The sequence below is a fragment of the Schistosoma haematobium genome, chromosome ZW, assembly GCF_000699445.3.
Source record: "Schistosoma haematobium chromosome ZW, whole genome shotgun sequence".
Classification (NCBI taxonomy): Eukaryota; Metazoa; Platyhelminthes; class Trematoda; order Strigeidida; family Schistosomatidae; genus Schistosoma; species Schistosoma haematobium.
In genome coordinates this window covers 62,283,055-62,427,233 of record NC_067195.1, presented here as the reverse complement: position 1 = coordinate 62,427,233, position 144,179 = coordinate 62,283,055, and the positions used below count along the sequence as shown (strand labels likewise).

General features: G+C 31.7%; 1 protein-coding gene across 1 annotated transcript; it reads right to left on the bottom strand.

Moving 5' to 3' along the window:
- Positions 1-24,001: 24,001 nt before the first annotated feature.
- On the bottom strand, positions 24,002-116,148 carry MS3_00010450 (uncharacterized protein). Its single transcript, XM_035731827.2, has 9 exons — positions 115,765-116,148; positions 61,269-61,362; positions 53,361-53,583; positions 48,200-48,348; positions 45,515-45,913; positions 41,896-42,270; positions 34,862-35,068; positions 30,885-31,037; positions 24,002-25,862 (listed from the first exon to the last, which is right to left on the bottom strand). Exons 1-9 carry the CDS (start codon positions 115,833-115,835, stop codon positions 24,348-24,350), a joined length of 3,186 nt encoding a protein of 1,061 aa, XP_035589793.2. The 5' UTR covers positions 115,836-116,148; the 3' UTR covers positions 24,002-24,347.
- Between the last annotated feature and the right edge of the window lie 28,031 nt (positions 116,149-144,179).

Here is a 144,179-nt window from a genome sequence, read left to right as displayed (position 1 = left end):
GTGAATTTTTCAAGTAGATAAGTTAGTGGAAATAGGTATCAGCTGGAAATTATAGAAAAAAATATTGATAATAAAGTTATTAAAACCCTTAAATGATTTTATTGAAGTTGTTAAAATGTGGTCGATCTAATTAAAAGATGAAGGACAAAAAACAAATAAACTTGAAATATGCAAAATCATAAAGAAAACTAGGCTCATGAAAATTAAATTATTCACGTACATTGTTCACAGTGCACATAGATCTGTCTTTATATGGATCAATCACATCTCATTATCCTGCCAAACATATTTCGATAATAACGTAGGATTATGTAGGTTTGAAAGCTGACTAACTTCTCTATGAAATAACCAAGAGTTTTATTAGAGTAAGGATGAAAATACTTTTATACGAAAATATTTATGTATGACAGTGATCAACAAACAAGTATGGCATATTCATTACTGTCATATAATCTTACTCCTTCGGTCATTTTAACAGAATAAAATTTATTGACCAACAGAGAAAATGCAGCAACTTATTTGTTGGACTTCTTCTGAACTAATTGAAAACATTACTTAATATTACAGTCAATATGGTCATGTACGCATAACCAGTTGAATGATTAAACATGGAAAAATATAAATGAAGTCATTTCCATATAATTTATGTACTTTGTGTACGCCGGCACGATTTGTTCAAATGTGTTTGTCAGATGTTAACAAAATGTGAAATAAAAAAGTTTTTTTCAATCATTTTGATTTCCTTAGATTTGTAAATGATAATTTTCTCTGTTGGTGGAAATCCAGACAAAATACTTATAATGATTAAAACTCTATCTCTAACATTTCCAGTTGTCTTCTATGAAATACACCACACTTTGCATACTCATGGTTTGGACATTAAGTACTTAAATGCATGTTATCTAATTAAATGAATGCAGTACAAAAAAACTTTGCTGATCACCATTCCTAATCTGCTTGAATAAAAGCTTTGAATACCGTGGTAACATAATGTTTGATAGGAAATAAATTCAGAAGATATGCAACTAAAGTCTCTATATTCGTTCTTAAACGTTCATTCACAAATACTTAACACGCTGACCCTTTCGATAATCAATGTTTGAACTAGGACGACTAACTTGTATTCAAGTAAGTTCAATCATAATTTTTGTGAATACGATACATCACTTCCGATCAATATTCTTTCTAAAGCAATTAGTCCCTTTGATAAATTTCGATAGAACAATGAGAAGACGGAGTTTATCTGAAAAATGTGATGTATTTACGCTATACATATCGAACAATCTGGTTACACATATACTTGTCAAGGCATTTTTATATGAATACACAAAAAATGGGTTTGAATGTTCGTATTTCTAAGGCTTCAACAAACCTTAGTATACGCCCTTTTACACCTTTATACAACACCACGAAAGCCGAGTTTAGATCAATCTTATGGCCTGTTTCAATTATATGTTTAGCAATAGAGGATGATGGATGTTTATCTTCTACTCTTATTGGGTCACCTGATCGTATTTGTTTCTGCAATCATTTTGGTACACGTCCACACACCCTAATTTTGAGATCACGATTGCTCCTCCCTATATATCTGTGACCACACGCACATTTAAATCGGTAAACACAGTGGGATGTGACAGAATAGTTTTCATGTCTTTTAGGTTTTGGATGAAGCATGAAACTTGTTCTTTCATTGATAGTGACCTTTGCTGCGCAATACGTTTTGTTGATGACTGATTTAAGTCTTTGTTTCAGTAAGAGGCTATTTGAATCACCTCTGGATGGTAAGGTGATGTAGATAGGCTTTTACTCTACCAAGGCTACAGTAGGTCTCACTGTGCCATGGACTATTTATGAATTTCAAAGAATAGCCATTTCCCATTAATGTTTTATTTCACAACTTAACATCATCATCAATGGCATCATTTGAACAAATACGATCAAGCCTATTGAATAGGCACGTTATCAAACCACGTTTGTATTGCACAGGGCAATAACTATAATAATAATGACCTGTCCACGTTGGTTTTCTAAGAATTTATCGTTTGACTGAGCCATCTTCTCGTCTACTCAGAAGTATATCTAGGAAGGGAAGCTGATCGTTCTTCTCCTCTTCACATGAGAGATTGATATGGTTTTGGAGAGAGTTAAATTTATTCAATAAGCAGCACATATCCTCATTTCTTTCACAAACAACTAAGATATCGTCCACATATCTCTTATAAAGTGACATGTTTTCGAATAGGTCATCAGCCAAGTTTTCAACATGTGCCATGAACAAATCTGCTAATAATGGTCCTAGCGGACTAACCATAGCAACCCCATCAATATGAGGAAAGTATTCACCTTCAAAAGTGAACTGAGCTTTGTCAGTACATAATAATAGTAAGTCTTTAAGAATTTTTAAAGGGACACATAATTTAAGATTGTTTAAAGATATGTAATCACATAGTATTTCAATAGTTTTTTTTCAAAGGTACATTTGTGAACAAGGAATTCACATAAAATGAACACAATGTCTTTTCTTTGATATTAATATCGACCAATTCAAAAGAATCCTTTAGAGAATACTTACATAGACGTCTTCGGATGGGGTCCAATAATTTTGTTAGCCATTTGGCCAGGTTATGTGTAGGTGACCTGCACATTGATATAATAGGACGTAAAGGAATGTTTGGTTTGCGAATTTTAGGTAGTCCATATAAATAAGGGTACTTGGAACCCATAGGTTTTAGAAAATTAAATTCTTCTTTATTAATGATATCCATGTGTAGCAATTTTTCTAGGTCTGAATTTACTCTTCCCTATAGTTTGCCAATACCTTCAAATTCAACACCAGGATGGATAACATCTTACTTTTATATTCAGATTTATTCATGATAACTAAGCCTGATCCTTTATCAGGTTTCAACAAGACAGTATCAGGGTTTTTTCGTGGTTCTTTTAGTGATTTAAAATGCTGAGAAGTTAATATGCTTCTCTGCTTTGGTCCAACATTATGAAATTGGTGTGCTATATCTACCAGTTTAGCTTTAAACCAGCTTTGATTATTTAAAGACTTAGGTTTTAGAGTACTCAGTTGATCGTATAGATTTTCAAATTGGGCATTTATTTCCAATTCAGACATTTGCGGGATTGAGAAATTAAAACCAAAAGAAAGTGCTTCCTTTTCGTTGGCAGATAATACAATGCAGGATAAATTAGTGATATACTTATCAGAATCAACTGGGAATAAATTGACATGATTAGTAATAATGCAAGATTTTCCGAGTTTTTCACCGATCCTTTCCTTTGTTTTCAAAATGATCATACTGCAAAAGTTAATGAATTTAATATGGCAGACTATAGATATTTTATTTAATACAGCCAATGCTTAAGTGTGTAATTGAATTAAATTGATCAGTTTTTCTTGGCAATTATCTATATAAGATTTCGACAATTGAATGAGATTTGAAATATTCGGTTGTAATTTATATGAACGTAAATTCTTATATAGTTGATTTGAGAATATGTGACTCGACAAACAAGATATATAGAAGTTCAGTTTCACGTGTTCTTTCTATTTAGTGATGCATGCTGTAGCCAGTGTTCATCAAATTCATAAATATGAGCTCATATTATCAAGAATAAAGAGTTTAAGACTAAAGCTGTAATGAATTTCTTACTATCCATAAATGATAAAATAGATCTAAGTAATTCGAGATACTGGTTGTGTTTATGCCTATATGAGGGATGTTATACCACACTACTTTCAATTAGTTAGTAGTGTGATATATCTTCATCAATATCCTTGCAAAATAGAACCAAAATATTAACCTTAAACTGGGCAACTTAACACCAAAAACGTCATCAAGCTAACAAAAGCCATATTTTAAAGGGCAAAAGTATTTTTCATCATTAAACTGACTACAATCGACTGTCTGACTTGAATATAGTCGAGCGATGATTCCTTAACCGAATAAACGGTGAAACACTACAATGAACAGTTATCAAAAATCAAACTAGGAAATCTATTTGCAGAACATTTATCATGGAATAAATAGAAGCAAAAATCATTTAAAGGATTTTCCTCTGCCGAAATTGGTTAACTTGTACTAGCTAAGTTATAATAAGATTCTCAAGCTGAATTTCATCAAACTTTAATCTTTTTACACAGATTTTTAAATTGAATGAAAACTTCTAAAACTGGAAGTAGATCCTAGTTATTCGGTCATATAGAAAACACTTCTAATAATGGTAATTATGTAATCGGAATATCATTCTTTCTGCCTAATTTTATTAGCGAATTCTTTCAATCATAACAAAGTAGCCAATTATTTACACTATTGTTTATTCTTAAAGTAACAGTTATTTCTCAAACTAACCCATAAAACGTATTGTTGGATAGAAAATAACCAAATACAAATTCATTTCATCAATTCATGTACTAATGTATTTGTTCATTTATAGTACAAAACAACTTCCTTTTTGGTAAACCATAGTAATAGAATAATAATGTTTTCATATTTTCTTTACTAATTCCTTGACTGATTATTTAAAAATATTGCAATTACACATGCTCCATAAGTTTGTTACGAAATTATTTCTAATCACATTCCTTCTTACTGTATTCTAATTGCTTGATTGTTAAAAAGATGTGTGTGTAACTCTTACAGATCTAAGATATTTGTTTACACTATAGATCTTCAATTAATTAAGAAAATTAGTTTAGTGTAACCCATTAAATCATTAATTCGTGATTATAACAATTTAATTTGATTCAGTGTTTAGATTGTAACGGAAGTTTTGCAGAAGTTATTAGGTGACCTCAAAATAGTGTGTTAAAAAAATGCCTATTCAAATGCATTGTTATTCAGCCCATTATATGCATGTTAGATCGTTTTATTACAAAATATGAGTGATAATGTTCCATAGAACAAAATTATTGGAATTGTTATTTACATGGGTAAAGACATTACAGGTCAAAATAGAAAAGTTGTGTATTCTGTTAAGTGACTTTCAACAAACGTCTTATATGTGGGAAGTACTTTTTATGACGAAATGATCATGAAATGTTTCAATTTATTCATCTACCCATTATCAGATATAAGGTATTTGTGGCATAAAACTAGATTCCTTTCAGCTGATATTTCAACAGGAAATAAATATGTTCACAACACTGAATATTTTCAAGGAAGTTGAGATCTTTCATCTTCTTGATCATCTATATTAGTGTTGACTATCTAGATACTGACTACTTCATTATTCATTTTCTAACTGGTCTGCTAATAAATGATGGGTTGGATTTACGTACTTGTAATAATACACGAGTATAATATTCACAGACCAAATGAAATTAAGACCTGGTTTAAAATTTATCTTCGTAACTAATTCAGTAGAGAGAGTTTAAATCTAGTTTATATAAGCCTTGTTTTTCAAGTCAAAAATAACTATTGTCATATTATTGATAGGTTTTATCATTTTACAATAATGTAAATGGTAATAATATAATTGAGTCTAGGATATTCTGACAAATAAAGATTACCAAACTTACGTTAATAGGTATATTTGATGGAATAAGATTGAAAAAATGGTTCGAAATTCAATATAATCTTGGTAGTCGTTTTAGAGGTAGACGTTCTGTTTAGACAAATTGATTTTGATCAACTATCTAGGATTCCAGTGTTGGTAGGGTTTTTAAATCGACGTTTTTTTAGCTGATTATTCCTTACAGATATTAAAACGTTTTGTCCATATGTAGAAAGTAAATGATGTTGCTGTTGGATTTTTTCTTTAATTTAACAGTAATTAATATAAACAAAAATAGATTTTAGTCACATCATCTGGTCAACATACGTACATATTTCCTTTATAAATTTTACTGATAAAATAAGTATTTAATTACATTGTATGGAAATAAAGTCAAGCCAATTTGTTTTCCAAGAATCTCAATATTTAGGATGTTGCTGAGCAAAACGGAATGTATGAATAAAGACATTATTGAAGTGAAATGAAGCTTAGAAAATGTGTATACAATCTGGTATGTGTGTAGTGCAGACGATAAATTATTAATGTCAAGAAAAATACATCATGATAAATATCAACTACCGAAATTGTATAGTTAAGTGTTGATTCTACTCTGCCAAACTACAACTTATCTGCTAAGATATTTTAATTTAGTCTATTCGGTAATCATAACCAATCAACTATGAGAAGTAGAGATTTTCAACTTTTCACAACACAGAAGTTTCGTTGATATGTTTAAGTAGATTATCCTATACACAAGATCATTTTTAAAATTTTAACTACAGAACAGACTATGATTTACATTGCTCGATGATAGCATATGTTTCATGGAATTGATGGGGAAATATTAAACAAAGTTACGATGGTAAAAAGAATTTTGATCTAATAGATTAGCTTAATTATAATCCCTTAAAATTATTGTTTCTTAAATGAATGGTCCAAAAGTTATGGATAGTTTTAATCAAACTTATCTATGTATTTCTATTTAAAAATATAAAAAAAATCAATGAGTCTGGATTCTAGAAAAAATTATAAGTGATGAACTTTCCAACTACTTACTTGCTGGAAAATTTATCAATGATACTCAACATGGATTTCTTAAAAATCGTTCTTGCATGACATGTCATTTTGACTTCTTTAATTTGGTCTATTCTCTACGTAGCCAAGGATATCTAGTCTTAGTACTATAACTGGACATTTCTAAAGTCTTTGACACGGTTAGCCACCAACTTCTTATAGGTAAACTCGTATCTTATGGGGTTCAAAATCCTTCGCTATTTTGGTTTGATTCATTTCTCAGCAATCGACATCAAATAGTTAAAATTAACTCTTCATTGTCTAACGCTGCCCCTGTTAGAAGTGGTGTAATACAAGGTATTGTCTTAGGCCCTTTGCCCTTTTTAGTGTTTATCAATGATATTTGTGAAAGTTTTTGTGTCCGTAAGCCCCTTCTATACGCAGATGATCTTAAAGTAGTATATTCATTTTCTCCACATGAGCTGAAAAATATGCAAAATTGCATCAGCATGGAGCTTAACAAGGTAGCACAGTGGTGCTTAAAATGGCAACTGGAGCTTAATACGGTTAAATGTGGATGGATATGCTTCGGCGATACATCACTCAACCTAGACCTTACCATAAATGGGGAAGTGTTATCTAGGTTACATACAGTAGTAGACATAGGACTTAGATATTCCGAAGACTTGTCGTTTACAGAACAGATATTGAAACAGACCTCTAAGTCTCAACGTCTAATAGGTTACATAACTCGAAATCTTTACAACACTGAGTCATGTATTTTAATGTACAAAGTTTGTGTCCGACCACTTCTAGAATATTGCACGTTTATTGTTAGCAGTGCGCACATAAAGGACAAATTAAATCTGGAATCGGTACATGGACGATTTACACTTCGTATTCTTGGAGCTGATTGTACCTTGACCTTATAATTCTAGATGTAATAAACTTGGGCTAGACCCTTTATGGTGGAGGAGACTCAAACTAAATCTTATCTTTTTCTTCAAACTACTTACTAAACTATCGTTTACATCCAATCACGTGATTCAATATGCAGAAACTTCTCATTATGACATCCGTAATTCCTTGGCACTAGTGGAACAAACTCATACTAAATCATTTCTTTATATGAATTACTTCACCTGTAAATTTTCCAGACTCTGGAATAACCTACCACAATCTATCCGCACGATAAAATCACTCCCATTATTTGTTCGCTGCGTCGATGCATACTGCTTCACTGAAAATGCATTGAATGGTCTAGCACCTGTAAGTGTATCTCATTCCACAAGTGATATTATAGGAACTTTAAATGTTTAGCCATCTTTATTAGTGAATCCCCTAAGTAAAACCACTCACTTGCTGTCAATATGTTAACACCGTCCCCAGAAAGTTTAACTTATTTGAATAACATCAACAGTATATCACTGTGTCACATGACACACGCATTTAGGTAGACCTGATTCATATATTTTGGTAATTACTGCTTTGTTCTTCCGTGCTCTCTGTTTTCGCTTTAATTTCTCTAGTTGTAGATAATTATCATTAATTCGATCTGGCACACGAATTGACCTTAATTACTTCGTTAATAAATCAACAGGCTGTCCATTTAAGAAATATTAAAAATTCCCAGCTGATGCATTGGATCGCTGTAATATATGTACTACTTAGACAACTACTGAACCAGTGTACTTAAAACTTTCTTTTATCACATGTTTGTTCTGCACGTCTAACGTTACTATTTATATCAAATTGATCATGCCTCTAAACTGGCGTGAATTCTGTAATTATTATTTTCAGAATATAAATTATTATTATTATTATTCCAAGTTCTTTAGATGTTATGTTATAGGTACTTTTTCTAACTTTAAATATGGTGTGAAACAGCGTAACTGACTTGGAAAGTTTCAGGAAACTTGATTTTTTTCATTGTGCGAAGTTGTAGAACGATCCTAGACTATCGTGTGAAGTAATATTAACTTAAGTTTTAATATATAGTTATAGCAAGTTACTCATTTTCTACGTAATCAAATCTAAGGTGAAAAACTATACTTCAAATTATATCTCACGAGACGTTTCATCATTCTTCCTATAGGAATAGTGACAATTAGTTTGTTCATTTCCGTGAAATTTTACTAAGTAAATCTACTTAACACCCTAATTATATTCTATGTGTGATTAGAAAATAAATTAGTTATTTGATAAACTGTAGACCATTAAAAATTATATTACACAAAAATATCTCGTGGCAAGTTGAAATGATTTAGGTTATTCAATTCAGGGTTAAGCAATACTTATCCTTTTTTATGGATCCCTTAACTTATTTAGTAATACTAAACATTTTTTAGTGGAAAATTGATAACGAATAACACATTTCCCCATGAGTTATTGTAGATGGTCGGGTTTGGTCATTGTAATTTCTTTCTTAGGAAATAAATGTATTTTCAGAACTGGATAAAACTAAACAATGATCACTTTTCACAGATCGATAGGATATATCCATTTAACTCCAATGAACAGATTAACGTGCCAAGTTGTATTTCTGAAATTTGTTATGAAAGAATAAGTAATGAGGAACAATTAGTTGAAAACACTAAACAAACTTTCATCAAAAATGTCTGTTACTTTAATTTTTCTAATTACTCTACCGTCTTAGAGAAGAGCAAACACTTGAGATATTATGGTCAGTGATTAGAGCTCAAAATTACTGTATAACGATATGACGATTATAACTTCTACAGTATAGGAATATTGTTCACTTGTAGACCATTTAAATATTCTGATTACAGATATGAACTAACTGATGGATCAAATTCTGTCATCAAGAACCAGATAGTCATGAAAATCAATGTGAACATATCTGACATACAAGAAGCAAGTCCAATTCAATGTAGCCTAGTAATGATGTCTCAAAACGAAGTTGGATGATGCTGGTTCAGATCCCCCATGAAGCATGAATTCCCTCTAGATTCCGGACATAGGTTGCTGGGTGAAACCTAGAATAAAACCAACACCCAGAGATTTCACCAGACTACCTCCAAACACCTATCATCCAGATATTATATATACATATATATGACGTTAGCACTTGACAGAATTTAGTAAATCATTCAGATGAAGCAGTCTTGACCACCAGAAAATATCTTTTAGGAAAGAAGATAAGAGCAACAACCTTAGAATAAAAAAGTCAGATAATGAATATGACAGACTGTGCAAAGATAAGATCATTTGTAAATTTGTAGTATTAAAAGCCTCCCGGATACACCCCACGTAGTTTATGGTTTACAAGCTACTGTGAAAGAGTATACTTTGTGTTATGAAAAATAATTTATGAGAAATAGACATCTTCAGATGCCGATTTACTTAGAACTTTCACTTTATTCCTGAACTCACAGAATGTGCTAGGTTGTAGTCGGTAGGAGACCATGGGTGTAAATTTCATGCTAGTTATGACCCGTCAATAATGTAAACATGCAAGCGTTGAAAGTCTATGGAAACATGGAACTGGTCACAACTCAGTGATTAATCAATTGTATTTACAGTATAATACGCTCCACAGCGCTAGTAGTTTATCTGACGATAAATACGTAGTAAAACACTCAAATTATTCTCAAAACTATTAATTAACCATTATTACAATTTTCGATTATTCTGTTCTTAATAGTTATCTAGTGGACAATTATCTTCATCTTAGCACCTTACATCAGCCAATCACTAAATAACTTCATTTCAACGTCTGATTTTCGCAAACAACTCGAATTATCCAACATCATTTTATTTTAATATAAACTACCATTTAAGAAAATAAAATTAATTACAATTATGGTTGTACGACTTGAGTAAATGAAATCGTTGAAAAGATTTCTTTGATGAGGAAAATTAGTTAAATTGACTAGATATTTTATCTTGGATTGAATTCAAGCGATAACTATGAATAATTAAGTGATTTGGAACTTAATAATAAAATTTGATTTAATAGTTGAATTCATAAGTTTATTAAATCTAGACCACCTTAATAAAACTGGAGGCACTGGATGGTCGTTTTATCCTTTAACGGGACTCCTCAGCAATGCATTCACGACCCGGCTAGCGAGATTTGAACCCAGGACCTTCGTTCTCGTGCATGAACGCTTAACCACTAGACCACTGAGTCAGTATCCAACAGTGTTAATACCTAACTTCAACCAATCCACGAAATTGCGCCACCGTTTATCATTATCTTCAATGAGCTACTGTCTCACAACTGACACGTTTAAACTACACCGGTCACAACTTCTCACTAGAACTGATTTGTCAATAAAACTATATATATAGGGTATTGAATAGACCTATTTAACATGTTTGACATAGTTAAATTAGATCTTTATACATAAACTTCTAAAGTAACTTGATTAAATTTATAAAATTCGTAACTTTACTCAATAAATTGAAGATATTAATTCATTGAAATAAAACAGGCATTTGAATCTATTAAATTGGATTCCAGTCATATATTTCAACATTAAATTTTCCAAATACATTATGATTGTAATTTTCAATGTGAATTAATTTTAACAAATATTTTCTTTTCCTTTTTCGTTCTTTTCACCGGACTAAATGTCCAATTTAGATTCAAATCAAAGTGGTGATAATATAAAACATTTAATTTTTTTTCATATATCTGAAATAAGAAGTTTGTTGTTATATACAAAGAAATTATTATATAACATATGTTATTACCTATTTCTTTTTTGTATTAATTTTTAAGTTGATTATTACCATGGTATTTTAACAATTAATAAGTAAACACATGGTAATTTCTATTATATCCATTATACAGATGTTCAAATATTCAAATGAACAATAATGCACTTCATAATAGAAAAAAAGAAAGAAAGGATTGTCGGTGATTTTTCGATTTATTATTATCATTATTAAAAAAACAAACATAATATGTTGATCGGATAAGAAGTTAGTCTATAGGATTCGATTTGTACTAAGAACGACCTGATATACATGACATTGATCACCACCCAATAATCAATCAATTGTAAATACATCTCAGTCCTAAAGGAGGTTAGATGCGGCTTGGATAGCTCAGTGTTAACCTCTCTGACTATGAAGCTAGGTCCTACGGGATCGAATCCGTCAGGGATCGTCAGTTCCCTCAAGACTATAGGTATACCTTACTGACGAGTGCCGAGTAACACTAAACTTAGGTTTAAGGTTTTCTCTGCTGACTACCTCCAACCATCATCTTAGAAGTTATAATTTTAGTAACATACACTTGGAGGTTTTTAAATGGAAAATAAAATATATATATATATATATATATATATATATTTGAAATGTCTAAACTTACGTTATAAAAGAGAAATAACTTGTTTATAGTATTAAAACTAGCAAGAACTTATTTAATTTTTTTAAAAAATAAGTTCAAAATGATAAATGAATAATCAGAATAAAGATTTATTGAGATTGAAGTAATTTTAACATTTGAAAACATAAGTTTATCTAAACTAGATAACCATTGAAAAGCCTTGACCAGCGGAGTTCAATCCAGGTCGGATGTGAGACAGTTATTCATTTTAGATAATGGATGAAGGTTTACGCAAGATTAGGGACCGTTTAAAGTTACATATTAACACTGTTTGATGCCTGCACAACAGACTAGAGGTTAAGCGTTGATGCGCGAGACCGAAGGTGCTGGGTTCGAGTCCCACAAGTGGGATCATGAATGCTCACTACGGAAGAGTCCCATAATAAGACGAAAACGCCTTCCAGTGCTTCCAGTTTTTTAATAGTGGTCTAACTTAGATAGACTCATGAATTCAACTGATAAATAAGTCAATCGTAATTTTTAACATTATGCTGATTTCAACGAAAAGAAAAAGAAACTATTATATGTTCATTTCATATAAATTTTTATCAGCGATACCCTTTATAAAATTTATTGGGGTTGAGTATAAGGGAAATTAAGTTAAAAAAATTTTTAAGTAAGCAGATTACTGATAATTTAAAATATGTTAGTTAACTATTGGATATTTGAACTGAACTAGTTTGAAGATTTCAACTGGGCGAATAATTTATATATTGACTATTGTTTTGAATACTTCATAACAGAGAAATATTGTTCATAATTATCTTATAATCTAGGTTGAACTCATTTCATTTAATTCAAATCATAAAATGATCGGATTGTTTTTTTCGTTGCTTTCGAACCTGTAGATCCCTGGTTATTTAAATTCAACGACAACCATTCCTCTAGTATAGTTTAAATAAATAAAACAAATCATTTTTCTTTAAAAAAATTGTTCTAAATGTTTAAGTTGTAGCGAGGAGAACTATTTGAAAACAGAAGAATTTTATAATTTGTTTTATGCTAATATATTCATCCCCGCATAGATCAATGATGTATACAATTGTCTAAATAAAAATTACTGATGTTCAACTTGGAACAAAAGTCAATACACTATCAGAGTTACATTTTGCTGACAGTTTTATATATCTCTTTAAATTATTTGTTCTTGTCAGCGATTTTTTGGCAGTGTTGTTTTCTAGGGGATGGGTTTACCGACCGCATGTTCAATCCTCCTTTTTTACCTGGGCCTAGGACCGGTAGCAACCCTAGAAGAGCTACAGGCGTAGATGAAGAGGAAACTAGGAAAACACATTGGAGGTGGATAGAATCGGTATTATGGAAATCATCAAATTGTATTTCGAGACAAGCGCTGACTTGAAATCCTGAAGGGAAAAAGAAAAAAAAGGAAGACTCAGGAACACACTGCGTCGGAAATCGAAAGCAGACATCAAAAGAATGATTAGCGATTGGAAACAACTGGAAAGGATTATCCATGACAGAGTTCGATAAAGAATGATGGTGGATGGCCTATGCTCCTTCACGAGGGGTAACAGGCGTAAGTAAGTTCATATATTTGTTAGCAAAAGATGAAAAGTTTAGTTTATTGTCATTAAAACTAAATAAATGATGTAGGAAGTGGCATATTTTGTTAAAAATATCACAAAAACTAAAACCACCTACCTTCTATCAGTTTCAGAAAATCACTTTCACTTGGAGTATTGTTCATTCAAGTTACTTATTTTATTTGGTATTTAAAAGTAGTTTAATCCACGTAATTTTTACTATTTTACTTTATCAAGAAATTTGTATTATCATTGTCATCACTTTTACTTAGTACAAGCTAGGTACATTCTGTAAAACAATTACTTTTTCGGTAGTATTATACAAATATCATGTTGTCACTATGTCGTCCTGAAGCTCTCATTACTTGCAGACTTCCATTGACTTGTGAAATTTCAAAGTTATTCAGGCCTCTATTACATAACATTACATTACATTCATAACAAACTTGTTGTTTCCTTTTCGTATAAATCTTATCAAACTCTGAAAATTATCTTAATTCAATACACGTTTATAATGTAATAAGACAGTGTATCACTAACTGTTCATTACTTGAGTATCTATGTTAATTTTTTTATTTAAGTTTCATGTAACAACACGTTTATTGGCTCCTTAAAACTTTAATGTACTCGGTTGTTTCTTAGATCTTGTCAGTTGGTCAAAAGGTCTGTATAACTCTTTGTATTGCTTAAATATTGAATCATTTTAACTGAATAGTTCCTTAGTTTATTTGAAAAAACATACATTTTACATTTTTATCATTTAAAAAGGTTTGTTCTTCTCTATAAATGTAGATTTAATTTCAAAATGCTGAAGTCGGATGCTATCCTTTAACTTCAATGATATTTTATACAACTTATAGTATTCATTCATGTGTATGATCTGTAATGCAAACAACATAGTGTTTCAACATACAATCCAAATTTTTATTGGTAGTAAAATTATTTTCTAGTTGAACAAAAATATTAATTGAGGCTTATTTCCGTATTTATTTGATGGTTTGTGATGTATAACTATTGCAGCAGGGAAACGTTTCGGTACATAAGATGAAGCCAAAAACAACAGTATTGATTTAGTATGACAAAAAAGATGCTGTTACATGACTAAAATAGTACTGGTAGCCGTGAATCGGACACGAAGACCTTGCTTAAGGATTTATTTGGAACTCAAAATAAATTGAAATCGTATCTGAATACACTAATTTTTACATTTTTTGTTTAGAGTCAGATTAATAGGACTTGCAAATAAAACAGTGTAGTGTTTAAAATCAGGTAACCAACAACTTCTGAGTCAACACATCTTTGAAGTCTCAAACAGTTAAGCGTCTATAATTAGGAAAGCTAACTAATATACTAAGCTATATGATTACTCTTTCGTATGACTTGATGGAATATCGTAGACGTCTGCTCCCTAATATAAGTCTAAAAATCCCCATAGAATATTCAAAACAAAAAATATTTGAGCAAAAAATTGTTTTCAATAACTTTATCATCAGGCTCTGCAGCTATAAGTTCATAATTATTCTGATATTTTACAAAGGCATGCATTAATGAATTTGACAGTGTTACATGTTAAAAATGGTGAACGTTTGTGTCATTTGTAAATCAGAAATGTCATTTAATAAAGTTTAGAATGATTTTTATACGGTGATCCAGTCGTACGCCATGGTAAACATAGAGCTTGGATATAACTCTCATAGATATATAAGTTCGATTATTTGGAGTTGATCCAAATGTCTTCAGCTATGTAGAGTAGCCGTAATCTAGCTCCTTTAAGTAGATTCTTTGGAACTCGATATACAGTTCTAATATACTGTAAATAGTATAACTGAGTGACAAATTTTATATTATGTGTCATTACCAAGGTTTAACTTGATAATTTCAAATAAGTTGAGCCCTCAAGAGAAAATAAGGCCTTACTATCCAACCAACTTGGACCATCTATCCGAACTGATATATCTGGTTCCATTCACATCTTACAACAGTATCGTACATACAAATTCAACTCTATCCTCTTGTCACATTTTTTCATCTTTTAACATACATACACACAAATATACAAACATGTCTCACTAAATCCCCTTGATTGGAATGACACGACATTGACTTGGTTAGACTTGTATTGGATTGGTCGCACCAAATATTCTTGCTTTGTTCCTTTATATTATTTAAACTTCGGTTAATTTAACTTATTTATTCCCTGAAGAAGTGGCTAACAGTGAGTCACGAAACGTCAGAAAATTTAAAAATTTAATTTTTCTGCTCATTAAGATATTACAAATATATTATTTTTACTAATTTTATACTGTCTTATTTGAGAAATCAGTCCACTTCTAGCCACACGTAACGACAAAATAACTGTCCTAAGTAAAATTTATTAAAATATCAAAGTATATCTAATGGTTAAGTCTTACACCGAATAAATAAATAACGTATTAGGTTGTTTGTAAGGTTGTTAGAATGGTCTACTGATGATTATTTTGTGGTGTTTTATTCTGAATGAAGTGTATACACACGAGTATAAAATTTTCATTGTATATCTATGATTTTTAAACTTTGGGTTTTTGGTCAACGGAATATTTTTAAGATTAAACCAGTAATTTCGATAGTTACAGACATCATACTCTCAACCAATTTTCTCAGGACTCAGTACAAAATAAAGCTAGGAGTATCAAGTACTCCATGGTTTTAAAGTGTTATCTTGCACATATAGATTTCTACTAAAAATTCGTCTCAAAAAGGAAAATGTTTTAATCTCATCTAAGTAAATTATGTTTGCAAAGGTACTAGAACATAAAGTCTACTTTACTGAAGACAGGAATAAACAAAACTTTACAAAATCCTGTTTCGCCTAAATAACACTGTTAGCTACATGCTCAACACTTTTTATACAAAGATACGATTTGTGTTAAGGATTCTTTAGATTACAGTTTTAATAAAGTTTAGGCCATATTAACGTTGCGTTTTATTACACGTAATTCATTTGTGACAAGCATTTTAAGTAGAGTTTTTGAGCTTACTCTAGTAATAATAAGGTTTAAGTAATTCAATAATTAGTTCAAGCTGTATAACAAACTACTGATGCGTTAGTTTAACTATAATGACAACCTATTTTGAGAAGAAAGCTTGTTTGTTCTTCTCGAAAACAAGTTATAATGTGATATAATAGGACATTATGTTTGTGTTGAGGGATGTAAATCAGCTGACAATTACACAATACAACATCAAACTACTCTAGTGTTTTTTATACAAACGATAATAAAGCACAACTATCTACAAGTTTAATGATATGTCACGGGCGAACGACTTGTACATAATCATAATAAGTTAAAGCAACACAATCGAGTAGCAATTAAGATCTTTGTCTCTAGCAAAATAATAATAGAAAAAAATAAACATATTTTGTTTATTCAAATCATAAACCGATAAATGTTAGACCACCATTCAAAACCTGGGAACATTGTGCGGTCGTTTCACCCTAGCATGACAGTTCTCAGGGGTGCGAGTCCACGACCTCGCACACGGGATGAAGACCCAAGACATTCAGTATCGCGTGTGAACGCCCGAACTTTAGAGCATTGAGCCGGGTTCCAGTGGCATCATTGTCTAACGTCAATCAACACAAGATATTGTGCGACAATTTTCCATTGTCTTTAGTAGGTAACTGTATCACAATCAATACGGTTGAACTCCATTGGGCACGGCTTCGCACTAGAAATCTTATCATTACCTCTGAAAGCTGGTCACTAGTAACCACATGATAAATTTCAACAGAGTTTCGGGAAAAGCTGAGTTTCAGTGAACTCATGAATCAACCAATATTAAAACACCATTGGAAACGTGGGAGCACTAGACAATAACACTGTGGGATGCCAACTCAATTCCTTAAAGTCATACGTCCACTCAGGAGACTGAATGTTCTAGGTTCGAGTCCCATGTATGGGATCCAAGATGTGAACTACTGAGAAGTCCTACACTAGGATAAAACAACCGTTCAGTGTTGCCAGGTTTTGAATGGTGGTCTTACCCTGATCGGTTCATGATTTCAATGATATTCAACAATCTCCATAACCCTATACTGACAATTCATTTAAATTATCATTTAAGAAATAAGCAGTTACAGGATATAAATTTTGTAGGTCGCTCAATGAGCAACGAAACGAAATTCAGATGACCAGATCCTATTTTTAAAGTCAGAGCTAATACTCAAAAATTAGTAAACTGTTTCTTCTCATTGCTTCCACACTTTTCTAATCCGAATTCATAGAATACTTTTGATCTGAATAAACCCTTCTATTGCTCGATAATATAATAACTAAGTAGTTTATAAACTTTAAGACTATGAAGCTTTTTCAGTTTAGTTATCCTTCAAATAAAAATAACTGTTGAACTAATAAATACACTAAGTCTATGCTTTTTGTGTAAAGTTTAGTCTTCAATATTATTGACTTTCAGTAAAAGTTATTGTTTATTAATTTAACAAATATAAATAATTAAATCACAATTTAATGAAATATCTTCGCATATCAATGTGTAAATTTCTATTTATAAACGTTTGATTTGGAAATTTAACTATTTGGATTTAGTTTTACTACAATTTCATATTAGATCTAGTGTAGTAAGATTACTGCAAGCATAAAATTATAACTATATTATTATTAAATCATTTTAAAGAAATACATCATATTATATTGTGATGTGTGCGACTGATGTTGATAGATATAATTAATATGTATTATCAATCGAAAGTGAAATGTCTGGCATCAGAAGGTTAAGAAGATCGAAGGAAACAGAACGAGAACAAAGAATGATTGGTGTGGAAACGAAAGAACGATAAAGTCTAAGACGATTGATTGACATTTTATAAATGAAGTACCTACTGTATAATTGTTAGATTTTACTTAGATGTTTTGTCATTTAGTGTTCAAGTACATTCGATTATCCCCACTCGTATTCTTATTCACTGTAATATCATCTAGACTCATGGAACGTTTTTCTAGCTAATTATTGTTCAACATCAAATAAATCCCCCTTAAACCATATTTTTCAACCTTAGATTGTATCGATTACCTGTGTTTTCCAACAGAAAATCAATCTTACGTTTAAGATGAAATTTTTTTATTTAAATACGTTGATTCCCAACTGTTTGAAATAAAATCCCACTTACACTGAGAAAGCCAATTCATTGAAAACAATTTTATCATTACAAAATAGATATTACTGAAGTGAACTCACCTACAGAGTTCAAAATTATACCTAAGTTTATCTATTAATATTGGGTGTTAAGTAAAAAAGTCGTTAAAATTATTTAACTAAAACGTTTAGAGTTAATGTTATTACAATAGTTGAGATAATGAGTCAATTGGAGCTAAATCACCATGGAAAACCTGGAAGCACTGATGGATGTGTCTCTCATCTTCGTGGATTAGTTGAAGTTAGACATTAACGCCGTTGAATGCCGGCTCAGTAGTCTAGAGCATAAGTGTTCGTGCGTGGGACTGACAGGCCCTGAGTTCCAATACTGCGAGGCGGGATCGTGGGTACGCACTGATAAGAAGTCCCACAATAGGACGAAACGACCGTCCAGTGCTTTCAGGTTTTCTATGGTAGTTTAGCTTCAATAGACTAATGAACTCAACTACTGAAATTACTACAATCTCCACAAAACCCCTTCTGACATTAATATGATTAACAAAATTTATTTCATTTTGATCACAGGAATTCCAAAAAAGATTGTAATACGATACAATTTTGTATATTCTTGTAGGTTATATGAAGCACTTTTATGTATGGCATTTAGATAGCAAACCAAGTGAATCATCAATACAAAGTATGCCGATAAGTTTAATAATGTGAAAATAAAGTTTACATTCAGTGGTATAATAATGATAAAAAAATCAAATGATGATAATATAAACATATCTATCCCATATGACAGGGAAATAAAATTATTATTATTATTATTACAGAATGTTTGATGAAGACCAGGTAAGAGAGGTAGAGAGAGGAATTGAACTACAATAACATAGAATTAAAAGTATGAAAAACTATGCTGATAAAACCTATGGATTTTATGAAAAAATATCAAACTATTGATTGATTTATCTAACCATTTGTTTTAAAATGTTAAATATTGTTTAGGAGTAGCAATCAATTTGCCGATTAATTACAGATGCAGTCAAAACGAACAGTAAATTAGTAGGTGTATGCTTATCTACTACAATATCACATACGAGAAAACAGTCAGCTCATTTTCTTAAGTCCATCATAACTATATCTAAAACTCGTATGAATAAGCTTTTACTACAGATATAACATGCATTGTTTCGTAGAGCCAGTGAAATCTCCCTGAGCTCTAGCCCAATCAATCTGCAGTTGGATTACTGAATATCGAACAGATCAGTGATCCCTGTCAAGGTCAAGGACAACCAACAAGTATCAGTTAATCGTACGCCATGGACCGGGCCGTGCGATAGTGGTCACACTTTCGCTTGTACTTATTCTTACTAATCTATTTCCGTTATAATGTCCTTTGTTTTGTACGGTCATCGAAACAGTCATAGTACTTTGATACATCGAAGGAGTAACCCACGTTAGCTGCTGACCGCGAGGTGTCAGTTCAAAGTTAGCTGCTGATCACACCATTCCCATCTAAATCGAATAAGTCCCCAGTCATCCAACATAGATCATCTACATTGGCAATCTACACTTTCTTCAATTACTTGGAGAAAATTCTAATTAATTAATCAGTTAGTAAACGTAGTTTTGACAATAATCTTAAGCCAAAGAGTTGCTACCTAATTCGTCTCATAATCAGAGATTAAATACACAATATTTTTATTTAGGCGACCCAAAGTCAATGTCTTTTATTAATTTTGATCTCTTTATTACAAAAAGTACATATATTTATAGCAGTTCTCCTACAATCGATTTCGATTATGGTTAAACCCTTGATTAACTCACTTAACAGACAATGTTATTCGGACAGTAACGATCCTCATATTTCTTTGCACTATTATGATCACATGTGACAACCTATGAACATATCTCTCTCTAGATAAAATATTACTATTTGAATATCGCTCGATGAATTTCTCTCTTCCCCCATGCACATATGCACTCGAATCATATTATTAGCTTTTACCTTTCCTACCTGCGCCTTGATTCGCTTTGACTATAAATTTGCTTCTGTACACGATTACATACACTCATTCGCCTATCTGCTCCATATCCACTCGATGTTCTTATAGCATTATGTTCTGTGCTATCTACTAATAAACTGTAGTCTCTGCTTCTTATTGCTATCTGATTTCAAACACCGTTGGGATTTATATAATAATGGTTATCAAGGTGATTGATTAGTGAAGTTAAGCCACTACATACTTCTAATCGTTTGGTTAGATTTTTAATTTCTCCGTTTTTTTAAAACAATGTTTTTTTTGATTGATGGTGGCCATAGATTACTAGGTAAGTTCGTGTAGTTAAGCTACAATCAGTATGTAACGCTCTTCACACCCTACAGATTTTTGAAAACAATCAGTTGCTATGGCTTGGACTATGAAACTAAACTATGGATTAAAAAATATTCTGATAATGCGACACCTAATTATCTTCCATTTATTATTAGGAGTATTTAGTGATTCCATATTATATTCTCCGGTTTATAAGATGGTTTCCTTAAAGATATGGACTGAGTTTAGCAGTGAAATTAGCACACAGGTAACTTAAAAGTAATGAACTCGCTCATACGAAATAAAATTTATTCCACTGTTAAACTCCAAATTTTCAGATGATTCTTGGTCGCCCTTCATTAGAGTGAAAGCAAGGCAACTTTTGTATTTTTCTTCAAGATAACACAAGGTCTCATAGTTTTGGTTTTAAATAGGTACTGATGCAACGGCACATGTTATAACGAAGTAGACATCTAATGTTTTCTAGTTTTTTATGTCTGTGTGTCTAATACCAGTCTCTGAATAAAAATTGTTGTAGTTCTCCAAGTTTCAGCTCCGTACAATAGAACTGCCTTGACATTCGTATTGAAGATTCTCACTTTGATATTGGTTGAAAGTTGTTTTGAGTCCCATATGTTCTTCAATTGTAGGAATGCTGTCCTTGCTTTGCCAATCCTCACCTTTACGTCTGCATCTGAACCTCCTTGTTTATCGACGATCCTTCCCAGGTATGTGAAGGATTCTACATCTTCCAGAGTTTCGCCATCAAGAGTGATTTGATTGCTGTTCTGTGTTGTATTTGAGGGCCTTGGTTTTCCTCCTGTCCTCATCTTATTGAATGTTATTTCAAGTAGTTAATATTTAGAATTAAATATCAGGATGAATATCGATAAAAATACATATCATTATCTGAAGGAAAGAACTTAACTGTCTTGAATATCCTTTGAGCCTAAATGCTTGTTGTGGTCGGTATTCAATATAATCCTTAAACTTCGTATACAGTTCGTCTTGATAACCGTCACTAGATAACGCCCCAACGGTATATTAATGAGAAGGCGAATACGAAGTGTTGAATACGTTTATTATGGGACCACACACAGATATCCAAAATTACAGGTGCGCTAAGAAAGCATGAAAGAGTTGTGCCGAAAAGCAAGCAGGCAAGCGAGTGAGAGAGTTAGCGAATACGAGTATGAGTAGGTGAGTACACTTAAGCGAGAGAGCAATGAACATGAATAACATGGATATATATATACATAGTGGAATGAATGGATCATCGAATCAGTTAAGCAGTTAATAGTAAGACTAGCATCGTGAATAAATGAGTAGGCAGTAAGCAATGCTCAAGCATACATGTTCATACATTCGCAACAATAATAAAGATACAATGATATAGATAAGTTGCTGTTGTGCGGATGACTAAGTTAGTTAATAAGTTAACAAAATGACTTAACCGAATCAAATGTGAACACACTCAATTGCACGTGAGTTGCTATAAGCTTTCTTAAGTTATGATATGTAATACACAGATGATTATCGCTACATAATGGATAGATTGCTAATTTAGAAAATACTGAATATTTTATAAATATCATAATACAAAATTTTGATTGACTTTCGGTAGAATTAAGACAGTCGACTTTAATTGACTGGTGTAATTTTGTAAAAGCAGAATTTATATTCTTTACCTAGACTATAAAAATAACTTGCCTATTTAATAATTCATTTGAAAATAAACTTAATCAAAGACGAATTTGTTGCACACTGTAGTGTTTATTAGTGATAATTTTGAAGATAAACTCAATATCATAAACATCGCTATCGGTGAAGTCGTAGTGAACGAAAAGACAGGTGGAGACAAGCGAATGGGTGAGACTATAATTTATGGACGACCTTTGAGTGGTGCGAAACTGACCTTGGGAGTCTTCACCTAATAATTAACACCAAATGAGGGTTATAAGCCAGTGTGAGGAATTAGAATTATCATTTACAGTTGATGGCTAGAGTTAGGAATTACATTTAGGGTTTTCATCACGAACTGACATCAGTTATAATGCCAAAACTCCATTTAGCCAAATAGATTGGTGAATTTCGCGCCGAGATCCGAGATCTGTTATCTTATAGCTGATCGGTTCGTCCATGAATTATAGTCTCGCCATCGAATGTACTCGAACACTAAATGACAAAACATCTAAGTAAAATCTAACAATTATACAGTAGGTACTTCATTTATAAAATGTCAATCAATCGTCTCAGACTTTATTGTTCTTTTGTTCCCACACCAATCATTCTTTGTTCTCGTTCTGTTTCCTTCGATCTTCTTAACCTTCTGATGCCAGACATTTCACTTTCGATTGATAATACATACGAATTATATCTATCGACATCAGTGGCACACACCACAGAGCAATTAACTACTATTTTGTTTCACTGTATAATCAGTTTTACCGTATTTTTTTAATTCGAACCGAGAATTGAAAAGAACGTTTCATAATGTGGTCTTCTGAGAAGTTGTATTAAACACAAAATTTTGTAGATTAATTATATTTGCAAAAACGAATAATCACAAAAGTACTTGGTTGTTCTTTGTTATGCTAACTATCTAATTATTCTGAAAAGTACTGATATTAAGAATGTTATTGTTTTGAAATACTGCACGTGTGTACTGTTCATTTATAACTTTGAACTACAACACATGTTCATTGTTCTTTAATCATTTTAACCCAACGTATTCAAAAAATATATAATTGTGTCGAGTTAAGAGGAATTTATATATAAAAGATAACTTTCATGTTCATTTTAATTCTTCAAATAATAGTCTTACAAAAGGTGTTAATTCGAAATGATAATTGGGAAATTATGCATTTTTATACTCTCCATATGCTCATCCATCTGACGAATCTCAAGTAGGATGAAACAATGGTCCAGCATCCTACTGCTACCCACTATTCATCTCTGTTTAAAAAGTGCTTCTGACTCAATGTAAATATTGAGACATTCTTCGCAGGATTCACATATGTCAAAACAAAAACTGATCAATTGAAACCGTAAACATTAATAAGAGGATTCAAACAATCAAAACAAACGAATATCAGCTTTTACTACTGTCGTTATTATCATGCAGCTAAGTGTTTTCTGAATAGAGTATATATATATATTTTATATTTGCAACAGAGGAAAAAAAGTAGATCAAATAAATTTGAGAAAATTTTTTGACATATGCATATTTGTACAATGATATGGATAAGAGTAATATAGACGGTTATGATATACACTATTTATTATCTACTGTTCAATATAATTAAAATACCTGAGTTTCCTCCGGATCTTTTTTGTATGAATTAATAAGATGAATGAAATCAATGTAAAAAGTAGTAGATTTCTAAAGTTTTGACTAAAAATCATGAATTTCATGGACAATAAAATAAAACAATGATAAAAGGAGGTAAAAAATAAACTTGGAGTAAAAATAAGTTACTATTCACCTTTAGTTAATTTTAGGTCACATATGGGTACTTCAGGACTTGAACTCAGAGTTAAGTCGATTGAATTTTTATCATTTGTTTGATCAGAAGTAACAATTATTGAACAGGTCTTAGACTTTTCATTAGATATATTGTGTTCGGGTTTTGAATGCTTTTGAGCAAGGTTTGATTCAGGTGATGAAGATTTAGTGAAATGATTTTTAAAAGATTTATGAAATCCAATTTTCGAAGGCCAGTTTCCTTCTTTAAATGAACTTCGTTTCTGTAAACGCTTTTGAAATTCATCCTCATTTTTTAATTCATCCATAACACGATTAATGTTTGCGGCACTTCGCCTATGATGAAATTGCAACAATGATAAGTGACTTTTATGGCTGATGTCACTTTCTTTGTTTAGTGGATCTGGGTATTGATTGAAAGTTATTAGTGGTATGTTAGCTGCAATTTTCGACTCAACTGGAGCAATTGTGATTGCTGCTGTCTCAGTGACGGCTTTAGCTATACGAAATTCATGCAGTGAACTTTGTACGCATGTAAGTTTAGGAGAATTTTCGACTGCATCTGAAGACCTAGTTGAGATTATTGATGAAGGGTTTTTTAGTTCAAGAGAGCATTGATTATTATTTTCAAAGTTAGATATGTTGGCATCAACAAAATATGCAGTCGGAGATGCTCCACTAGTTCGTTCAATAACCATCCGATGAGCCAATTCTGCTGCAAGAACTCTATGCTTTGCAGTTTCAAGATTCTTTAATGTCCTACGACGTCTAACCTGTCTGCGTTCAGGGGTTTGTCTAACTCCAGACAAGTGGTCCTGTAGATTTTTGTCAAATGTTTTACTGTCAATAGTTACTGCGTTAAGTTCCTCGTTCTTACTTGAGTATTGATCTGAAGGTAATATTACCAAAGAATATCTACGGTTTGCCAAGCATGTGTAACTGTTTCGCGCTGAGCTTAATCGATCTTTAGTTAAGTGATCATCATTTTTCTGTGTAATAATTGCATTGTTGTCAGACGGGCAAATTTCAGTAGTTCTGTTTGCTTTTGGAAATTTATCTTCATCATTATGGACTGATACATCACCATCATATCGTAAATAATCTTGATTTTGACTTTCTGTATTTGTTTGTGAGTCGGATAATTGTTTATTTGATTTTAGGTAATTTTCATCGTCTTGAATCGAGTTACCCACTGGGATGTTTTCATCATAACCGCTTTTATTTACTTGCGAGTTATTATAAACATGATGATTTTGACCCATTAGGCTTGCTTTACCATCATTCTCAGTTTCGTCTGTTAAGTCAAATGTTCTCCAAGGTTTTGTTTTTGAAAAAACAGCTAATTTTCTGTTTTGTCTGTCATCATTTTCGATGGTGACTTGTACTTCACTGGTGGGTTTAAGAGATGTCTTAGCTTGTTCATATTCACTAAAAGAATCGGTTGACCGAACAAGAATATCAGTAAAAGGATCAACTTGGTGACGCCACATTTCTTCAAATCGATGTGTCTGTAAAAACAGTAGCAAAAAGGAGTAGTAAAAACAAATATTTTATAAGCTTTAAAACTTGATGAGGTTTAAAAAGTTATAGGGAATTTAGTAACTCCGCCTGTAGCTCTTCCAGAGTTACTGACGGTCCCAAGCCGGGGTAAAGGGGGAGGGTTGGGCATGGGGTTAGCGACCCCATCCCGTAGAAAACTAACTCGCTAAAAAAAACGCTTACCAGAAAAAATAATTCAAACCATTTAAACTTTGCCCTGAAAGTTAGAAGGTCTTCATTTAGAAGAATTATGACGCTTCATGGTGAAAACCGAGTTCCTTCGGAAGCCACGAGACCGATGCCCCTTCTAACAACCAGAGCAAAAATTTTATAGGTACACGGAACGTCCGAACAATGTGGGAGACCGGGAAGACCAGTCAAATAGCAACGGAAATAAGGAGATACAACTTGGCAGTACTGGGAATCAGCGAAACTCATTGGACCCAAGCTGGAAAACAAAGGCTAAATACGGAAGAGATGCTACTATAATCCGGTTATGAAGAGGAAAATGCTCCACACACTCAGGGAGTTGTTCTAATGCTGTCCAAAGTAGCACGAAATGCACTTGTAGGATGGGGATCTCACGGATCTAGAATCATCAAAGCATCATTCAAAACAAAGAAAGAGGGGATCACAATGAATATTATCCAATGTTATGCACCCACCAGTGATAGCAACGACGAAATTAAAGATCAAGTCTACGAGCGGCTGCAGTCAATCATAGAGAAGTGCCCAAGAAACGACCACACCATTCTGATGGGACATCTAAAAGCCAAAGTCGGAATAGACAACACCGGATATGAAGATATCATGCGACATCATAAACTGGGAGAGAGAAATGAAAATGGGGAAAGATTTGTAAATCTGTGTGCATTCGACAAATTGGTCATAGGAGGCACAATATTTCCACACAAACGTATACACAAAGCTACATGGATCTCACCAGACCACACCACAGAGAACCAGATAGATCATATTTGCATCAACAAAGAATTCCGAAGGACAATGGAAGATGTTAGAACCAGGAGAGGTGCTGACATAGCTTCAGATCACCACCTAGTTGTAGCCAATTTAAAACTGAAGCTAAAGAAGAACTGGACAACTGGACAAACAGCACTACAAAGGTTCAATATAGCCTTCCTTCGAGATACTGACAAAATCAATGAATTCAAGATAGCTCTCAACAACAGATTCCAAGCTTACAGGATCTACTGAATGAAGAAGAAACTACTATGGAGGACAACTGGAAAGGTATCAAAGAAGCATTAACTTCAACGTGTCATGAGGTTCTGGGCCTCAAGTAGCATCGTCATAAAGAATGGATCTCTATTGAAACACTAAACAGGATCAAAGAAAGAAAGAACAATAAGACAGCAATTAACAACAGCCGAACACGAGCAGAGAAAGTCCAAGCAAAAGCTGAGTACATAGAAGCAAACAAGCAAGTGAAGATGAGCATTAGAGCCGACAAGAAGAAATACGTGGAAGAACTAGCAATGAAGGCGGAAAAAGCTGCAAGAGAAGGAAATATGAAACAGCTTTACGATACAACGAAGAAACTAGCAGGAAAATATAGTAAACCAGAGAGACCGATCAAGGACAAAGAAGGCAGGCGAATCACTGAAATTCAACAACAGCGGAACAGATGGATAGAATACTTCGAGGAACTCCTGAATAGGCCGGCTCCAATGAATCCACCGGACATCGAAGCAGCACACACAGATCTTCCTATAGATGTCAATCCACCAACGAAGGAAGAAATCAGAATGGCCATCAGACAAATCAAGAGCGGTAAAGCAGCAGGACCCGACAACATACCAGTTGAAGCACTGTAGTCAGACATCGAAGTAACTACAAGAATGATTTACCTTCTATTCAAAAAGATTTGGGACTGTAAAGAAGGACACCTCATCAATATTTTAAAGAAAGGAGATCTGGGCAAATGGAAAATCTACAGAGGCATTACACTACTGTCAATGCCAGGGAAAGTCTTTAACAGAGTCATGCTGAACCGGATGAAAGATGAAGTAGACGCCTAACTTCGAGATCAACAAGCTGGATTCCGTAAGGATCGGTCGTGCACTGACCAAATTGCGACACTACGCATCATCGTCGAACAATCAGTTGAGTGGAACTCGTAACTGCACATCAACTTCATTGATTATGAAAAGGCATTTGACAGTGTAGATAAAAGGACGTTATGGAAACTTCTTCGACACTACAGAGTTCCTGAGAAGATTGTCAACATTATCCGGAACTCATACGACGGACTACAGTGCAAGGTCGTGAATGGAGGACAGCTGACAGATGCATTTCAAGTAAGGACCGGAGTTAGACAAGGATGTCTAATCTCTCCCTTCCTCTTTCTTCTGGTGGTCGACTGGATTATGGAGACCTCGACATCTGAGGGAAAACACGGCATACAATGGTCAGCTCAGAATCAGTTAGACGATTTGGACTTCGCAGATGATCTAGCCCTTCTGTCCCATGCATACGAACAAATGCAGATAAAGACAACCAGTGTAGCAGCAATCTCTGCATCAGTAGGCCTCAACATACACAAGGGGAAAACCAAAGTCCTCAAATACAACACGGAGAGCAGCAATCCAATCACATTTGATGGCGAAACTCTGGAAGATGTAGAATCCTTCACATACCTGGGAAGCATCATCGATGAACAAGGAGGTTCAGATGCAGACGTAAAGGTGAGGATTGGCAAAGCAAGGACAGCATTCCTACAATTGAAGAACATATGGGACTCAAAACAACTTTCAACCAATATCAAAGTGAGAATCTTCAATACGAATGTCAAGGCAGTTCTATTGTACGGAGCTGAAACTCGGAGAACTACAACCACCATCAAGAAGGTACAAGTATTTGTAAATGGTTGTCTACGCAAGATACTCGACACCCATTGGCCGGATATTATCAGCAACAGCCTTCAATGGGAGAGAACAAATCAGCTCCCAGCTGGAGAGGAAATTAGGAAATGACGATGGAAATGGATAGGACATATATTACGTAAAGCATCAAACTACATCACAATACGAGCCCTAACTTGGAATCCTGAAGGGAAGCGTAAAAGTGGATGGCCAAAGAACACATTACGTCTGGAAATAGAAGCAGATATGAAAAGGATGAATAGCAACTGGAAGGAGCTGGAAAGGATTGCCCAGGATAGGGTTGGATGGCGAATGCTGGTGAACGGCCTACGTTCCTTCACGAGGAGTAACAGGCGTAAGTAAGTAAGTAAGTAAGTAGGGAATTTAGTATTGGACCAACTGGCAACCATTTGACTATAAGTAGGAATAGAATAATTTATGTATTTATTTACCTATTTTCATTAAATTTATAGGATTAATTGTGGTTTTTACCGATTACCAATCACATCAAAGTATTTTTTGATTCCAAATAGAATTAAGTAGTTGCGCTATTCCTGTATGATGCTCTTATCAGTACGGAATATTTGAATCGATAAAACCAGTTCGATGATCACTTTCAAGCAGATAAAAGTTTGCATTAAGTCAAATTGTTTTAAATGAAACGCAGAATAATTAAATATTGCGGTCATATGAAGAAGAGCGGTTTAACTTTTCAGGGCGTTTGCTGATTGATTTCACCGAATTACCTCCAACAACAGTTATTTCCACACATTGCAAACGTTGGAGATACTGTTGATACATTTCAGGTTAATATAAAGGATATAGTTTTGGTCAAATCCAAAGTGTGTTCTCTTAAAATACTACATACGAGAGGTAGGTTTTTATAAGTAGATTCTGATAATCTTTAAACTTTATATCATATGTTTGGACGCAGTAAAATGTGTTCAGAACGGAACATAATTTGAAAAGAGTAAAGACGTTTCATCCTCCAGAAGTGTTTGTTAGATTATATTCAGTTCATCATCAAGTATGTCTTCATTGCACATAGAAAATGGATTAAATTTGCACATCGGCACCCAACTCTGGAAGTTCGTATACTACCCGTTCCAGGTTGGCTTTCTGTTTAATGACCGTTGTATAGGCCCATTTGATCTTCGTTTTAGTAGAACATTAAGAACGTAGAATTCCCAGTCAAACCCTGCTCATATTGTGAACGTAATCGACTGGTGATAATCACTAAACTCTTGTAATATTTCCTTACGGTCGCTGTTTTCGTCACGGATGATAAATGTCACCTATATGTCTCTTATAGAAATAAGCTCTATCAATTGTTGATCGAAGGATGGTGTTCCCCAGGTAAGTCATCAAAAACAGTCTGCTAGAAGAGTACTCAGTTGAGATCCCATAGAGATACCACTTATTTGTCTATAGAGACCATCGTTATCTCTATAGCTTCTTAGTCTACACTTCACTTACAAGAATAAAGTAACAAAAGATATTTATATAAGAGGATACCAAAAGAGAAAAACCATCGTACACTACACTTACTTCGATTGACACTTACACTGATTAGTATTACGTTGTGTAAGGCTATACATCCTTTCCTCAATATTCAACGGAGCTAAAATACCCACCATTTTCAAACATTTTCCCGTTCATTCAGTGGGCAAGTGCTATATATAGGAACTTGATTTTTTACTAAGGATTTCACTACGGTTATTCAGGACTGTCTACACATGTCTTGTGTGAACACGTCATTGGATGAATTTTTCATTAATTCACAGCATTTACCCAATAAATGAACAAGAACATTCCTGAAAATGATAATTATGGTACTTTTATCGAACATTGAGAAAAAGATGCTCAATAAATTCATAGACAAATATCCTATCTCTGTTAGATTTGAATAATTATTTTTTTTAATGGGAATTAAGTAAGTATTATGTTTTATAAACATTATTGGCTAATTAAAACAAATAGAGAATAGAAGTCACTTTACAATTTGATCAGTCTGAAAATGTTTAAGTTCGAATCATCAAACTGATTGAATTCAAGTGAAAGTTATCTTTTTAAATTAATCATAATAACAGATAAATAATTGTAATTTACCTCATCTTCGTATAACTTATTGAAACATTGTGATAAACACACTGTACAGTGATATCTATAGAACAAACTAATGGGCATTGTTACAACAAATAAAATCCAACCATATGTGCCACGATTTGTTTCCATCATGAATAAGATATCTGCACTTTTAAGCTGAAATAAAATATAACTGAATTATTTTGTTGTCGAAATGATTATTAGAAAGATAAAAAATATTTAGGTCATATTTTAAGGTACGTAAAAATAAATGCGTTTACGAGTTTATTTGAAAATGAAAATTTACCAACATTGATCTGATTGTATACTGATATAAACAATGTCGTCGTGTAAGCAAATGAAGAAGTATCTGAATACCACATTTACTAATACATCATGCAAAACTACGAAATCTCATTGTGAGACAATATTACGGAAAGATTTATATCATGATGGGTCACCTCATAACATAATTGACAGGTGCTTGTCAATTATTTTTAGGTTAACTTAAACATAAGTATTAAGGCACACAAGACATTAACAATGAACAATTTTTAAACAATATCAGGGATTAACTGGTGCTGCAAAATGTGAACCGTTTGATTTTATTGATTGACCTGTGGGATGCCTTTTTGTCAAATTCTGTTTATTCAATACGATATAACTGAACATGACCCTAAGCTGGTTTGTCGATTTCGATTATCAAAGAAAGAGGTTATCATTCACACTTCCTATCATCTCTATAAGAGTTCTCGGATTCTGAAGTGATTAATTCACATTAATAATCAAGCTACCATATGCGGAAGCAATCACGATGTTTTAAAATAACAAATCATGTGATAAGATTTCCGAATTGTCTGTCTACATAAAGTGAGAAGTAGGTTACAAAACCGGTCCACATTCCCTTTCAATCGTCATAACAAAATTAATTGCAATCAGAGTACTTAACAGTTCTTGTATATAGCAGATATTATTGACCTAATCTTAAGATGGATATGTACGGACCAAACATTATTAACAAATATACGCTACTTGGGATTGTGCCCATCAGGTCAACATAGAGAATAGCAGTACACAGTGTTACTTCAAGCCTTCGAAATGACTGTTAATGCAAGGTATCACCAATGATACTGTTGGGGACGATAGATCCCCAAAACTCATATTTTGTAATTTCATCTTATCGATTAACTTATCGATTAAATGTTTAAATATTTGAGTGGCAGTCAGTGGATGAACTTATCGATTAGATGATTAAATAGAAGTCAATTGACGAACCTATCGATTAAATATTTGAATGGCTGTCGATTGATGAACCTATTGATTAATGTTTAAAAACATTTTACCATGACAACATCGATTGTAAATATTTGTATAAATACGCTTGACTTGTGTGCCTGATTGATCTGACCTGACCTGACTTAGTATCTGCTGGTTGCCTGTAGAATACACTTTCTACACCTTACCAAGACTTCTTGATCGTGTTAGCTGAGTCGGGGACAACGGACCAGAATAGTCTATCGAGATTCTGATTCCCTTGATCCGATCGATAAGTCATTGCCCTCTGATCAACGGCCCTTTCAGATATAACAGATACTGAAGTTAAACATTCTTCGAAGCTAAATTTTCGGTGAATCGACTAAAAATGTGACATCTGAAAAAGGTTAATAAATATTATACACTATACCCTAAAGAAGCACTAAAATAAGTACTACCGTGTGTAACAAAAAGCTAAATCTGTATTTAGTCTGACCTAATCATCGCCATAACTGATTTCACTTATTGGAATCTGAGATACTGATGTTTATAGGTTTTTTTTCCTTTTTCTTAATTATTTATCACATTATATTTACTTCACTTAGCAATTGTGCCTTATATATTTATTTCATATCTTCATCATGACTTTAATATTGTGTAGAATCTCGAAACAATACACTGTTTAAATAAATTATTCGTTGTTCCAATGAGACGAAGAGGTTATCTTTGATTCATAACTATCAGTATCTTTCTTCTACTGTATTGGCTTAAATATCATTTTTACGGAGCTTAACGTAAAAAATGTGGGTGTACGAAAGCTCTGTTTAATCTAAGCTCAAGAATTCGGACTCTTGTACATCAAAACTTACCGGCAAAGATGAATCATCTAATCACTAAATATATTTATTCCTTTAACATTACAGTTACATTTCGATAACATTAGGTTATGGTCAGAATTAGAGTGACAACAATACATTTATAAATATAGATTTTGGATTCTTATCTGTTGGTTAAATAAAATACTGCTCATTGTCAAATATGAAGGTCTCGAGTTCAATTTCGTATGGACTTAACACGTGAGCTATTGAAGATTCTTATACGGGGACTAAACAAATGTCTTTTGTACTTTGGTTTTCACTACTATTCTTTTCAATATTATTTAGTGATAAATCCATTTAAAATAAGCAAACAAATAATTGACACTAACCCAAAAATTATATTGTTTACAAGATGATTCAAGAAAATAAATTTGTTTGGCATTGATTTGATCAAGAATTTTTCACTACGTACATTAAGAATCATTCTAGCCACTTACTATTGACCTGAATAATCGATAAGCTTTTTAAGGGCTCTTCAAATGCACTAAAATGGTACTTGTGCATTGTAGGAGTTGGAAATTATTTATTTACTTCCAACAATGATTCTTCTTCTAGTAGTAACTAATATAATTTACGAAAAATCTACCCAAACTAAGGTCAAATGCCAGTTTGTAGAATTTTTATTGGTCAGCATATGCTAAGGAATTAAACTAAAACTAGTTAGGAATTTTTCTTATCTAAATTAAGTCTAGTACTAAAGATTTTTGTGACCGGTAGTCCTCTAAAATTCAGTAAATGGTTAGATAATCGTTGAGTTCTGTCTAATATATTCAAAGTTGTAAGCACCGTTGTTTCCGTCACTGGATTCAGCTTGAATTTTTACTGTAAATTTATGCAATGAATAAGCAACACTTATATGCATATCAAAATGTGGTTATGAATGCTGACATGCTACACTAATTGATCAGTGTATCGGTAGGTTAAGCCATATACAGCAATCTTTGTACAATATTGAATAGAATGAAGTGATCGATCTTGGGTATGTGACCACCAACTTATCAGTGTGGTTTACGAATCAGTTTAAATTCTGATTTTACAATACATTCGTTCTTACGAACCGGAATCTTTTCTGTCATGAATGTTTCTACAACAAAATTGTTCATTTTTACCAGCGTCAAAGCCATTATAAATATGGTGATTCTTCCCGTTATCACTAGTCAGATTATGAATTATGTAAACAAAATAATGCTGAATAGTGCTTTCAGAAGAAACTACAGAGATCAGTGACTAATGTGAGGATGTTGATTAAGCTCTCGATATATTTGAGTGATATCTATAGGCTAAGCAATAGAATATACAAAAATATCTAAGAGAATTATTCCTATAAAATTGAAGAATCATGAAGTAAACGAATATGTAATGTATGTATGGATAAAAGTTCTTGAATAATTAAGGTAAGAATTGGATGACTTTTGATTAATTAATTAAATTGCGGCTATAAATATTTAAGCACTATTTTAGGCTAGCAAGTGAATAATGCTTAAATTAAAAGCCCACTAGACAGAATTTTATCTCGATAGTATTATAACTAACGTTCCTAAATACTTGTTACAACTTTCCATAAACATTATTCTAGTATTTCCGAACAACTGAAATTTTGATCTTAGACGAAGTACAAATTGGTCAGCACTAATTGGAATTTGTTTGACAAAGTAAATCACAGTATCAATATGGAATAGGGTTTCCATTTTGAGAGGATTTACAGTAAGAAACGTGTGCTATATATATTGTGGAAATGCACAGTGCCCTTGATATTCTCCTGTTTACGTTTAATTTTGCCTGTACTACTGTAAAAATTATGACTGATACACTGATAAGCGAATGAATTACAAACTTTACTTGTTACATGTTTCATATGAAAGTACTTGCCTGAAAGCTCTTTTGAATCCATAAAGCTAAATTTATTCCCAGCAATGCAACAATAGATTGTCTTCCAGGTTTGATAATTTGCTGTTCTATCCGATCACTACATCGATAAAAACTGTCTTGCACAAAGTATGTTTGCAAAACCATCTGAATAAATTCAAATGCATTTACTAAACAGCGACCAATTAGTAAGTGTTTCTCACTACCATTCTAAAATGAAGATGAATACATATAGTACATAGAAGAAATTATCAATTCACAGCGTATCAAAAACTTTGAAATTCAAAATTCGAAGTACAAAATTAAAATCACTTAGGCAGATCGACAATCAAAAATTTATTTATTTACTATCTACGTTAATAATTGTTAAACTAGCCCTTATGTTTATCGAGTAACTATACAAGATACTTCAAATACTTTTGATTAGACATAAAAATATAATGTGCCCGAGTTACACATGATTTAGAGTGAGCTATTACTGGTAATGCATAAAAATGGATTTTAGAATTTTCTAGATAAATAATAAGTCTCATTATTTTAAAAAGCTGCATTATATTGCGACATATAGGAAGTTAAAATCACACAAGCTTGTAAGCTTGTGTTTTATGCAAAATTCAATGAATAACGTCATTTTAATTTAGAATCAACGCATTATAATGAGCAATAGCCTTAATGAAATAATATTTTTTTGATATATGAGTTGCTACAAAAAAAACAAATAGCATTTCATCAATTAATTATTCTTACTAATATAGCATAGTAGGAGAAGGGAGATAAACCAGATTTAAGCTTGTTTTGCATAAATGATCATGAGATGGCAAACTGTATAACCTAGAGTTTTGCTTTTGTTAAACTCCATGAAATCTTAATTTTTATTTATAACTATATTACATACAAACTAGTCCAATCAGTATCAATGTTACATTAATCTTTCATATTTGCAAGCCAACAGTGGAATTACCAAAGAAAATCATGTTTTTTCAAGATAAAAGTAATATTTTAATACGGTTTGACAACGTGCTTGTCATTTTAAGCATATATTTAGGCACAAACTAAATAACCTCTAAATTATTATACCAACTTTAGGAAGTGGGGCTAAAGTAAGCATTTCTTTTATATTCTGTACCTTTTTCTCTAATGAAAAATAATTTTATATCATTAATTTTAAATATCCTCTTTATGATAAAGAAGTTTATTGAAAAATGCCTCCTAGAAGATTAGGAATAATTCAGTAATAATCCTATACAGTTTGAGCACAATTAAACATCATGACAATAAATGAAAATAGAACTAGAGAAAAAAAGAGTAGGTTTTTATGATCAAAATATTGTCTTTGATCTACATTTTCTAAAATAATTAACCTTAAAAGAAGCCTCAGTAATTTATATCTTATTACATTTCAACATATATTCATACATTTGACAGATAATTTCCATTTAAACATTAAAATTAAAACACGAAGTTCAGCGAAGGGGTCTCTTTTCAACGAACTTATATACATATATATATACGATTGTACAGCTTGATGATAAATTCATTGAAAAGAGATCCGTTCGCTGAACTTCGTGTTTTAATTCACATATTCAATAATTTACATGTTAACAAATGGATAAAATAGTAGACAGTGGTACAATTTCATGGACTGCTTGAAATCAAACATTAACATAATTGAATACCGGTTCATTATTTTAATGGTTAAGCATTCACTTTCAAAACCAAAGTTCCTGTATACGAATCCCACGACCAGAATTGTGATTGCGCACTATTGAGGAATCCTATACTAGGACGAAGCAACCTTTCACTATTTATCCATGATGATCTAGCTTTAATTGACACATGAATTCAATTGATTATTATAAACATTTTAATTAGTTACCAGATCATAAGATAAACAAAATTAGAAAAAAATCCCCGAAACAGTGTTTTTTATTGTATCTAATTATTTAATTAATTCTTCTCTTTTTTTTCTTTTTTTTTAAAGAAACCATTTGTTTTCAATCTTTTTCTTCCAATTGATTAAAATGTTAAATAAAGTATACAAGTATTTAATGATTAAAACATATTTTATCATTGAATTATTTCAATATTTTCAAGATTAATTAACCTAATATCAATTCGATATTTTCACTGAGTAACAAATGGTATTTGAAATTTAACTATCTCAAACATTTTTATTTATTTATTTATAAGTGTGGTATTTAAAAAAATTATTTTTTATAAAATCAGTAGGTTACTATGTGATTTTTTTCATGGATATACTTCATTAGATTTTGTTATTTATTTAATATAAGTACAGTACAGTCAGAAACTATATATAAAATAGATAATAGAGAGAAAATATTTACATTGAATCACTTGAATGATTATATAATGTTTGAAATATTTTTTTCAATTCACTTATATAGTCGGTTTGTCGTTTTCTAATAAACCACTCTAAAAAATATTTGTATTATGGTCAGAAAACAAAGCCTTTTGATTGTGATTTTTGATGGTCACAGTTGAATTGTTAGGTTATTTTTTTAATGTAACATTTATGATTATTGTATATTTGTTGAGATAAAACTGGTGATTTTTTATTTTAAAGTACACTAACATAATATTATATATATATGCACTGCTAATGTGTCCCATAATAGGACGAAACGGCCGTTCGGTTCTTCCAGGTTTTCCATGGTGGTCTCGGTCAATCAGTCAGTCAGTAATAACGTAGAACTTCGTATGTACGTACACCAGTTCGAGATGCCATACCACATTAGCATAGAGATGCAGTTGGTGGTCTAGTTACAATTGACTCATGATCTCAACTATTAAAATTACTATAATATCCACAAAAGCCCTTTCTGATCATCATCATCATATGCTCACTAGTGACTGGCTCCAAGAGGTATATCCTGGAGTTCTAGTGAGAATTCGTGACCAGTAGATTTCAACCGGGTCTGTTGTGTGGTAGCAACTCACTGATGACAATGGTGGATGTGTCGCTCAATTTTGTGTATTAGTTGAAGTTAGACATCAACACCGTCGGATGCCGACCAGCTTAGTGGTCTAAAGCTTAAGTGTTCGAATCCCGCGAGCGGTATCGTGGATGGGCACTGCTGATGAGTCCCATACTGGGACAAAACGGCAATTCAGTGCTTCTTAACTTTTCCATGGTGGTCTAGTTTTAATGGACGTATGATCTTAACTATTGGAATTACTACATTATCTACAAAAACTCTTCTGGTACTATACTTTATTCATTGGAAAAACCATTGGCAAGTCTGAAAAATCATTAATGAATACCATAAATTATGTATGATATGTTAAATATATTCTGGTGTGTACTATTGTCATTGCATTACCAACCGAAAGTGGAATGCCTGAAGGTGGAAGGTTGAGAAGATCGAAGGGAAAAGAACGAGAACTGAAAGTTATTGATATGGGAACAAAGGAACAGTGAAGTTTGAGACAATTGATTGAAATTTTGCAGACGGAACAGTCAAGATTGAGACAATTGACTGAAATTTTGAAAATTAAGAATTTACTGTACGATAATCAGATTTTACTAAGACGACATTTGATTGTCCCCACTTGTGTTCCCATTCACTACAATAATACGTACTACTATAATATACTCTAGACCTGTTCTTCAGTAAGATATTTCGAGCAATTGAAAAAGAAAATAGGAAACTATTCATAAAAAATATCGAAGTATATTTTTTTAATATCTGGTAAACATTAGTTGATATTGCTATTTCTTGAAACTCAAATATTTAAACGAAGAGTACATTTTTCGATAAATTTACACTGGGTTTTACAGGTATATGTCCAAATTGATAATTGAGCTTATAAATCTAGGTTTCTAAATGTTGAGATGTATCAGCTTGTTGGCCAAACGACACTGCGAAAATGATAATATTAATAAATAGTGATGATCTAGGATGAGATATACAATCACAATTAATAATCAAATCAAAAGATCCATCAGAGACTAAGTATAGCGAGAAATGATCAAAATTAAGTACAAAAAAATGATAAATGTGAAATGTGTGCTAAAAAAAGATGGCTCAAATGTGTGATGACGTAATAATTAATTAAACCAATCTAGGTTTTAATAGTTGAGATCATGATTCGATTGAAGCTAGACTACCATAGAAAACCCAGAAGCATTGGACGGACGTTTCGTCCTAGTATGGGACAATATACTTCCCAGGATATCCATTTACTCCGTTACCTTTAAGCAGTTCGTACAACTCCTCTTCCATAGACCATAATACCAGTACTCTAGAACCAAGTTGCCCACCACGTTTTTGTACTTTGGTGGTACAAATCTATAAAAATCTATTTGTTAGCCCATCCATAAGCTTTTCTTGTTTAATTACTTTCAATTGATAGATCTAATCTTCGTGTCAGCACAATATCTAAAAGGCCTGTCTACCATGACATAGTTCTTCTCAACGTGTAGCTGGTAGGTGACAGTTTTTCATGTAACCACTCGAGAGTCTCTAGTCGATCAGTGTGATTAACAGGAATAGGATGTTTTAATGAACCGCTTTCATGAAAAGTATAAAATAACATGAGATGTTAAGCAAACCTATTCCCGTCATATCCGCCATAGATTTCACTTATAAGTATCGAATTTAAATGAGTGGCACATTTAATAATAATCCCTTTATTACATATACACAGGTCAATTGTTCCACTGAGGCCTATTTCAAGTACGAGAAATTCACCTTATGATATTGTATGTAACTGATGCCTTTCAAATAATCATACCAAAACAGTCAAGGTTAAACCAATCTATGATATAGTCGTACCAACAGCCAATAAATAGTAAGTGGCTACAATAACTCAGCCTTTGGAATTCAGAGTATCAGTTGATGGATTTTTCTATCTATAGGAAACATTGGACAAACATCCACTTTCTATTTAATGCTCAACATGGGGGGTTTAAATTTTTTTATTAAAACAAAAAGGTTGGTGAACAGTCTCCCTGTTTTTTTTTCCAGATAAACAGAAAAGTTACGTTTACATTCATCCATTTAGGAAAGTTTATTAAATTTCATTTGATTCTGTTGTCCGAATGCAGTATCATAGTCGCTCCAAGAATTTGTTTCTCCAAGTTCTGTTTTCTACTTGTTTAAAAAGAGTTCTATTAGCTAAATAACGATATAGCTTAGGCCACTATCTGTCAAGAAAAAATCATCAGTTTATAGTTACTTTACATTACGCATTGACATCTGTTGAAGCACACGAGCAAGAAAGTACGGTTGAAACGGATTAACATTAATAAGGGCGAGGTTCAAGAAGAAGAATAAAATTTTTAAGCCTTTTAAATCTCTTCAGTTCATCCTACCTCTTTGCCTCTATGATTAATCAAAGATGTAGTTTCCCAGTTCTAAAAAAGAGTTTACATTCAACCAATATTGCAAATTAAGAAACAATTCTTTAGTCTTATTACCATAATGATAAAATAACTAGGGCAATTAATTATTAATGAGCACCTTTTTTAATCACCTCCATTATTATGAACACCACTGAAGGACCCTGAAAAGCCAAGAAACAGTGAAGAGATCCTACTTTTTAGTTTATGATATCCCAGAAATACAAATCAATATCATCATTACCAATGGACCAATAACACAAACTTCAAACTTTGTGATAACGAGGTCTCTCTTAGATCACTTTATCCATATTTACATACAATGTGACAGTTTTTATCTATTTCATCTACAATAACTGTTTCTCTCTATATTTAATTGAAATTAGCCTGTAAACACTTTAAAATAGCTTAGTACTGAGTGCACAATCATATATATCATTTGTTATTGTTGAAATCTTTAAAGAAAGAGCATAAAGCCAATAATCTCATAAGAATATGAATTTATTATGCTATTAATACATAGTTCTACTTTTAAAATGAACAATACCATTCAATACACAAATTTTGTTACTATCTAATTTAGATAATTCAAAAATTATTGACTGAAGTTTTTTTTGTTTCGCTTTTTACCACTACTGATAAATAATTAATTGCGTTGATAATAAAAAAGACTTTTCTTTCTTTTATTAAACTAATCAATTATTCATTCAAATATATTACTTGGTTATTAATGGATTAGTTTTTTATTATTCATTTATTGTCTTCTCATTATCTAAAGTTTTAATAATGAGCAAAAATGGATTTTAGTACATATTATTGATTTATTAAACGACAAACATAACAAAAGGAACAATAACGGGGGGTGGATTTGCATGCATATTGCATAGAATTCTCTTTGAACCTAATACGCAACAATAACATTATGCACTGTCCTATCAAGCAACTCGATGGTCACAAGAATATCATCAAGGCATACAACAGGCTAGATTAGATATAAAATAAAAGAAGTAATTACTATTTGATCTAGTTAAAAATGATTTTATAACGTGTAACAATATTAGCAGGGTTTTTTTCAAAGAAAAACATCGGAAGTAAATGTCAATGTTGTATAACAACGTAGGAAAATAAAATTGTAAAGTTAATTAAACCTAATGTAAAATAATTGCAAACCATTACTATGCATTAGAATCTCGTGACAGTATCTATAGATTATCATTTGGTTAGATAATTTAAAGTATCAACTATAAGTATGATGTATAATTATTAAATGTTATGCTAAAAATCTATACTTCATCGTTTCAATAATGAAATGGATATATATGTATATACATAGAATGTTTTCATAATATATAACTTTAATTACTGAATTTAATCAGTGTAATTTGTGAAACTCACAAGGTGGCCTGCTTGAATATCTGGGTTACCTTTTCCTGCCATCTGGATTTTTCAACAAATTATCTGTATTGTATCTATATTGTACCAAAAATATATCATTGAATGAAACCACTAATAATAATACCACCTTCTGTATGAAGATCTAGTAGTGATTACTTTTGTGAGTTAGTGATATAATGAGATATATACAGAAATAAAAAATATGCAGACAAATAAATTATTGACTACAATAACAAAAGATATGAAGGAGATTGAAAACTTAGAAAAAGAAATACCATACCGTGTTAGATATACCACTTCCTTTTGCTTCTAAATCAGCGGCTAATATAATTGTTGTTATTGTATAATTGGCAGCAAAAAAGAAAGCTGTATATAAAAGAAATTCATCAACACGACTTTGTCTTGTAGCAATACTAAATTTTAAACGTCTTGTTTGATAAAATGCCATTAATACAAATAATATTCCAAAAAGGCTTAATACAGCTTCTTCAGCTAAAACAACAATACATTTCCATAAGTTTTGTTTTAAATCAATATGATTCGGTGCAGATACTGTTAATGTTGTTAATGCAATAATTATAAGTACTGTAATTATACCAAACCATGCTCCAGAACTTGTACTCCAACCACGACAATCTTGAAGTACCGTGTGATCCTGGTAAAATAAAGGAAATGTAAAGTTGTGAGCAACTAATCATCATGAAAAATTTGTTTAGTACAGAGTTGAAACGTAAACGTTTCACGCTAGTGAAAGCTTATTTTAGATATGAATTGCTTAAAAATTTATGTGTCTAACTGTTCTTCAATAGCGTGCTTCACCAGTCATAATAGTTCAAAGATCTAACAATTACAGACGATATACAATAAATAAATAAATGTTTTGACTTTAAATAAAAATAAGAAGAATTTATTGAGGGAAGTTTTCTTACTTAAGCTTCACGTCCGTATTTATAGCTGTTTGATATATTTTTGGAAAAGCACCGATAGTTCAACCCTTTGTGTGAATGTCGAATCTAAATGAAATATAGCTGTCGAAATTTTAAATAAACGGATTTCAAAATCTCTGAATAAAACTCATTCAGATAAGCTTCGTATTGTCTTTTGAAGCTAGCCTACTATCAAGGACAAACGTCTTCTTTGGGCCACATTAGTGTGCATCTATATATGTACCTGTACTTGTGGGGTAAATTACATTGGTCGCAGAAAGCAATTACTTTCCAAACACGTCTCAGAACGTTACCCAAAGCGACTTCCATCACAACGTGATGGAATCTTTCTTATTATTCTACAGACACATATTTATCAAACAACTGCAAATACAAATGTATAGTTTAAATAATTGATGTCGTCGAAAGTGGAATTTTCTTTGCCGAATTCATTCTGGCTTTATTCAATGTCAGGATGAATTACTTGAATTATTTTGAGTTGGCCAAAACTATAAATTAGAATGTGATATAATGAGCTGTTTATTAGAGTTTGCTGAATCGTTTTAGACAATACACACATTAAGTTATGACTGTAATATTAGTTTTAACCTGTTTTATAATCAATAGTCCCAACGTTGATTTAGTTGAAATTCCCTTAGTTTCCCTTATATAATTCTGTCTAATTAGTGTGCCATAATATTTCACCTGATATTATTCTTTGTACTGACATTTAAGTTTAAATAGAATCACCATAACCCATATGATCTAAATTCTTAGCTATTTGAATCAGTTAATGTTTCTATTTTGATAATTTACTTGTGAATGGTGAAATTCCAAAGAAATTCGTAATTAAAGGTGATTATTTCAACATATATAAACATAATTTTATTACAACTTAGTAACCATTGAAACATTTCTTGTAACTGACAAGATATAGAAAAAGTGAACCATAAAACTGTAAATATCAACACTTTATTTCATTTATATCAGCTGAATATTTATTTGGGAAACATAAATGTTTAAAAACGGCTACACTATTCAATACAAAATTATAGAAATCAGAATTTTCATATTTATCATGTTTATTTGTCGATAAAAGTCATTTAGACTGTTAGGTTCAATTAGATACGTTTTAAGAAAAAAACACGATGGCTATTAGTTTTGCAAAGAATATGAAATTAATCGTTGAATAGAGATGTACAAGTTTTCCAGAAATTCCCAGCATTCATTATCATATTCTGCTTATTCAAAAATGTCTGACAATATTATTGCTTTGAAATCACGAACAGATTTTGGTTAGACAACCTTTGAAAATCTGAAAGTACTAAATAACCAGTTCGTCTTTGTATAGGACTTCTCAGCAAGTCCGGCTTGTAAACTAATAGATCTCAGATCAGTGATCTAAAGATCAAGTGTTCACTCACCGAAGTGAATGTCCTGGGTTCGATCTCTGACAATGGAATCGTAGATGTGAGCTTCTAAGGAGCTTTATGCTAAAACAAAACGGCCATTCGGTAATTCCAAGTTTTCAATGGTTGTCCGACAGATTGGTTCATGATTTCAATGACATTCATCAATCTGAACAACCTTAAATTGACGATATTATTGCTGAAATGTTTTTAGACTGTTCAGTTCTGCTGATATTATTGTGTTTACAAATTATAAAATTTTGCCAGTAGCATTCATTTTCATAAATAAATCAATAGCTCTATAAGTTATATAGTATTTGACAGTTTGTGATATAAAAAATGCCTATGGCAAATATTTTTGCTTGATTTCCATATTGATCTGAATAAATTTCTGTTGTCTAACATATCCATATACAAATATTTTTTTAAACCTGCATAAGTAAGATTCATCTGAACTATAGTTGTTTTCAAGTAACTTATACTTGATTTTGTATTTAATGGCGTTAAAATCATTTTAAGCCTAAAAACACTAACAAACAATGACCATGAAGTTAGAATATTTCATTATTCTGAAAGCTGTGTGTAGCTAAGCATGAAAATTTAATGAATGAATGATTACAGATTATCTTAGCTGTATGTTTTAATGGTGGAATTATCACTGTCTTTTTCGATCATATCAAAGCTAAGAACTTAAAAAACACTGAAACAGTAGAATTTGTTTCTAAGTCACTGATGGATTATTCCATTGTCACAGAATATGACTGTTTATAAGAAGTTATTGTGTTATTATTTGTTCATATAGTTCTGCCACCTTTTTTAGTTAGTATCAATGATTTAATAGTTGGCTATCTCTTCTTACATTACTCGGCCGTTAAACCATATATCGAAATATTTAGTATTTATTGGATGAATTAATTGCCGAGACTCCAGAAATTCTATGCATCTATTTGTGTTGTAACTAGCTAGGATTTATAACAAACTTGAAATTTTAACTCTATTTTTGACACAGTATCTTATATTATGAAAAGAATATACTGATTTAATTAGCTGTTAATAGTCAACAACAACACATCATGGACCGTTTGAAAGTGTATACTTATCTTTCCTAAATAGTTTACGTCATGGACGTACTTAATTTATATAAACTCTAAAAACCAGGAAGCACTAAAATTTTATACCGTTTATATATGACGCTTCTTTTGAGATTGAAATTATAGACTTCAAGCGCTTTTTCAAAAGTATTATATATTCAAAAATAAAAAAACTTTCAAAGTTATGGAATGGATTCATACTTGTCAACAAAGTTCCAATTTCTTAACTGATTCCAGTTTGTAATGAGTTTAATTTCTGAATATTTTGTCAAACTATTCAGTTATTCCTTAGACGATAAAAGTTGTTATCATAAAATTTTTTCCTCTTGAACTCGAACTTGAAAACAGTGTCCTTTGTAAATGAAAAGATTGTTGATTTTTTCAAAAAAGATATTGAACAGAATGATAAAGCTTACATAATATTTCATTAAAGTTATAAGTTCATGTAGTTCATTGAACATTGAAAAACTTACTTTTTTTGAATCATGCGGTCTTTCTATTTCAATAAATGTTGGTTGACCAATTCTCATTACAATTTCATATAATAATGCTGCAGCTAATAAACAATATTCACTAACAGTTGGTAAAAGATAAAAAGAAATATCAACTAAATTATACAAATGTGTTCGATTATCTAATAAGGTTAAATTATTCATTTCACTTCCATTAATTAATTTCAAATAATGATAATGTGATTCATTTCCATTTCCATAAGTATGATTATACATATAATCATTAGTTTTCTTTTGATTACCATACCATAAAGTCTTATCAATTTTTCCAACAGATATATCAGCCCATATACATAAATTTGTAGTAAGTAGGTGAACAAGAAATGCACCCATAACTTCATTGTATTGTAAGATTACTAACTGTAAAGGAAAAATAAAAACTATATTTTAAAAGACAGTTTTTCAACATAGTTATTTTTCGATTACTTAAGATGATTAAAACAGGTAACTGACACAAACTAAATAAACAAGACAATGACAATTAATTAGAATAGATTAGTTAAACCGATACAACATATAAGTGTCCACCATTATGAAATGTGTATAAGTCTATGTAAGCTAGACTACCATGGAAAACTTGGAAGCACTGGATAGTCATTTCGTCCTAGTATGGAACTCCTCAGTAGTGAGCGTCCCTGACCCCGCACGCTGTATCCATACCCAGGACATACGGCCTCGCGCGCTAACGCTTAGATCACTGATCCGTTATATCCAACGGTGTTAATGTCTAACTTCCATCGATACATGAATAGCTTCGAAATCATTCAACTATTGTCTGAGGATTGAACTCCACTGGTCACGGCTTCTCACTAAAACTCCAGGAAATCATTTTGGAGCCAGTCAATAGTGAGTACATGATTATTCTGGTCAGAATGGGGTGCTATTAATTTTTGTTCCTTATTTAAACAATAAAAATAATTGACTATTGAAATTTTATTAAGAAACTCGATTAGGAGGGTATGTAATAATTAATTAATACATACACAATAACAATTTTATTAGCAGTCTGAATTGATCAACGACTTTCTCAAACATCAGCGCCTCAACACGGATTTATTTTACATAATTAAAAATGAGTGTCAATACAGAAAGTATCTTACATCTAAATGACTTAAACTCTCAAAATTATAGCATATGGAGTTACCAAAATATGAAACTATTAAAAAGAAAACTGACTTCGTCACAAATCAGTGAAATATTTCAAAAGATTCAGTTTCATTGAGATTTCGATCAATGGTATTATTAACATGAAGCAGACAACGCACTTTCCTCATGTAAATCTATATCTTAAGATATATCTCTACAATAATTCGTTTAATGCGAAACGACAGCAGTTGATGTTTAGGTCTTATATAATGACATCTCTTATATGTATATCTGTTTTATCTTATTATGACCGAGATTCATAATATAATACAACTTCTCATATTATGTAATTGTGCTTAGGTCATATAATAAGCCGACGTTTAATATGTTTCTACAAGTACTTTCAGATAATACGGTCAGTTTTGATTAATGCTTATCTGGGAAACGAAGTTTTTGTTATGTTACAAATTTTGTCACACAACAACGGATATTTTCAAGGGGTTGACTGAGATCAGTGAAAATGTCTATTACATAGCTTAACAAAAATATCTTAACTCAATACAAATAAATACGTAACTATCATTCTGAAATACAAACTTACAATAGGGATTTATATTGCACAGGTGATTAGTAATCCAAACAATAATATTATACCAAGTCAAAACAATACGTTTTATCATGACTAATTCTGTTAAAAGTCGATGTCAGTCAGAATATTACTTGTTTGTGAAAAGTTTAATAAAACTACTTGTTTCGTTTTATGTTCAGTCCTAAATGTATAAACGACTATTCATTCTAATTGGTTGTATGATTTTTCCAGTCACTCAGGATAATGTTCATACACTGACTTACGAATAGCGTCCATTAGAATCACAAATGACAAGTTATTGCTGGACAATAAAAAATGTTAGTCAGGAAAAATGAAAACATTTGATTGAGACTGGTCATAAGGTTGGCATCAAGTCAGCATTTGTAGTGTTGTACAAAAGCCTTCAAGGACGTTTACTAAGATTTATTGAAGCCATGGCTATACGGAAACTGAAAACCCCTTCACGCGTTCAAAAACAATTTGTCCTTACCCTTAAACTACCCTGCTAATACTGATTTATTATCCAGAGTGGTTATCACATTGCTTTTATTTACTTTATTATTTTCTCTTTGTTACGGCTTACCTTTAACCTGTCTAGTTGAACTTTTAATTTTCATATAAAAATGTCTTAACAAGTATATGTGTGATCAGATTGTTCTAAATGTATTGCGCAAATATATCACTATAATTCTGATAAACTTCGTCTTCTCATTGCATTATCAAAAGCTTATTAACCATTCAGCTACTAAGTTTTTATAATTCTAGCTTGGTTTATTAAACAAATAATTCTACCTGTGATCAATTTATGAGAATTGTTGTGATTTCAATGTTTCTAGAATAAAAACCACTCAATCATTCTTTTTTGGTTTATTAACATTTATATTATCCTTAGGCAGTTTTTGAAGTTCTCACATTTGTTTATTAATGAGGCTTTTTCATGATCAGATATTAAAAAATGTTAGCATACATACCCTATGATATCTGAGTATAAACAATGTCTGAAGTACATAAAATGCCATTTCCAATATTGATTTCAAGTATAAATTGAATACAGCGTCGGTGATTTCGGCTTCTTCAACACATTTAACAGCAACGTGACCAATACTCATTAACCCAAACACTGAAACAAACAATAAAGGGTTAAAGCACTAATTATTACATTACTTTAAAATATCTTCCTATTCAACACAACTATACCAGTAAATTCTATTAGGTCATTATCAACTAGTCTAGAAATCATATGTAAAAGTATGGTATAAGGCTTTTGAAGGCTTAACAATATTGGAAGTTTAAAGAAATAAGGGTTATTTAAAATAACATGATTTTTTTTAGATAGCACATCAAATATTAGAGTATTGATGTAACAAACTAACCAATAACATTCAATATTTGACAGCTACATGATTATTATGACTATAATTACCATGACCCGTAGACCTTCTAAAGTTAATGCTGGTTCAAAGCTCGAATAAAAGAAGAGGGTTAGGTATAAAGTCATCAACCCCATCACATAAACAGCAACCTTGCTTAAAAGATGCTAACCAGAATAAATCAATTATGTCATTTAAACTTTGCCTTCCTAGTTCAAGGATCCTCATTAGGAGGAATTGTGGCACATTGTGAAAGCCATGATTCTTTGGAAGTTACACGGACAATGCCTCTTTTAACGACCAGAGCAACAATTAATATAAGCACATGGAATGTCCGGACAATGTGAGATTTCGGGGGGACCAGTCAAACAACTATGGAAATGAGTAGATACGACTTGATGGTGCTCGCAATAAGCGAAACCCATTGGACCCAAGCTCGACAGAAAAGATTGGATTCGACAGAGATGCTGCTGTAATCTGATCAAATGCTCTTCACACACAAGGAGTTGCTCTGGTGTTGTCCAAAGATGAACGGAAAGCACTTACAGGATCTTATGGATCCAAGATTATCAAAGCATCATCCAAAACTAAGAAGGAGGGGATCGTAACCAATGTTGTCCAGTGTTATGCACCCACCAGTGATAACACGGAACAATATGAAGATCAGTTTTATGAGGAGCTGCAATCGATCGTAGCGAAGTGCTCGAGAAAGGACTTGACAATCCTGATGGGAGGCCTAAACTTCGATGTCAGAATAGAAAACACCAAGTATGAAGATATCATGGGACGACATGAAATGGGAGAAGGGGACGAGAATGACGGGATATTTTCAGATTTATCTGCATTCAAGAAAATGGTTATAGGTGTCACTATACACCACAACAAGCACATACACTAAGTTATAAGGGTCTCATAGGATCACACTACACAAAACCAGATCGATTATATATTTGTATCACTATATAATTCAGACGGGCAATTAAAGATGTGTGAACAAAGAGAGGAGCTGGCAGAGCTTCACCTGGTGGTTATCAAGATCGAAATGAAGCTAAAAAGCGTTGTACGACTGGACAAATAACATTACAAAGGTTCAATCAAGCCTTCCTTCTACATGTTGACAAGCTCAACACATTCAAGATAACTCTCAACGACGAGTACTAAACCTAACACAATCTACTCAAAAAGAAACTACCATGGAGGAGAATTGAGATCAAATAAAAATTAACCTCAACGTGCCAGGAGATGATGGGCCACAACAAGCATCATCATAACGAATAGGTCTCTATCAAAACCCCGAACTGGATTCAAGAAAGCAAGAATAAGAAGACAGCAATTAGCAACAGTCAAACGAGAACAGGGAATGTCAAGGCACAAGATGATAACACAGAAGCAAACGAACTAGTGAAGATAAGCATTAGAGCCGACAAGCAGAAAGACATGGAAGACATAGAAACGATAGCGGAAATAGCTGCAAGAGAAGGAAAAATGAAACAACTATATGACACAGCGAAGAAACTATCAATGAAATATGATAAACCAGAGAGACCGGTCAAGGACAAAGAAGGCATGACAATTACTGAAATTCAAGAATAGAAGAACAGATGGGTAGAACACTTTGACGAACTCTTGAATGAGCCAGATCCATTGAATCCACCGGAATTCGTAACAGCACACACAGACATTTCCATAAATGTTAACCCACCAATAATCAACGAAACCAGGAGGACAACCAGACAAATCAAGCGCGGGAAAGCAGCAAGACCTAACAATATACCAGATGAACCTCTAAAGTCAGACATAGAAGCAACTGCAAACATGTTCCACGTTCTATTGAGGAAGATTTTGGAAGAACAAGTGACGATGGACTGGAAAAAAGGACACCTCATCAATATACTGGTGAAAGGGAACTTCAGCAAGAGTGAGAACTACAGAGGCATCGAACTACCAAGAAAAGTTCTCAACAGAGGGTCGTTGAACCAAATGGAAGATTCAATGGACCCTCAACTTTAAGTTCGGCAGGCAGGATTCCGTAAGGATCGGTTGTGAACAGACCGAATCGTCACACTACGGATCATCGTTGAACAATCAGTTGAATGGAACTCGTCAGTAGACATGAACTTCCTTGACTCTGAGGAAATGTTTGACAGATTGGATAGCAGAACCTTACGAAGCCTTGTTCAACACTATACCTGAGAAAATCGTCAACACCATCCGGAATTCACACGATGGGCTACAATGCAAAGTGGTGGATGAAGGACAGATGGCAGACGCATTCCAAGTGAAGAATGGTGTCAAATAAGATTGCTTACTCTCATAGTTTCTTTTTCTTCCGGTGGCTGACTGGATTATAAAGGCCTCCACATCTGAGGAAAGGCACGGAATACAGTAGACAGATTGCATACAACTAGACAATTCGGACTCTGAAGATGACCTATATCTTCTATCTCATATAAATGTAAGTGAAGACAGTCACTGTAGGAAAATCAGTCTTTACAGCAGTGGTCCTCAACATATACAAGAGAAAAACCAAGGTCCTCAAATCCAACACCTAGAACAACAACAACTCTGGAAGCGGTGGAGACTTTCATACACCTGGGAAGTATCATCGGTGAACCAGGAGGATTTAATGCAAATGTAAATGCAAGGGTTGTCTAAACATGAGCAGCATTCCTACAGTTGAAGAACATATGGAACCCAAAAAACTATCAGCCGACATCAAAGTCAGAATCTTCAATACCATCGTCAAGACAGTTCTACTGTACGGAGCTTAAACTTGCTGAACTACCACAACCATCATCCAAAAGGTACAAGCAACTATCAGAAATTGTCTACATAAGACGCTGAATGTCCATTGACCGGATACCATCAGAAACAGCCTACTGTGGGAGAAAACAATTCAGCTTTCATTTGAGGAGGAAATTAGGAACAGTCGCTGGAAGTGGATAGGACATTGATTGCGGAAATCTTCAGACGTTATCACGAATTTTAAATCATAAATCCACTCGGTCATTGTCCCATTGATACCTTACTTATCAGAAAACACAGATGCTTGGTCGAGTGATACACTTGGAAATATTAAATGCTGATGTCATATACTTTTATGTATAATCCTGATAAAATAAAATCAGATATTGTTTCTGATATAAAGTGATAATCAGAAGTAGCCTTACGAGGTCAGTCGATGGCAATCGGAAGTGACCTAAAGGATAAGTGCATTTCATTGACTAGGAATTGGATCGATTTCTTAAGGATTAGAGTGGTATACATATATGAATCCGTATTTGTAAACTTTATTCGGTAGTCCAATATTTTTTTTCGCTCACTCTTGTGTTCTCGCTCAATTAGTCGATTGCGGGGTTAGTGCGTAGCATACCGTGTATTAGTATCAGATTTCGGACACCGCATGTCACATCAGTTTCCAAAATTAAACTCACAATAAAACTGAAGTTTTACTAACTGGTATCCACGAGAAATTTGTGGCTGAATATTTTTAACTTCATAAAAAGTGAATAACGATTATCAGTGTGTTCGTAAGAAAATTTTCACATGGTGAAAATTTTATGCATATTAATGAGCTTCCAAATGACAAATAATTCACTTGTCTGGTTGATTTAGAATTAGACAGTATCATATGATTAATTCAAAATGGATATTATTCTTTCGTTCTAAGAAATTAATGTTATTCCCTACTTGTTTATTTAAAAAATATAACTTATCGTGTTAAAAAATATTCGAGGAAAGTGATAAGATATGGTTATTGGATATACCTGCACCATAGGAAAAAATCAAGATACAATCTGATATGCGATCATTTAATAAATCCTAGTGACCGTCGTGTACTTGGTTAACACTGTAGATAATAAACAATAATCAATGTATCAAAATGGTTTTTTGTGGAGATTGTAGTAATTTCAACAGTTGAGATCATGACTCAATTGAAGCTAGACCACCATGAAAAACCTGGAAGCACTGGACGACTGTTTCGTCCTATTGTGATCTCAACTGTTGAAATTACTACAATCTCCACAATACTCCCTTCTGATACTAATTAACATATGCGCACTAGTGACTGGCTTCAAGAGATATATCCTGGAGTTCTAGTGAGAAACAGTGACCAGTGGAGTTCAACCGGTTCCGTCGTGAGATAGTAACTCACTGATGACAATGGTGGATGTGTCGCTCAATGTCGTGGATCAATTAAAGTTAGACATTAACACCGTTGTTAGCCGGCTCAGTGGTCTAGTCGGTTAGGCGCCAGGCGCAAGACTGGTAGGACCCAGGTTCGGACCCCGCGAGGCGGGGGCGGAGGCGCGCACTGCTGAGGGATACAACAATAGGAAGTAACAGCCATCCAGTGCTTTCAGGTTTCCCATGGTGGTTTAGCTTCAATTGACTCATGATCTCAACTTTTGAAATAATAAATGTATTTGAACAATGAGTTCTAACTAACTAACCCTCTGTTGTTTCATTAAGATGAAGAATGTTAGCATAACTTCGATATTGTATTTGAAAACCTATTTAAGTCATAATTGGATTAAGTATAAAATTTAAACAATCACAATTTTTGCTGACTGTTTTATAAACTACGGTGTTGGAAAGTATTCATACCTGATTGAAGTACTGATAACGAGCTTAAATAAACTTCAGAAAATTAATATGCACATTAAAAGATTTTGGTTATCGTCTGTGATAAATGAAAACTTTGTTGTGTTTTAACAATCAAAAATCTAAATGATTCAAACCACAGATAAAAATCACTTACTTGCTAACCCAAGCCGTAAATATAGATTGACTTTTTCACCTTTAACTGAAAATTTTACACTGAATGGAACTGGTCCAGTTCCTCGATATACAGCTTCAAATGTCTCCATTCTATGAAACTCGAAGTAACCAGCCATTATGACTAATAGTAGGCAGCATGTGGCATAAAGACTACTTGAAAACAAAGGTCTACCCCACTTGGCAGTAATAGTCTGTTGATCAACCTTGGAAAATGAAGAAAAATACGAAATGAAGCAATCATAATGACAGTGGTATAATAGTTGATTATTGATCATATTAACCAATTTTATTAATAAGGGTAATTTAATATATCTCGGTTGGTCTCAGCGAAATCTTCCAAGTCTAATAAGTCAATAAACTTAGGATTTTCATGAACATAAAGGACATGGTTAACATTTTTATATCAGGGTAATTTTGATAGAAGCTTTACTTATGGAAGATTAATACGAAGATAATTGTTTGACTTTCACAGCTGTAATTTCCAGACATTAAGATCCTGAACCTGTCTGTATTAATAACAATAACAGGTTGACTTTGCTTTCAAGTAGGTAAATTTAAATTACAAAAGCATCCTCCATATACTTTTTTCGGGGTAATTAAGAATAGTATGTACATATCAAATACTATTGTACAACATTACACATAAGATAAACACATGTTTATGATCAAGAAAATTTAGATCTTTGCTATCAAGTACTTTTCAAAGCATTACCTTAATGTAAAGGTACATATATCTCCATGAAAGCCCTGGTAAAAAGCGGCAGAATTAAGCAGAAAATATTAGTGATTAACATACGATTAAACTACTACCTTCTAGGATTTCGGTCTATTTTGAGAGTAAGTTCAACCATTGGGGTTTCAATTTTTACTGAAACATTTGTGCCTTAATTTATTTAGAATGCTAATAAATTATTATATCAGTAAAAGAAATAAACTTCATTCTAGGTTTAATCTGTTCCATCGAACTTAACTAAGGAATAATGCTTTTGACAACGTGTTGTACTATGTTACCGAATCAACAGATTTTCATCTGTCTATTTTACAGTAACTATTAACAGTGAAATCAGTCGATTCATGAAAAAAACTTATTTTAAGCCACAAATGACGTTAAACAAATGCATTTGGTCTGGCTTAAAATCATCAAGAACTTGTCATGATTTACATATAAAACCCATGGGGTAGTAAAAAATAATTCAAACTGAAACTATGAACATATCGATATATATTATTTTTATAGCAGGTATGCAAACTGTAGAATGACAGAAATCTGATGGTTTTAAGGAAAAACTCTATATATCATGGATTTTTAACAAAAAGTCCTAGGTAAAATAAATTTATAGAAAGACTTCATGAAATAAATGATATCGATTGAAGTCATTTTGCTAATACATTAGTCATCACAGTTGTAAATCCAAAAGTTTAGTTAAAGGAATACCCTGATTTGCAAAAAAAGTGAATTTCATATATATATATATATATTAGTTCAGTGATAAATTAGATATTAACATAATTTCGATCTAAAAAACAACTCGAAATGATTAATGGCAATAAGTATAGACGATTTGGATGAAGTAAAAAGCAAAACGAATGATATAAATAGTACATATTAAGTAAGGTAGTAGATGATGCTATAAATAATATTGACTATTGAAAAAATATTTTTAGATATCATCACCAAGGTTCGACTTGATAATTTTGAATAAACTAAGCATTGGGTACTTACTTACTTACCCATTTACGCCTGTTACTCCTCGTGGAGGAGCATAGGCCGGCCACAACACTCTCCATATAACCCTGTTCTGAGCAATGTTTTCCAATCTTTCCAGCCTGTAGCTTATCTAGAGTTACTGCCAGTCCCAAAACCGGGTAAAGAAGGAGGGTTGGGCATAAGGTCGGCAACCCCATCTTATAGAAAAAGTCTTAATAAAAAATACTGACCAGAATAAACATGCATTGGGTAGATTGTTATAAATAAAATGATATATTTTTAATATACCGATGAGTAGGAAAAATAGATTTTCTAACGTTTCATGACTCAGTGTAAACCACTTCTTTAGAGAATAAATTATTTATTCTTTGAAGGGGTTAAATCTCTAAATTTCCTTATGTATAGAAACAAAGTTTTTTTTCAAATTATGAGTAAAAATTTAATGAAGCTAACAATCTAATGGATAATATAAGTAGTTGATTTAAATCAACAATACTACAAATTTTCGAATGGATAAATAGGCGGTAAACAGGAAGCCTAATAAATAAATGAAAATGAATTTAGAATTTATTTGTTTGACTATATTAAATAAATTATTACAAAAAAGCGATTAAAGAAGAACATTTAAATTGTCAAAATCTAGAACTTCTAGTACATTCTATTGAATGGACTCATTTGTAGATAGTATCATATAACTTATTATCAAGAAAATACTAGTCTAATTTTGCAGGTATAAAATCTGTTTTCCAAAGTCATTTACCTTGATTAATTGTAACATTGAAATGTAAATATGTTAAAAGAAAGTATCTTCTGAAATCTCATTAGATGGCTCTACGAAATTATTTACAAATCGTTTCAAAGGTGTGAAATTTTAAGTTTAACGATTATGTTTTCAAAGATTTAGATTACCTCAATAGGTTTATTATTGGTTTTTGATGTGATCAATAAATAGAATGTGTGAAAGTTCATATATTGCTTTCAAAATATAGAGGACAAATGAAAGTTAACTGAGATGGCGGAGAAAATATATAGCTCAGATCGATTATTTTGGTGGAGTTCTATTCTCAGCTCAGAGAATAAAACTCAACCAAAATGAAAGTTAATTAATCTAAAATTACATATGATGATACAATTAATAAATCTTGCATAGTACTACTAAAAAAGACGAGTAATATAAAACAAAATGTTTTCATATGACAAATCGTTTAGTATTTCATATTTTAAGTTTTTTTTAAGGGATCATTCTATGTAGTACACATGCTTTAATATGCATTTAATTTGAGCACTCATAAATCCAAACAATATTTTTGTTCTATTTTGGACTCGTCAGCTGGATGTACCTGCATCTCAGAGTTGATGTTCACTCTGGGACTCGAACACAGTACCATTCGCTTCAAATGCCATCGTGTTATCCACTCAGCTACTGAGTCCTGGGAAGATACAAGCCAAACAATTCCATCTTGATATTTAAACTAATATCATTTCGTTTCCCAGTTCATGATAATGAACAACCGATTAATTTAAATATAGTCGTAACATAGGTAAATATAAATCTTTTTCCTTACATCTTTAAAGACTTTTTAATCGATTACATGGATATTGATTCAAAGAAGTGTAGACTATATAAGAAGTATACTAATTTATGTAATATAGACGAATGAATGACATTCAATTTCAATTTCTAGTTAATACATCATTACTGTTACACAAATGCGATATTTGTATATAAATAAAAACAAGTAAAACCATTAGTAAACTTCATACTATTTGGAATTTATTTTTTTGTTTGACGTAAAGGTTAATAGGTTCAACATTATGTTCTATATATATAGGGATTTATTGTATACTAGACCATATAACATATCTTTTATCATGATTTCATCAAAGATTAAATAATGAACTTGTTGTTTTGTCCTAATTAAACATTATGAACGTTCAACGTTATTACGAAACTTTGATTATTTATGAACAATAACATGTAGAAGCATCTATTTGACAATCTAAGCTAGATCTAGAACGATTGTTTTAAATAATAAAAAAATGTCACAGTGTAACGAAAACTTATGGTTGCATATCAACTTTAACATTAAACGTTTACACTAAATCTTGTTGCCTGTGTTATAATTATTAAAAGGTTGTATATTCACTGTGACTGGACAAGGATATTCTGTTTAACTTTGTGGACTTGAATAAGTAATATGCTTTAAAAAGTACATGTCGGTACATTTCAAGTTGTTTATTGAACAGAATATTGATTGTTATTTCAAAGGGATAATAAAGTAACGTAGTGTTTGTTTATGAAAAATAATAGTTCGGTGCTATCTTTTGAGGTACTTGAGTTTTCTCTATTAAATTAAAGTACATTATTAAACAATAAACATTATAAATTGTTCTCAATGGTTCTTAGAATAAATAATCAAAACATTTTACCAGAAAAGTAAGTACTATTGTGATGAATACATTATACACAAATAATATTGTAAGCACGAAAATATTCACTTGGTATTGTTTGGCTTGTATCTTCCCATTGTGGTTTAAAACTGCAACTGATCAGTCTGTTATTGGCCTATGTGCATGCTGTGGCTATCAGGACTCAGTAGCTAAGTGGATAACGCGATGGCGTTTGAAGCGAATGGTAATGGGTTCGAGTCCTAGAGTGAACATAAACTCTCTGAGGTGCAGTTACATCCGGCTGACGAGACGTGCGTCCTGGATTCCACTGCTAGCCACTATCCATCATTGCTCACAAATAGCTTGTGAATTAAGGTAATATCGAGGCATTCGCACAGTATGCACATATGCCAATAACAGACTGGTCAATTGCAGTCTTAAACCTCAATTGGAAGATACAAGCCAAACAATACCAAGTGAGCAATAAGTAGTTTTTAAACTTTATTTAATATTAATGAATTTTCAATATTCTTTATTCACTTTATTTTTATATTTTCCCATGAGTAACTTAATGTTTAGTATAAATTTTGATGAATTCATGTATATTATAATTTTCTTTTTCTTTTTTTTGTATTAATTTTTTTCACTTCAAATTACCACCCTGAAATTGTTTCTATGCTTTATTAATACTAATCATTCGTCTCATATCTAGTTTACCTGCATATGTTTAAAATGAATGGAAACAAAAAAATTGATCTTCATAATTAGGTAAAAGTATTCTACTTCTTCCCCTTCTTTCTCTTCTTCTTCTTCTTCAGTTTTCTTTTATTTTGCTTTTTATTTCTGTAATACCAATAGTCAGTTTTGATTACATCACTGAATTATTATTTGATCTATTTTATTTATTTATCTATTTATGATAATCATTAATAAATCAAAACTAAGTTTTTATTATCATAAAAAAGAAACTATAAAAAGGAAAGAATTCCATTTTGATGTTTTGCCTAATTCTCATTTTTGTTGTCTAGACTGATTTATAATAGTTCTAGTGAAAATTATGACTTTTTAACCAATCATAATAAAGATGTCTAATATTGTTAAGTTTATTTATCATGTGAAATGCTTATAGATTAGATAATTATAAAAAAATAATTTTAGACAGTTTTTATTTTGTCTAAAATGTAATTAAAAGGTAAAAAGCTCTATAACACAGTTTGGATAGATATGAATATTAAATTATTATAATATCCACAAAAACCCTTTCTGATAATGATCATCACATGCTCACTAGTGACTGGTTTCAACAGGTATTTCCTAGAGTTCTAGTGAAAAGTCGTAACCAGTGGAGTTCAACCGAGTCTGTTGTGAGATAGTAACTCACTAAAGACAATGGTGGACGGTGGCTCAATTTCGGGGATTGGTTGAAATTAGACATTAACACTGTTAGATGCCAGCCAGCTCAGTACTCTGAAGGTTAAGCTTACATGCGTGAGACCGAGTTCGAACCGCACGAGTCATGGATGCACACTACTGTGAAATGGCCGTCCAGTGCTTCCAGGTTTTTCATGATGGTCAAGCTTCAGTTGACTCGTGAACTCAACTATTAGGTTTCTACAATATCCAGAAAACCCCTTTCTGAGGATATTTATAAGTGAATGTATCTAAATAAAATTTGATTATATATATATATATATATATATATATATATATATATTCTATTAAAATGTTGGAAGATAAGGAGTTACATTTGCCTGTATTATTACATTTTCAGAAAATTGTGTAACCAACAATTTAATCTATAAAACACAAAAAAATTTGACACATGAAGTTTGGTGAACTACCATTCAATTTTTTATATCAGTAGTAATTCATACAAAATGTTTATAATTATCTGGAAACAGAACACGCTAAATTACAAATTTGACAAGGTAGTATTATGTCAAGTTTGAATGCATTTCATCAATAACTGTTCCCTAGTTATCATGAAAAGGGAGAACAATTTCATATAATCTAGTGTACTAATAACACCTTAATGTAAATATGTGTTATAAAAAATGCTTTCATGATAATCCGTTCAGATTTTCAGTAATATTATTGATTTAGTTGCTAACCCCGTTTCTTGGTGATTAATTAATAAGATTCAGAAACATTTATACAAATCTTCACCTTGCATATCATCTACAGAATTGTTTACCAACGTAAACGTATATATATGTATATGTATATATAAATATGTAAAGTGGTATAATTCAAGTAAATATGTAAACGTAATTCTTATCCCATCAACAAAAAGCAATAACATTTATGTAACTTTAGGCATAATATATTTATTATCTAGATGCGTAGGGTATTTAACAACATTTTCAAGCACATAACTCAGAATATGTACAAAGATTAGTATGTGTTTGAAGAATGGAAGCGTTATATCAAAATGACTATTCATCATTTCGCACTTTTAACAGTCATTAATAAATTTACATTGAGAAACGAATACTTTTAAAATCATTTAAACATTTATTGGTTGGTCGAATAAAATGACATGAGATGATGCACAGCGATTTGATATAGCCGATAGGAGTCGTCAAACCTAAGATGGCTCTAGATTTTACGGTGTACCTGTAACCTTGTGGAAACAGAGGGATTTGACTTCTAGCATTAAAATATTTTCCAACCACTGATTTTTAACTAAAATCAAACATCTTATGAATGCAGAAACATATCTTTAGTAAACATGTGACACCAACTATAATTCTATAACATCACAAAGCTTGTTCTATTTTTTGTTTCATAATTTTAATACAAACGGTTTTTTTTCTGAATCATTCAAATTAAAAAATAAGTCTTTCATCGGACTTCGAATTCTTGTGAACTAAATTTCGCACAACAGAGTATCTAATGGATAACTTGAAGAGAAAATTGGTTATGGCGAGACTCTAATTTATGGACGAACTTTGAACGAATCTTCAGTGCCCTTGAGAAATATTGGTCAATCAGCCAACAGTCAGTATAGAGTAAAAATGTGTTATACAAAACCAAGAAAATAAGGTGGATACACTTCTTATACGTGATTCAAAAGCTTGTCAAGGTTAGAAAGAGGTTCAGATGTTCTAAAATCGTAATCCATGCAGTAGAGGAAATCATCCATAAGGCTACAGAATAGTCGGCCACTGGAGCCATGATAAAGTCTCAAAAACTCTTTGAGCCTCGACCACACAGCTTCAGTATTGTTTATGTGCACTACGGTTGTTGAGTGCACAAAATGCCACTTGTGGATAACGACACGATGCACATAACTAAGCCTTTGTAGGAGTCTTTACGCTCTCCAAACATCCGTATATATTGTAGTACCTGGCTGCAGTCAGTGTTACTGATGCTTTTACTATCCAGTTCGCAATAATTGTCGTAATTTGCCTTAGTTAGGAATTATATATGGGGTTTCCATCACGAATTGACATCGGCTATAATGCCAGAAATCTATTTAGCCAAATGGATGAAAGGCTTACGCGTTAAAATCCGAGATCTATTATCTTGTACCTGATTGATTCGTCCACAAATCAGTCTCGTCGTTTTATTTATTATAGCCGCTTAATTATTACGTTTTTACAAAATCCCCTGTGAACCGATCGTACGTTAGCATTAAGCACTGAAGTTGGCGCTGTAACCTTGAAACCCCTAAAACGCCTCTGATTGGCTCGTCCATAAATTAGAGTCTCGCGTTAGTTATTATAATCTAAGTAGAATCACTAAGAAATATAACAATTCATATAAACATATGTCAAATACAATTACCTCAGCGTATTGCATTGATGCGACTGCAATTGAAAGACTTGCAGCCACGACGGATGATGCATACAATAAACATATTGTTTGTCGGTCATTTTGCCTTTAAAACAAAAGTAAAGAAAAATGTAAGTGTTTTCTTAAACATTGAATACAATAATAGAAATAGAAGCTAAAATTAAACTTTCATTGTTTTTAAAAACGTTTTATAAATCTTACGATGTTTGGTAAAAAGATTCGAAACCGATTCTTTAGTGTCTATTGAAAAGTGTTGCAAGAAATTAGAGTAAACACTATCATTTTGATTCAGAAATCAGTGAGTTCAACCTCAGGATTCTAGCATTTTACTAATAATCTGTATTTGAACACGGTTATTCTCATTAAAGTCACTTCTGCAATGAAAACTAATGTACTTTCTTTTATTCAATAGACAAAAAAGTAATAAAATATTTTCTTGCAGTAGTAAATGACCTTCAAGTAAACAAAAATTCTCTTAGGATGCGAAGATTCTTTTAGTGTTGTTGTCAATAATATAATCAACTTGCAAATGTCACAGAAGTACTGCAGAACATGACATCTGTTACAACAATATCTATAGTATATAATTAACTTTAAAATATAATTTGGGCTTATCATTTGTAATTAGGCTGATTCTGATGGGCAGTGTACTATTATAAGATACAAAGATGACAAAATTCATGTAATGATTTAGTTACGAAGCAAAATATTTATCATATAGTTATCGATTATTTAAAATAATTATTTATTAATGATTCGAATGACTGTGTTGTAAGATGGATTTTATTTCGAATTCTCTCTCTCTCTCTCTTATATATATATATATATATATATATATAACAAAAACGGAAAACGGAAGTCAACAGAGTAGTTGTGGAAACTTTTATTTCATTCGTTTCCACATACATTATAACAGTTTCCATAAATTTTATCCACAAAAATCGATTTATTCATATTTTCCGCCTTTACTTTCATGTTCTTGTTTTCTAAAGTGAGTGACATAAAACGCTGCTGGTACTCTGGTCAAAAATTAGAAATTGTTATATATGGTGAAAGGTACATTTGAACTAAGTTTATGTTATAAATTATTAAAAGAGATTTGATTCGAAAACAATCCATAAAATGACTGCGTTTATAAAACTATTTATTCGCTATCTCAAATGTAGCCACTATTAATTGGTTGATTTAATTGTTTATAATCCAAAGGTTTATACCCCATTTTATCCGTCAATAAATTTAATCTAACTAAATGGTATGAAAAATGAAATTCTATTCAAGTTATTTCACTACAAATGCTTCGTTTTTCAATCCAATTTATTCTCATTTTAAATATATTACTTATGTTTATATATATAACTTAATAAACATTATCTTCACTCATACGTCTCGTTACTTCCTTGTTTCATTGCGGTAGTGTATGGTAAGTCAGCTTGGACTTACACATACTCGCACCAGATTTCGTTTGACTTAATTTTTTCACATTAGTCGGAGAAACCTGATACCTTTTGTTAATATATTGTACAGTATGTTTGAACGTAATCACGGCATCTGTACCGGATGTATTTTAACCATAACCAGTGGAAAAGTACAATAAATTTGTTTAGTAAAATTATATTTAGTTGTAATCGATTAATATTTTCTACAAACTATCTGTCATTACTCATATTAACCGGTTACATTTTGTCGAGTAAACATGTACGATGATCATATTTTCTGGTTCAAAATTAGTACTGTTTGTTTACAAATAATGTTTTATTAAAACCGAGTGAAATTATTTTTGGAAGTTAATCATTACTATAATTGTAACATCAAGTGACAATTTGTTAGTTATCTCATAAAGATATCAATTTTGCTGTACAAAATATAAAAAAATGTATTGAATTTCAAGTTATATGTATTGGTTTTTTGAATCTTTCCATGAACGTTTAAGGTTCCAGTTGATCAGTCTCTTTAGATATATATGCACCCTATCAAAATTGCCTCAGTAGTGTCACTAAGTCACAAACACTTTTAAGCAGAGATAAATAGCGTCTAATAGTAGAATTCAGGAAGTGCATTTCCTCTTTATTTCGGATGTACATGGATTTCAACGTTGATATCCACTTCGAGACTGCAATTTAGTTTATCCTTATCATTCTAGAGTTTAACAAACATTTGTAACATTTGTTTATTAGAGCGAATCACAAAGTGGGAAACTTATTCTAGATGAAATGATAATTAGGTTATTATAATGTACAATTTACATATCCTGCATATGTAATAAAACAAAATACGTAAGTTGAAATCATATATATCTTTATTTATGGAAAAAAACCGCAAGTTTACTAATTATTCGGTGAAAAGTGCATTCAAATGTTTGTTTTGTTTTTATTCTCATAAATTTTACAAATAATCATAATGCTTTTTCATGAATTAGATCAAAACATTTCAGACTTTAATTAGATATGTGAATGATACTATTTTCTAATAACAAAAACAAGAATGAAATTCACTTGATATTGTTTACTTGAATCTTCTTGTTGATATGTAGCACCGCAATTAATCAATCTGTTATTGACATATATGCATACTGTACGTATTGCTTTGATATTGCCTTAATTCGCAAGCATTCTAAGCAAAGAAGGAAAGTAGCTAGCAGTGGAATCTATGATGAGCAGCTGATTTGTCATCTGGATGCACCTACACCCCAGAGTTGATGTTTACTCTGGGACACGAACCTAGTACCATTCGTTTCAAATACCATCACGTTATCCACTTAGCATCCTAAATTTCAATTTCTTTCTTTGGTTAAAAACAATAATGTTTTTTCATTTTCAACTAAACAGATTCTTTCCATACAAAAAAAGCATCCATTTTTTGTTTAATAGTTCATATCTACAAAAGTAATAGTTATTTTTCTATCAGTTATTGAGTAGAAATTAAAGTTGATTTTCCCAAAAAACAATTTTTTTATGATCTCTTTTATAAAAATGAAATTGAAATTTTTGTTTGTTTTGCTGAAGAGAAAATTCTTTTTTCTCGATCTGGTTACTGAATATTACAAGAATGATCTAGAATTTCTAGTTAAAAATCAGTAAACAAAAAAACCCGTCATAAATGACAGCTCTACTTGTTCAAATGATTAACATACTTTTTTATTGTTTTAAATAAAGAGTAAATCGTTTAAAATAAATAATCATAAAACAACAACAATAGTAATAATAATTTTTAATATCTAATTTATTTAGTTGATTTTGGACAAGAATGACAATTATTCTGTTAATTTTCGAATGATATCCAATAAGTTGTGAATAATATTAATTTCAGTATAGGATTGTAGAGATGATTAAATTTTTGATTAAATCATCATTTGATTGTTGTTAGACCACCATTTGGAAGATGTAAAAATCTTTACATATTTGGGTAGCATCATTGATGAACACGGTAGATCTGTTGCAGATGTGAAGGTGCAGATCGGCAAAGCAAGAGCAGCATATTTACAATTGAGGAACATCTGGAACTCAAAGCAACTGTCAACCAACACCAAGGTCAGGATTTTCAATACAAATGTCAAGACAATTCTACTGTATGGGGCAGAAACCTGGAGAACTACGAAATCCATCATCCAGAAAATACAGGTGTTTATTAACAGTTGTCTACGCAAAATACTTCAGATCCGTTGGCCGGACACTATTAGCAACAACCTACTGTGGGAGAGAACAAACCAGATCCCAGCGGAGGAAGAAATTAGGAAGAAGCTCTGTGGGTGGATAGGACACACATTGAGGAAAACACCCAACTGCATCACAAGGCAAGCCCTCACATTGGATCCTCAAGGCCAAGGGAAAAGAGGAAGACCAAAGAACACATTAAGGCGGGAAATAGAGATAGACATGAGAAAAATGAACAAGAATTGGATGAAACTAGAGCGGAAGGCCCAGAACAGAGTGGGTTGGAGAATACTGGTCGGTGGCCTATGTTCCATTAAGAGTAACAGGCGTAAGTAAGTAAGTAAGTAAGTAGACCACCATTGAATACCTGGAAGCACTGAATGATAATATTATTTACAATTAGAAATATAATACTGAACTATTAAATATTCAGTTAAATCACTCTATTCCTAATGATCATTTACATTAATTTAATCACGTATATACTGAAAGAACTTAACTGTTGAATTAATTCTGTTCATATTGATCTATAAACATTTAATGTTGTTAAGATCATTCTCTTATTTTGACTAAGGGAAATAACAAAGATAGAAATCATTCATGTTTCAACTAAACAGTAAAACTAGAGATTAATTTTATCACACTTCTATGAGTAACAATGGATTGTTTTATTTAATTATTAAATAGAAATATTATGTATATAGATTTAGAGTTCACAAAAAAAAGACTTTTTTTTTTAGAAAAAAATACCCTTTCGTTAAATTTTTCTGCATGAAGAAATAATAGTACTAAGGGGGAAAAAGATTAACACAACAGGAAATAATTTTTTTTTATTAAAAATGATTTAAAAATTATTGATAGAAGTTATATTAACAGAAATTTTCGTTATAGTCAACTCAAATAAAGATTTTACTGATGGAAAGAGAATGAAAATTTTAAGTTTTTTAAGGTTCCCTTTATAAATTTTAAAATAGTGGTATTTGGATTAAGTACATTATATTAGTATGACCATAATTTATGGATCAACCAATTTGCTCATCCATTTGGATAAATAGAATTTTTGCATTATTAAGGATAATGTCAGTTCATGATGAAAATCCCGAAATTTAATTCCTAATCTTAATCATCAACTGTAAATTATAATTATAATTTCTCGTACACTTTTATAACCCTCATTTAGTCCTAGTTATTAAGTAGATACTCTTAAGGTCACTCAAACGTCGCTCAATGGTCGTCTATAAATTTTAGTTTCGCCATTATTTTAATAAGTTCTCTTAAGATTCTACAGTTATTTTTGCGATCTGGTAATTCAAAAAAAGGTTAATATAATCACTACTTATAGCTTATCCATTTTTGTCCATCATAACTTTTAATATACAACTGTGGAATATGAAGTGAAATTTTGAAGAGAATATTGTTCATCCATTTAAAAGCATTTTAATATTTTAGAGACTGTTGAATAGTTAGTGTTTTCACGTGATAATAGTCTAAAAAATTGAATAGATAATTTTAAAACTCGAAATGTTACTACTGTTTCTATGATAGAATATACGAATAACTCTGTCTTGATTGGATATTGATAAAACAGACTTGATCTGATAACATTCTACTACCAAAAGTGACCAAGTGTTTTAATTGTGTTTGACTGACACATGCCAATCAATATTCATCACTGAACATAAAAAGATGATGTATATTGATATGATGGGATAAAAAAAGCGAAATTAGATTCTTTTACTCTTTATGATTTTTGTTCAACATTACTTCTAAACAAATTGGTCATTCGATAGAGAGTTAACAATAAATATGTTTTTTGTTATATTTCAATGAAGTGGCTTACATCAAGTCACAGAAGGTTAAAAATACAATTTTCCTACTCATTGGGATATAATAAAAAATATATTTGTTATTAACGTTACTTAAGTTTTTAATTCAATATGATTACTTATTGTAGTATCAGTTATGTTTTCCAGTATGATATTTTATTCGGGACCTCGATTGCAGGATTCGAACCTAGGATCTATCGGTCTCACGCGTGAACGCTTAACCTCTAGACCACTAGGCCGGCATCAAATGGACCGTACTTTTGACTTGGTTCATCGTCTTGCTTTGGAATTGATAAATCTCCATTTGTACTATTATTGGTGTTCCTACTTCTTGTCGTGGGAATTGCAGTGTTCGCTTGTTTTACAAGTATAAGTAATAAGATATGGACATAATAATTAGCGACGATCAGTCATAACAATTGGCGACACAGTCATAACAAACTGACGACGAAACATAACGCATTAAACATGTTTTGTAGTTGGTTGGTAATACTGAATGCATAAACAACACAAGTAGGAGATTTTCTTCATTTGTCTTGGATAAAATACAAACTAATTAACACGAAAACTGAACTTGGAAATTTGTTTGGCGAGTAATAAATGATTTATTAATAAACCCTGTTGAACATGTATTCATCAAAAAAGCGTTTCTACTATGAATTTTTCGATTCTCTTTATTATATAAACATGTAATTAATGACGTAAATTAAGAATAAATGAAATTATTCCATGTTATTTCTGAAGACAAAAGTTGCTAGAAGAAATTATTTATAGATATGGATTGGAAATGAAACAAATCTTGTAATATTGCCCCCTAAAAGGCATATCATGTAGGAAAAATAAATCATTTTCTACAAGAAAAAAACGAAATAGAAATACCTTGGAACCAAACTGACAAACACTAAGTTGTAATTAATATGTTCGTTCTTTTCTCTTCTTATAAGTTTTAACAAATCTTAATCTAAACAGTGATTTTAACTTAGAGTTCAATAACAACTCAACACTTATGCCTTAATGCCATCTATATTGAGAGACAATTCCCAATGACCAGCTAAGAAATGGACAACCTGGGAAAAACGAGTACTTTCAATGTTCAAGTTAATACTATAACTTTTGAAGACAAACAACGACTGTATATTTTATAGAAAGTAATTTGTATAAATAAAGGAGTAATAATAGTCTGGTTTATTGTTCATAGTCAAGAAATCTGACGTTGTCCGTAAATACAGCAAATTAGGTTCATATTCATCATTGCCAAAATGCCAAATTTGTGAATGTTTGGTGCTAGTTGTCAAAACACCATACATTGAGATTTTGTACTAATTGGAAACTATTTGAATTTTGTATCCTTATTCTTCAGCAACGTTTGGGATTTGCATCAATTGCATAAAACATTACGGTCAGAGATGTAATTGCACAATTATTCGGAAAGTGAACCACTTTTTGTAAGATTAAGGAATCAACACTTAACAATCATTAAAAAACACTCAGTGACATGTTTCTTAACCTTTAATCTTAGATTAACAAACTATTGATAAATGATAATAATACGTTTATCTAAGACATGTAACACAAAGTTTTGATGTAGTTAAGATACTTAAGCGTTCGAATTTACTGTTTATTTTGAAACGGTAATGCAATTTACCAATCAACTTTTAAATTCATCAAGTTATTCGACAAATAATTGGATGATTCATCAAAAATCAAACTAAATAGTGTTTCAGTACAAACTAACAATTTAGACGTTTAATTGGGCAGTTAATTTTTCATTGGGTTTTTATAAAATACAGTCATAATTTTGTATTATTCCTTTACTGTACAGCTAATACGATATAATGTATTTTACTTTTACTGTCTTTTATTTCATTTGTACTGAGTTACATTGAATTTCTATCAATATTTAGGTATATCAAGGTAAGGTTAGTTGAAGTCAAGCAAAATATTTTAATTAACGTTGAATGGCTTTGGTAAAGGTTTATAATTTCTTGTTGATTACATTCAGAACTTTATTTGATGTGTCACTAATGACATGCTTAGTCATATTTAATCAAATAAAGATAAACTTTTATTGATCCATCTATACTCGTTTAATACCGTGGTTGTTATGCTGAATCAATAGCTGAGTGAATGACTATTTAGTAATTAATGTGAGGATGTGAACAATAATAATGAGACACAGTTATGTCCACTTAAGTCTAAAACAAAGTAAAAAAGAAATTTTCTGAATTTCATTGATAGCCACAACTCAGATAAGCCAAAGTTGAATGTTAATTTACTAAATTAACTAGGATACTTAATCCGCTTCCAAGATAATGGATATTCACTGAGAAGGTTACACATAAATAACAGTCACCTATGTCAAAAATGCTTCGGCTGAATTTTCGGCTAAGACGATTTCGACTGATATTATACTATTTTGCTTTAGGATGAAAAACTACCAATTCTTTGTGAACTACTACGACATATCGTACATCTGTTCAGTACAATAAACTATTCAATATTTATGAACAAATATTTGTAAGCACCGTAAATAAACTTATTTCAAAGTACAATCTATTTAATAGATCCCTAGTCCTAGAAATTAATTTAATTTTACCGAATAAAAATCACTAGACAGTCAAAAACTTTAAAAAGCAAATCGATAATAAAAGTACGATTTTTTTATAGCCATGACTTAATTCTACAGATCATTTTGGGGTGATCTGAATTCATTATCATCTACACAAGCTATGCAGGTTCTTGCTTTGATCTTTATGGAGTCATAGATTTGTGCGGGCTTGGATTCCTGGATAAAGAACTAACTCTTCTCATATTCTTTCTCCAGATTGGCAGCTTTCTAATTGACGTCATCTAACGATAAAAATTCACCAAAAGAATACTACTCATTAAGTCTGAATCCGAGTATAATTCATGATTTTTTTCTTAATTATTACAATCATTAATACATTATAGCTAGTTTTAGTTCTTCATGTATGCCAAGATAGGCGACATGAATGACTAACAAGAAATATGGTATAAATTTATTAAACCTTATTTTACAAATGGTTCTTTTTTATTTATGTAAAGGTAGCAGGTGCGTATTATTAAATTGATAATATATTACATTCTTTATAAATCGATAGTGATTAGACTACATCATGATTAGAAAGGTTAATGGATATTTATTGTTAATCCTTTACAAAAAAAGGAGAACGTAATAACCACGCAAACACGCAGATGTTTATACCCATACATTGGAATTTTTTTTCTTTAGAAAGATACTTTATGTTCTAACAAAAAAAATGTTATTTGAAAAGAATCATGAGAAATATATATTTGATAATCGATGATGGATTCTGTTTTAAGTTTATTCACAAAATATATCAACACTGTATTAAATTGTTTTTTTCATATTATATGATTATCAAAGTAGTCTAGATCTGTTTAATTCAATCATTTAATTGTTTCATACAACTTGTATTCTTGCCTTCATTAATGGTTAATTAAATGTATCATCAGTAGTGTGTTCTGTAAAAAAAAAAACCGAAAGATAACTACCAACGTGTTCTTATGAAACTGTTATTTATTCTGGATGTGTAAAAGTTAAGGCAAGACAAATGAATTAGATGAAAATAATTATTTATTGATCATTCAGCAAATATCTATGAAAATATGTGCGAATATATAAATAATACAATACTTCTATTTCGTCGTTATACATTTACCTCGGAGAACATAAATTAATGGTGAGGTATGTTTACTTGACATTAATGTGATTTATTCATTTTAAATCATATTAACTATCCTACTGTAGTAAAAAAGAACACCAGTGTGGACAATCGAATGTATTTAACACAAAATTACAGGACTTGTTAATAAAATCTAACAAGCTTAAAGTAAATGCTTAATTTGTCTCATAATGACTCAAACTTCATCTTTCTTGCATTTTCATACAAATTGCGTCATGTTTCCATTCTTTACGGTTCGATCCTCTTGTCTCTTTTCTGCCAGACCTTCTGTTCACGACTAACATCATATACTACTTATATCAATATAAGTAGCACACACCACACTAAAACCAATTTCTATTATGGTTAATTTTGGTTAAGCCCTTTTTTTATTAACCTATCAGTAACAATTCGCGTATTCTTTTGCACCGTTGGGATTAATAGAACACATGACAGACACTAACTAAAATGTTGATCGCTCAAATATCACTCGATGATTTGTCCTCCTCCCCATGTATATATTCACGCAAGTCCTGTTATTAGCTTTGCTTTGCCTTGCTGTGCCCTTATGTAATTTGACTATAAATTTGCCTATGTATTTGCCTGTTTATACTTATTCGCCTCTCTGTTCACTTGATATGCTTATAGCTTTGTGATCTGCGCTATCCACTAATAAAATATAGTTGCCTCTTCTCATTACCTTCTGATTTCAGACACCGTTGAGACTTATATTATAACGGTGATCGAGGTGGTTGATTAACGAAGCAAAGCCACTACAAGTGAATACATTGAAAAAGGTAACAATGAATTCCTGATGAGTAAATATTTTCAGTGACTATGTTGGTTAAACAAAATTTTGTTTGAATGAGAAAAAATGCCGAGGGTTTTGTTTATATTAGTGTATAATTTGAAGAGAAAGTATTCATAACATTAAATATACAATAAACAAATCTCTAATTAACGTTCCTAATATAATGATCCCAACAGTTTTTAAAATAGTGATTTCCCACTTAATTGTTTTATCTTCCATTAAAAAAGCAATAAATGAAAATATACAAACAGTACGTAAGTTCTGCATTAGTTTGTATTGCAAACATTTACAAAATTTATATAAAAGCCTTCAATTGGTACAATTTTGATAATACAAATAAAGAATACAAAAGATTGTATAAAAATTTAAATGGTTCGAAAATTATCGATTTAGATGTTTCAGTGCTAATCATGTTATGAAATAAACCTGAACAAAGATTCTCATTCTCATATAAATAACTTCATTATTTATTTTTCAGGATTTCTTAAATATGAAAACTAATTTGTATAAAACGTCGATCGCAGCCCCTTTGAGGCTACTGCCGGCTCCAAGCGCGGATAAAGGAGGGTTGGACATGGAGTTAGTGACCGCGTCCCACAGAAAACTAACTCGCCAAAAAAATTCTAACTAGAAAAAAATTAAAATCATTGAAACTATACCCTTAGAGTTAGGTCTTCATTTAGAACAGTTATGATACCTCATGGCGAAAGCCGAATACCTTCGAAAGTCACGAGGCTGATGATCTTTATGACAACTAAAGCAACCATTAATTTAGGCATATGGAATGTTCGTACAATGTGGAAGACCTAGAAAGTCATTTAAATTGCTGAAAAATCTTAGTAAGCTGTTAAACACTTCGATTTTGCATATCAAAATATTTTCTTCGATTGATGTACCTAAAAGTATTTACATCACAGAATAAAGTTTCAAATTTATTAGGTTTTACAAATTCATCATGATAACGAGTACAACTGTCAAATTTGTTCTTCAAGAATAGTAGCCATAATCTATTTAAAATATTAGTTAAATCATTTTCGATATATCACAAAACATACCTAACTAAAGTGATTATTTTACCAATGACATTAACTATATTTTCACAGAACACCTATTTTTTTCTTCATTCATGAAGTTCTACAAAAACTGAAAACTGTTAAAAGGTATATTCAACTACTAAAGTAAGTTACTTCATATTAGACTTATACGATTATGATTATCATTTGTTTTTTATATACTTAAACTTTAAAATTCATCTAAATATTTCATAGACTGTTCAGAACATAAACTATCAGAAAATATGAAAAGAGAATAATCCCAATCGTTTTGCATAGATAATTCTACAGTCAGTTGATTAAGTGAAAATCATATCACATTCTTTACTGACAGGTAACTTTGAATAGTTTCTCTCTTTTTTTTCATAGTTCAAATTAAAATAGGTTCGAAATATGATATAAGTAGAACAAACATAAACTGATACGATATGTTATTCATGTCATTTGTTATTTAGAAACTTTTTTTTTTTCTAAAGGAAATTCTTTAAAATTATTTGAGCTAAGCTTAAAACAAAACAACATAAAAAGTTAATTAATTTATCATTGGATTAACCTAGAAACAAAATATGAATATGACAATGAATCTAAGGTCATACAACATTCTTTTTTTAAAAATGTAACAAGAAATATTTTGAAGTTAAATATAAACACTAAATAGAAAAAATAAAACACATCTAAATTTAATTGTATACAAATTATTTCAAATATAGGCTCTTGAATTCATTTGAATAACGTTAATAATAATTCGTATCAGAAGGGGTTTTGTGGAGATTGTAGTAATTTCAACAGTTGAGATCATGAGTCAATTGAAGCTAGACCACCATGGAAAACCTGGAAGCACTGGACGGCTGTCTCTTCCTATTGTTGTATTCCTCAGCAGTGCGCATCCCCGCCCTCGCCTCGGGGGATTCGAACCCAGTACCTATCTGTCTCGCGCCAGGCGCTTAACCAACTAGACCACCTAGCCGGCTTCCAACGGTGTTAATGTCTAACTTCAACTAGTCCACGAAGTTGAGCGACATATACACCATTGTCATCAGTGAGTTACTACCTCACAACTGACCCGGTTGAACTTCGCTGGTCACTGCCTCTCACTAGAATAATAATTGTAGAATTATGGATAAACTTGTTTGTAAATAAAATAACAAACAGCAAAAACAACAACAAAAAGATGTAAGGAAACAGTTGATCATGTAGTCATTATTCAATGATTTCACATTCAATGAAGAATTAAGCTTTACGAACCTTAATAACAACGATTTCTTTGTCGAATATCTTGTAAATTTTTTAAAAAGAAGATTTAGTAAAAGGTAATTTGGTCTGGAAAATAATTATATACAAAAACTGATTATATGTTCTAAACATGTCTAAACACCATTTTGAGTTCCCATAATGCTTGTGCCATTGGAGACTCTTTGATAAACACAGTGTCGAAGGTCAATTATCTTGGTGTTACCTTTTCCTCTGATTTCTTTTGGTCTTTTCATGTTTTACTGTTATTGAAGAAAGTTTTCCGTCTGACTTACTACATAAAGAGGTTGTATGTTTTTGAGATTACTAGTCATTTACTCTTACAATTTGTCAATTCCTGATTATGACTTGTTATTATTTATTGTTCTCCATTATTCTTTCCCGGGATTTTTAGAAAAGACTTTGCTGTATTGCGAAGAATGATGAAGGCGGTTAACAAGGTTTGTTGTGAATCTTTCGATGTCGTTATTAATATGGTTGTGGATAGACATTTAAAATCATGCAAACTCCTGGCAGGTGTTATCTTATCAGATTCTAACCATCCCCTTCACTCATATCTTTCTCCTTGTATATCTTCTGATAGAACGAGACGTAATTACATTAAATCCATGCACACAAGCAACAGCATGAAAGTTCTATAGTAGCTTACTTAGCAAATATACTCTATGACGAACAGGTTGTTAGAGTCAATCTAGGCAATAACCTGTATTCTTAAACATGTCCATAATTTCGAAAGTTATACAGTTTCAGATCTTTTCTCATTTTTCTCCTTTCTTTTTTGCTGTTTTGTTTTTTTTTAGAAAAGAAACTTGTTGAAATACCTTGTGCTGAGAATTATATATTGTACCAAAATATAATACTGAATAAAGCCATTATTAATAATAATAATAATAACAAATCAAGCTAAATAGTCAGTTTTCGATAAATAAAGCAACCATTTACTAAAGAACCATTTAGTTTATTAATGTGAGGGAGACAATGGCAACTATAAAATGAACATGTTTAAAATGTGTCTAAAACATAATGGTTACCATGATATGACTGACTAAATTTAATTAGCAGCTAATCAAATTAAGACCATTCTATCTGATTTGATTACTGAACATCACTTTACTGTAAACATCTTTCACTCTGTGAAAGCCATAAAAATCCACTTTAATTAATCCGACTTCTGTGTTTAAGAAGGTAAGTACGACCTCTCATAATGCATTGGTTAGTAAATTAACTTTAAAATTATCTTATCCTTTTGAATCTTTGTTGATATGCAGTGATTTTAATAGTTAATTTACATTAAAACTGTTTTGACATTTTCAATTTTTTCTTATGTAATCGCTTTGAGCGGCTGTTTTGTGAACCTAACTGAAAAATTATTGAAAAAGTATTAAATTATTCTTCGGTCCAGGCTTATACTTATGTGTTTTAGATTTTCATTCTTATGTAATCAGCCTTAAAATTTGATCGATTGACCCTACCCATTTTCTTATTCCACTTGATTATCATGCTAATTTACTTGCCTTCATTTCATTGGTACTAGCTTGTATATCCAAATACAATACCATGTATTGGTGCTGGGCCATGACAAGCATCTAACTAAAAGGAAATATTTCTTTCAAGTAGCTTTACATCTGTTAATTTGCGATGAAATATATCAGTTTGTAAACTGTAGTTCCATGAAGTAAATCAAAAAATTCAATGTTTTATTTTAACTATTGGTTATTGCTGTTAGCTATTAGATCCAGAAGATAGAAATCCTTAATTTATAGGACATTTTTATTCAAATGTTGAAAGTATAAGGACTTGTTGAAGATTGTAAAATTTCTGTAGTTTAAATCACGAACCGATCTTTGTTACACCACACTACAATGGATGAGCACTGTTGAGCAGTCATAAACTGGAATGAAACAATTGTTCATTTCTTCCTAATTATCCATGGTGGTCTAGAAAAGATCATTTCGTGATTGAAACTATGAACTGTTTATAATGGCTTATTTTTTATTATAAATAGTCAACATTTATTTCATTTCTTTTTCTTATTTGTTTTAAAGGCAAATAATTTACATTTTGTGAATTTCCATGAGTCATTGGTTTATAATTCTTTTGTATTTTTTCATTTACCACCCGTAGATATAATTAAGGTGTCGTATATTAGAGGACACATGAAAACATATTTCCTAATTTGATGTTTACAGCCCGAAAATATGTTCTAAATGTGATACTGTGACTTGGGTTTACAATATTAAAACTGAATCTTTAGTGTTGGAATTGTTCTCTAAAGACTGTAATTATCACCTGGAAAATATTATCAATCTGTTGCAGGGTAGTACTTATTTCTATTATGAATATATATTTGAAATAACTAAAATTTATTTGGACAGTATTTTGATGAATTAGCATCCTTTGAAAATACCTCAGAAACTTTTAGATCATTAATATGTTACGTGTCATACTCTGATTAGACGATCGCGTACGTTAATGTTCGATTTACCACGATTCCAACATTTTCCAGAGATTACCAGTGTCTTTTCAAGTACTCTTGATTAATCTTGCAGTAAAACTTTGGTTTTTACTTCACATCATTATTCTCTATCATTCAAGGCTCTGGTATATGAGGATTTCGAGGACCTAGGCAATGGCTAAGAAGTCATCATCCAGCACTCTAGTTACTAGCTTATTATAAATACAAGTTGTATTTTGAATACGTATATCTGAAAATTCAGATTTTTATTGAACTTAATCATTCACAAATGTAAATAGATCTTAGACTTTTTAAGTTATCCGCTTAATTTGGAAATTATAATTAATAAAAGGAGTATAATACTTTCTGTTTTTTATGCATACTCATTTAGTTCCATTATCTACAAATATATTAACATTAATCTAACAATTCGGTTTGAATTAACCTTTTAGTTCAACATTAGTTGTTTCGATTGAATATTTATATAATTTGCTCAGTTATGTTCAGAAATAGCATTAATCTACAAATATAAGTAAATAACAAACCGATTCGTTGTTTGTTTAAATTAAAAAGAAACCGTTAAAACATTTCCAGAAAGAGGGTTTTGTGGATATTGTAGTAATTTAATTCAATTCATGAGTCGATTGAAGCTAGAACATCATGAAAAACCTGAAATCAATGAGTGGCCATTTTGTCCTGGTATGGGACTCCACAGCAATGCGTATCCACGATCCCGCCCTCAGCATTCGAACCCGGAACGAACGCTTAACCTTTAGATCACTGAGCTAGCTGGCATCCAATAATGTTAATGTCTAACTTCAACTAATCGATGAAATTGTTAACCAAGATGGTGAAATTTGAAAATAAAACATGATCACACTAGTTCAGATTACATTCATCTCGTAATAATTTTTTGTTTACTTCTATTCACAATCCAATACTGATATTATACATTTTTCTTTTTAAATGAAAAAACATTTTTTTCAAAAGAGAAAATGATATACTTATGATAAACACAACCATAATTTGATCTTTATACAACAATTTTTTATTTGACTTAGACAGATCAACCATACCTAAATCATCAGAATCTTCCATGTCCACTCACACGTTATGATCGCATTAACTGATCTGTCAGTCACAACCAAAAATATATTATGTCGTCTTTAGTATTCAGTGATATTGATCAATAAATTGGTGTAAATTCCTCAATCAATTTGTACATTTTACCTATTACGTGTCGTTATGCAATCAATTTCATTGTAATCATTGACTAATAAATTGCTCTGATTGATTTGATATTTTCATGTAAATATTCATAACTATTAGAGTATAACCTGATTGAAAGCAATATTGTTCGCTAATATGTGTTATTCTAATTTCTTGATCATTTAGAATTTCTTTTCAAAGAAAGTACCTCTGTAAAGAAATCCATGACTACAACACAAAAAGATACCTCAATAGAAGCATTACTTTCTTGGTTATTAAAGATATATCTTTACAATGAGTCGTAAATTAAATGGAGCCTAACTTGAGAGTAACCAGCTGATTAGCTTTGCTTGTCTAGAAACAAAACTACATTATCATGTATCTGGATTGAAAAGTTTAGATAATGAGATTCTTTCATGTTTTTCCTAGCCCCTAGGCCATATTTTTTTCTTGATGTTTATAGTCATTTTTTGTTGAAAATCGTTAGCATCTAGAACTTTAGGGAGATATTTATTCCATAAAAACGTGAAAACATTTAGATCTTGTTAGCGGATTCAACCAATTTCTATCGGAAAATAAATAAAATTAATCGGGCGTAACCTAGTTACTCATCAATAAAAACTCTTCATACATGCCAGCATTGATATTTAGTATATTAATAATCATACGAACATATTTAAATGAACACCATTCTTTCACATGACCTTGCATATTCTTGTTTCTAATGGCTGCATCAATGTATTAAATTGACCATTTAACTACTTTGTGAAACAAGTGAAATTTACACTAAAACTCTACGATAATCCAATAAAAAAATAGATAATTTAGTAATTTTTTGAAATACTATGTTGAACTTGTTGTGACTTTAAGCCCGGCTAGCTAACACGTGATTTATTCACCAATCAAAATGTGAATTATACAGTCTTAGCACTATGCCAAACCAATGACATTCGACCGGTATGAGCAGCCTACCTTCCTTATTGGTTCGCCTAACCCGTCAAGTTGAGTCCAGAACGCAGCTTCTACTGTGCAAATCATTTATTTCAAAAATACTTGATTTATGTACCAGTCAGACAGACCACATCACACCATAAAATGGGAAATAACATTTATATAAGATCAAGCCAAAAAAGTGGCAGTGAACATAGGTGACGGTATTTAATCAACTAAACATAATTTAGGAACAGTAAATTGTATAATAATAAACTATAGGCTGAAATAAAGCTTACAATAAGAGAAATACAGATATACATAATCTAGTTACTGAACAGTTATACAATGGTAATATATATAACATTAGTCCGTTAATGGTTTTAGGAAGTTTCTCGTAATTTAATCTTCACTAGGATATAACAGAACTCACTGATAAATATTTATATGAGAGTTCATATTTAGGAAAGTAATTTTTATTAAATACTTATAACTAAGTTTTATACAATTATGAGATAATTAAGGAGAATGTATTTAAAATAAATTTTAATCACTATGCACTGGATCAAACACTTGGCATTTAAGTTTCACTGAAAAAAATAATGTAATCAGGCACTAACTGTGAAGTTCAATTTATTATTCCATGCTCCATTGGGTGTAACGGGCATAAGTAAGTAAGTAATATCTTGATTAAACAATATCGATTGTGCCTAAACCAGATCGAATCACGTAAACTACCATATATATCACCGAATTTGTATTGCAAAATATATATTTCACATAAGCAAGAACTATCATAAAGCTATCAACCTATCTACTTGCAATATTTTAGATTTGCACAAACTTTCTTAACACAGTTTATTAGATAATTTTGATGGTAAAATCTGATCTAACTTGAAATCGATATGTGAAGTAGTTTGAAGTATGTACGCGTCATGATGATTCGATTAAGTAATCACATTAGATAAACAATAAGGAAATGTAGCATTAAAACATTTTATATCGTTGTAGAACTGTTATAACTTGTGGGCCTTAGCCCCTATCTATATATGATGTAATGATACTGCCAAATAGAGAACAGTGAATTATCGACCGCACCAATGACACATAAGACCCGTACGAGCAGTTTAGAGTCCTTGTCAGCCCTTCTTCCTGTCTAGCCCTGCCTGATAAGTCTAGAACAGCAATCTCAGCCACTGCGATATGAATCATATATTCCTAACAAACTAGGTTTATAAACAAACCAAACATACCACGTCGTACCATAAAATAGAAAATAACATTTGTACAAGATCTAGCCAAATATGTCTGTGAATGTGAGAGACTGCACTTAATAGACTGGGTGTAACTCACGAACGGTAAATAGTATAATAATAGTTTATAAGTCAAAGCGAAGCCTGTAATAATATATATATATATATATATATTTGAATTAGATCTTTGGGCTCCAAATGCCCTGGTTAGGCCGAGGGTGGGTAGGGTCAGCCCTCCTCTCCAAATGCTATCACATAGCCACGCGTATACAGCCACTGCCATGGAAGTCCTACTCACTATCTTCTCACGGCGGGAGTGTTGTTTATAAAATTGGGAGGACGGAAGTGAATGTCCAGCGCTTAAACCGGGTTGGTGGATATAAAGGATCCACCTTGGGGAGTTTAGAAACCATGGTTCCAAACCAATGGTGCCTACGGGCTCCAAGATCTATTTTTGGTCACCAGCTACTATGGGACTGCATCTTCTGACGTTGCTCCATTGTGTTGTGGATCAAAAATTTACGTTGAAGGTGCCGAGTGTGGTCCACTTGTTTCGATTTGAGCACCAGGGAAGTAACACAGCCCACACACAAATCAAGTAGTTTATGTGGCTAATATGTATTGGGTGCCCCTTTGTACCAATATTTATGTGTTTAAATAAATAAATTATTACATTCTGGGGATTTCTGTTGATATGATGGAAAGAAAAGTCAATTTTCGACTGATTTACTCATTATGAGTTTTGTTCAAGATTACTTCCGTTCGATTCAATGTAATGATTACTCAATGTAGTATTCGTTTTCCTTTCTCGTATGATATTTTATTCTGTATAATATGCGATATTGTTGTATTCCATTGGCATGAACTATGCTCAGTATGTGATTTGTTATAACTCTAAGTATTTTTCATATATGTGATTTCATCCTAATTATTAATCAAAATGGGTCTACAATCAATATATAAATGAGTGTATTTTCTGGTAGAGTCGTCGTCATAGTTTTTTGGGTTTAATAAATCATCACTTATACCAGTCTTTGTGTTCTTACCTTCTCGTCGTGGGAATTGCAGAGGGCCCTCGTTTCGAGTATATGTGATAAGCGTTTCCGACATAACAATCAGCGACGACCAGATGCAAAAAGTAGCAATAAAAGAGCTAAGACAATAAGCATTCAAACGAAAAATTATAACATCTGTCTTATCCGAAAACACTCCATTCACATTCACAGTCTGAAATGTAAGGACTGGGATATTTTAGTGATTCATAATCTCCTACCGGACTGAGATATTTGCATTGAATGATTACTGAATGGTAGCCAATATCATTTTTTCCTACTCTTTAGTGCTGTTCAAATTCCACATACCAAAGTATAGTATGACAGCCAATCTAAACATTTTAACCCATATTAATTGTGATTTACACAAAAGTATAACTTAGTACAGTTGGCTTTCTGGATGAAATGACACATTTTAATAATATCCTAGTGATGGATTATTACCGACTATATAAATAAAGCTAAAACAAAAAGGAGTAAAATCACCTGTTAATAGATGAATATAAGAATTAGAGTAATTTTACATTTTTTTCGTTATTTTCAAATTATTTATGTAATATTTAACACATAAAAGATAAAAATTGAATAACGCGATAGCGTTTAAAGAGAATAGTACTGGATTCGAGTCCAAGAGTGAACATCGACTTCAGGATAAAGGTACGTCCAACTGACGAGTCCCAAATAGGACGAAACACGCGTCCTGAATTCCACTGGTAGCCACTATTCCTGTTTGCTTAATATCGAGGTATTTTTTAAATACATCCTATAAGTTATTATTTCATTAGTCGTTTAAAATTTTAAATTCCTTTAAATTTTGATTGAATGACTACTTAATATCTATAAGTACTATTGCTAACAAGTATTTTTGTTGTTTAATAATTATTCAAATACCAATCATTATAAAGAGTAAAAGACAATTTTCCTATCCAAGTAATTTATCAAAGATTTTATATTCTTACAAATCTCATACTAGACTATAATTTTTTTGTGTTTGACTCAAGTCACCAATTTAAATTACATAGAAATGAAAACTTTTGTACATCACCTCATGTTGTATTTCTTTACATCTTGACTATAAGATGGATTGATAAAGTGATATAATATACGAGTCACAGTAAACATTATTGACAGTAATGTATAGTAAATAAAAAATATATATAATTAAGAGAGACTAATGGAATGACTGCGGATTCAAAACTAAAAACTCTTAACCAAAAATACTTTTAACAAGTACTTATAAAAAGATTTTATTGAACATTGTTAAACAGAAACAAGATTATTATACTGAATAAAGTAATAAAGTATTTAGGTAACATGAAAGCAAATATAAAACTAAAGTTTGTAGAAAAAATATAGCGATAAAAGGATAAAAAATGGATAGCAATTTGAGTATTATGACATAAACATCAAGTGAAATTTAAATGATTAAATAAATTTTGTTGAACTGTCATTACATGGATTAAGGTATGAAAAACTATGGCTTCTTTTTCTTCAATTAATAGACATTGAAGCTATTTTTCTATCAGATGACTTGGATGTATGAATTAACTTACATTGCTTGTTTGGCAATGAACTAAGTATAGATCATTGGTTAGACAAATGTATTAGATAGAATGATATAAATTTGTTGAGTATTTTATTTTAAAAAAGTATTAACACTAATAGGACTTTATATTATTTTACTTAATCTATCAAAATTCTTTCTAAATAAATTAAGATAATGGTAGAAGTATTTTATTTTATTTACTTAATGATTAATGTTCTTCGAATGGACAATCAAATAACTGTACTTAATTCCTTTTTTTTAAAAAACTAATGTCAGAACCTTTAACAATTTGCTTAAAGACAATTGTATTTCAGAAATACAAAAGTATTAATAAGGGTATGATTGATTTTATCTAATTAATATCACTGTATAATGCACTAATCATAATGCTAATTCAGTAATTCTAATGAACTAACAACTAATTCTCAAAAGTAAGTAAATGTCCTTATTCTATAGAAATTGTTTTCAAAGAAAAGTGTATGTGTAAATGATGCAGTTACATTCGGTAGTTTGATTTTTCAAAGACAATATTTTCTTCCAATATACGAACTTGTATTAAATTTAGATAAGTTTTGTTTTCGTACTATGGTCATTTCTTTTCGAAATCATTAATAAAACTATCACTATAAGCAAAGATGGATGGTAGTTAGCAGTGGAATGCAGGATGAGCGTTTCTTCCTATTTTGAACGCAATGTCGAGGCAATACGCACAGTATGCATATATGCCAATGAGAGACTGATCAATTACAGTCCTAAACATCATTAAGAAGATTCAAATAAACAATACCAAGTGAATTAAAACTATCATTATCCTTAAGAAATTCAAACCAAGAGTGAAAATTCAACATTGTTTTCCCGTGGAATAATAAAATAATAATACATATGATAAATTTAATGCTCAACATGAGATTACGAAGTCAAACCCAGATAATGGTACTTCAAACCTATTTTATTTATTTTAAGAATGATTTTCATTCTCGAATCGATTTGTAAATATAAATCAATAGAAAAACTATATTTTCCGATGAATTGTAATGAGACATTTTGCGATAAGTGAATAAGTAAAATAAGTCTAACCATATATACGTTCCAGACTTAAACGGATGAGTTACGTAATTAATCTAAACTATAAGACATCATTTTGATGAAAAATAAAATCTCGAAGATCATAATAGATAATAACAAAATTGTATAATAATTCAATAAATACAGGAAAACAATAACGAAAATCAGAAATCTCTAGATTAAGTATCAATAAAATAAGTGACCAAATAAATAATGTAGCTCAGGTTAACGTACATTTTATTTAACACCATTGAGCATAAAACAAAATGAATAGAACGGAGCTCAAACCCTAGAGGTAATGGCTCGGAGCCGAGTACTTCTGATCATTAATAAATGTTTAATACATGCATAGAAAACAATTTACAATAATAAAAAACATAATAGTTCTACCAATTACTAAAAGCTTCCCAATAATTCACACTCGCGAACGTCGTCAGTAAAACAAAGTCAGATGACTGACAGATAATTCAATGTTCTCGATGACACAAAATGTCATAAAAATCAATCTCTTGTTCTTTCATTAGAGAAATTTACTGATCCGATTTAAATGTCCAATATCCTATGTGTTATAACATGTGAAATGTCATTTGTATATGTGTTTACATTTCAAACCAAAAAGTACTTTTTAGAAATGTTATGTCAAATTATTGGTGAAACAACGTCACGTTGTATTTTTAGTTGTCTTAGCAACACATGAATAAAATATTTGCTTCTTCTTGATGAGGTTATTTGATCGTATCCACTGACAAATGTGGAAGAATGGCTATACTTCAAAACGTTGAGTATTTAGTAACGAATTACATATCTCAGTCAATAATCGTTTTAGTTTCACTATCTGATTCTTTTTAGAAATGATTACATAGCGTTAAGATTACAAGAGATGTATCCATCAAAGTGTTCCCAAATATTTTGGTCTCATAATAATTACAATTGACCAAAGTACTTTTAAAGACAGGCATATTCTAATTTTCAAAACACAAAGTTGTAGAGTTTCATAAAGTTACACTTTTTTCGTTTAAAATATAAACAAATTGAGTAACTAAATTAGGTTAAACTTTTGTTTTAATTTCGTAGTTCATGTAGAAAACAACAATGAATACATTGTTGTTATTTCTGAAGATTTTGAATTAGACGTAGGTATTGTAAAATGAAATTGTTCATGTCAATAGGAGAAAACGTTTTTCATAGTTTAATCATGAATAAAATATTTTAAAAAATGCAATGTAAACCATTCTTGAAACCAAGATTAAAAGTTCTATTCAAGAGGAAAATGTCTATTCTGCACACGGAATAAATTCGTGAATAATTCCTTTACAATATAAAAATCATATTGTATAAATGTGGAAATATTAGTTAAGGATGAATGGTGTGAAACTTTATGGAAAAGAGTATAATTACACTATTGCTAGTTTTAGTAAAGACATTTTCATAATTAGACGAAAATCAGACAAGCAAATGATAATTAAATGTCTGAGATAATCTATTCGTTTTTCAGCTCTCAATAAGTATGGGCTGACAAACATTTTTGTGGATTTTCCAACTAATTCGATGAACGATTGCAACAAGATCATTTTTACCGGAAACAAAATTAACAAACTAATATTTTTGAACAAATTAGCGATGTGATTTCTTGTGTTGCGTATTTTTATAAATGATACAATGGATTTCATAACTCAGTTGATTAAAGAAAATTAAATGAATACCTCACTGTTGTTAACATATAATGTGGTGTGTGCTATTGATGTCGACAGATATAAACAGTATGTATCAGCAGACGACTAAGAAGATCGAAGAAACGAGAATGAGAACAGAGAATGATTGGTGTAGAAACAAAAGAACAGTCAAGTTTGAGACAATTGATTGACATTTTGCAAATGAAATATTTACTTAATGGTTCTCAAATTTTACTAAGAGATTCTGTAACTTTGCGTTCAAATACAATTGGTTGTCCCTTCCTGTGTTCTCGTTCACTGCAAGAATACTATACTAAAATGTGTTAGACAATAACAAATGATAGATACAGTAAAGTATACTTAATTGTTCTTTAGATAGGTAGTTGGGAAAGCAATATTTTTAAGGTTTGAGATTTTTCGACACTAGGTATTTTTTTCCTTCACTAGATTTAGTATCCAGTTTACTAACAGCAATTACATATAGCGACCATTGAATTGCTATCAATGTTATAGCATATATTGTGTTGAATTAACTGTAAAATGAATATTACTCAATAAAAATAGTTAACATGTAAATTTATGATACAGTAGTTGAGGTTCTACAAAATCTATAATCGAATATAATTATTATTTTAATATATTATTAGAATATTATCTCCATAATTTAATAATCCAGTTATTAAACTTTATTTCCTTCATTTACTTATCACTAATTAACATACCGATTCATGATTAGTTTTACTCTTTTCAAATGTAATATTCAATGATGTTTTTATTTGTTCAAGTTGTAAAAAAAGCTATTTATTTAAACAAACAACAAGTCAATAAAAAAAACTAGTGAGACTATAATTTATGGACAACCGTTGAGCGACGCTAAACAGTCCTTGAGAGCGTTCACCTAATAACCAGAACTAAATGAACGTTATAACCCTGTATATGAAATTAGAATTATAATTTACAGTTGATGATCAAGGTTAGAAATTAGATTTAGGGTTTACATCACATACTAACATCAGTTATAATGTTAAAACCTATTTATCCAAATAGATGAGTGAATGTCGCGACAAACTCCGCAACCTGTTATCTTATATGTAATTGGTTCGTCCATAAATTATAGTCTCGCCAAAAAAAATCTATTGAGATTTGGGTAAAAACGTACTACTTAAGTTTCTATTGATTACTCAGTTTCACTGTATAACAATATTTCTTTTCCCTGGAAATGATTGTAAAGTTCATTTATATTCGATAATGATTTTTTAAAGTTTTGCCTACAAACTAGCGTACAATACCACAAAGATTTTATAATATACATATGTATTTCTACTTTCTATTTTGTATATGCCGATGAATTAATATGTAATAAAACCAGTTAGTGAATAAAATTATTTTGACAACATTTTATGAAAATAAAACATATATAGATGAAAACGATTCGATGTAAAGTAACTATAAAACAAACAAACTAGTGGCAACACGTGAATTTTTATGTTAGAGACTGAATTTTTAGACTGAACTATATGCAGATATGTTTGTCAGTATATTGCCGTATGATTGGATTGTCATAAAGGAGGATAAAATTTATTAAGTGTAATAAATATGTGCCTTAGTCATAATGTTTTTAAATATTTGATGGGAAGATTAATAAAAACAACCTTTTTGTATTTTCGCCATTGTGAACTTCATATACATAAACTGTGAACCGTAATTCTACAAATGAAGTTATAAAATTTTGCATCTTAAACTTGAGGCAACACTGTTTCATGTATCTTAAGATATTTGATTGATTGAAAACTTTTCAGTTACTTCCTTGATGTTCTGAAACTGTATACATCAGTTTTCGATCAATTCTGTTGATTTTGTTTGTTTAAAATACATTTTTATTTGATTATACTTTGGAACCGCTACCGGATTTTGAAGCAACATATCCCAGCAGTTGTAAGTTACATAGGGTCAGATTTCAGTACTTAAAGTGAGATACTTTCACAAATCATACTTTTTTCAAAGTCATATCCATAAAACATACCAATTTAATTACTCCCACAAAATGTTCCGAAATAAATTAAAACCTATTTCTTATAGTATTTAAATATATAACAACTGTATATGAACACAGTTATCTAAAGGAATTCATGCATGACTCCAAAATCAGTACTTACAATCACTAACAGTATATTTTAATCTTCAACAGCTTCTATTCACACTGATATCTATTAGTAAAATAGTCACTATTTTGTAATTTAAACTGGTTTGAGACCTAAATGTTATGACTTATACGATCTTTTTATCTATCTGTTTCTAGCTACTTTTCTGTGATCCGATTTATGGTAATGCATTCATTAGGCTGATAAATAAAAGAAATCTTCAGAGTGCTAAACTGGTATAATTTTACGTAGACTAATCAACTGCTAATGAATAATTAATTGACATGAAACAACTTAAGGTAATTTATGGTACTCACATAATATGTATAACCGATGATAGAATCTATTTGAACACTTAGTGAGCAGACTGAGCTTCTCTGAAAAATGTGATACATTCGTGTATTTATTCCATGGCGGCCTTCTTAAATATCTGGGCTACCTGTTCCTGCCGTCCGGATATTTCAACAAGTTATCTGTTATATTGTTTGTTTTAACACATTACTATGTCTAACAGTAACATGACCTATTCAAGTGCGTTTATGAAAAGTTTACGACATTTCACCGTACAAGTTACAAAATAGCCCATTCAGTAATATCGTGGTTGCTATCAGTATGCAGCGAAACGAATGTACGTTAGATGCTGATTCCTGAACTGCTAACATCTAACTGGCAACCACCAAATATTTATCCCAAAGGTCGACCAAAAAATAAGAAAAGGAAACTTGTTGAAATATTTTGTGCTGAGAATTCCATATTGTACCAAAAATATAATATTAAATAAAGCCACTAATAATAATGCTGTTTTATTTAAGAGCAAAGACAGCACATATTTTCAAAAGATAACTACAGGAAATCAACTAAACAGAGTGTGAAATAAATACGAAAAGAGGATTAGAAAAAGAAAAGTGATATAATTTCGAAAAAATGTCTTACCAAAGCAGTCAATGAAATTCATTAAAAATAACTACATACAGAGATTTAAGTTGAAAACAAATTAATTTTGTATATACAAAAAACTTCGCCTGTAACTCTCTTAGAGTTACTGTCGGTCCTGAACCCGGGTAAAAGAGGAGGGTTGGTCATGTGGTTGGCAACCTCATGCCGTAGGAAAAATTTTGGTAGAAAAATATCAACCAGATTAAACAAGTTAAACCATATAAACTCTGCTTTGGGAATTGAAGGGAGAATTATGACACCTCAGGATAAAAGCCGAGATTCTTTAGAAGTCACGAGGCCAATGCCCCTTCTAACAACCAGAGCAACAATTTTTATAAGTACATAGAACGTTCGGACGATCTAAAAGACCGAGAATAAATGATGAGATACAGCTTGGAAGTACTCGGAATCAAAGAAACCTATTGGACCCAAGCTGGACAGCAAAAGCTCGATACGGGAGAGATGCTTCTGTACTCCGGTCAAGAAGAGGAAAATGCTCCACACACACGGAGTTTCTCTAATACTATCCGAAGTAGCACGAAATGCACTTGTTGGATGAGAATCTCACGGATCCAGAATCATCAAAGCATCATTCAAAACAAAGAAAGAGGGGATCACAATGAATTTTATCCAACGTTATACAACCACCAATGATAACAACGACGACAAAAAAGATCAGGTCTATTAGAGGCTGCAATCAATCATAGAGAAGTGCCCAACAAAGGACCTCACCATTCTGATGGGAGATCTAAACGCCAAAGTGGGAATGGACAACAACGGATATGATGATATCATTGGACGACAGGAACTGGGAGAGAGAAACGAAAATGGGGAAAGATTTGTAAATCTGTGTGCATTCAACAAATTGGTCGTAGGAGGCACAATATTTACACACAAACGTATACACAAAGCTACATGAATCTCACCAGACCACACCACAGAGAACCAGATAGATCATATTTGCATCAATAAAAAATTCCGAAGGAAAATTGAAGACGACAGATTCAGTAGAGGAGCCGAAATAGTTTCAGATCACCACCTGGTTGTGGCCAAGACGAAGTTAAAGCAATAGAATCACTGGTCAGATGGGGAAACAGTAGTATAAAGGTACAATAAACCAGGTTCCATACCTTACGAAACCCATTGAAAGAAGCAGCTACCATGGGAGGAAATTGGAAGGGGATCAAAGAAAAATTAACCTCAACGTGCCAGGAGATGATGGGCCACAACAAGCATCATCATAACGAATAGGTCTCTATCAAAACCCCGAACTGGATTCAAGAAAGCAAGAATAAGAAGACAGCAATTAGAAACAGTCAAACGAGAACAGGGAATGTCAAGGCACAAGATGATAACACAGAAGCAAACGAACTAGTGAAGATAAGCATTAGAGCCGACAAGCAGAAAGACATGGAAGACATAGAAACGATAGCGGAAATAGCTGCAAGAGAAGGAAAAATGAAACAACTATATGACACAGCGAAGAAACTATCAATGAAATATGATAAACCAGAGAGACCGGTCAAGGACAAAGAAGGCATGACAATCACTGAAATTCAAGAATAGAAGAACAGATGGGTAGAACACTTTGACGAACTCTTGAATGAGCCAGATCCATTGAATCCACCGGAATTCGTAGCAGCACACACAGACATTTCCATAAATGTTAACCCACCAATAATCAACGAAACCAGGAGGACAACCAGACAAATCAAGCGCGGGAAAGCAGCAGGACCTAACAATATACCAGATGAACCTCTAAAGTCAGACATAGAAGCAACTGCAAACATGTTCCACGTTCTATTGAGGAAGATTTTGGAAGAACAAGTGACGATGGACTGGAAAAAAGGACACCTCATCGATATACTGGTGAAAGGGAACTTCAGCAAGACTGAGAACTACAGAGGCATCGAACTACCAAGAAAAGTTCTTAACAGAGGGTCGTTGAACCAAATGGAAGATTCAATGGACCCTCAACTTTAAGTTCGGCAGGCAGGATTCCGTAAGGATCGGTTGTGAACAGACCGAGTCGTCACACTACGGATCATCGTTGAACAATCAGTTGAATGGAACTCGTCAGTAGACATGAACTTCCTTGACTATGAGGAAATATTTGGCAGCTTTGATAGCCTTGTTCAACACTGTACCTGAGAAAATCGTCAACACCATCCGGAATTCATACGATGGGCTACAATGCAAAGTGGTGGATGAAGGACAGATGGCAGACGCATTCCAAGTGAAGAATGGTGTCAAATAAGATTGCTTACTCTCATAGTTTCTTTTTCTTCAGGTGGCTGACTGGATTATGAAGGCCTCCACATCTGAGGGAAAGCACTTGATACAGTAGACAGCTTGCATACAACTAGACAATTCGGACTCTGAAGATGACCTATATCTTCTATCTAACATAAATGTAGTTGAAGACAGTCAGTGTAGCAAAATCAATCTTGACAGCAGTGGTCCCCAGCACTACAAAGGCATCATATTACTGACAGCATCAGGAAAGGTCTTCATTATGGTGTTGCTGAACTGGACGAAAGAGTCAGTAGAAGCTTAACTTCGAAATCAACAGGCTGGATTCCGTAAGGATCAAGTACACTACGGATCATCGTTGAACAATCAATCAAATGGAACTCGTCATTACATATCAGCTTCATTGATTATGGCAAGTCATTTGATAGGAGAACATTCTGGAAACTTCTTCGACACTATGGTGTGAGTAGATAATAAAATCGTCAACATCATCCGGAATTCATGCAATGGACTACACTGCAAATTCATGCATGAAAGACTGCTGACAGACGCATTCCAAGTGAGGACCGGAGTCAGACAAAGTTGCTTACTCTCATCATCAATGAACAAGGAGGATCTGATGCATATGAAATGATGAGGATTGGCCGCATTCCTACAACTGAAGAGCATATGGAACTAAAAACAATTGTAAACCAATAAAAGGATCAGTATACTCAATACAAACGTAAGGACAGTACCATTTTTGGAGCAGAAACCTCAAGAACTACTACAACCATCATCAAAAAGGTACAAGTATTTATAAGCAATTGTTTACACATGACTCTCCAGGTCCATTGGCCAGATACCATTAGCATCAGCCTACTGTGGAAGAGAACAAATCAACTTCCAGCTGAAGAGGGACTTAGAAAATGATGTTGGAATTGGATAGAACGCGCAGTGAAGAAATCATCAAACTTTATCAAGTGGTAAGCGCTAACTTGGACTCCTAAAGAGAAATGGAAAAGAGGAAGGCCAAAGAACACAGTGCATCGAGAAGTGAATGCAGACTTGGAAGGGATAAATAACAACTAGAAAGAACTGGAAAGGACTGCTCAGGACAGTATTGGATAGACAGTGCTTGTAGGCAGCCTATGGTTCTCCATGAAGGATAACAGGCGTAAATAAATAAGTAATACATTTAGAAAATAATTTTAAAAACTTATTTCCACCCTACTTTAGATATCACCACCAAGAGATGTTAATCTTGACTCATACGATGAAAATCTATCGTTACAAACTAATATTCAAACTTTTAAGCAGTTAATTGTAATTCAACAATGCTTTTATTTTGATTGAGATCATGAACCGATTAATGTTAGACCACCATTGAAAACCTGGAAGCACTAGATGGCCGTTTCATCCTATTGTAGGACTCCTTTTATTTACAATGAAAATAATTGTTTTCTAAAAAGTTAGTGAATTATTTTATAAATTTCTATTACAGATGAATATATATATATATATATATATATATATATATATCAGCTGACCATATACGGCGGTTACACAGAGAAAAATATAGATTTCTAACAAGAACGTTAAATGTTTTCTTAAAAAGAAATAACATATTCAATACAGTTAATTGATTATGATTATTTGACATTTTTAATTGTTTTCACTGTTTACGAAATACTAAGTTCTATTAACAATTGAAACCTAATAATTTATAATTGATAGTAAAATTGTTTCATTAATTATATATACATTTTCTTTTTTTTTTCTAAACATAACAATCAACTTAACAATGCCTAAGGGAAAACATGTTGCTTAGTTACATGGTTAAATAAACTGGGAGACGCCTTATACGATAGTTATTTTAACAGTCTTATGTTATTCAATTCTAAATGGCATAAAATTCATATTATTGTGTGAAATAATTTGGTTTATTATTTTTTTCTTAAAACTTATTCATATAGAATGATTACAACATGTTAATTAGTGAATAATTAGATGAATTTTATTTATTTGTTCATATATGATCGATTAGTTAACACATATTGTCTGATAAACAAAAACTGTGATTAAACTCCCCTTTGAATGAAAACTTGTTCTAATAATGATATAATGTACTTTTAAATTAAAAAAAGAAACGATTATTTTGTAGGCTACTTTAAGTTTAACACAATATTCTCTATCAATAATGACTAGGCAGATTATATGATAAAATGATTCCTTTCATGTTACCGTTCAAATAAACATAAAATAAAATCTACTAATTACCAATTTAATGGTAGGACGAAACGGTCATCAAGTGCTTCCAGGTTTTCCATGATGATCTCAACTATTAAAATTAATGGTCTTAGTTTTGACTTATTGGATAAATCGATTGTATGGATATATTGTTAAGTCTATTTATATAATAAACTATTATTGTTACATAGTAATTGAAAAATCATTTTCTTACCTAATCTATTTGACAACAAAGCAAAAATTACAGCGTAAATAAGATGTTAGATAATTTAGAAATGAAGGGGGGGATATGCTACTGTATGAAATAAAAGTACAATTGTCACCTTGATAATTAAATGACTTAATTTGATTTATGTATGCATAGCAGTAATTTTATTTCTACAACGTGGTTTATCTTATTTAAATATTATTATCATTATTATTTACATATGCTTGTATTATGATTATTGGTAATATTAATTTGTTGAATACATAATTTGTTGAATATATATATACGTAACTGATACTCATTTAGCTTAACTTTTTCTTCTTAAATTCATATTATTTCTTGTATTACTTGATATTTTATCAAACATCTGATTTGCAACTATATGATTCTTTCTATCATCTTATGTTACCTGTATTTATTCTGATTAATAAACCTGAAATTTATACAACTTATTCAAGTTATTATTACATAATAGTCACTTTGAAATAAATAATTTCATTCTATTATTAATCAGTTTAAAAAATCTTCATAGAATATTCAAAAATGAAGAAGATTTGAGCGAACAATCGTTTTCAATAACTTCATCATCAGGCTCTACAGTTATAAGTCCATAATGATGATATTTTACAAAGGCCAAAAATAAGGCATGTAATAATGAATTTTAATCGCTGAAAAATTCCCATTATATTAAAACACAATTGTATGAACGAAGAATATTTTTTTCAATAATTTTCCATCAAGTTCTACGATTATCTCATATCCAAATTAATAATCCATAAAATTGGCCAGATTTAAGACAGAGTACATCATTTGGAAATTGTATTATGTGAATTGAGAATTGTTGTTTGTTATAGAAAATCAATTCAGATCGTTAATGTTGGGGCTGTTTAATATAAAGTGTTAACCTAATTCATATTATTCTACATATTACATAATTTTCGTTTTTATTCCATTATTTTCTCTCACCCCATGTTGGCCATATTTATTCTGATCATTTATCGCACAATTTCATTTCGCTTATAAACTGATTCAAGTTAACACTTCATATTAAACAGCCCCAACATTAACGAACTGAATCGATTTTATATAACAAGCAACAATTTTCAATTCACATAATACAATTTCCAAATGATGTACTCTGTCTTAAATCTGGCCAATTTTATGGATTATTAATTTGGATATGAGATAATTGTAGAACTTGATGGGAAATTATTGAAAAGAATATTCTTCGTTCATACAATTGTGTTTTAATAATGAATTTGACAATGTTATGTGTTAAAAATGGTGCACGTTCGCATCTGTTACGATATATGTATGTACTTCAAAACTGTATTACTTACAAATTAGAAAGGTCATTCAATAAGGGTTAAGATGATTTGGAGTAAAATGTTCAGTCATAATAAATATAATAGTATTATAGCAAAAATGAAAATGCAAAAATTTCATGTGAATAAAATGCATAGTAGGAGAATTTAATCTTGTCAGTTGAGATAATAATAATAAGATTGTTGTGTGAATATAATATAATATATAATTAGGAGGGTGTTATCAAGGTAATTACTATAAACGAATTGGGAATGATGGATGTGAAGATTAAGATAGAGGTAATCAAAAACAATGATAATAAAGAAAAATTAAATAAATAAAAATAAAGGAAGGGGGTAAGAGGTTTATAATATTCAGTCTAGGTATTCGGTGATCCAGTCGTAGGCCAAGGTAAACAAAGAGGCTGGATACATTTCTTCTGGACATATAAATTTGATTCTCCGGAGTTGATCCAGATGGCTTCGGCTATGTAAAGCAGTCATAATCTCGCTACTTGAGGTAGATATTTTGGAACAGAGAAAGCTTCCTCTATTTCGATATGATGTTCACTATCTACCAAGTGAGAAAGAATGGTGCTGTTAATCGATTTGGTAACTCCTTTTCTCAACCATGCTGGTACATGTTCACGAACACGCAAGGATAAATCCCTCTGAGTACGGTCTATGTAACTAGCTCCACAGGAGCAGCTTATATTCTATAATTTTGAAGTAGTTACTGATTTCAAAATTAGTTACTCTATTAAATTTTTAATTTGAGCTTATATCCATAAAATCTGATCGGAGTTTATTGAAAAAAAAGTATTCCTTCTGAATTTATTGTTTATCAACAAAAATATTCACGGTCTCATATTCATAGAGACATGATTTTCAAAAGTACTACAGACTATTTTGGAATTTAATAGAAAACACTGAAAATGTTCATTTAACATTTGTATAAATTTGTGTAAAATTCTGTTCAATATTTTAACATTTTTGTTTCTATATGATTAACAGACAGATATTCACAATACCAGATGTTCTATCTTATCATTTGTAATTACTCATTATTTTTTTTTAAGTAATTTTAAGGAAGAAAACAAATTTTTCATTGTGTACATCTGTGGAAATTATCACGTTTACATATTTTTTTGGACTGAAGATATAATATCGGTATCATTACCAAGGTTTGATTTGATCATTTCGAATAAATTGAGCATTGGGCAGATTGTTATAAATAAATAGTATATTTGTAATATCCCAATGAGTAGAAAAATTAGATTTTCTGACGTTTCGTCACTTAGTGTAAGTCACTTCTTCAGAGAATAAATAACCATTAAAAAAGTTTTTCTACTCATTGGGATATAACAAATATACTATTTATGAAGATATAATAGTTTTTAAAAAAAATTGATCATAATTTACTACGTAGATCAAATTAAATTCCATCATGGTAACGTAGGGGTTTTATTGTTAATGTTTGCATTCATCTTGAAATAAAAACCTTATTCACTTTTTTATTACATAATTTCGTTAATATAGGAAGTTTATTTCTCATTTATTGTTGACTGACAACTTAATATACTTTATTATTAAAATTTTCTATGAACATGTAATAGATATTCTAATAGTTTTCTAAATATGAATCTATGTACTGAAGTTCCGTTCAAATCAATCAATAATGAACATTCTTAAAATGATCTGTGTCAACTTAACGTTTTACATATATATGTGTGTTTTGAGTGAATATTTAAATTAAACTACAGATATTCTTTTGATCCATATCAATCAAAGCTAAATAACTTACTATGATTAAAATAATGGATTACGTGTCATACAGATTTGTCAATTAATATATAATCAATCAATTTCATTGATAATATAATCATTACTATACCTGAATAAAAAGAATACATTTTAATATCAGATGGGTTTTGTGGATATCATAGTAATTTCAATGATTAAGATCATGAGTCAGTTGAAGCTAGACCACCATTGAGAACCTGAAAGCACTGGACGGCCGTTTCGTCCCATTGTGAGACTTCTCAGCAGTGAGCATCCACGACCTCGCCCCCTGCGAGATTCGAACCCAGGACCTACTAATTTCGCGCGCGAGCACTTAACCACTAGATATCTCATAACAGACCTGGTTGAACTCCACTGGTCACTACTTCTCACTAGAACTCCAGGATATACCTATATAATGATACCAAATTGATTTATTACAAAATCCTCCTCTAAATTTTATCTATGTTAAATAAGTAAATCATATTCTATATAAATTGCATTTTCTTATACGCTACACGTAAAAATCTTTTGCATTACAATACAAAAACAGATCAGAATATGAAGATCGAGTAGTACTGAATATAATGGAGAAAAAGTAACTATATATAAAGTACTTCAAAAATGTATGTTAAATAGTACTATTTACTGTTGCACTTAACTCCACCTGTAGCTCTTCTAGAGTTACTGCCAGTCCCAAGCCCGGGTAAGGGAGGAGGGTTGGGCATGGGGTTAGCGACCCCATCCCGTAGAAAACTAACTTGCTAAAATAACGCTAACCAGAACTGTTGTACTTATATTTCTACGGAATCGTATTCATACAAAAATACCATCTTTTTTTTCCTAAATCAACAAATATTCAACTAAAAAGATATTAATATAGTTATGTTTAGGTCATGTGAAAATTTTCAATAAATCATCTTATACAATGAATATTAAATATCTATGTTGACTTTCCAATGTTAAGGATTAATATTCTTTATGAGATTTGTTCTAACATGTATAGATTGAATATTGTCACATAATTTATCGATAAATCAATTAAGATCTATTCTTATTTAATCAAAACTAAAACAAATCAATAAATTGATTATAAAGATTAATTAGTGTTTAATCAATGGTAACTACCATAAATTTACATGATAAATTATTCTAACTATAAGGTAATAATTACACATAAAAAACATTTTGATAAGTATGCTAATTTAAAACCGATTATATTTCTAAATTCACTTGGTATTGTTTACTTGAATCTTCCGATTGATGTGCTGCACTGCAATTGATCAGTCTCTTATTGGCATATATGCATACTGTGCGTATCGCCTCGATATTACCTTAATTCACAAGTATTATAACCGAAGATGGATCGAAGCGATACACACAGTATGCACATATGCCGACAAGAGATTGACCAATTGAAGTTTTAAACATCAGTGTGAAGATTCAAGTAAAACAACATCAATTGAACTTAAACTTCACTCCATTGCACAGGCAAGTGGCTATCCAAACTTATTAACCAAGTGGATAACGCGATGACGTTTGAAGCAAATGGTACTGGGTTCGAATCGCAGAGTGAACACGAACTCAAAGATGCAGGTATATCCAGCTGACGAGTCCCAAATAGGACGGAATATGCACCCTAGATTCCACTGGTAGCCGCTATCTATCTTTGCTTATAATGTATACATTTCTGTTAAATCAAGTTGAATCAATGTATTTTATAAAAAGTTAAATATCAGCTCATAAAGGTCTATTGTACAATTTGTTTTATAAAATTCACCAGAAAAAAAAAATCCTATTTTATGAACTTTCGCCAGTGTTTTTCTTTTTAAGAAAGTTACTTTGAAAAAAATGATTGGAAATTAAAGACACTTTGATTTTAAACTATTACTGTAATTACAAATGTCAAATTTGAAAGTAATAAGATGAAAGACGTTCAATTTATAGCATTAAAATTAAATGTATTGAAAGCAGATCATTATTAGTCTTCTGTCAATTAATTCAAGTTTGAATGTAGTTTTTAAGATAAGAAAGGTATTATTTCGGTGCTTATTGTGTTGTTTACAAATGAACACAGAAATTTAACCCCTTATTATGTAATGTTATTTTTGTAATGAAATATCATAAACGTTTTTTGTGTTATTTATGATAATTTACATATGTATTTGTTTATTTAAACCTATCGTTTGAAAACAAATTAAAACTAATACATTCTTTGTAAACAGAGATAGATGTTGGTTAGCAGTAGAATCCAGAACGCGCGTTTCGTCCTATTCGGGATTAGTGAGCTGGATGAACCTTCATACCGGAGTTGGTGTTCACTCCGGGACTTGAACCCAGTACCGTTTACTTGAAACGCCATCACGTTATCCACCTAGCTACTAAGTTTAGATAGCCATTAGCTTGGGCAATGAGGTGAATTTTAATTCACTTTTATTGGTTATTTGAATCTTCTCACTGATGTTCAATACGGTAATTGATCAGTCTCTTATTAGCACATGTACAGTCTGTGAGGAATGCTTCGATACTGCCTTAAATGACAAGTATTATGAGGAGAATATATTAGTTGTTTGAATGAACGAGTAACTTCTCTTTTTTAAACTAATGTAATGAACATTAGATACGTTTATAATTTTTATCAAAATGTTACATTAAAACTTTTAAAATTCATTCATCTTCACTACATTTTTTATACAAAATATAACTGACAGGATTTTGAGATCGCGTGTAAAGAAAATATCCTGTTTCTTTTTGCTTTAGCATATCGATGTAAGCAAAAGTTTCATTAATATCACTTTTTTATTTGTCATTTATTCACATTTTCATTGTCTTTTTTTTAAATTTAATTAACAGAACAATGATATTCGTACAAGGGTTACTGGCGATAATTGAATTTTACAAACCAACATTACCCAATTCACTTATTGACGTACATATTAGAAAGGAAAATGTTATTGGATTTACAGATTTATTAGTGTCGTCTAAAATTTATTTCATATTTATTCCATTTTTAAAATATTTTCCCCCATACCTATTAGGCTTACACTCTCATAGACTTAAATGTTAGAACAAGGTCATTCACTATTATTTCCTTTCTTTGGTTTTTTCAATGGTAATTAAAATAAAATTATTTACATGAAAAACAAATGAATCTCTAATTTTATCAGTTATCAAATGTAAAAAATCGTAACCATTTTGTCTGGTGTTTAACCTACGAAATATTCAGTTAGTGTGATTTTAAATACGTTGATAAACAAATGTTTTTCAGTTGATAAAGCAATACTAGTGCTGTTTTAAATGATCTGAGCAAACTCTAATTTTAAAAATATCAGTATAGGGGTTGTGAAGATTATTGAGTTTTCAATTGAGATCATGAACAATGGAAGTACAATGGAAGATGGTCGTGCAATTTCGTGGATGAGTCGAGGTTAGACATTAACACCGTTGGATGCCGGCACAATGGTCTAGAAGTTAAACTTTCGCTCTCGAGACTGATAGGTCCTGGGTCTGAATCCCTCGAGCGAGATCGTGGAGTCTCACAATAGGACGAAATGGCCGTCCAGTGCTTCCAGGTTTCCAATCGGTTCATGATCTCAATCAAAAATTTTAAAATACCAGTTTATATGTATCATTTTTGACATTATGAACAATGTTGAAATGTCAGGTATTAGTTCCTGCAGTACAAAGAAAATTTGCTTTATCCACACGAAATCTTCATCATTTGCGAAGAAATTCTTGGTGAAGATAGCTTCACTGAATAGTTTACATGTCACATTTTTTACTATAAATAGCATGTGTAACAATTTCTAAGAAACATTATTTATTACATTACGGTATGCAACCACCTTGTTTCAAAAAACATCATTCTGAAAATGCCTGTCAAAGTAAACACTCATTTATGACACGATTAATTGTTCAAATACACTTAATTATCATGTTCACATAATTTTGAAAATGAAATATTGAATATGTTTTAGTTTGTAACTGACTGGTGAAACTTATATTAACCATTACTAGATGCTGAATTGTCATTTTGATCTATGTAAAAGAGTACAACCAACATTCTTGTTTACATTATTTATTTACAAATCTACAGTTGTATAATCCTTCACTTACAAGTCAAGATATTTATTTTTCAGATTCTAACGAATCATTAAACAATGATTCAAACCTATAAAACGTTTATATACTAACAGAACAATCTATGTTAGCAAAACATAATAAATACAACATTACACTACAAAGCAACTACATTTAATTCAAATGTAAACGTTTACCTTCTTTTAAACTAAATGATTAACATTTTTTAAAATTGAAATAGAGTTTATTTTTCCCATGTTTTATATATGTATATATATAGATAAATATAGATCTCCACTTTTTTCTTATACACTATGATTTACAATAGAGTTAGTTGACAAAAACGAGCAATGCTTAATTTTCTTCTATCCCCTTTTATTTGTGGCAAAAAAATAGACCAGTTAACTATTTATTCCATTCACAATATATAAATACAAAGATTCTATTAAAAAACCATTTGTCTTCTTCTTTCTATGTATAAAATCTTTCAAATACTTTCAATGAAATTGTCTAAATGTCTAATCATTAACTAAATATAATTCATTTTATAGAGAAAAAGAAAATACACACAAAGAAAAATACCAAACCCACTATTGAATAGAAAAAAGAACGATTAGTGAGAATCATTTATCTTTATTATCACCCATAATTATATTGTGCTTTTATTTTCAAGAAAAAAAGCACTTATAGTGTAGATAAAGAAAACCATTTAGTAAATTTTATTACCATAGAATTCTACAGGTGCTTTCAATTTGAAATAATGACGAAGAAAAAAAATATATTTTTCACATAAAAGTATTTATTTAATATAAAAATACAATACTTATGAGGGGGAGAGGGGAGGTAAATATCACAGGGAAACTGTTACTATGAATTAGAAGTACAATAAAAACATTGTATACATTGTTCAGATTTCAATTTATTTTCCTTTATTTAAAACGATTTACGAGATATTCCATTTTCTAAAAATAACACTTAAAAGATAAATTTGATAGTATGAAACAAGAAGTAACAATTGTTTCATTGTGCAATAGTTTTCTAACTTTCTAGCATTTGTTATGTATATTATGAAAGTTAAAATGAAGATAAATATTAAAAGCTAACATAGGATATTTATGTTGTCATAAATGGTTTAGAAAAGAGTTTGTACGTGGTTATAATTGATTCAAAGTTTTGTGGTCTAGGTATTGATCTCTTTGGTGTAGTTACCGGTGATAACGTTTTGAAAGTTATCAACGGTGACAAGATATAACCCCCAAATGCTCTGATACGGCTGAGAGTGGAAAGAGTGAGCTCTCTCTCGAAACGCTCTCACATGGCTACGTGCATAAAACCACTACCAGGGAAGTCCTACTCAATGCCTTCTCGTGGCGAGGGTTTTGTTTAAGAAATTGAAAGGACGAAAAGCGAATGTCCGGCGCTTCAACCGCATTGATGGACACTCTATGTCCACCAAGGGCAGTTGGAAAACCCTGTCTCCAAACCAGTGGTGCACATGATTAACTATAGCGGTATATCTTTGTAGTTCGTAAAAATATTTTCTTACAGTTTCTTAGATGAAATATTTCAAAACGGTTTGTGTTTAAATACGAAAGAACTAGGATTTCTGGAGTTAGTTCTATTCCCTCATAACTATTTTTGTAACTAACATCTTTTCCAAATATTTTCACATTAGGTCCACAAGTTTAACAGAAGAAAAGAGAGGGTCTATATTGATTATGCATATTTAAACCATTCATAACATGAAATGTTTGATATTTTGGATTTTATCTATTGGGCAAATAATATATATATATATGTACATCTTTTCAGTAGCTCACAAGTTTTTCTTGTCAATATCGATCAGAGAATACATAATAAATCTAATGTTACTTGATAAGAATATCATAAAACATCTTTTAAAGTGAAATTCAAAATCGTTATGCTTTCATTTTTTTATGCTGACTCAAAAATTGTATACTACTGAAATATTTTTATTAGCAATAAACAATATCTGGTTTATAGACATTTAGTCAGTCAATAAATGTAACCCTAATTTGTGCATATGGAAGCTAGCATAAATACATCGTTACTCTATCTAACAAGTAGTATAATGTCTAAATTACACAGAATATTTGTTGAATGTAAAATATAATACGAAAGTTATTTTCATTAAGTAATATTAGAATAGAGTAAACAATATGTTCCTTAACCGAAAATGATGCAGCATACAGTCAATAGGAATTCCCTTATTTTGACAAGAAGAATGAATTTTAAGGAAAAATCAGCCACAATTTGACAAGCATAATACTTGTAGTGTAGTTGACTTTGTTAAAAAGATATTACAAGTATTACATCAATTCGCTGTTGTTTTGAAACTGCTCATTATATTTACTATGATATTGCCTCATTATAAAAAAATACGCTTTACTAGCAAGATGAAAAAGATAAACTTTTAATGATCAACTAACAAAATTTGTCATATGCCTGTTGATATCTAAAGTTAATTATGCGAGTTGATAATATAAGATTATCTACCATCATTATAGAACGCCTTTAAAATTGATCAAGAGAGAATGAGTAGAGTTTAATGACGCAATTCCTTTACTGGGATAGTCAAATAAAAGATCATCTATCTATGAACATCATTCGTCATTTCCAGAACAACCTATTAACAATAAATAAATTGAATACCGTACATATTTATAGCAAATAATAACTGACAGCAAAAAATCACTCTCAAATAGTGAAAACTAACAGAAGTAACTTTTTTTTCTAATTGCTTATCTCTGGTATACAATTAAACATTCCAATCTTACCATGTGAACTACTATTACTTACAATAACTAACTAAAAATTACTTTCACACAGGTTAGAAAAAAAGTATGAAAATTCAAAATATATCATATCATGTTTATGTATACAATATATAATAAGTTGATATAAGGGATTTTCATATATGTCAATGATAAAGAATAATGTTTTCAACTGAATCAGCTTCATCATCTTATCCTGTACAGCAAAAACATAATTATCAGTATAGGGGTTGTGGAGATTGTTAAGTTTTTGATTGAGATCATGAATCAATTGATGTTAGACCACCGTTGGAAACCTGGAAACACTGGACGGCCGTTTCGTCCTAGTATGGGACTCTTCAGCAGTGAGCATCCACGATCCCGCTCCCTGCGAGATTCGAACCCAGGACCTATCGGTCTCGCGCCAGGCGCTTAACCAACTAGACCATTGAGCCGGCATCCAATGGTGTTAGTGTCTAACATCAACCAATCCACGAAATTGCGCGACCAACTTCCACTGTACTGAGGTAGATACCTGTCTCTACCCGACACGGATTAGCTCCACTGGTCACGGCATCTCACTAGAACTCCGAGGATTCCCTCACGAAGCTAGTCACTAGTGAGCACATGTTAATTATCAGTATAGTGGTAAATTCATTTCGTTTAAATGAAGTATACATTAAATAGATAATAATTAGACAATACAATAAATGACATTGATATCTATACAATACAAAATAATAAAAAGATAGAATACCAGATAGAAGATATCAACCTAAAATGCATAAATAAATAATTTGATTTAATATTATATATCATCATTATTACCATTGTGATAAACAAACACTCATGTAAACGGTCAAATGTTCATTATGCTAAGGATGAAAATATTGACTCAGAATAATGATAATAAACACACGAGTATAATTCATTACTACAATATTTTTGTATTTGTTTATATACACTAGGGAATATTCTAAAGTAGAAAAACCAGTAATTTTCAGGAAGTAAAATAGTTGAGATTGGATTCTAGTTAACCATCAGCCTTTTTGTGTCTGAAGTTAGTAATTACCGTGTGTGTGTATGTGTAACTTCATATACACACGTATACATATATACGTAATACTTTAAACTTGTATTTTAGTTTTTGTGGGTTTCTAACTATTCTATAAGTGAAAATACGGATAGACGCTTAACAAACAGTAGTATATTATCATTTTTCTTAATCTCATAAGCAAAATTTACGGTATGGTGATCAGTGTCATAATATCATTAAAGAGAGAAATAATGCGATAAGTTGCTCCATATGATTGTACTATTATTATCATTATTGTTAAAAATAAACTTTTTTACCGTTGGATTTTGTAGATGGCGTCAAAATTGATTTCAGACTTAGAATATTGTTAAAAGCAGTATTAGATAACAATCAAATCTAGTAGTTATGGCAACTAATGAATCAGTAAAACTCTTCTGAAACAAGTAAAAGCAAAGCAATTCTCACACGAAAAAAAACTGAACCTTGGAAAAATTTAAAAATTCCTTTAACAATATTATAACTATAATCAATGAGTTTATTGTTTAAAATGAATTAAAATTTAGACTGTATTTCTTTATTCAATATCATTATTTTCTTTTGGTTAGCTCTATAACAATTTTCTGAATATCTCCACTTGTTGCTACTGAGAACTTTGTTCAAAGTATGGAGTGTACTCACTGTATGAAAATCCTATCATTTTCATATTGATTATCCCGGGTTAAATAACGATAAGTGTTTAAACAACACCGATAACGTTATTGTCTTTTTTATTTAAAATAAAATTTATGATTTATTATTATTTTTGGCTACTACAATCTATCAATAAGTAGATTTTATCTAATTATTAGAATTTGTCACTTAAATATTTTGATATTTCAGTATTAATAATGTTATGGTGAAATTAGTGTGAACAATCGAAGCGATATATATTAAATTCCATTGCCATTAAAATCATCAATGCTGAGATACTGATATGTCGAACTTATGTGTCATATACAGGAAGATTCATAGACCGTGAATATTATCGCCAGTTACTAACTGAAAATATTATATACCAGTAATTATAGGTAAAATCAAAAGATTCTTATAAAACCATTGAATATTACCACAAAAAAACATAGACCCCTTATAAATTACAATAATAAATAATGTATCTATCATTCTCGTATGAATTAAATGTGATAATAATCACTATTCAATAGATATTTGACAGACAGATTTCTAGCAACAGGTTAGGTCCTAAACTTTCAGATAAAGAAAGACGGTTATATATATATATAGACATGTTGATTGGTGAACTTCAGTGTACAGTATTACTACTCACAAACTTTTCTGATATTTTGACTGAATTACATGCACTAATTACAGATAACATGTCAAGAAATAAACTCATTCAAACTAAATTACTTTCAATTAGTTAAACTAGGTATTGATAAATATAACTGACTTAGTTTTTAAAATAGTGGGAAAAAAAACATTTAATTACTAAAATCATCAGGTATAGTTAAAATATAACAATTCAGATTTATATTATATTTCATATTAGAATCAATATCTGAAGGAAATATATTTGTTTGCCAGTATTAATTGATTAGTTTCATAATATTATGTTGTCAAATGATGTATTATGTCGATTTAAGTTTATGTCATATCCTCAATAATTTTCTAACAGTTCATGCCAGTATTTTGTTATAGCTTAATAACAGTTCATTAATTTATACTAGTTGTTTGAACTTTCGCATTGATATTTAGGACTGCAATCAATCAGTCGACCTCAGAATATGAACTTCTTGTGAGGATCTCCTATATATCGTTATCAAGCCACGATCATTTCTATAAGTTGACATAGTTGTTGGCTATCGGTAGAATTGTGGATGCCCATTTTATCGTAATGGAGCTCGTCAACTCAATACATCTGTAGTAGGTATATGGGTTCTGACCCCAGAAAGGATGTCAACCCTGAAATGCATGTTCTTCCGTCTGACGAGTCATATGTAGAACGAAACGAGAGTCTTGGGTCATAAAATTAATCAATATCCAAATATATGTAAAAAAATCCATTCATTATTATTAATTTTAGTGGGCAAAAGTAATCTAGCTACTTATTTTCGAAGTGAATGTGATTCAAATACATGTATACACAGACACATATATATAATGATATATTAAAACTGCGAATATTTAGCCGTTAGGTTATCTTGATAAATACGTTTTGTATTAACTGATGCTATGTGACTCCTTTTTCAATTTATCTACAGTTACATTAAATGTAAATGGAAAACAGAACAAGAAAAAATCATAAATTTAAAATGTGTAATCCACTCTTAAAGTGCCTACGCTTTGATATAAGTAAAAAGTCTTCAAAGGTTCGATCAAATGTCTGCTTCTTATTCGTCAATGTACAGTAATGTAGGGAAATAGTCTAATTATTCCTGTTTTTAAGTATACATCAGTAGTGTATACTAAATCATTATAACAGTTTACTACGGAGATATATTTTTAAACTTTTTATCAAACAATCAATACTAAAGTATTTACGATAATTAGTTAGGATATGCAAACTTTTTCAACATTATTCTCGTACTAATACTTATATACGACAACCATATTCTACTTGTCCAACAAATATACGAATAAAAGGTTAAAGAACACTGATCAGAATAAGTATTTTTGATAATTTAAAATTATTTCTGTGGAAAATATTCATTACTTAAATAGGTTAAAAGTTATATTTTTTATTAGTAATATACAAAATAGTTGAATTCACGAATCGATTAAAGCTAGACTATCTTGAAAAACCTGGAGCGACTGAACGGCTGTTTCGTTCCAAGGTGGTCTAGCTTTAATCAGCTTATAAATTCAACTGTTATATTACTAAAATCTCCGTAAAACCCCTTCATGACATATATATATATATATCGTGATAGTGGTTGAATTTGTTCTTATAAATATGAGATAAATGTGTTACATTCTTATATTTCCGTAAAATCATATCTTCCTTTGAATTCAAACAAACATGTATTTATCAGGTATCAGGAAGCATAATACTTAAAATTACATGCTCTTTTATTTATAACCATTTAAATTTGGACCAGTTAATTGAATAATATTACAGTGTTCACGGGGTCTGGAATTCTCTATTAGGATAGGGTGGCTAGGCAATACGTAAGCACTAGTGAGGAATTCTACATAAAAAATGACAAGGTAGAGTGTTCTCGAACTTTTAGTATTTCTATTTAGATAAAATCTAACTGAATTAACTTATTCTTTGAAGAGTACTGCTTGTGATCAGAATTTTCTGAACGTATATATAACCCAGTAGTAAAACAGTCAACTCAACAAAACAGTGCGATATTTGAAAGCCAGAAATTCATCACAATTCTAATAAATCAATTAAATTAAGGATTGTCTGTTAAACAAAGCAAACTTTTATTGATCGTTCTAATTTCAGATTAAGGGATAATTCTTTCAATGACTGATTACAATCTAACTAAACGAAGAACTGATATGTATTTTCGTCAAAATGGCTCTCGCCACTAATTCTGTTCTATTGATCAGATATGTTAAATCACAAATTACAGAATAAAATGGTTTCATCTCTTTCAATTGGTGATATCTATATTATTATTGGCTTTATTCAATATCATATTTTTGGTACAATGTAAAATTCTCAGCATAAAATATTTCAACAAGTTTCCTTTTCTTATTTCTTGAGCGACCTCTGCGATAAATATTGGTTGGTTGGCAGTTAGATGTTAGCAGTTCAGGAATCGACATCTGATTAATGTGTATTATTTTCGATGCATATTGCCAGCGACCACGATATCTCTGAATTGTCTCTTTTGTAACTTGTATGGCAAAATTTGGTTAATGATTTACAAACGCAACTGAATAGTTTTTGAGATCAATAGGCATAATGAAGTGTTAAAACAAACAATATAACACATAACTTGTTGAAATATCTAAATGACAAGCCGCCTGCTAGCGAACAATTACTTATTTCCTCAATGTGTAACTAAAATTAAAAATATTTTGCTCTGTTTTGTAATTATAAGTACACATTCAAGTAACAGATTTATGTACTTCAATCGATCAAACTATTCTCTAAATTAACCAAATGAAGCATATATTTTAAAAAAATGCTAACAAGTAAGTGTTGAAATAAAACATACACATAATCTAATCACAACTACTTCTCTCTTTTTTTGATGTTAATACATTTTCAGAAGTTTCCAAATGAAGTTTTAAGTACTTAAAAAGTAAATTTGTTCAACAGAATGTATAATTTCATTGTGTGTTATAGTGATATTGAACTTATAAAAACTACGGTTATCTAAACGAGTTGCTCTAATGCTATCCAAAGTAGCACGAAATGCACTTGTAGGATGGGGATCTCACGGATCTAGAATCATCAAAGCATCATTCAAAACAAAGAAAGAGGGGATCACAATGAATATTATCCAATGTTATGCACCCACCAGTGATAGCAACGACGAAATTAAAGATCAAGTCTACGAGCGGCTGCAGTCAATCATAGAGAAGTGCCCAAGAAACGACCACACCATTCTGATGGGACATCTAAAAGCCAAAGTCGGAATAGACAACACCGGATATGAAGATATCATGCGACAACATAAACTGGGAGAGAGAAACGAAAATGGGGAAAGATTTGTAAATCTGTGTGCATTCGACAAATTGGTCATAGGAGGCACAATATTTCCACACAAACGTATACACAAAGCTACATGGATCTCACCAGACCACACCACAGAGAACCAGATAGATCATATTTGCATCAACAAAGAATTCCGAAGGACAATGGAAGATGTTAGAACCAGGAGAGGTGCTGACATAGCTTCAGATCACCACCTAGTTGTAGCCAATTTAAAACTGAAGCTAAAGAAGAACTGGACAACTGGACAAACAGCACTACAAAGGTTCAATATAGCCTTCCTTCGAGATACTGACAAAATCAATGAATTCAAGATAGCTCTCAACAACAGGTTCCAAGCTTACAGGATCTACTGAATGAAGAAGAAACTACTATGGAGGACAACTGGAAAGGTATCAAAGAAGCATTAACTTCAACGTGTCATGAGGTTCTGGGCCTCAAGTAGCATCATCATAAAGAATGGATCTCTATTGAAACACTAAACAGGATCAAAGAAAGAAAGAACAATAAGACAGCAATTAACAACAGCCGAACACGAGCAGAGAAAGTCCAAGCAAAAGCTGAGTACATAGAAGTAAACAAGCAAGTGAAGATGAGCATTAGAGCCGACAAGAAGAAATACGTGGAAGAACTAGCAATGAAGGCGGAAAAAGCTGCAAGAGAAGGAAATATGAAACAGCTTTACGATACAACGAAGAAACTAGCAGGAAAATATAGTAAACCAGAGAGACCGATCAAGGACAAAGAAGGCAGGCGAATCACTGAAATTCAACAACAGCGGAACAGATGGATAGAATACTTCGAGGAACTCCTGAATAGGCCGGCTCCAATGAATCCACCGGACATCGAAGCAGCACACACAGATCTTCCTATAGATGTCAATCCACCAACGAAGGAAGAAATCAGAATGGCCATCAGACAAATCAAGAGCGGTAAAGCAGCAGGACCCGACAACATACCAGTTGAAGCACTGTAGTCAGACATCGAAGTAACTACAAGAATGATTCACCTTCTATTCAAAAAGATTTGGGAGGAGGAACAAGTGCCGATGGACTGTAAAGAAGGACACCTCATCAATATTTTAAAGAAAGGAGATCTGGGCAAATGGAAAATCTACAGAGGCATTACACTACTGTCAATGCCAGGGAAAGTCTTTAACAGAGTCATGCTGAACCGGATGAAAGATGAAGTAGACGCCTAACTTCGAGATCAACAAGCTGGATTCCGTAAGGATCGGTCGTGCACTGACCAAATTGCGACACTACGCATCATCGTCGAACAATCAGTTGAGTGGAACTCGTCACTGCACATCAACTTCATTGATTATGAAAAGGCATTTGACAGTGTAGATAAAAGGACGTTATGGAAACTTCTTCGACACTACGGAGTTCCTGAGAAGATTGTCAACATTATCCGGAACTCATACGACGGACTACAGTGCAAGGTCGTGAATGGAGGACAGCTGACAGATGCATTTCAAGTAAGGACCCGGAGTTAGACAAGGATGTCTAATCTCTCCCTTCCTCTTTCTTCTGGTGGTCGACTGTATTATGAAGACATCGACATCTGAGGGAAAACACGGCATACAATGGACAGCTCAGAATCAGTTAGACGATTTGGACTTCGCAGATGATCCAGCCTTTCTATCCCATGCACACAATATAATGTACAAAACAGCTCATATGTTGAAAATTATCGATAATGTTCCCTTCTGGCTAACAGGCTATCAAAATATCAGAATGGTTTTTTTCAAATTCAGTCTTTGGGAAATGAGCATCTAGCTTTTTAGAAGACAATTCACAAATTAGTAAAAATTAGTAAATTTATACTTGTAACGAATAAATTCACAAGGAAATTATCGGTATAGGGTTGTGGAGATTGTTTAACCTTTTACTGAGATCATGATTTCTACAAGCCTATACTGTTAATTTTCATGTGTTCACTAGTGACCAGCTTTGAGAGATAATTCTCAGAGTTCTAGTGAGAAGCTGTAGCCAGTGGAGTTCATCCGTGGAGGGTATAAGGCAGTTATCCACCAAAAACAATGGAAGACAGTTGCTCAGTATCGTAGTTTGGCTGGAGTTAGACATTAGCACCACTGGATGCCAGCCCAGTGGTCTAGACTTTCAGCGTTCTCCCCACAATTTCGAATTTTCTGTGTTCGACTCTCGCTTGCTTGGTAAACACTTACTGCTGGTGATTTTTACACCAAAACGAAACGACCACCCAGTCCTCTGAGGTCTTGAGTGGTGATCTAACACTGATCGCTTTATAATCTCAATATAAAACCTCATTAGGAAATGATTACCTGATCTTCTATAATCAGAGCTATCCATTCAATTCACAGTTTCAAATAAAATCAGATGTCAACAGATTTAGACTATTCTGACAATCTGAGTGAATGGATGGTGCTAACTTATTGTTAGATTTTTAACGCATTTACTTTATTTGTATTTGAAAAATAAAATTTAATCATTGGAATATTTTAGTAAATTTTAATGAAAACTCCATCGAAATTGTAACTACAGTTTTTAGATTCGTTCATCTCCTCTTTGCTTTTTTTATTCTTCAGTTTACTAGTAAATAACTGAATAAACGAAACGTACTCTTTTTAATCTTTAATTATACTATATCAGATCACATTAAAGGACCCATAGTTGTGGGTCATGTAATAGCACTTATCATTTTTGACAGCAGTAAACAATATCTGGGACACAAGTTTTCTTTCACCCTGTATTCATAAAGTAATATATCATATGATTTCATGTCGTCTTTAATAATAATGTCGATTGCAGAAACATGTGATGATTAACCACTTGAATCATAAGAACTTCGAACATTTGTTAGCTTAAAATTTACAAATCAATAAGATGTTCAGCAGCATCGTGTTCGTTGTTTACGCAACAAACTATCTTGTTTTTACCAGTGACATTTCATGAGATTAGCAATATTTGCATCGAAATAATATTTGCTAAGATGAAGCTTTCATGATCATACAATATTATTATGTTTAACTATATCAAGTATTTTCGCTTCAGTAGTTTATTTGGCTTACTTAATTGGTTAATACTGGTCATGGTCAATATTATCAATACATGGGTATGGAGATTGTTCAGATTTGATTGAGATCATGAGTGGTTCTATATTAGTCCACTTTTGAAAACCTGGGAGCACTGGACGGCCGGTTCGTCCTATTAAGGATCACCTCAGCAGTGCTCGTCAATGATCCCGCACTTAGAACTCAAGCTCAGGACCTTTGGTATCGCGCGCAAGCGCATAACCTCTACTGACGTTAATGTCTAACTTCAACCAATCCACCATGATCTTTAGTGAGTTAATGCTTCACAAGTGACACGGTTGAATCCCACTGGTCATGGCTTTTCAATAGAACTCCAGGAAATATATTTTGAAGCTAATGACTTGTGAGCACATGTTTTTCATGGTTGTCTAACACCGAACCATCCATGATCTCAATCAATAATCAGTATTACTGTATTTTGTCAAGAAGACGTCACATGTTGGTTAGATCAGCCTTAATGAAGTACTTTTTGCTACTTACCTGACAAGTCTTAGGATAATGGTTTCAGCACGAAGTGAGATTAATCTAAATTCATGCTAAGAGATTAAAAATCTAAAACACTGGACTACGGAACTGAGAGAAATTTATCAAACTTATGCAATTTCGTTGTAAAGTTTTCTAGTGATTTCAAACGATGAAATAATAAGACCATGAAGTAGTAGATTTTTGTTACTACTGAACTAAGCAGTTATCTTTAAATATCTCACAGTTATGACATGTTTTCTTCAAAAAACGAAGTTACACGCATTTGATCAAACATATCTAAGTTAAAACACAATCTACATTAAAAATCCCTAATCCCCTCATTTAATTTATATCGACTAAAAAATTATTAGAACACAAAAAGTGACATTATTGAGATCAACATTCAAAAGCAGAAAGTACTATATAGCTATTTTGTCCTAGTGTATGTTGTGGACTCCCTCAGGAATAAAACCTGAAACCTTCTTATCCTTTTGTGGTCGCTCAACCGTTAGATCACTAACCTGTCATTGAATGGCTTACATATCTATCTTCAACCCTCAAGAGATCGACGATTCACACCTCTGAACGAGTCCGATAATGGTACGAAACAGCTGTAAAGTGCTTGCAGATTTTCAATAGTTTGCTTAATAATCTCAATAACACTCAGTCAATTAAATTAATTAGATTTTTATTATTCTCTATAGATTTTACCGACAAATATGGTCAATAATTATTTATCTAATTTATTAAATTACATAATTTTAAATGAATTTCGTTAATCAACATTTAATCTCAACACTGAAAACAAATGAAAATTAATGACTATAAAACCCTATTGATCATTTTATTTACAGTAGAATACGGTTATTATTTTATGTATGTTAATTTATTTACAAACCATTATTCTTTGATGAAGAAAAAAGTTGAAAAAGGACTAATTTTCAGTAGATGAACATGGCATAAATAAAATATACGTTTTAATGTATTCAGATCACGGTAGTAACATTGAGAAGGTTGATTTAAGAAATTGTTATATATTTTTAAATCTATTTCGACTAGTACCATTAGTGGATCCAAGTTATGATATAAAGCTTTCAAAAAAATAAGCAATAACATAACCATAAAATAACATGGAAAGATTGTAGTTATGAGTTGTAAACATTTTCAGTAGTGAAATCTTTAAATCTATAGAAACAATAAAACTAAGGCATACTAAGCATATAAATGATCTCAACCATTGGAATTACTATAATATCCACAAAACCCTTTCTAATATTAAATAAAAATTTGTTTGACAAAATTTCATGTAACACTATAAGTAACAATTATTTCTAAAAACGAATAATTCAGCATAAATAAACAAACTTAACAACTACGAAGAATAGAATAAGAATTCATTGTTAGTAATGCAAATAAACACTTATCTGAGGAAGTTTTCATAAAAGGATTTATAGGGTTTAAAACGAATACAAGTAACTTTGAGAGTGTTCTATAAAACTTTATATGATCCAGGTGACCATATTTTGATATGAGTATGTAATACACTTTAAAATTATTTTCTCTCGTAAGTTCAACTATGATGTATGGCTTTTAACGCAGTTTAATGCCAATAGTCCACCGCATAAATTGAAATATAAATTTACAATGTACTTTGTATTGTTTGTTTGAACCTTATCATTGATGTTTAGAACTTCAGTCGATCAATCTCTTATTGGCATATGTGCATCCGGTACGGATTGCCTCAATATTGATTTAAGTTACAAGCATTATTAGCAAAGATGGATGGTGGCTAGCGGTGATATCCATGATGCGCGTTTCGTTCTATTTGGGACTCGTCAGCTGGATGTACCTGCATCGATTGCAGTCCTAAACATTAATGAGAAGATTCAAACAACCAATACAAAATGAATTTAAACTTCAACTCATCACACATGCTAGTGGCTATCTGAACTCATTAGCTAAGTGGATAACGTGATGGCTTTTGAAGCAAATAGTACTGGATTCGAGTTCCGGAGTAAACACCTAATCTGGGTATGCGGGTACATCCAGCTGACGAGTCCTAAATGGAAGGAAATGCGCATCCTGGATTTCACTGCTAGCCACAATCCATTTGTGCTTATAATGAATTCACATGTGTTTCATTCAGAAATATTAGGATAATGATCTATCCCTTGTATGCGCTGATCATTGCAGCTTACTGATTAGTGACTAGAATTATGGTGTTATTCATCATGAGTTTGGTCAAGACTAAAAAATTATACTAAGAAAACACATTATGAATCATGTAATCTAAGTTTGAGGTTCCCTATCCGTTGTTATCAATCACCTAACATAATCATGCTCTTCTTTTCAACAAGCTTCAACGGTCATTATGCTTATTTAGAATGGAATGAAAAAACGGATAAATTGAAAACTAATTTGTGCTGATACCACTTGAAAAGAATAATCAGAATTGAATTACTTCCCTTATCTTTTTAATTATCATTTTTTGAAATAAAAAAAATCGGTGAAAATTCATGTTATCGTTTGCCGCTTTAAATAAGTAACCAAAGGACATTTCAGCGTTTAGTTTATTCCATATGCCAATTTCAGTTACTCCTTTTAGAAACGACTTGTAGCCCTTGAAAATAAAAAAATTCATCTATCAGTAAGGAGTTCTGGAGATTGATGGATTTCAATAAGATCACGAACCGAGACCAAGCGTTCTTACGACATATCGAAGGTCCTGGGTTCGACTACCGTGAGTGGGGTCATAGATGAACACTACTGGGCGATCCCATACCAGTATATAACAGCCGTCCACTATGTTCAGGTTTACAGTGGCCGTTTAATTTAGGTTTGTGATTTTAATCAAATAATTCAGTTGTTTTCTATCCACTTCGCAATCAATTTATGCACATTGAAAACCACTATTATTGTATCTTGACTTTTATTTGTTTAACAAGATTTGTACGCATCACATTTTTCATATTAGATACCTTGTGTATAACATACAGCACTTGCAAGCATAATATTTATCATTCACAATGAGAAATGTTGTGCATTAAGAAAGCTGCTCGTGACGTAAGTTTATTATACTACATCAATTTTTTATTTTGTAATGGCCACTAAATTTGACAACAAAGTATCATAGTTATGTGAGTATAGATTCTAAAAGACCACAGGTTTAAAGGCTCTTGGCAATACGTAGAGTAAAATGTTAAGACAGTTCATTTAGTGATTAAAATACATGTGTCAACTAAATAAGAATCCGATCGTTAAATTCATGAATCAATTAAAGCTAGACCACTGTGGAAAACCTGAAAGCACTGGACGGCCGATTCGTCCCTAGTAGTACACATCCAATCTCAGTGACGCTCGCGAACGCTTAACCTGTAGACTACTGGGTTAATATCTAACGGTGTTAATGTCTAACTTCAACCAATAGGAATCAACAGGTACTTAAGACTTTACTGTAAAGACTCTTGACAATAAAGATCTAGAAAATTCAGTGATTACAACTTTCTAAACTTAATGATTTATTTATATCATCGAAATTACAGAAGAATTTTATAGAGTTTGTTACTGCCATAAGAAGCCACCCATGTAAAAGATATTTATGCAAATAATTATTACAGATTGTAAAATTGATTTGAAATACTTAGAATTAGGAGCTTTAATTGTTGATTATAACATTTTATTGTCTATGTTCTTCATTTACACATGAAGTACATTTTTCTTCAAACTTTTGTTAATAAGTTTATTATTACATTTCATATACTATAAGTAAGCTATATAAAAACACTTTATTAATATAACTCGTTTATTATTATCATTTGAGGGAGCTAAATGATAATTAATTTCTATTAATCAAACTTGTTTATTGCAAACTAAAGACATAAAATTTTCAATTATTCCAGTGATGCTTTAAGTTGAATATTATTATATAGTGTAGTATTTACTCATGATTACAGAGTTATACATATATAGTAAACAAATTACAGAGAATTTCAATCATAGATGATTTGAAACAAACAATCAATTATAATAATAAATTAATATAACTTACCTATTCTTTCTTGGAGCCATAGACGTATCCACATAGTTTTCAGTATCATTATTTTGCTCTTTTACAGACATACTCCAGTTTGAAAATTCCAAAAAGAATAATTTAGTTATTATGTTAACACAATTTAATAAAGATTTGTTAAGTGTTAAAATACTTTAAATACTGTAACTAGGTATTATTATTATTATCGTTCATAGAACTAAGTCACTTTCCGATTTTAATATATTGTTCATTTAAGAAAATGATATTATCATCACTCCTAATCATTTCATCAACAGAACGTTGAATGGGAATAGTCCTATAGAAGTTGGAATTATTATTAGTAGTAGTACCACATTATCTTAATAATAAAAGTTCAACATTTAATCAATAGACTGTTTTATAATGTAACTGTGAAACTAAAAATGCACAAGTAGGTTAATAAATATTTTATTGAAATGACCAATCAGAATTATCTATTGATTAAATATAAGAACGAATAAATATCTTTTTAGTATGAATTGGTTTCTTTAAGAAACGTTATGATTTTACAATTAAAATATTCCCAAAAAAATCCTCATAAAATGTTTACTAAGTGTTATCAGTCATAAAATTGTTTGGATACATGTGTTGTTTAGGTTTTTTTTCTTTAAATAAATTGCCTAAAGGTAATTTATTGTATGAATATAAATTTGCAGAAAATAAACATGGTAATTTCTATCACAGTTACCATATTTTCATTCATTAAAGACTATAAATTGTGTTAAAGAATTTTGTTTTCTTCATAGATTCATTTATTTATGTACTATATAGCTTGAATAGAAATCCCATCTATATCATCATTATAAACAACTTCAATAAATTTTATTTGGTGTTTTACATATGGTCAAATTGGAGGTTAATTTGGAAGCATTTAGTTATTTCAACTAAAATAAACACATGTTACCAATAAATTAAACAATAACTGAAATAATTGAATAGTCAAGAGAACTTCAAAGTCAGGTTTATTTTCAGAAACTATTCCACAGATTGTCAAACAGTTTTAGAGATATAAATCTTTACAAATAATTTGCACAGAAATATTGTATAAACAAATAAGGAATCTCAAAGTTTCTTTTTCATAACTTACTATTATAACTTTATAATAAACTTAGTTTGTAAACTGTTGTGTAAACTAATGAATGATATTTTTAAAATCACCAATAATTATATAATTTCAGTTTGTTTCAAAAGCCCATTATGCTAAAGTTCTTTATACAGTTTGATCAACATTTCCCTTGATGAAAACAAAAATTCGGTAATATTGATAATTTATTAAAAATCAAATTAATTATTATCACTTTTATTCAATATTATATTTTTGGTACAATATAGAATTCTCAGCACAAAGTATGTCAACAAATTTGCGTTTCTTACTTCATAGTCGATCCTGATAATAAATATTGAATGATCAAAAGTTAGAAGTTAGCATTTTAGTCAATCGACATCTAAATAACGCATATTCTTTTTGCTGCATATTGCCAGCAACCACGATATATCTGATTGTGCCATTTGTAAATTGTATAACCAAAGGTTGTACACAATCATGGATAGTGGCTAGCAGTGGAAACCAGGACGCACGTTTCGTCCTATTTGAGACTCGTCAGCTGGATGTACCTGCATCTCAGAGTTGATGCTCACTCTAGGACTCGAACCCAGTACCATTCGCTTCAAACGCCATTGCGTCATCTACTCACCTACTGTGTCCTGATAGCCACTTGCTTGTGCAATGGGGTGAATTTAAAATCACTTGGTATTGTTTGGCTTGTATCTTCCCATTGAGGTTTAAGACTGCAATTGATCAGTCTGTTATTGGCATATTTGCATACTGTGCGTATGCTTCGATATTACCTCAATTCACAATCTTTTTTGTAAGCAATGATGGATAGTGGCCAGTAATTGAATCCAGGACACGCGTTTCGTCCTATATCGAGGCATATGCACAGTATGCACATATGCCAATAACAGACTGATCAATTGCAGTCTTAAACCTCAATGGTAAGATACAAGCCAAACAATACCAAGTGAAAGGTTGTACACTTTTCAGAAATACACTTGAATAGGTTATGCAATTAATAGCCATAATGATGTATTGAAATAAACAAAATTAGATAACTTGTTGAAATATCTAGATGAAAGGAACAGGTAGCTCAGATGTTCAACCAGTAAAATTAAAATATATAATTAACAATATTATATCGAAAAATCACAGACTGTTTGACCAAGCATCAAATGTTACATATTTTATATAAATATAAATCATCATTCTAAACATTCACTGATCGTTTAATTGTGAATAAAAGCAAAGTATTTTTTATTGATTTTTGTTAAATTGCCATTTAATATAAAGTATTTCAATAATATGAAAATAAATCTTTACTAGTATGTCGATATACAGAAGTTAAATCATTCGCTTTTAAACTGATTTCAATTACAAAGCAACAAATATTTACAAGTTGAAATTCTAAAAGGTCATCAAAGATAATTAACTATAGTTATGTTAGTAAACATGAAGGTTAACTTACATAAACCTAAACTCAACAAATGTAACATAAATTTGAACAATCTGTTTAACAACATAAGTGACCATGTTAAAATAACATTTTTCATGAAGCTTTAATTCTAATGTCTGAATGTGAAACACATGGATTTTTGAAATGTAAATTAAGCTATTTTAAATTTTGAAGGAATTTCGATAGTAAATTTTTGCGCTCAAAAAATCCTATGCTTGTGAATACAGTAATTGCAACTGATAGAATTTGATTTATGTAAAACTAAACAAAGGCAAATTAGCATCTTTACCATTTTTTAAAATGTTTATTACTTAGTTTCCTAAGGTTATCTATCCCTAGTATATCGAAAAACTATGGTCAATGCCTGGTCAATATCAGTTCTAAATTAAATCGTTTATTCAAAATCCAAGTCTTTAGAAATTCATGTGTAGTTCTCAAATTTGCAAATAGTAAAGCTTCAAGATTTTCTGAAGTATAGATGAGGTTAGTTTGTACATACCAAGCTATGAAGTACACTTTTAGATAGATTACTAGCATTTAAGGTGTTTAAGAAAAAAGGATTGACACACATAATGCCCTGTGAAAAAGTGGCTCACGGTCAAAACTTCATAAGGCACCCAGTGATTACTATTCTACCTTAACATTTGATTCGAGTGTTTTTTTTCTGTATACAAGTGTTTGTAAGTTTCTTCATCCTCCCTGAATACAAAGTCACTTGATCAGGCAAACGACTCACTTTATTTTCCGTTTAACTGATAGTCTTTTTCATTATCTCACTTAAACCACTTTGACTAGTTCATTGACAATAACTTCTCTATAGTTAAACTAATGTTGACCCTGCATCCATACCTTAAAGTACCGTCGTGATATTAATTAACATACTGAAACACATTTATTTTGCTCCTAAATCTTATAGAAGGAATTACGACAAACGTTGTTGCATAGTAAGAAGCGTTGTGATCAATATAATAGGTAGATGTAAGTTGTTTATGCATTCGTATGTGGGTGCAGAATGTGATGTAAATAAAATTTACAGCCATAATTTCTCTCTTTTTCCGATTAAGATACCTTTTGCTTTTGCTAAATAGACCAAGTATTTGCTCCCGATGACTAAGTATATCAGGTTTTTCTCCATTCATTTTGACGAATTCAACACAGCTAATTTTACTTTCAGTTAACATTTGAATTTTAAAGGGAATATTCTGAACCTCATCACCCAACCACGTTCAATTCCTATGGTTTAAAAAGCTTTGACCATAGTCTCCGAGTCATTTACATTTCATTCCCCCTTAATTTGAATGGACCCCTCACCACACGTTTATAAATGCATTTATCATGTAACAGTCTTTTCTTTTTTCATCCACTTCTTTGTATCAATGAGGATAGATTGGGTTTAATTTGCCCTAGAAGTATAGTGATTTTCGTCTTCCAAACTTTCAAATACTGTTAGCTTTTGTAAGTTCTTGTCAGGAAATGCAATAGCTGCTGATTCGATTTATCGTTATTCTAGTGAGTTTCAGTGATGGTTCTAAAACTGTACACATATTTAAGTTGTTCTCATGTTGATTTTGTTTCTTTTCTCAGCGAAATGTTTCCCACTGTGATTCATTATCAAGCGTTGTGCTACAAATTCTTATTTTTCATGTCTGATCATTTTGTTAGCTTCAGACGTGTAAGCAGATTTACTGCTCTGTATTTTAAAACAAGGAATATTTGAACAAACAATTGTTTTCAATATTCTGATCATCAGGCTCTACAGTTATAAGTCCATAATTATTGTGATACTTTACAAAGACTAAAATGAGGCACACATTAATGAATTTAACAATGTTACACGTTAAAAATGGTGAATGTTTGTATTTATTACAGCATTAATAGTTCAATATTGTGTTATTTGTAAAGTGGAAATGTCATTTAATAAAGGTCAAAATGATTTGTAATGTCATAATCAATATAGTAGTACTATAATAAGAAATTAAGATTTATTGATTGAGATCACGAATCGATGAATGTTAGACCACCACTGAAAACCTTGTTGCGAAATTTGGTGGATTTATTGAAGTTAAATATTAATACCGTTGGATGCCGGCTTAGTGGTCCAGAGGTTACGCGTTCGCGCGCAAAACAGAGGGTCCTGGCTTCGAACCCCGCGTGTGGGATCGTTGATGTGCACTGCTGAGGAGTCCAATACTACGACGAGTCGGCCGTCCAGTTCTCCAAGGTTTTCAATGGTGGTCTAACAGTCACCGATTCATGATCTCAATCAAAGCTCAACAATCTCTAAAACCCCACACTAATAATATAAGAATTGTGTGAATAAAATGTATAGTCCGAGAATTTTGTGCTGTTAATCGATGTAATAATAACAGTAATAACAATAATAACTTTGTGTGAATATAATATTTAGTAAGAGAGGTGTTATGAAGAAAATTACGATAAAAAAAGAATTCATGTGTACTGGGAAAGATGAATGTTGAGATTAAGAATGATATGAACACAAACAAAATTGGAATGGGAGGTAAGAGGTTCTGTATTTCATTTCACATTTTTGTTAATATATTTGCGGTTGTGATTACATATTTCTCAGCTTAGCTTTGATGAGAGGAATATCGCTGATCTACTTTTAAATTTTTGATCCAATAAAAACTATTGATTGGAAAGTCCTACACTGAGATGAAAAAGAGATAACGAAAGACTTAACAGAGAATTATAATGGACCACATCAGACGCATTAGGAAAAATGATTTTCTAGATATTTTTATAACATTAGAATAATGTTGAGATATATATTTTCCCGACCTTACGGTAATGTATTAATCATACATAAATCAGGCTAGGACTATGATCATTTACAGAGCGCGTTTCATAATATATTAGTTGTCATCATACATGGAATCATGTATATGATCTCTCTATAGTTCCTCAAGAAGTACTTGATTTGGACGACAGAAAGACCTCAGTATTGAGTAATATAAAATATATGAAGATTCAAATAAATGTGATTCTTCATATATGTTTAATTGATGTTGATTCTTTCAAATGACTTTAAAGATACGGCATTTTAACAGAGTGCAACTCTTTTTTTTAGTCTGTGTGGTGATACATTCGCTAGATGTATGATTAATAGGTAACACAAAGTACAAAACAGTAGTTCGATTTAATGTAATGAAAAAAATATTTATTACCAACTTTCTTCTAAACGTCAATGGGAAGATACAAGCCAAACAATACCAAGTGAATTCAAATTCACCCCATTGCACAAGCAAGTGGCTATCAGGACACAGTAGGTGAGTGGATAACGCAATGGCGTTTGAAGCGAATGGTACTGGGTTCGAGTCCTAGAGTGAGCATCAACTCTGAGATGCAGGTACATCCAGCTGACGAGTCCCAAATAGGACGAAACGTGCGTCCTGGTTTCCACTGCTAGCCACTATCCATCATTGCTCACAAATAGCTTGTGAATTAAGGTAATATCGAGGCATACGCACATTATGCACATATGCCAATAACAAATTGATCAATTGCAGTTTTAAACCTCAATTGAAAAATACAAGCCAAACAATACCAAGTGAACTTTCTTCTAAGTTAAAACCTGAATTAATATAATGTGATGTTACATACTATCCTTTTTTTGGATCATAGGAGACTGATTGATTGATTATTATGTGAATGGATAATCGTGTTTATAACCTTATTTCTTATTATATAAACCATCATATCTTTTGCAGGGATAAGTTTCAAGAAAATATAACTTTTCTAAATATGGATTTTATGTTCTTCTAACTTATTTAAAAGAATATGAATAATTTAAACAAACTATAAAAGCATATACTTCTGTTGTGGCATTCAAAGCCTTTTTTTCTTAATCTATCTTTACTGACTGATGTAATGACAGTAAGTTTGACACAAATCAATCGTTCAAGAATTAACCAGTTGGATATCTGTTTTCATTACATAATTTAAAAAAAAAAGATAGGGTATAATTAATCTTGTTTAAATCTATCTTCTCTAGAATATAAATTTCAAGATTATTATATTAAACAATCGATTTATCAAGTCAAATATGTACATGTTATATGAAGAATTTTGACATTAGATTATTACATTAGATTATTATAATCCAGCTTTTATCTATTATCAATCTCAATGGAACAACACATGAAAAGTTTTAAAAACTTTATTGGTTAAAAGTTTGGTCTAATTATCCTAATCTGATGAAAATAAAGTATACTTTTTAAAAACCTTACAACATATATTGCATGTTCTCATTCTAGTAAAACTATTATTCAACTTGGTCATATGTTTGTAATCACAGTGACTATCATATTTCTGGTGAACATTTTAAGAAAACGTTTTATACATTATTATAAAAGAATGAACCTGGAGTCGAATCTAACGAGGCGGGATCGTAGATGATCACTTCTGAGGAGTACCAAAATAAGACGAAATGGTCATCCATTACTTTCAGGTTTTCCATGGTGATTTACTTTCAATTGACTCATGATCTCAACTATTAAAATTACTATAATATTCACAAAATTTCTTCTGATATTAATGAATCTTTATGTTTAAAATAATGTGTTAGATATGTTATAGGTATAGATACGTTGTTTTTTTCACTCATAAAAGTTAATGATGAGGTATGAAAGATATCTGACTAACTATTTACTAAATGGATTGGTTAACTAATTAATAAGATTATGCAAAAAAACAAAATTTACTAATTAACATTTCAATAACATAATGTATTAAAGAAAAACGTAAGTATAAACAAATTTCCTATTTATTGTTAATACATTTTTATTTCAAAGAAACTTTATTTTTTTCATTCAGAAATTGTTTATCAATATTGGTACTTGGAATATTTGTACAGAACAGGATTCATTCTTCTTATCGCCTAATTAGTAATAGTTTAATATCAAGGTTAAACAGGGTTTTTTGTGTCCTTAGAACTTTCATACAACTAACTATAAAAATTGATAGAATGTTAATAGTTATTATTCAAACCGTCATTAAAAGATTGCTTTACAATTGATCGATTATTGAGTGATGATCAATGTCATGTATGTCATTTCCTTCTTAGTGCAGATCGAATCCTATCGACCAAGTTCCAACGTGGACACCAGTCTAGGTAACCCAACATCGCGTGTACTATGTTGAGATAAGATGATGGTTAGAAGTAGTCAACAGGAAACCCTGAAACTATGTTTCGTGCTACTTGGCACTCGTTATCAAGGTGTACCTGTAATCTTGAGGAAACTGATGCATCCTAACGGAATCAATCTCGTGTCACCTAGTTTGACCAGCTTGACTACCTCCAACCACCATTTTAAAAAATTTCTTCCCGTTTTCATTTTTGTGACTCAATGTAATGACATATTTATTTATCAATAAATAATGAGTTATCTAATCAAATCAGTAGTACATCAATGGATAAGAAGCTTTATTCATGTACATTTGATCACTAATCTGTTCACATTTTGACAATATTCTTCCTAAGTTTGATGAAAATAAACTTTTTCATCAGAGTGAATTCTCCTAATTTTTTTGAAGCATGTATTTAAAACTGATAATTATTTTACTTCCATTCTTCTAAAAAATATGGAAAGTGTTGTTTCATTACATTACAAGAAATACAAATGCCTGAAATTACAGGGTTGTACAAATTGCTGAGTTCCATTGAAATCATGAACCTATCCAATTTAGACCACCATTGAAAACGTGGAAGCACTGGACCAACGTTTCATTTTGGTGCATGACACCTCAGCAAGTTTAACTTGTACACCATTGGATTTCTGCCCGTTGATCTAGAGGTTAAGCATTACCGCGTGAGACCTGAGGTCCCGAGATCGGATTCCGCTTGAGAAGTCAAACTAGGGTGTCCTATACTAGGATCGTCCAGTGCTTCCAAGTTTTCAGTAATGATCTAACTTAGATCGATTCATGATTTCAATGAAATTTGTAAATCATCGAGATTGTCTCAGTGTCATATTTTGATCTGTTTTTTAATTGTGAACATTCAGAAGTATATTCTCTTCATTTAATGTAAGCCATTTTCAAAAGTATCACTTGATTAATTAAACCTGCTAAACCCTTTTTATAATCGAGTTTCTATCTCATTGTAAATAATGCTATTTTAATATTTTCACACATGAAAATCTTACTCTAAATTAAAGTAATGAAGATCTTTTAGTGTGGCTCTTTATCTGCGTCCAGGATTATGTAGGCTTATTCGCCAATGATGTTTATTTTATAATCGTATTCATTAACAAAGTTTACCAAATTCTCAAAACACACATTTGTATAAGCCTGCCGATGATGGATGTATGTGCTTTTTACGTATATTGCTTTCTTAAATCTTCCTGTTCATTTTATCTACATTGATCATTTAGACTACCAGATAATTCCAATGTAAATGATTCCCAAAGTTTACTAGAACTATAATAAAGAACATAGCAATTTGATAAGGTACATACACAATGTCAATCAGTCAAATGCACAGAAGTCTAAGATATGACCAGTATTGAGTTATTATGTATATTTGATAAATTTTGTGGAAAATTAAATTCAACTTTCCTACGAATAATTTATTGTAGTTAAAGTCAAACCAAAGCCTGTTCTACACTCCAGCGTGTATAAAGTTAGATAAAATATTCAGCAGTGTTTCATTCTAAGCTTAGATGACTGGCACTATAATTTAATGCTTGACATCTGAACTAACAGTCTGCTTGAATATCTGGACTATCTGTTCCTGTTAACTAGATATTTAAACAAGTTATCTGTTTTTTATTTGTTTTATCATATCATTATATCTATTAATCGCATAACCTATTCAGACGCGTTTATAAAAAGTTTACTAACTTTCTCTGCACAACCTATGTGGTGTGTGTTACTTATATCGACATAAGTAGTATATGATGTTGGTCTTAAACAGAAGGTCTGGAAGCAGAGACACAAGAGGATCGAACAGTAAAAAATGGAAACAGGATGCAATTTGTATGAAAATGCAAGAACAATGAAGTCTGATTCATTTTGAAATAATCGATGGACATTTTGCAAATTAAGCATTTATTTTATGATTGTTAGATTTTTTAACAAGTCCTGTAATTTTGAGTTAAGTACATTTGATTGTCTCCACTGGTGTTATTGTTCACTACACTACATAAAGTACAATCATGGTGGCTGGCAATACGCATAGAAAAAATGAACATGATCCATACGTCGAGTCCTAAACTGCTAACATCTAAATAGTGTTCACACAATATTGATCAATCAAGAAATAAAAAAATGAAACTTATTAAAATACTTTGTGCTGAGAATTCTAGATTGTACAAATAGTATAATATTGAATAGAGCCATTAATAATAATAACTATAAATTAATCACACTTAATCCTCAGATACTTTGTCACCGACAATAACAAGGGTCTCTAAGATTTCCTTTTTTTTAGAGTTTGCTTTGTCACTCAGAGAGAGAAAAAACACATACTATCTTTCACATTATTCATCAATGAATTGAGTTAGTATACTAACATCATTTTTCCGATTTGAACAGTACAACACTGAAGTTTTTGTTTTATAATGTAATATATTTCGTAAATTGTTGTTTATTTTTCTTTTTGTTACTACTTGAATCAAAAAGATTTTCATATAAAAATTAAATAAATCGTTAGAGATATCTTTAAATTTTATGACAAACATAATAAATTCCTTTTTTTTTCAATGTGTACCCAATGTTTTATTTTATTTCAATTTTTATTTATGTAATAACAAAAAAAACAGCATAGCAACAGAATTATAGTTTTTAAAAGGACCCAGTACTTCTATTCACTAATATCACGTAAAATGGAAATATTTTGTTATAATTCAGTAGTCTAAGTAAATAGTCGTTTTTTTTGTGTATGTTTTGTTACCAGTTATGAATTAATGATAATAATTTTTTTTTGCATAATTCTAAAATTTCATTCATTTTCCTAATTGTCCTCATTAAAGTTATCCAGTTCAGTTATGTGATTAAACTTTATTATACAAAAAAAAACATAGGTATATAGATTTGTTCAGTTTTCATTGATAATATGAGGTTACATCTGAATTCCTTTAGATTTGTACATTTTCTTTTAGTTCATATTTGTACTACGAAATAAAGTAAGACTGTAGATTATTTATGAAAAAAAAAAGAAAAAAACTAAATATATACGATAGTAACTACAAAAGAAAATTAGTTGGTAATAACATTATTTATTTATTTATTTGAACACATAAATATTGGTACAAGAGGGCACCAAATATATATAAGCCACACTTTTGTGTGTGGGCTGTGATACTGCCCAGGTGCCCAGACCGAAACAGGTGGTTTTCTTAGGGAGCCACACCCCGAGCTTTTGACCTAAAGGCCTGACCCACAAGGCAGTGGAGCATCGTGAGGAGATGCAGTCCCATGGTACCCGGTGATCAACGATTGGTTCATACGCCATTTGTTCCCTCAGGATACTGGAGCCCATGTTCACCATTGGTTTGGGACCCGGTTAAAGCTCCGGACATTTGCTTTTCGTCCTCCCATTTTCGTAAACAACACCCGCGCCACGAGAAGGCAGTGAGTAGGACTTCCCTGGCAGAGGCTGTATACGCGTGGCCATGTGAGAGCATTTTGAGAGGGAGGGCGGGCTCACTCCACTCTCGGCCATACCAGGGCATGTGGGGGCCGACAAATAATAAATGATCTTATTTGAATGATATAGGATAGTAAATCTACCGGTAAATGGAATTAATGTATGACCTTCAAATGTTATTTTGTTATTTGAGACTTTTTTCTACATGTCATTAGTAATTACTAATCAGTCGTCTAGATAAATTAATTCCCCATGAGATTGGTCACTGAATTTTAAATCATTTATGAATAAAAGAAAATAGACATGAGAAAAAACATTTTTTTAACAGTAATAAAAGTTAGTGATAGTTGAATAGAAAGATAAATAATATAGATCATAGATAACTAAGATTGAAAGACAATACAGAGTAATAGGTTCTCATGGTTACTACATTTATTTAACTTGTTGCAAGCTATTTAATATTAGTTTTCTATATAAGACATGGGGATATTTTTTTTAATGAGACATTGATCAACCTGGTTTTGAATTAAATGAAGGATGATAGCTTCATTAATAATGCTAATAAGTTTTACTAATTAACTTTAGTCTGGAAAAAAATGAGGTTTAAAGGCTCATGAAAATCTACTTTCACCAACTTTGAAAAAATACGCTAGAATTTCGCTTCACACAAGCCATTATCTACGTTTTGCTTCGATATTTTATCCATGGAATATTATTTACTTAAATATTAAAATACCTTAATTCAAAGGTTCACATTATCATCAACGATAACATTTTAGTGATGTTTGGAATATTCATAGCTAATTCTCATTCTAATACTGTTAGTATAGATGATTTGTGGATATTGTGAAATGGTTAGCAGCAAGGACTGATTGAACTTCTCAATAGTTAACATCTACAACACTGCCAGAAAACGAACACAAGTACTTCAGGTTATGTGATAACCACTTGGCCGTCAGACCACTAAGCCATAATCTGCGAGTTGAAATTTCTAACTTCAGTGACCTCGCAATATTCATTGATGAAATCCCCATAAAACCTATCTCTGCATTCTAATTTCACAAGTATAATATATATGAAATGAAGAGGAACAACTTTACGGTTATCACAAATCTATAGGTAACGACTGATGGTCTCAATCTCAGATGTAGGAGGAGAGCTAGGCACATGGCTAGCAACACAGCGTATCCTAGCTAGACAGAAAAGATTAGCTTCGAAGAGATCCTGTTGAATTCTGGTGGTAAAAATTAAATGCCTGCCACACAAGGAAATTCACTGGTTCTGTCCGGAGAAGCACTCGATGTACCCATAGGATCGGAATCTCATGAATCTAGGATCATCAAAGCATCTTTCAGAACAAAGGAGAAGCGAATCACAATGAATTTTACCCAGTTTTATGCACCCAGTAGTGATAGCAAAAGGAAAATGAAGATCGGTTTTATGAGGGACTACAGTTGGTCATAGATAAATGTCCAGGAAAGAACGTTAACATCATATAGAATTCTTACGAGGAAGTACACAGACGCATTACAAGTGAAGACCGGTGTCAGATAATGATGCTTACTATTACATTTGCTCTTTCTTCTGGTGGTCGATTGGATCATCAAGACCTCCATATTTAAGAGGAAGCATAGAATGCGATGGACAAATTGGATGCAGCTAGACGATTCGGACTTCACATATGACTTAGCTCTTTTATCCCATACATACCAACAAATGTAAGTCAAGACAACCACTGTATCAGAAGGCCTCAGCACACACAAGGGAGAAGGCAAGATCCTAAAATACATCACAGAAAGCACCAATCAAATCACACTTGATAGAAAAACTCTAAAGAGGTGGAAGCCTTTGTGTTCTTGGGCAGTATCATTGATAAACAGGGAGTATTTAATGCAAATGTAAATGCAAGGACTGACAAAACAAGGACAATACTTCTAAAATTGAAGAACATGTGGAACTAAAAACCATTGTCAATCAATATCAAAGTCAGTATACTCAATACAAACGTCAAGACAGCACTACTTTACGTAGCAGAAACTTCAAGAACTACTACAACCATCATCAAGAAGTATTTATAAACGATTATCTACACATGATAATCCATATCCGTTAGCCAAATACCATCAGCAACAGCCTACTTTGGGAGAGAACATACTGAATTCCAGCTCAAGAAAAAATTAAGAAAAAGCTCCGGAGGCGGATAGTAAACAATATTGCAAAGCTCATCAGGTTGCATTACGAGGCGAACCCTAACGTGGGATCGTGAGATGAAAGAAAACAGCGTAAAGAGACAGGCAGACATCAGAAAATGAATAACAGTTGATAAAAATTGGAAAGAAGCGCTAAATACTGAGCACGCTACAAAATCCTGATCAATGACTTGTGTTCCACATGAGGCAATAAACGTGAGTAATTAAGTACGTAATTGAAAATAGCGGATGAGCTTTCTTCTTTGAAGGGAACAAATAACTATAAACCTGGTTTTTATGTTTATCCTCCAATAAATATTCTTTGAAATCCATGGACAAAATAGTTTAAAATCTCCGGATATAGATTGTACATCTATAACAACACTGAATGTATTTTGTGCACGATATACAATAATTAATTATCGAAAACTCATGCCTTACTAATTGTATGACCACATATTAATAGTCAGTTTTGATTGCAGTGCTAGTTTGTGATCACTTTTAGCATCATTACAAAAAAACTGAAATGTTTTAACATATTTATTATATTCCTGTTTAGTAGATTTAGTTACTATGCTATGTAATTTGTAGAAGTTTTGATATTTCCTAAAAAAACTGAGGTTTATCAATAAAATTAATTTCACTCTAAAACTTATAATATTATAGGATTTTCTTAATAATAACCTCTATTTTATCTATACCCATGCTCTTTCACGAGAAGTGACAAGTGTAACTCAGTAATTAAGTATGTCTGACAAATTAAGATTGCCTTACTAAAACTATAAACAATATATCATAACATGAATAAAAATTTAAAAAAATAAAAGATCATCAACAGAATTTAGTTTATGTTCATGATGGCTTTTTGTTTTATTTTTAAGTATATCAATATATCACAGATTGAAATCATGAGTCAGTTGAAGCTAGATCACCATGAAAAACCTGGAAGCACTGGATGGCCATTTCGTCCTAGTATGGGACTCCTCAGCAGTGCACACCCACGATCCCGAACCCCGCGAGATTCGAACCCAGGACCTATCAATCTCGCGCCAGGCGCTTAACCAACTAGACCACTGAGCCGGCATCCAATGGTGTTAATGTCTAACTTCAACCAATCCACGAAGTTGCGCCACCGTATACCATTGTCTTCAGTGAGCTGATATCTCACAATAGACCTGGTTGAACTCCACTGGTAATGGCTTCTCACTAGAACTCTAGGAGTATCTCTTGAAGTCAGTCACTAGTGAGCAGATGATTATTGTCAGAAGGGGTTTGTGGAGATTTTAGTTTGATTTCAATCTGTGAAATTTCTAAAATCTCCACAATCCCCTTCTGATATATCAATATATGTCTGATAAATAATATTTTCCACCTAAAACATTAACATTTAGATTTATCTACTATTGTCATTATAAATTATATTGATGGTTTATAAAAATACTGAACTATATTTCTATAATCAACCATATAAAAAATAAAAATAAAATACTCTAATTCCTATTTCACAAATCAATCTCTTATTTCCTGGTTTCAATGGAATAATAGTACAAAATGATGTACTTTTTTTCTAAAGAATAATTTTCTACTTCACATTTATTTAAATATCAGTACATTTTAATGAGGTAGAACATTTTGTCAAAAGTAATAAATGTACAAAGATCAATTTGAAGGAGAAATATATATACATATACATATATCTTCGAATTAATGACATTTCAGATGAGAGAAAAAAAGGGAAAAAAATATTAACAGTAAATTTACCTAGAATGATTACATATGATTGATCATATGAGTGAAAAAACAAACAAACAACTTGGTTGTGATTATAATCATGAATCCGATGTTTATCATATTGTGTTAATTAGATATGGCAACTTAGACTGATACATAGATTTGTTTGATCCTACATTGTAGACGATTAACTGACTGACTGACTGATTGATTGATTGATTGACTCACTGACCGATTATAATCATAACACTTCAATTCTCATTTTAGACATAATAAAGTTTTGTGAATAAAAAAAACTTGTTTCATTTATCAATAACATATATGATTTATTTTAAAACTCTAATGATAAATATGGAAACTTTAGTTCATTAGATGATTAAATAAACCTTGAATTTAAGATACGTTCAAACTATGTGACTAAAACTTTTTAAAGTGGTTTCCGGTTTGCCAATATAAAGCAGGTGGAAATCAAAGGAACAACAACAATAGTATTGTCATGAACAAGAGTACAAATGTTGACAACCAATTGTGTTTTAGCACAAAACCATACTTTAATACTTCATTTGCAAAATGTTCATTAATTGTCTCATACTTCATTTTTCCTTCATTTCTATATCAATTACTTTCTGTTTCTGTTCTTCCCTCTTCGATCTTCTCAAACTTTTGCTTCCAGGCAATCTATTTTTGATTAGCGTCATATACTAATTATTTCGACGTAAGTAGCACACACTACAGTATGACTACTAACTCATGATTTCAAATTAATTAAGTACATAAGACATTGTAAGTCTTTTAGAAAGATTAAAACTAAAAAAGTTACTCATTATTATGATAGTCATTCTTTTAAGTTTTCTTTGAGATATGTAATAGTATTTTAGCATTATTCAATGGAAATCAATTTCAATTAATTTTAACAAGGTCATCATTAATAAAAACTAAAATTTATCATTATTTCTTTCAAATTTTATGTTATTTCAGTTGTTCCGGTGTTAATGAACCACATGATAAAGTCATTTATATCTCAGAGGACTTTCTGAGTAGCTTATAAATTGTTTAGGAATTTTTAAAAGAACTTAAATTTTTATAAATATGTGTCTTTCACAGACCTAATAACTGTTTATAGGAAATCATTTTAGTTGTCAATAGTAAATATGAAATATATGAATGGGATATTTTTCAATGACAAATAATCAAACTGTGTCAAATATAATGTAATGGATTATACGTTTATTAAGGTCTCTACCTAAATGTAATGAAGATTTGACTGAAAGGGCAATATTTTTGACATAATCGAATCAATAAAAAATGAATTAAAATCAAGAATAGACTATTATTCCATAATGAATAGAAAACAGTGGGATAAAAATTATTACTGCATGAATCCACACTTACATAATATACCATTTTGCACCACAGTAATCTTAGATTGGTTTACAGAAGAACCAGACACTGTCCAGGTCTTAATGTTATAACCTGAAAAGTACAGCTCAATTCTGTGACGCAACCACACACACCGATCACCCTGATGGATGATAGCAAAACCTGGCTCAAAGTCTTCACGTGGCCCTGCTGGGTAGTGAGGGAAGTTGCAACGACTTCCCTACGAAATCACGTCCACTCAGTAGGTTCTTGTGACTCAGAGAGCGGATTCTTATCTAGATAGACCGATCGGTTTTACTGAGTCAGGCTTCGCAAACCCCGAGATCTAGAACATCGCACTACATGAATGTAGGGATAAGAGATTTTAATTATGACAAACAACACGGATGAGATAAAAATAAATCAAATACAAGTATTTGAAGGAAAAACAGTCCGTAAGAAAACAATACATGATAGTTCTGTTGTATCACAAGAAACCTATGAAAAGCTCAGTGATTAGTGGGTTTTTTTTCAAATATTACCTTTCTATATTTCTTATACGCCTAGTAATCACTGTAAACAGCTTTTTTACACTACAAGAAATGAATTTTTTCCGTCACAGGTTCTGTCAGAAATGACTTCAAAAGTGTGTATAAAAACTATTCACTTCCCTAATTTTGCATGAGTGTGCTGGCCACTGAGTATTTATCTATACACACTTGATAACATCATAAAAAGGAAGCCTGTTAACAAGTAAACCATCTTAGTAGCCATGACAAATTCAAGATATAAAATACTACAGATAGGGTAAAGAAATTTTCAATTTTTAAATCCAGTAAACAAATATAACCAAGTCTTTGGAATCGGAAGTAACATTCATTGTCTAATATTAATAAGGGCTTCATATGATTCAAAAGACAAATACCTTCTGAGGTTATAACATATAAGAGTAATAGCTTATGTATCTGGTGAATTCATTTGCAAATTTTAACGGCAATTCAACTGATATTTGATATCCCAACGCTTTTCGCTCCAACATTATTTGCTGAAGCTTATGTGCTGAAAAACTTACATTCTTAACTTTCAAGTATTTAACAATATATCAGGAGATTTTTACACGTTCTCTGCAACCTTCATCAATGTTTTTTCTGTATAGAAACTAAAAGAATAACCCATTAGGCTCAGCTCTGTGATTAAATAAAAAACTGTCTTGACATTTGTATTGAAAATCCTGACCTTGGTGTTGGTTGAAAGTTGCTTTGAGTTCCAGATGTTCCTCAGTTGTAAATATGCTGCTCTTGGTTTTCCGATCCGCGCTTTCACATCTTCATTAGATCCACAGTGGTCATCAATGATGCTGCTCAGATATGTAAATGTTTTTACATCTTCCAAGTCTTCTCCATCAAGTGTGATTCGATTGATGCATGCCGTGTTGTATCGGAGAATCTCGCTTTTAACTTTGTGTACATTGAGACCTATTGCTGCTGAGTCTGCTGCTACAGTAGTTGTCTTCTCCTGTATTTGTTGTTGCATGTGCGATAGAAGATCCAGATCATTTGCGAAGTCTATATCGTCCAGCTGCATCATAGATGTCTACTATATCCCATGCTTCTCCCCAGATGTTGGCGTCTTCATGATCCAGTCAATCACCAGGAGAAAGAGAAAGGGTGAGAGTAAGCAACAATGAATGAATTATATCATGTTAACTAAAGAGGAAATACAATGAGTATTTTCTTTTGACAGACAGTTTATTCATATTTTTCATCATAATAAAACTGAACGATAAATAATTTAAAGCTACTAGTCATTATGGAATATCCAAGGAAGACTGTAAAAATCAATTATATGTTAATTTGCTCAAAGAGATTATAATACTTAGTTCATCTCATTTTTCTCTGTTTATTTAAAGATTATTAATTAATAGTTTAACTAATACTCTTAAATTTGTACGCAATGAAATGAATAAAATTTTATATTTAACTAAACAGAAAGGAACAACTGTCTTAGTTACTAACTCTAGTGTTGCCATGTTCTCTAAATAAATTCTAATTCTTTAACCTTCATCTTTTATCTCCCTAATATTGAACGCAAGTTACAGTTTACAAACCTTTATATATATTTAGGCTGTTTTTAACTGATAAGAAGCCTCATAATTAATTGACTTCATTTTATTTCCCAAAAACCATGTTTTATCTACTTTGATGAAACCAACTAAAGTTTACTGACTCCACCTATTTCTGTCTAACCTCTTAAATAGATTTAAACTAAAATATATGAAATATTAAATGGATAAATTGTTATGGTTACAAACATATTAAGTTATTTGGTTTCATTCTTGACAATATTTGTTGTAGAATTCTTTTCTGTTCTTCGGCTTCTTGACATGGTTTTACGAGTATACGTAAAGTATATAACCAAAATTATCATTTATAAGTGCAGAAATTTCATTTAAAACTAATAGAAATAGTAATTTGTAAACAAATTTTACATACATCAGTATAAAGCATTGTAAAAATGAGAATTTTCATACTTTAAATCATAAATTAATTTTAGATGGATTACCGTTGAAAACTAGTAAAGGAATACTGGTCTCGTTGTGTATGAGAGTCAACAAAAGTGTGGATCCATGGATGAACCATTGAGAGCTGAAGTCAACAATCCCGGTCTTTTATATAGACACCCGGACTCTAGATCACTGAGTCGGCAAACGATAAATGCACAAGTTTAACTTCAACTATTTCACTATAATGCACAACCAACTGTGACCTGCAGTGGATGACTTGAAGTCAGTCACTAGTGTGAATATCATTATTATTATTAGGTTTTGTGGAGATTCAATTCCTGGAGTTCTTGAAAGTAGCTATGAGTTTAAGGCAGTTATCCATTTGAGGTAATGATTGGTTGTCCAATAAAGTGGATTGGTCGGAGTTAAACCTGTGCATTATTGTATACCGACTCAGTGATCTAGAGTCCGGGTGTCTATATAAAAGACCGGGATTGTTGACTTCAGCTCTCAATGGTTCATTCATGGATCCACACTTTTGTTGACTCTCATACACAACGAGACCAGTATTCCTTTACTAGTTTTCAACGGTAATCCATCTAAAATTAATTTATGATTTAAAGTATGAAGATTCTCAAACAATATTTTATTTATATTACACAAAGAGATTATTTGTATACATGCGCCTTTGTGGTTTGTGCTACTGATATCGACAGATATAAGTAGTATTTATTACCAATAGAAGTCAAAAGTCTGGTGGCAGAAGGTTAAGAAGATCGAAGAAAAAAGAACGAGAACAGATAATGGTTGGTGCTGAAATGAAGGAACAATAAAGTCTGAGGCAATTGACTGACATTTACTGCATGGTTCACAGATTTCACTAAGATATTCTGATAGAGATTTTTCTCTGGGCTGGATGGCTCGGTCGTAGGGCTCCCATCGTTGTTCTGAACGACGTCGTCGGCATAAATTTCTGGTAGAGGTGAAGTGTTTGAATTTCTCCACATATGGCTCACAGCTTGTCCTGTAGACCTCGATGTTGATGGGTTATTGTTGACCTTAAATCTGTCATTGTTTACTTCTTTATTTTGGTTGTATCTCCGATTGGTTTGATTTTTGGTCCTATGTTTGTCCATAATTTTTCTGATTGGTTGATAAATTCAGTCGATTTCAATGTGCTTGTTGATTGCCGATTGACCTGAGTGCCAAGCTTCTAAAAATTCTCTAGTGTTTTTTAAATTGCCTCTATCCAAGAGTTCAACATTTTTCCAATCGAATGTGTTCACAGTTGTCTACATGGATTGATATAAGTGAGGATATGTTATGGCGTTTGACCGCTAATTAATGTTTATGCAGGCGAAGATAGAGAGGGCTCCCTCTTTGTCCGATGTAGTGTTTTTCGTAGTTAGAAAAATTTATTTTGTACATGATGTCCGGTTTTTCTTCTCCCTCATTTCGTCCTTTTGCTTTTCATAGGATTGATTGCAGTGATTTTGTTAGTTTGTGTGCTACACTTATTCCTAAAGGTTTCAGCAATTTTGGTGGTTTCTGATATGCCCTTTATGTACGGTAGAATGATCCACTTGTTAGTTTCTGTACTTGACTTTGTTTCAGATTATGCGTTTGGCTTGTATCCTTGATGAACTTGGTCGGGTAGTCGTTCTTTTGAAAGACCTTTTTAAAGGTCTTCAGGTATTTTTTGCGCTCCCGAGGTACTTGAAGTATTCCACGTCTTCCATAGTTTCACTATCAAGTGCGATTGGGTTGGTGCTTTCTGTGGTTTATTTCAGGATCTTGCTTTTTCCCTTGAGTATGTTGAGGTTCACTGATGCAAAGGGTTCTGATACACTAGCAGTCGTCATCTGCATTTGTTGGTGTGTATTGGATGGTAGGGCTAAGTCATCTGCGAATTCAAAATCTCCCAATCGATTCCGATCTGTCCATTATATTCCGTGCTTTCCCACAGATGTCGAGGTCTTCATAATCCAGTCGACCACCAAAAGAGAGAGAGGAGGGAAGAGTGGGCATCCTTGTCTGACTCCGGTCCTCACTTGGAATGTATCTGTCAGCTGTCCTCCATGCACTGCTTTGCACTGTAGTCCGTCGTATGAATTCTGGATGATGTTGACGATGTTCTCACTTACTCCATAATGTCGAATAAGTTTTCATATCGTTCTCCTATTTACACTGTCAAACGTCTTTTCATAATTAATGAAGTTGATGTATAGTGACGAGTTCCATTTGATGGATTGTTCAATGATGATCCGTAGTGCACTTGATCCTTACGGAATCCAGCCTGTTGATCTCGAAGTTTGGGGTCTACTGAATCTTTCATCTGATTCAGCAACACTCTGTTGAAAACTTTCCCTGGTATTGACAGTAGTGTGATGCCTCTGTAGTTTTTGCATTTGCTCAGATCTCCTTTCTCTGGTATCTTGACGAGGTGTCCTTCTTTCTAGTCTGTCGGCCCTTGTTTTTCCTCCAAAATCTCCCTCAATAGAACGTGGAGCATCATTGCAGCTACTTCCATGCCTGACTTTAGTGCTTCAGATGGTGTATTGTCAGGTCCTGCTCCTTTCTCACTGTTGATTTGTCGGATGGTCATCCTGATTTCTTTGATCGTTGGTGGAGTGACAGCTGTAGGGAGGTCTGTGTTTGCTGCTTCAATGTCCGGTGGGTTCAGTGAAGCTGGTCTGTTCAAGAGCTTCTCGAAGTATTCTATACATCTTTTCCTCTGTTCTTGGATCTCGATGATTGCATTGCCTTGTTTGCCCTTGACTGGTCACTCTGGTTTACCAACCTGTCCTGTCAGTTTCTTCGTTGTGTCATATAGATGTTTCATATTTCCTTCTCTTGCAGCTTTTTCCGCTATCGTTGCTAGATCTTCTACATACTTCTGCATGTCAGGTCTAAGGCTTCACATTGCTCTCTCGTTTGCTTATGTGTATTCGAACTGTGTTTTAAATTTCTGTTCTTCTTCTGGTGTTGTTAATTGGTGCCTTTCTGTTCTTCTTTTCTTCAATCTTGTCCAGGGTTTCGATAGACAACCATTCCTTTTGATGATTGTTCTTGCGGCCCAGAACCTCCTTTCTGAAAGTATGAATAACGCCAAATAAGTTTAATTATAGTGTATAACTTAGTGTATAGTATGTAGCTATGACAGGTAGCCCAGATGAATCTTACGAACATCAGCAGTGTTATTACTGTCAAATAAGATGGAGATATGTTAACGGTAGTTTAGGATAAATTATATTGATTATATCTCTACAAACTGTAAATTTAGCTTTAGATTCAAGCATAGGATTTGCACTTTCAATCTAATTTACTCCAGATTATGTCTTAGGCTTGAATTCATAACATTTTCCTTACTAATCTTATGTAGTTAGTTGCTGTACAAAATCTGCAAATCTCTTACTCAAAGAAACAGTTTTTCTTAAATGGATTTTAAGGAAAGAATGTATTCCAGATCGACGGAAAGAATCGTGAATACTTTCACTTAATAATGTACATCAATCATATAATATCAATCATTTAACTGATGTACTGATAAAGTTCAATTGTTAATTGAATAAAAAAACAATTCATTCGGAATGAAAATAACCAATTTTTCTACAAAATCGGTTAATAGGTTATGGTTAACTAATTTGTATAACTATGATAAATTGAACTTGAAGCAGCCACTTTAACTAAATAAAACACTCGATTTACTGGCTTTAAGAAAATCATTTCGAATAATCAAATTCAACAACTCGGGTATTTTTTTCAAATTAGGGGACATTCTTCTAGATGAATTAATCAATAGTCGATTGTAATTGTTGGTGTATATGTAATATATTCATCTTTTGTAAAAACGGTTCACAAAACCTGAAGATTCTCATTCAATTTAATGAAGTACACTTCATCAGTATTTTTCACGGGAAGATCGATGTGAAGCTAGAATGGACTTTTTAGATGTTCTACCATCAAAATTATTAGATACATATGTTGTAAACTTTGAAAACAAATATTTAGAAAACAGAATCTATACATTTCTGTAGCTTTGTTTCCTTGAAGTACAAATGAAACTTCATAAAAACAATTGGTTATAGAACGAAAGTCATATGCACTATTGATACACGTGAAAACGGAGTTAGTGTTCTACGCAATACTCTAAGTGAAACTAGATACGTTTTGAAGTTTGTAAACCCAAATCGGTTATCACAAAACCCACGGTACGAATAATGTATCAATGTATATAACCCTACAATTTAGATCTAATACATCCAACCAAATGATAATGCTGAGATTGCGAAAAAACATGTGCATTTAATATTTTTTCCTTCTGACAGTGATACTGAGAATAAGTTATGGATCGGCCAGACTAGCCACCACCCATTATGATTCCTTTTTCAATTAATCTTGTGAATTGAGTTACATCGGTCGATTTTAACGTTATTTACATTTTCATGCTCATGAAAAATTTACAGTCTGACTAAGCATAGATGTGGTTAGGTGAGTTAGCACTTCAGTCTTAACATAAGTAAATCAAATATGTCATAAAGGCGAAATTAATCAAACACTTTTAATAACGTTCCGTGTTAAAAGTAATTTCTAGAAAACTGTTAGGAGTAGAATCCTTCAAATACAAAGATGAAAATTCAGAAAGATTGAAACGGAAACTCTGCATTAAAAACAGATGCATTCTTTCTTCTCTCTGACCGTGACCAACCTCAGGCCTAGTAAGTCGATTTTTAGTTCAATTAATAGTGTACATATCCTCCCCATCTCTATTTTTAAGTATAAAAACCCATCCATCAAAACTGTAGTTCTTCATTTATTAATGACTTACTTCGAAATGAACTCTTGGAGTTTTTGTAGGAAGTAATAACAGCTGCAGTTCTCGGAAATATAGTCACTGTTTTTGCTATTTGAATGAGTATGGAAATGTGTACGGCTGAAACCCTACTTAGTGGCTTAATAGCTAAGCTCTAGTCATTATTCCTTTAGATTATAGATTTATTTCCTCGCGGTGTCGCCAGTGCTCTCAGTTTAAAGGGGGTTTTAGTGGTTTTCCGACCGACGTCAAGATGTGGTGAATAATATCTAAAAATTATTAATAATAATGTGAGAAATTCATCAAGTACTCAACATCATATTTCTATTGCTCATTTAATGTCATGTCGTTTCGCACATTCGATTATGGTTTTTCAATCAATTAATGTGATTTATAGTTACACTATCATTGCTCTCACTCTGTATAACCTTTCTTCTTACCTGTTAATTAATCCTAGCACTTCAAATAGTGTGTAAACTAGTTCACGTTAACATTATACACAGATCGTTTCAACATTAATAAACGTATTTCGCTAATAATCCTGGAATGATTTCAATTTGTTTAAAAATTTATACAAACTTTAAATAACCACCGATGTAAACAGATATTAGTACAGAATCTAATGGAAATTTTTCGAAAATAACGTAACTCATTCGTACATCTGCGTTCTGAATTTTATTTATTTATTTATTTAAACACATAAACATTGGTACAAGGAGGCACCAAATACATATGCACCACACAAATCATTGGATTTGTGTGAGGGCTGGAATACTGCCCGGGTGCCCAGACCGAAACGGGTGGTTTTCTTAGGGAGCCACACCCCGAGCTTTTGACCTAAAGGCCTGACCCACAAGGCAGTGGAGCATCGCGAGGAGATACAGTCCCATGGTATCCGGTGACCAACGATTGGTTCATACGCCATTTGTTCCTTCAGGATACTGGAGCCCATGTGTACCACTGGTTTGGAGACAGGGTTTACCAACTGCCTTTGGTGGACACAGAGTGTTCATCAATCCGGTTGAAGCGCCGGACATTCGCTTTTCGTCTTCTCAACTTCGTAAACCACACCCTCGCCGCGAGGAGGCAGTGGTCGTATACACATGGCCATGTGAGAGCATTTCGAGAGAGAGCATTCGGAAGCTAACTGTTTTAGAAACTACATGACGAGAACAATAAAAGTGAGAAAATATGAGCATTTTCTTTGAATAAGACATAAATGATAGTATAGGTACTTTAATTCTTTACCTAATCTTGCATTGTTTGTTTTCACGAAAATCAAATATTGGTTACGTTTTGTGCAAATGAAACCATTTTGACTGGCATGAAGTGAACGGAATGTGATAACATCAGAAGTGGTTTGTATATTATTAGTTTCACCATGAAAAAATTTAAAACTATTCTACGTACTAATGTGATTTAGGTCTCCGAAAATTGTTCCTGGACTATCAGCCAAGGCTTGTGTAGTTTGCTGAATTTCATTGAAATCATGAAGTAACCTAAGTTAGATAGCCTATAAAAATCTGGATACACAGGACAGCCTTTTCGTTCTAGTCTGAGACTTCTCAGCAGTGCGCACTCACGACTCCGCATGCGGGAATCAAATCCAGAACATTCAGTCCTGAGTGTGAACACTTGACCTCTAGATCACTTGGACGACATTCAACGGTGTTAATGTCTTCCAGGTTAATACATCCAGATTTTTGATGTTGGACTAACTTAGATCGATTCATGCTATTAATGTTTCCGGATTATCTAATACTCTTGTTGAAAATGAGCTTACTGACGATATTACAACTAATTAATAGGAGCATGGCCAAACGAATGGTTGGTAAGAAGCATATAAATCAGTCTGAGTGTAAGAGTAAAGTATTTTAAGCAAAGACTCTAAAGTGATTAAAAGATACTTGAATGAAGTTCTTCGGAATGTATACATGAAAAATAATTTTTCAAAATACACGCTGATAAACAAAGATGGATAGTGGCTAGCAGTGTAATCCAGGACGCGTGTTTCGTCCCATTTGGGACTCGTCAGCTGGATGTACCTGCATCTCAGAGTTGATGTTTACTCTGGGACTCGTACCAAGTGCCATCCGCTTCAAATTGATATTTGCTTATAAAGTTTGTGACTTCAGGCAATATCGAAGCAGTCCGTACAAGATGCACATATGCCAACAAGAGACTGATCAATTTCAGTCCTAAATAACAATGAGAAGATAAAAATAAACAACATCAAGTCAACATGGTGATAAATTTTGTCCAACTTTATGTGTAATTTACATACATTTATCATTGTAATTCATTCATATTTCTAATCTAATTCCTTAAGTAATCTATAATAAATTTTATTCAACTTGTACTTAAAAGCCTACTACAAATATAATCGGTAAACTCACTTGAACAGCACCGTCTACTTACTTTTTATTTACTGTCAGGTTGGATTTTCAATAATTTCAACTGCTCACTAGTGACTGACTTCAGGAGAACCTCCTGGAGTTCTAGTGAGAAGCCGTCACAAGTGGAGTTCAACCAGGTCTGTTGTGAGATATCAGCTCACTGAAGACAATGGTGTTCGGTGGCGCAACTTCGTGGATTGGTTGAAGTTAGACATTAACACCGTTGGGCACCGGCTCAGTGGTCTAATGGTTAAGTGCTCGCGCGCGAAGCCAGTAGATCCTGGGTTCGAATCCCGCGGGGGTGGGTTCGTGGATGCGCACTGCTGAGGCGTCCCAAGATAGGACGAAACGGCCGTCCAGTGCTTCCAGGTTTTCAATGGTGGTCTAGCTTCAACTGACTCATGATTTCAACCTGTGAAATTTCCTAAAATCTCCATAAAACTCATTCTGATAATAATTTCAACTGTATTTCTATTATAAACATATAATAAAGGTTATTTTTGATAATGATAGATCATTCCTTTTATTTATTTGTTTTAATTACACAATGACATAAATGAGTGAATTTTAGAATTTACATTTGACATGTAAAGGTATACCTCTTTAAAATATTATTTTTGTTTAAACTGACAGACATTTTCTAAAATATACCGCACAATACAACACCGTAATAATAATAATAATTATATATATATTTAACAAGCCTATCATTCAAAAGTTGACAACATATTTTGATTACATAAACAATAATACTTGGAGAATATAATGACAGTACTTATCCTTCTACAACATCATCTATATTATATATCACTACGTACAATTGTACAAATTAACATTTCAGCAACAAATTATCAATTTAGATAACTCTTAACAAATGATGAACAAGTTTTAATTCTGTCCATTATTCTCTTAACAACATCCGGTTGCTTATAAAACCAGGAATTTATCCTGACATTCATTGGGTTTTTTTTACATATCTTTCAGTAATTAGTAGATTATTATTAGTTGTTGCTTTATGATATGAATAATTTACATTTTCTTTTCATAAATTCAGCTTGTATAAAAGACTACTACTTACTGTTTATGAGTATTATTTTAAAATTATAAACTCTACTATGTAAGAAGAAAATAATGAAATTGTGTTTATAAATTGTTTATCAAATGTTTTGTTCCTTTGTATACTAAAATTTTACTGAATACCTAGAACGCTTTAGATTAAATGAAAAGTGAAGTTAGCAACATAATACTAATGTCGTCAAAAAAAACCCATCAATCAATAGATTTAGTGTAGATGAAATATCATGTAGAATACAGGAAAAAATTTCATTAATCACCGCATTTTGAAAATCACACTAAGCTTGAGAGCTACTATATTTCGTGTTATAATCTCCCAGTTAATCCACTCATTTACAAATGTTTCTGCTGAATTGGTTCCACCCAAGTGATGCTGCAAAGAATCCTAGTTGTTGGATTCCCAATTGGGGAAGTTGATAATCACCTGTAAAGTAGTTTGTTATATACTCATACACCTTTTTTGTGTGTACCCGTAACTTTTCTATCTTAAAAGACAAAAGAAATAAGATACGAAATCATTATTTAAGAAGAAGATTTTGTTAAAATCATTTTCCCTTGTGTTGTTTAATAATGGGAAGTTTAAATGTTCTAAAGTCATAAGAGTCCTCACAGAAACTATGAATTAGATCAGTTGTGGTTTCTTTATTCTTTTCTAAGAGCTCACAGTCATTTCAAACAGGGCTTAATTCCGAAGTATATTACTCGGAATTTTGAGACCGTACACTGCATACGAAATCAAAAATATTTCAGTCTCTAGGTGAATGAGTACTCTACATACTCCCATAAGGGTCGAAAAATATTCAGCAGCTACTGTTAGGCAGTATACAGTAGTCTTCATGTTTTGACTGATAAAACCGTGAGATCACTGTATCGTTACAATTGGTAACTCAAGACTATTTGCCCAGTATCTCTTTAAGCCTAAAATGCATCGTGATATCCTTGGACGTACTTGTTAATACTTATGTATCAGATCATCCTGGTGATTTTCAGGGTTACTCTAGAGCTCTCTTGTGTTCCCCCTGTTTCGTGTAGTCCTCCATTTCTAAATATTGTTTCTCGTAATAAAACAATTGCCTGCAAAAAACTTGATTGTTTAAATCTAAGGCAAATAAAATTCCCCCAAAGAATTTGCTCTAGAAAAATTGGATGATCATTGTTTCACTCCCAGATAGCTTATAATTTACTCATATTTCTTACTTACCTTCAAAACA

Coding starts and splice junctions, on each gene's coding strand:
- MS3_00010450 (XM_035731827.2), bottom strand. CDS start 115,835: ATGTCTGTAAAAGAGCAAAATAATGATACTGAAAACTATGTGGATACG. Junction 61,363..115,764: donor ATGGCTCCAAGAAAGAATAG/GTAAGTTATATT, acceptor TTTGTTTTAAAG/GCAAAATGACCGACAAACAA. Junction 31,038..34,861: donor GGATTCAAAAGAGCTTTCAG/GCAAGTACTTTC, acceptor ATTTTATTTCAG/CTTAAAAGTGCAGATATCTT.